Source organism: Podarcis liolepis, assembly GCF_965112155.1.
Source record: "Podarcis liolepis genome assembly, chromosome: 3".
NCBI classification, from domain to species: Eukaryota; Metazoa; Chordata; class Lepidosauria; order Squamata; family Lacertidae; genus Podarcis; species Podarcis liolepis.
In genome coordinates, this window is record NC_139557.1 from 62117712 (window position 1) to 62261890 (window position 144179).

Below are 144179 nucleotides of genomic sequence, written 5' to 3' on the forward strand. Positions count from 1 at the left end.
TGGATATTTGAGTTAGATCTTGTTTAAATAAATTATTCTATACCATTCAGAACATTGTATATACTCGAGTATAAGCCGACTCTAATATAAGCTGAGGCACCTAATTTTACCACAAAAAACTAGGAAAACTTACTGACTCGAGTATAAGCCGGTTCACCACACCACAAACCTCCTAGTGGGCCGGAGTGTGTGTGTGTGTGCACGCGTGCATGTGCACACAGCAGAAGGGGCTTCTCTCCCCCCCCAGCCCCTTCCGCCCCCCTGCCTACCTAGGGTGCTGCCAAGAGGCAGAGGCTGGTGGCGGTGGCGGAGGAAGAACAAGCAGCCCAAAAGGGCTACTTTCGGGCTGCTCATTCCTCCTCCTCTGCCGACAACAGCCTCTGCTGCTGGAAATGCGCTTGGGTGAGGCCCTCACTCAAGTATAAGCCACGGGGGGCTTTTTCAGCATAAAAAATGCTGAAAATGTTGGCTTATACACGAGTATATACGGTATTTCCATTCAGTGTGGGTATGACTGTGTGTAGAACAGGATGGGGCTCATATAGTGCAGAACAACAAAATATGGCTTGGTGCCTGAGTCCTTGCATCTTTCCAGGTTTCAGGTTCTGCTGGGAGGAACTTCTGCCTGCATGCTAGCGATTCCTTTTCCTGAATAATTAAAAATGCATGTTGAATGGAATGTGCTTATCCTAGTTCAAAAATGGATACAAGTATACACTCAGGTGCAGAAGGCCCATGTGTGTATTTTGCACAACATTTTAAACAAAAGTCCAGTCAGCATCTCAACACAAGAGTGTAACAAAGAAAAATCGACTCAAGTGCGCTTCATGGTGTATTTTGTAGTTGGGCCTGTATACCTCCCCCACTATTGAGTAGGTTCTGTTTGCCCCCAGGCCAAAGAATACAGTGGTACCCCGCAAGACGAATGCCTCGCAAGACGGAAAACCCGCAAGACGAAAGGGTTTTCTGTTTTGGAGGCGCTTCGCAAGACGAATTTCCCTATGGGCTTGCTTCGCAAGACGAAAGCCCATAGGGAAATCTCCGGGGACCTGTTTTAAATTGCTGGCGGTCGGGAGCAAAGACTTTCGCCCACAGCCGGCCTTGGACCTCTTCTGAGGCCGGCGGGGGGCAAAAGTCTTTGCTCCCCCCCCCCGCCTGCCTTCCCGGGACAGCGGAGACTTCTCCGCTGCCCCGGGCGATCTTAAAATGCTGGGGGTCGGGAGCGAAGCCTCCGCTGTCCCGGGGAGATTTTAAAATGCTGGGGGTCGGGAGCGAAGCGTTCGCTGCCGACCCCCAGCATTTTAAAATCTCCCCAGGACAGCAGAGAAGTCTCTGCTGTCCCGGGCGATCTTAAAATGCTGGCGGGCGGGAGCGAAGCGTTCGCTGCCGACCCCCAGCATTTTAAAATCTCCCCGGGACAGCGGAGGCTTCGCTCCCGCCCGCCAGCATTTTAAAATCGCCCCGGGACAGCGGAGGCTTCGCTCCCGCCCGCCAGCATTTTAAAATCGCCCCGGGACAGCAGGGGCTTTTAAAATGCTGGCGGTCGGCAGCAAAGCCCTCCTGTCCCCGGAGCTTGCGGGGCGGGAGGTGGGAAGAAGGGCTTTTCTTCCCACCGCCAGCCTTCAGAACAGCCTTCTGAAGGCTGGCAGTGGGAAGAAAAGCCCTTGTTCCCCCCCCCCAGCCTTCAGAAGAGGTCGGGGGACAGACTGTCCCCGGACCTGGTCTGAAGGCGGTTTCCCTAGGAACGCATTAATTGATTTTCAATGCATTCCTATGGGAAACCGTGCTTCGCAAGACGAAAAACTCGCAAGAAGAAAAAACTTGCGGAACGAATTAATTTCGTCTTGCGAGGCACCACTGTACAAAAAAATAAATAAAATGAAAGCCAAATGGCGATACAAGCTGCAATTTGAACCTCAAAATTGCTTCTTTTCTCATGTGGCTCAACTTTTAATTGAAGTCAAGTTTGAGGTGCCTCATGACCAGAATATTGGCATGCCATAATCTTCTGAACAGCCAAGGATATATCCCGTACTTTGAAAGTTATCACATGCCATATGACACTGCTGCTGTCCTCACTATTTTTTTAAAAAAAGCCCTTTCATGGCACAAAACACTTTAATAATATATAATGTAATGTATTCTCACAACAACCCTGGGAGGGAAATCATTTCACAAGCAAGGCATTGGAGGTGGACAGGCTCTACCCCCACTCAAAAATGGTGAGGGGGGGGGGACACAATTGAAAGGTGAGAAGTGGACCTTTCTCACCCTCAATGGACCATTCCAACCCTTCCATGGGTGCCTCCCCATCCCTCGCCTCCAAAATCACCTCATCATGCCCCAACATGGCAATAATCGGGGTTATAAAATAAGCTATGCTAAAAGAGGTAGGTTTGTTTGTTTGTTTGTTTGTTTGTTTGTTTGGTCAGTCAGTTTTTTGTTTGTAAGCCAGTCATGAGAAGGGGGGTGCCATGGGTTGTCACAGATACAAAGTCTCCCTCATTTTCTTGACTAGTCATTTACCATGCTTCCTCACTATTTCAGTTTGTTGGTTTCCTTTTCTATTTCACACCCAGCATCAACCTGTCCTCACTTACAGCTTTGCCCAACTTCCTCCTTTGACCTGAGGGGCACGCCAGGGGAGTGCTGCTTCACCTTTCCCACTTTGAGGCACTGCAACAGGGTGCTTTTAACAGCTTCTCAAAAGTCCCTGTTCCAAAATGCCACAGAAACATGGGCACAGCTGCCCACCCTCGTAATCTGGGGAACCGGGTTTGCGTCTCCGCTCCTCCACATGCAGCTGCTGGGTGACCTTGGGCCAGTCACACTTCTCTGAAGTGTCTCAGCCCCACTTACCTCACAGAGTGTTTGTTGTGGGGGAGGAAGGGAAAAGAGATTGTTAGCCGCTTTGAGACTTAGGGTAGTGATAAAGCGGGATATCAAATCCAAATCCAAACTCCTAAATCAATAAAAATACATAGCTAACAGGTTCTGCCTTCCCCAAAAGAAGGCCTGCTGCCACTAACAAAAGTCTTGGCTGCTGTTTTTGTCTTCCAATATGCTTTGGGCCTGACAGGGTGCTTTGAGGCGGCTCCTGCCAACTCCCAAAGAGAGAAAGTAGCCCTCACGGAGACCTTTTGTTTGAAAAGAACATGGAGGCCAGGCATCGCTCGCTGATTGACTTGCAGGTAGGGATGGAAGTTTCTCATATTTCTAATCTTAAGTTTTCCACATTTTCACACCAGTTCATTGTTGTTGTTGTTTTTCAGAAGGGGGGTGGGGAGTCTTCATGGACATTTATCAGCATTTGAGTACCAATTTATCCTAAGACACATTTTTAAGAGCAATTTCCCCAATGCAATTCATTTTTTTATTATGCTTCCACTAACATATATATTTTAATGCACATTTTACCTCAGAATATGCTTTTTTTTTACACATCTCAGCTTGAGAGCTGCATTGCAAAATCCAGAGAACTGCACATTTTCAAAGATGACCATGTTTTTGTTTTGTTAGGGTGGTTCACTTTTAAATGAGAAATGAATCTACAATACAAATCAGCACACATCTCACCTACCCCAAAGCCAGCAACATAAAATCAATATAAAGCTATCATAAGAACTTGCACATGGAAAAGATATTTGGTGCGAGTCTTTTCAGAACAGCAAGAATGCATACCTGTCATAAGTTGAAAGGTTTGGGGAAGTGAAAAATGCCTTCACTGGCACCTAAAAATTCATAACATAAGCACCAGTCAAGTCTACGAGGAAGCTATTCCAGAAATTACTCCAGTCATAATATGGTTCGATGCCAAACAAATTGTCGAAGAAACAAACCTGTATTATTTAATTAGTGCAAGCAATATATTGTACATATCAAATATATAGAAGCTATAATTAGGGAAACAGTTCCATAAATAAAATAATGTAGACAAAATATTAGGAAGAACTTGATGACGTTTGAGCCATCAGTTGATAGAACAGAAGGAAATGGACACTTTTTCACTGAAGCAGAGGCTGGCGGGAAAGTTGCATTCAGCTGTTTTACTCAGAGTAGATCCACTGAAATTAATGAACACGACCAAGTTAGGTCAATTTCTATAAGTCTACTCTGGATAAAATTTAACTCCTGGATGGCAAACTTCAATGGGGGCTGTGTAGTAATGGGCTTCCTGCATTGGGAGAGGGATGGGCTCAGGACCGTTGAGGTCCTTTTCAACTCTATAATTGTAAAGGTGGTGTCTCCCCTTCACAGTAACTCTGGCACAGTCAGCTTGGTATTTACAGTATTTATTACATATGTACAAGAAACAGCAACAGTTCAGAATTATGCATCCGAACCCATTGAGTCAGATTCAGGGAGTGGCTTCCTTCAATTCCCGCGCCAATAAAGTAGGCATGGGAATCGCACAAGACGTCTTTGATCCTTACGTTTCATTTCCCTCCTTGTCTGTGCTGATGTGAAAGCATCCTCCCTTCCAGAGTCTGAGCTCCCTTCCCGAGCCTCTGGGTGGTTGAAGAGCTCCACAGCATCCCCAAGCCCCTGCTCTGCCTCTTCCGTCACTTGCTCCTCTGGATTCTCCCTGACAATAATTCTACATAAGGGCATTGTTAGAGAGGGGGCCATGCCCCTGGTCTTTTGGACTGGGCCCCATATCTCATGTCTCATCATATATATAAATAATCTACAGACATACACACTTGCAGAGCTGATGCATTTGTCATGCAGATTTGTTTCATAGTCATGTGCCCTCTTTTAAATACGTATAAATGTCCCTGATTCTATGACTGGGCTGGTCCAGCAGTGGCCCTGGCAGTCAACAATCTACTAGATTAATGGTCTTCAACGGGTGAGCCAGGACCCACTACTAAGTTGCAACATGACGTAAGGTGGGTCACAACAGCCCTAAAGACATGGTAAAAAAGAGAAGTGGGTGTCCAAATGCACATTTGGGTTAAAAGGTGGTCCTGGGTCTGCAGAGGTTGAAGATAACTTTAAACGACAACAGCAACCCAATAGGTGTGCAGGATACATTGCAGGACTTCTGCAGATCATATACAGGTCCATTGTACAACAGTTCCTGTCAAATTCACAACCGCAAAACTACACAAAGCAATAAAGTTAAGTTAACATAAATAGTAAAGGAGGTACTTGGTGTCTTAATTCATGATAAATCACCCAGGTGGTTTCATGTTAGCTTTTCTGGATCTGTGCCTACGGAGAATGATGGTGTGTGCGAAGTGTGATGTCACTACTTTCCGTATATATGTATGGTGATTAATCTTCATCAGGCATGCTTTTACAGAGCTCCCAGTGAAGCAATGCTCTCAACATTACATCAGTAATTTTTAATCCTGATTGTTTCCGTTGCCCTGGAGAACTCACAAAATTAAGCCGTTACAATGCTAGCCCAATCATGTACAGAATTTGTTAATTGCCATATACATACTGTTATTGCATGCATGCATGCATTCATACATACATACATAACAAGTATGTGGCATGGAAATCAAGTAGCTGCATATTCAGATTATTTAGTAATGTGCCCATGCAAGTGACAATCACAAAAACACCCCAAATGAGCCTGCAATATATATGTGTGTGTATATTAGCAATCTGTTTATGAGGCAAGCACTCTGATGCATGCACAGAGCTCCCCAGCCATGGTGCTGTTCTTTGGAGAGACCACTCTGCATGCGTCCACATTCATTTCAGTCTAGGAACATCAGCAGACACAAACCAATGGGGGATGTTATAGAGCAGTAAGATGTGTACACTTAGATACACACGCATCAAACTCTAGATTGTGGTGCATATGTTGAATTTGACATCAATATTTACAAGTTTCAAGGAGCAAAGATGTTGCCTTTATTTTATTATTGCTTTCTAGTTACAGGCTCTTCTTGATATCTCTGGGTACAAAAACACTTGATATGTGTTTGTTGCAACTCACCCTGCTGTACAGAGCCAGGATTTATCCAGCTCTCCTAGCTTCTGTCTCTGTATTGAAGCTTTGTATTAGCCTATGAGCTAATAACGAAATACGGAATACAGTGGTACCCCGCAAGACGAATGCCTCGCAAGACGGAAAACCCGCAAGACGAAAGGGTTTTCTGTTTTGGAGGCGCTTCGCAAGACGAATTTCCCTATGGGCTTGCATCGCAAGACGAAAGCCCATAGGGAAATGCTGGCTGTCAGGAGCAAAGACTTTCGCCCACAGCCAGCCTTCAGAAGAGGACCTCTTCTGAAGGCCGGCAGGGGGCAAAAGTCTTTGCTCCCCCCTGCCTGCCTCCCCCCCCCTGCCCCGGGCGATCTTAAAATGCTGGCGGGCGGGAGCAAAGCGTTCGCTGCCGACCCCCAGCATTTTAAAATCTCCAAGGGACAGCAGAGAAGTCTCTGTCCCGGGGAGATTTTAAAATGCTGGGGGTCGGGAGCGTTCGCTGCCGACCCCCAGCATTTTAAAACGCTGTTCCGAAGCGGGGGGCGGGAACATCTGCCCCAGCCGCCCCACTTCGGAACGATGTTTCGAAGGGGGGAGGGGGGGCGGGAACAGCTGCCCCAGCCGCCCCACTTCGGAACGATGTTCCGAAGTGGGGAGGGGGGCGGGAACAGCTGCCCCATCCGCCCCACTTCGGAACGATGTTCCGAAGGGGGGAGGTGGGGCGGGAACAGCTGCCCCATCCGCCCCACTTCGGAACGATGTTCCGAAGGGGGGAGGGGGGGCGGGAACAGCTGCCCCAGCCGCCCCACTTCGGAACGATGTTCCGAAGTGGGGAGGGGGGGCGGGAACAGCTGCCCCATCCGCCCCACTTCGGAACGATGTTCCGAAGGGGGGAGGGGGGCGGGAACAGCTGCCCCATCCGCCCCACTTCGGAACGATGTTCCGAAGGGGGGAGGTGGGGCGGGAACAGCTGCCCCATCCGCCCCACTTCGGAACGATGTTCCGAAGGGGGGAGGTGGGGCGGGAACAGCTGCCCCATCCGCCCCACTTCGGAACGATGTTCCGAAGGGGGGAGGTGGGGCGGGAACAGCTGCCCCATCCGCCCCACTTCGGAACGATGTTCCGAAGGGGGGAGGTGGGGCGGGAACAGCTGCCCCAGCCGCCCCACTTCGGAACGATGTTCCGAAGGGGGGAGGGGGGCGGGAACAGCTGCCCCATCCGCCCCACTTCGGAACGATGTTCCGAAGGAGGGAGGGGGGGCGGGAACAGCTGCCCCATCCGCCCCACTTCGGAACGATGTTCCGAAGGGGGGAGGTGGGGCGGGAACAGCTGCCCCAGCTGCCGGGCTTCGTAGCGCTGCTGCGAAGCCGGGCGGGGGGGTGGGAACACCTTCTGAAGGCGGGCAGGGGGCGAAAGTCTTTGCTCCCCCCTGCCTGCCTTCCCAGGGGCTTTTAAATCGCCCCGGACAGCGGAGAAGTCCTCCGCTGTCCGGGGCGATTTTAAAATGCCGCCCGCCAGCATTTTAAGATCGCCCGGACAGCGGAGAAGTCCTCCGCTGTCCCAGGGTTTTTTAAAATGCTGGGGGTGGGAAGAAAAGCCCTTGTCCCCCCCCCCCCCAGCCTTCAGAAGAGGTCCGGGGACAGACTGTCCCCGGACCTGGCCTGAAGGTGGTTTCCCTAGGAACGCATTAATTGATTTTCAATGCATTCCTATGGGAAACCGTGCATCGCAAGACGAAAAACCCGCAAGACGAAGAGAATTGCGGAACGAATTAATTTCGTCTTGCGAGGCACCACTGTAGTATTTAGGTGAGGAAAAGTGGAGTGCTGCATCTCTCCCAACATTGAAATGCAGGAATCTGCTGAAGGAAGGCAAAGGTTTCTCTCTCACACACACCTTCTCTCTTCTGCTAGCTTCTAGCAGTCTAGGATTTTTCTTTGCTGATGGCTATAAATGTGTGTGGACTTTTATTTTTATTAACAAGGCTGCGATTTTATATTGTGGGCCCCACTGTCATCCAGGGTTTGAGTGTTTCAGCATACACAAACAGCCACAGTGTCTTTTGACCTCTTGCCTTCCCTCAACTTACCAGTTGTCTTACAGTGCTGGGTGCTGAAAATGTCCCATTTGTGAAAATTGCCTAATTGTGCAGTGTATTCTTCATCATGCTTTTTGAAGAAAAATGTAATGGCAGCTCCTTTAATGAACGCAAATGTTTCTACAGTCTGATTCTTATTGTACGCTGTGCATGTCATCACCAGATACACCTGTTTTTTCCTGTCAGCTTTTGATGGCTGGCACTGCACCAAAACAGCATTCTCTGAATGTGTCTGGGATCTTCTCATAAACAGCGCTGAGAAATGAATGACCCCAAAACACCTGTGCCCTACATTTTTGACTCAGGCACTTCAACTTTTTTAAAATATACATACTTACAACAGTATGCTGGGACTCTTACTACTAAAGTGCCACTTTTGAGATTTGCAGTTCATAAAGAGGAAAGGGATCAATTTCCTCCAGGAAAGGGACCTGTTCTGTTTGAGAACCACATCTAAAATGGCAAACCTGAGTAGCAGGTACAGATGGGCAAATTGGTCAGTTCTGGTATCTCATTTTTTTTCAATCTTCAGGTCCATTCTCTACATTTCCACATCAGTCTGAGAAAAAAAAATTGATGTCCTCATGAAAATTCACTAGCGTTTTAGTGTGACTTTCTCCCAATGTACACATTTTTGTGAAACATTTCCACTAATATAATATATGTTTGTGTTACTTCCACTAATATATGCAATGATATGCACTATATGCCTTTTTGTATACGTTAGGTGGCTGGAGAACTGCATTGCAAAATTCGAAGTGTGAATTTTGAACAGTGGCTGTGTTTTTGTTCATGTATTGTTTTGGACAGTGAATTAGGTAAGTAAGCTCACCTTTGAATGTAAGATGCATCAAATTTCTCTTCTAGACCCAGTTACAACATTTTAACATGTACAAAGATGGTAGTAATTGATGCTTAGTTGTGCAAAATGCACAGAAACATCAAATTAACCTGTAATCAATTTCCATTGGAATTACAAGAATATTTAAGTTTGTTAAGAAGAGAACATGGCTTGGCACACACCTTGGCCTTTTCAGCCCTCCAAATTGGACTTTCAGGAGCATCACTAGGCATAACATATGAAGTTCCGCATCCCGTTGTAGCAGACACAGCAATCCTATAGTGGGGGAGCTACCACCGCTTTCAAAATGCTTCCAGCTTCTTTGATTTTTTTGAAACCATGTTTTCCTTTCCACTTTCATGAATGAGAGAAAATTAACTACATCAGTCCCAACTAGCATAATTGAAGGCTCTTTTGGGGGTTGTGTGTGTATGTGTTGGCATAACTGCCATCATCCAGGCCCAGTTCAAGGTGTTGATGTTGGTGTTTAAAGCCCTAAATGACTCATACGCCAAATATCTGAAGGACTGCCTCCTCCCCTACAGAACCTCTCAGGTGCAGAGATCAGCAGGGGGTGCCTGATGGTAGTTCTTGTCCCTCAGAGGCTCAGGGGGTACTGGCCTGAAGGAGGACATTATCTAGAGCCAGTGTGGTGTAGTGGTTAAGAGCGGTAGTCACGTAATCTGGGGAACCGGGTTCGCGTCTCCGCTCCTCCACATGCAGCTGCTGGGTGACCTTGGGCCAGTCACACTTCTTTGAAGTCTCTCAGCCCCACTCACCTCACAGAGTGTTTGTTGTGGGGGAGGAAGGGAAAGGAGATTGTTAGCCGCTTTGAGACTCCTGAAGGGGAGTGAAAGGCGGGATATCAAATCCAAACTCTTCTTCTTCTGTGGCAGCCCCTAATGCAGAACTCCCTGCCCACAGAGGTGTGTCTGGCACCTTCATTGTACAGCTTTCAAAGAATGCTTAAGGCGCACCTCAGTCTTTATCCTGGCTTTGGAAACATGGAAGTAGTTTATATTGTGTTTTAACGCTTTAACCTGACCTGGGACCTTAGCGTGAAGTGTGGGTAATAAACAAACATATTGCCAGTGGAGCAACACCTAAGCCACCTCTCCTCAGCCTGGTTTCCAGCACCTTTTGGATTATGCCCTAAGCCTTAAGATGTATACCTGAAACAAGTGTGTATTCTCCCCCCCCCCCCGCCTTGTCCCATCTCCATTTCCATCTCTTTCCCCTTCTTGTTTTCTATCCCTGTGTCACATTTTAGAATTTTATATTGTAAGGTCTTCTGGACAGGGGCTTACCCTCCTATACTTTGTAAAGCACTGGGTGCATTGATATATAAACAAATGGAACAACACCAACAAGAACTAGAACAAAAGCCCTGCTTCTCTCCCCCAACTCAACATGAAACCATTTTCAATCTTTACCACTAAATCCATGCTTTTAATGGAAGGTTCAGCTCTTAGAAAGAAACAACACATTATAAGGCGGGGTTTCACATTTTATGGTATAAAAGTGATTCCTAGGGCTGCAAACGCATGGCAGCAATCTGTCAGAGATGGACAACCACAGAACTTGCACATCAGCAATCAATCTGTTGAATCAGAGCTATTCAGGAATCCGGCTCCTGTTAACAGAATTGTACAAATGATGAAGTGTGCAAATGAAGGAAAACCTGTTCACATATATACGTACATTCTTGGGAGCCAGAAATGGTTCAAAGTCTATCCCTGGACCAGATTCTGTCTTGTAGTTCTATCTACTATTCTTGGCCCTCCAAAGTCAGTCAGAACTAATACAGGGATTCAGTCAAGCTACAACCCCCACCCCCCGCAACACACACACAAATCCTTGTTTGTGGGTCAGAGTTGGTTTTCTCTGCCTAATACCAGCAGCGAGCAGTCTTGATGTGGTCCATTTCTGAGAGATATAATGATACCACCAAACCAGCAGGACTGGATGCACATAATGAAATGTGACAATGTGCTCATTTGTGAAGAGTATAAGAGAGCCCGGGTAGTTAGAGCAACATTTGCATAATCACATTAACTTTCAGGACCCAACAATGGCTTCCATTGTCGAAAGCCACAGCTGTCCATGCTGATCCGACACGAAATTGAGTTGTGCTGTCACAGAGCAAGCATCTTCACAGCCATTCAGAATCCAAATGTGGAAATAAGAGGGCGGGAGAAAGTATGACAGCTCAAGGGAGCTTTGCTCTCCAGGAACACCTATTTCCTGCTTTGATTACTCTTATCTAATTGCCGTCACTTTTAAGACTACAGCGTGCGTGAGTGGGAACGCACACACTACTAATAAAATTGCTTGTTAAAATGTTTCAATGAATTAAGTATCAATTATATTAATATTGCTTGAGGTGCATTTACTTTTGGCTCTGAAGTGGTACTGAGAGGAACATTCCAAACAAATATTCTGTACATCACATATCCTGCTGACATAATTGCTACTTTAAAAAATACTTAAAGGGAGAAGGTTAGGTCATGTGCATCTTAACTGTCTCTCCTCTCTTTCCACTTTGAAAGAGATAACTTATAAGTTATTTGGCAGGTAGCAGTTGAAAGGAAGAAATATTTACTTATAGGAAAATGGAAAGCCATCAAAACTGGGGTAAAATTTACACATAGACTCATTTTGGCTATGAAGAAAGAAACCAACTAATCCCTAAAGAATACAATCTGGCAGAAGCAATCTTACATATATCACCCAAAAAAAAAAATAATGAAATATTTTTCAGATCTTTGCTTAGTCCCAGAAAGTGTTTAAGGCTTAGCTCTCTGCACCAGAGACTCTTAGTTGCATTCCTTGTTGCAATAATATGACTTCTACTTTGCATAAAGGAATACAGCCTATAATTATATTTCTTCTTTTGAAGAAATACATGTAAGCAACCAGGTAAAATAGCAATTTTTTTGTTAGACCAATTCAAGTTATTGAAATGTGCAAGTTTGAAAGTTACCCAAAATTGTTTATGTAGGTGTGTGCAAGCTGTTATATTACAATCTGTTTCATCAACAGACGTTTGCCCAGTAGAAAGCAATTTCTTGCCAAAAGTATATACTACTCTTTAGTGCTAAGACACCAAGTGATTTCTTAAACCAGCTTTGAAAGCATGCGTAGCACTTTATTGAAGAATAAACTCACAACAAACTAAAGCCTTATTGAGATTCAGATGTAATTTTGAAGTTTCGCTAGCTGTACTCATAGAAGTATTATGATGTAGCACGTAGACTGGAAAACAAAGTGCTAGCCATATCTCCCTGGAAAGAGCATTCCACAGATGGGGGCCACCAGTGAAAACGTCTGTACTCATGCAACCACCCTCCATTCATCTCACCTTGTGTGGGACACACGGAGAAGGGTCTCTGAGGAAGACCACCAGTGTCTGGCCTGCTCCAACACAGATGTGTGCACTCTTCAGTCCATTATCGTAATGTAGGGCTAGAGATTTTACTCAGGTGGAGTTGTATTAATTGTATTGATCCTCAGTTGCATCATTTATTTTTCCTGTAACCAACTAGCCAAAATATATGGCTCTAGTAGCAGCTTCCAGTTTCAAATATGAAATCTAACAATGCAATGAAAATTATAAAATGCATTACATGCACTAAAAGAAACCAAAATAGTAGATCAAACAGCAAAAGTCTCATATGAGGCATACGTGCAAAATTCTGTGGAACCTGAGAAGGAATCCCAGGGCTTTAATATTCTGTTTTCAACCAGTAGTGGGTAAATCATGCAAGAGTATTTATTTAAGAAACATTGTGTTTATCCTGCTTCCTAATGATGGTTCCAACCCAATCTGTCTTTCCTGTCATTTTTTGCAAAGTGCTGAATTGGCTGCCCTACACGGAAAAGTTTTTGCATCTCTTTGGAGAATGGACAGGGAGATGCCATCTGCTGGCAGCCACTCAAAAAATGTTTGTTTTGATTATTCAAAAATGTATGGCTAATTGAAAAAGGCTTTTGGAGGGAGCAGGAATGATTCTTGAAATGTGTTTTTCCAGTTCAATATGGTAATTCCCCTGCAGTGCAGGGAAGGACTTAGCCAGGCTGTGTTTTCAATGTTTGTGCATACTGTACATTCACTGCATACACTGTCCATTCAATGTATGTGACGCCTTTGTGGGACACACCTGCAAATCCAAGTTGAAAGACAGTGCAATATCTCCAGTCCGGCTGATTTTAGTTGATTTTAATTATTTTTGAATTATTTATTGTTTATAACTTTCTTTTTTACTGATAATTTTACTGCTTTATTGTTTTTGTAAACTGATATGATATTTTATTACAACCAAGAAGTATATAAATCTTGTGAAATAAAATACAGTCCCTGCAATACAGTAGTAGGTGTACTTGAAGTTGGGGAGGGAAGTATCAATGACTCATGTGACATACTTACTGGGGGGGGGAGAGGTTACAGGATTTTTTTTGAAAAATATATCTAGAAAATCAAGAAATCATTACTGGACAAAGAGGAATATTTTAAAATTGCTGTACAATTAAGGCTATGCCTAGTTTGACCCTAAAAGACATTCATTAAAAAGGGTGCCTTTATTGCTTGCTTAACTGCATTTAAATCCCACCTTTTCCTCCAAGGAATTCAAGGTGGTGTGCAGGGGTCTCTGCCTCCTCATTTAAACCTCACAACAACCTTGTTAGGTAGGTTAGGCTGAGAGGCAACGAATGGCCCAGGGTCACTCAGTGAGCTTTGTGACTGGAGTGGTGTCCCAGGTCTTAATCCAGCACCACACTAGGGAGGAGAGATCATTTCCTCACGCTTGTATTCCTGACCACATGCCATTCCTTATAAGGTGACTAAAAGCAAATGTACTTAACATACAATACTGTACACACACACACACACACACACACACACACACACACACCGTATTTTTTGCACCATAACACTCACTTTTTTGATCCTAGAAAGTAAGGGGAAATGTCTGTGTGTGTTATGGAGCGAATGCCTGCGGGTGATGGGGGGGATCTACTGCAGTCGTGAGCAGAGGATCCATGGTTCCCCTTCCTTCCCTCCTCTGTGGTTACAAAGCATGGATCCACATGGATCCTCAGGATTTTTGCATTGGGCTACTCCAAACTCACTATCAGATCACATGTCTGTGGCCACAGCATGAACCACAAAAATCATATATCTACTATTTCATTTAGAATATTTTTTTCTTGTTTTCCTCCTCTAAAAACTACGTGCGTGTTATGGTCTGGTGCGTGTTATAGAGCGAAAAATACGGTATATATCTCAAGAGCAGTTCTTTGCACCTTAGCCCTTCTCCATCACAACAGAACATGGTGTGATTCCCCTAATTCAAAAGACAAGGACCACAGAAACTGACTGCAGCTCTATTGTCCTTTTATAAAGCTTTACCCAGAGCCTTCCCCCACTTGCACTCTGCCAGTGATCATGGCTTCAAGTAGCAGGTGGGCCCTTTTATTTCCACATTAACAAGCAAAGAGCAAAGCATAAATTCTCAGGTTCTTTGTGAGAGCTGCTCTGCCAGCCACACTATGTTGGGCATCCCTGGTCCTGTGGAGCGATCCATCTCTTCACATTAGCATACATGAGCAAAAACAATAGCTCCCTGGTAGGACGGGTGCACCACACTCCTCCTGGGTGGAAATTAATTTATTTGAATTGGATGCCTGGCCCCTCTGTGTGCTGTTGCCCCTTCTAGGGAAGCTGGCTGCCTCCCCGCTCCTTGCCTTCCTTTCACCCCCAAAGATGCAAAATTCTCACTGTGTGCTTTCTGCCACAGAGAGGCCTCCATCTTAGAGCTAGGCACGGTGGCTCTTGCCCACCTGCCCTGTGCTGCTTTGCTGTGCTGTCTGGCATAGCAACACACGCCTAACCTTGATCCCTTGAGAGGTGAAGCGGAAGTTGGTCTTCACTATTAAACATTTTTATAGATAGCAAAGTCCACCCTTCCACCTGCATCCAAAGCACCAAGGCAGCTGGCAGAACAAAGCGGCTGAGCAAAAGGGCTGACCAGAATGTGTCTGTCTGCAAATTGCCGGCATCCAGGTGCAGCCTTGTTTTTATCATCTCACTTGAGGGAGCCCCTCCTGGTTGTCAATGTTTTACTGAGTCTCATTAACCCTTCCTTATCCAAGAGAGGTTGCTAAGGATGTGTTTTCATTTCTATAGTCACACAAAGAATAAACATAATGCTCCAATCTTCCTTGGCTAAAGTACAGCTAATAGGAGCAACATTCGTTTTCAAGACCCTCTGCTTGTTTAAGCAAAACTTTGGCAGTTGGTTGGTTGGTTGGTTGGTTTTTAATGATTTTTTGTCAGTTATTTACACTGCCTGTTACAGTAAGTGCCACACTTTAAAAAAAAATTCAGTAAGTGCCACACTTTTAACGGGGGGGGGGGGGGGTTGCCAGTATGACGTACCTTTGAATATCCCCAGAAAAAAGCCCTAGCAATTTACATGTTGTTGATATTTTAACAAATCTATAGTTGTTGTTGTTTTTTTAAAAAAATGAATTTGTAAGTGCAATTGTTTTAATTGTTTTATATATGTGCAACAATTTTATTATACATGTCTTTATTATGTTGTAAATTGCTTTGGGATGCCTCATGGGAAGGGAACTAACAAAGGAACTAGAGGAGGAGGAAGCTATAAACAGTCCAACAGTGGGTGGGAGGAACAGGAAGAGGAGGAGAGGGTATAATAGTACTAGTTGTTGCTGTTCATGCCATACTTCTACCATTCACCTCCAACTCAATGATTCTTTCACTTCATAGCCTTCTTGTGAGTTTCTGGAGACTTTGGCTTGACCAGAGCTGCAAACAGGATGATGAACTGGATGGACCTCAGGGTGATCCAGCAAGGCAATTCTTTTTGCAATCTCTCAAAAATCTATTGCTTTGTTCCCCATTCTAAGACGTCATTGTTCTGCTTCTTCTTTCTAACATTTTCAGAGTGTTGTCCTTTCTCTAAACCTTTCCTTCTCCTCCCTCCAGTCTTCACATGGCAGGTTTCCTAAATTTTTTATTTGTTCCTCATAGTTTTCCTTGGAATCTTTTCTAGACGGTGATTATCTTCCTAGAAATCTCGCGTGTCATCAAATGTGTCAAATGCTATTACTCATTTGAAACAGTAATATTCCATTTGTGCTCCGTTTCATTATATGGCCATCATTAACATCAACTAGGGTGCAGCCTCACAACCTGAATCAACTGAATTCGTAGGAAGTGGTGTATAAGTGCAGTGGAAAAGAAGCTGCACTGCTGAAGTGACACACCTACTGGATATGCCCACAGAAAGCTCCACAGGCACAAATATCCTGCTGATGGAAGTGTCCCACCAATGGTGAGGGTATGCTAGTGGCAGCTGAGGATTTCAAACCCTCTCATTCCCTGGCACTCCCCCAAAAGAAGCCTCAACTATGCCAGCCCCTGAGTTGGCATATTTAATTATGGGAAGGGGTGACAGCATGAGGGGGAGGTAAGGAAAAGCCACCTCTTCCCCTGGCCTCAGCAAGCCAGCAGGGCTTAGGAAAGGGCAGTAGATTTGTGTGCGCACACAACACACACATCCATATTATTGGTCTTCCCGTCACTTTTATAAAAATAAAACACCAGTCAAAATGACAGTCAGCAATTTAATAGATGTAGTTTGGCACACACACTGAGAATTAAACAAAAGATGTCAATCAGATACTGCCAAATGTTGGTGCTGTGGAGTGGATAAAGTGCAAATTGTGATTTTTTCAGGAATCATAAAATTGTAGAGTTGGAAGGAAACCAACAGGTTACCTCGTGCAACCCCCTGCTATGCAAAAACGACAGTTAGAGGAGCTCTGACAAATGGCCATCCAACATCTGTTTTAAAATCTCAAATGAAGGAGAGTCCACCGTATTCCAAAGCGGTCCATTCCACTATTACATTAGCATTTTGAAAACTGGTAACATCCATCAAGACGTTGAAAGTGTTAGTGATTCCTGGAAGAAGAGTACATATGGAGACATTAGAGATTCTACTGCACCATTTAAAATACATTAGAAATAAAAATAAGCACATTTTAATTTCTGATTTTTTTTTTACTTTTTAAGAGCAGTAGGCATAGAGAAAATCTGGAGATGTAAACACTTAAAACTATATTAATGAATTAACAAATCTTGGTCTTTTAAGGAACAATTGGAGTTAATCTACTGGCCTATTTCAAATTATTCTTAATTGGTATCAGATTTACCAGCTTAGTTGGGCAGAAACTACTAAAATATAATGCCTCTTTTATTTGAACTAAAGTATGACTTCAAATATGCAAGCAAGTATTCCTATATATTGATAATTAATACAATAAAATGAAAAGTCAGCAGTCAGGAAAAGGCTCATGCCAGTATGTTGCTGCCAAATGATTACCTCATGGCCTGGCCTAGTTTTCCAAGATCACTAATTCAGCCTTAGCAGCCTGGTCAGCTTCTTCTTCCGAAAGCCAGTTGCTCAACTTGATGGTGTTTCTGCTTGACAGAAATAAGGAAGGACAGCATTGTTACAGTGGGAGGCAGGAGCCTGACTGCAGCCTTAAAAGACTTGATCTGCCTCCTGTGAGCCATATTCTATATGCTGAATTATTTGAAAGGAATTAATTGAGTGGTAACCCCTGTAGATGCCAGCAATGGAAACATCCCTGCTGGGATGCACAAACTCTCCCTGCCTGTGAGTTGGAGTGAGACATGCACAGTGCCATCCTTCCCCCAAAACTGTTGCACTCCACATATGTATTGGCCTACAACTTGTGCCATGACTGCGGCTGATGGGAGTTGTAGTCCAAAGGATTGGCTGGGTGCACCAGGTTGGTGAGGGCTGTGTTCTGCCACATGGTGCCTCTGCTCCTTACATTCCCATCTCCAGTCCTCTACATCCCCCCCACACCCCATATGTTGTTTTCTTCCTGCTTATCCTGAGACACATTGGTATTTTAATTCTTTTCTTAAAGAGTGGAATCAAATTGTGACTATGGGATGTTTTTAAAACATAGGGGTGTGTCAGACTAACTGTGACATGATTGCCAGTCATAGTAGTACACAAACTTTGATGATCTTGGGCCCAGGTCACATATCATACCCTCCAACACCTCGACAGCAAAATCCAGACACAATCTTCCACAATGCCATTGTCCTGTTTTTTCTCATGAGAGAATGGCAGCCATTTTGGATGCTGTGATCTCACACGATTTCATGGCACAATTTTCCCTCCCCCAAAAGCACTTTTTCGGACTCACATTTTGGAGCACCGTGCAAGATCACGGCCCTGGAAAAAGCATGTGGTGAACTGGTTGGACATGAGGGAGGAGGAAGAGGATCCCAGTGAGTGGTCTAGCCAGAACTGGGACACACCAGGGCAAGCTGGGGATGGGGAAGGAGAGGTTGGTGTAGGAAGTACACGTGGGATGATGGAGGATGGCAAGGGATGAGGGTCAGTGCACAGGAAACAGCAGCAGGACCCATCTCCAGAGCCAGAGGAGCCCATCTCCACAAACATTGGTGGGCTCTGAGATGTAGGGATCAGTGGGATGGCTGGTCTAGGAGGCTGAGGCAGGCAAGGGCCCACAGTCCAGCTCACTAGCTGGCCAGGTGGGGCTCATTAGCTCTGGGAGGAGGTGTGTGATTCCTCAGCTGTGGTAGGCTCAGAACAGATGAGGGTCACATGCCTCGTCAAGCCCAGATGCTACAGTATAAATGGGCTAGAACAAAGGAAATCCGCTGTGTTACAAAACAGACAACTCTGACCAATCACAGGCAACACACGGCTAACAATGTTCTAACAAAATATTTGTAACATGTATTATTTCACAATTCTAAGTATTGTGAAATAATACATGTTACAAATATTTTGTTAGAACATTATTAGCTGCGTGTTGCATGTGATTGTTCACATTATAAAAGGGCAGCAGAGCTGAGGTGCTGTGTCTGCTCAGCTGGCCATGTTGATGGACCTTACCTTGGGTGCTCCAGGATCTCTGCAGCACTGTCCTTCAGTTTGGACTTTGGACACATGGATTGATCCTCAACTGGGGACTTGACATACTGACAACACTAGGTAGGCCAGGGATTCAGGACAAAGTACCTGTACTTTTTTTGGGGGGGGAGGGGGAGGAAAGATTGTACTGTGAAATTGCGTGAGCATGATGAGAAAACTGGGGTGACCCAGTTTTTCCAGGACACTTGTGGGGTAAGACATATGCAATAGTTAATTAGTCACCCCCTGGTTATACTGCTATTCAGCTTTATGCTGATGGCCTTAATGCCTCAGATAAGCAGTATGATGGTGGGGCGGTGGAGGCATTATTGCACCTTCTGGCCCTGCTCTGAGCCTATTGTGCTAGGATTGTGCTTGCTAGTTTTCCACAGGCCTGGGAGGGCAGGACCCTGACTGACTCCAGCTACAAAAGCTGAGGCTGCTGAACAGACTCTAGGGCTGGGATGTCGTTAGGGTTTTTTGTTGTTGTTGTTGTTGCGGCGGCAGGGAGGTTGGTTTTCTGCATCTTTATTTTAGATCTTGTGATTTGTGTGGCAGTTGCTCAGTTTGTTCACATATTTTCAACATTCTATTGTTTATGACTATGATTTTTCCCATGCAGTAAGCCACATTGAGCATGGTTTGAACTGTGGAAAGGTGGCTTACAAATAAAATTATGTATGTGTGGTTGGCCTCTGTGAAAATTGGATGCTGGACTAGATAGGTCATTTGCTCTTTTTATGTTTTTAACATCCACAGGATGGTGTCTTCTATAGAAACTGTGTGCCTTTGTGTAAGCTGCATATTTGGGATGGGGAACCAAATGCAGCTCCCCGCTGACCGCTCTGTCTGGCCCATTCCTAATGTATATAGTAAGTCACCTTCAAAGAATCTGAAATACTCAAGATTTTTAAGGTACAGATGACCATGCATGCAGCTTTAATGTGTACAGGGAGTCTATGTGTTGCACCTAGGTGCAGAGCTGAAAGGCCAAACTTGCTTCCTGTTGTATGTTGACTTCCCCTGGCACTCAGGCTCTCTGCACAGGTCTACCATGACTCACAGTTGATTGCTAAAAGCCATTGCTTTTCAGATGGCTGCACTGCTTGTGTCTGGGAGATTATTTAAGGCAGGCCTCTGCAATTTAAGGTAAGGGTAACAAATATGGTTAGACTACAACTCTCATAAATTCTGACCACTGGCCATGCTGGCTGGGGCTGATGAGAGTTGTAGGCCAACATCTGAAAGGTACCACATTTGCTATCCATGACTTCAGTAGTAGTTCTAAATACATATTTTGTCACTGTGTGTCTGCGACTCTATCAGGCTCCTGCCCAAGTGCCAACTCTTCATGGGCAACTTCAAGGCCTCTGCTGCTCTCCCTTCTTATGGGTCTTCATCTTTAAACTGGACCTTAGGACATATTCAAAGGCAGCTCTTAAAAGAAAGCTACCCTACTTGGTTACTTCATATTGCTGTTAACCAGTTATGACTGTGCATATGTGAAGTTCCTAGATTCTTCAGTCCTAAGATACATAATTTCCACTTATTTATGGATGAACTTCAGGATTGTTGTGGCTGTTTTGTTTACTGTTGCAGGGGGTTAAAAAACATCCCTTTAATTTCTGACACTAGAGTCGTCAACAGAATTAGTTAGCAGTGTTTCCCTATTATTTCAGTAAGGTTTATTGGCAAGTAAATAGTTTTGTTCAGGATTGATTCACACTTTTTTGCCTATAACCTATGCTGATATTTTTGCTGCACAGAGTATGTAAGTAATTTATAGTGCAATCCTATACATGTCTACTCAGAGGTATATCTTACTGTTTTCAGTGGAGCTTAGTCTCCCAGCTCAGTATGTATAGGATTGCAGCAGTGTAATCTGGTACTGAAATAGTCGCACTCATCACAGAATTGTGATATATACTAGGGAAATCACAGGTCTTTTAAGGTGTTAAAATACTTTGAGGATACAGTATATCTCACCACAGATGTACAGAAAACGTTATGGCTGAGAATGGCATCAATCCATGATGTAATGAGTTGTCACGTTATACTCCAGAGGTCTCAGAACATGCATGACAAGGCCTTTTAAACAGCCCAATCTGACAGACTTGTCACTTTTGGAGCATTTGGTGTTGGTGTGTGTCAGTGGAACTGCCAAATTAGATACATTGTGTGGGAGCTGTCCTCAGATGTGTGGTGATATGAAGGCTAACATATTTTTAGCCTTTTGTGGGAGCCTGTAAATGTATTGGGGGCGAGGGAAAGGACCAGATTATAAATGTTTAGTATACCAGGGTTGGCTAACATGGAGTCCTCCACGTATTCCAACTACAATTCCCAACTTCCTTGGCTATTGCCTACAAGAGGCTGGGAGTGATGAAAGTTGTAGTGCACATGAAATAATCTGTAGCCTTTTAATACTCCCTCTAGGAACCATAAACTGAGCAGGCATTTCAGAAAATAATGACAATCTCATACAGTCAGGAAAGAATATATTCACCCTGATGATATATGTGAAGGACAGAGTATAAATCTTAGTAGCAACTGCACAGATAAAGAACAACAACAGTCTTGCTGTTACTATCCAAAGCACCCTTTTATTTGAACTATCTGGTTTTACATTTCACATTACCATAATTTCTCAGTATCGTTTCTATCTGAACAAGTTGTTTTCATTACTTACATGACATTGACTATTATACAGGAAAACAAGAACTTATCATGCCATTCCCTCTTGTGATTATAAGTCAGGGTCATTTTGCATATACAGGTGTGGCCAAGCTTACATTCAGGTTAAAAAAAATGCTTTGCTCCTTCATTCACAGAGATTAGATGAGAGAGACAGATAAAAGCTTCACGATGCCTTGAAACTCTTAGATTGTGCAGGAACTGAAGCTTTAGCACCATGGTGATAATCTAATGATGCAAAGAACTTGGACACCCTTCAATTGTATCAGAACAATAGGTGCTGTCAGCCCAACATAGGTAGTTCCTAACAAATGACAAACTGGGACTGCACATAACTCTCGTTCCTTCCCGTGTTCTCTCTTGCTGTTGAGCATTACATCTCATTATTCAGTCAATGTTTTATATATGGGGAAGTTAACAAATAAGGACCTGTGCAACAGGAAAGCTCTGTTTTGCCCTGCATTGGCAAAACTATTGCCTGTGATTAGATCTTAAGCACCTGTTTGCTCAATATGACTTTCACTGTTAAGAAATGAACAAAAAATGTTAAGGATGCAAATTGGTCTCACTCGCTATCAGAAGTAATCTCCCAGTGCAGCGACCACCTTTTGTTCTGTGAAGTGTCACAAGGATTGGTGGTGTCGCAACATATGAACACACTAGAGTAGTTGGATGCAAAAGTGAGCAGGGCTCCTGTGCCTTTGAAAGTTGGGGGTGGAAGGACAAGCATGACAAAATACATTTGCTTCAATGAACTCTTCCATACAGATCTTAAGGAAGCAGGAGCCCTGCCCCTCCAGATTTTGCAGACTTGCAACTCCCAGCATCCCTGGCCATCAGCTACGCTTGCTGGGGATGCTGGTAGTTATGGGCCAGCAACATCTGGAGGGTCAAAGGTTCCCCACTCCTGGTGTACGGGTTTGCAGTCTGAGGAAGCTGTCTCATATTTGGTCAATGTGCTTGTCCATACCCTGAAAGACTGCAAATTGCTGACACCAACTCACACTGCAGAGCTGCAACATTTGGTAAGGTCTTGGACCAGCATGTCTCGCTCTGTTTCATAAGTTGCCATCATGGTGCCCACAGGTGCACATGGCTCAGCCAAAGCCTTCCGTGATGCCCATAGGATCCGTGATGCCCATAGGATCCACTTCCCCAGCTAAAATTAAGTTTGAGAGAAGCATAGCCAATAAAACAGATTGTGGTGTGTGTGTGTCCACAACAGTTTCTCTGCTTTGTTATAAACTGTTGCACTTACTATAACAACTTCATGGTGAGTACCAGCATCTATTTTTCTAGGAGAAGAAGAAAAAAGCACTGCCTGCAGGTCCCCAAGGTTGGTGACCCCTTCCCCAGTTCCTTGCTAGAGAGAAACTAGAGGACAGAGGAACAAACAAAACCGGGGAAATGTTTATTACTGCTTTAATGATTCATGCAAGGGAGTGGGTTATACAACTTGTGAGGCAAGTGTTTTTCCTGACTTAACTCCATCCCATCCCATAGACAAACACTCTCATTTCGTGATGACTGCGGAGGTGGGGCTGCCTTTCTTTCTTCATTCCAGTACCTCCAACATGTACCTCTTATCTCTGGATCATAATTATATCTTCATTTAAGAGTACTATAAAGCCTAGGGGGGAAGAGAGCCTTTCCCCTTTCCAAGAGAACAAAGACTCCAAGGCTTTCAGCTGTTCTGGCCATGCTCCACCTCAGCGTTAAAGCAAAGAGGGCCCAGCTATTAAGGGGAAAGACAATAGTTGCCGTGAGAAAGAGAGAGAAACAGATCCAAAAAAAAACAAAAACAAAAAAACCCCTAAAAGGCAAAAGTTTCTTGACTTAAGCTAACCTGAGCATAATTAGAGGCTGGTGTTTCCAGGGTCACCTAATGTTACCATCGAAATCCTGACTTGCAACATTTCTCTCCCTTTCTGGAATCTGTTTCAAACTAGAGTCACTGTGCCCAGTTAGGTACCTGGGGCAGAGTCTCCCACAAGTTATCTGTGAATGTTTACATGTGCGTAGATCCATCTGAACAGCAGTTGCTGGGAATTACAAGTGGAGAGCTGTGCCCAAGTCCTGCTTCTGAGCTTCCCATGAACTTCTGGTTAGTTGTGAGAACAGTGTACAGTACTAGCCTAGGTGGGCAGGCCTCTTATGCTCTTGAGGATAAGGTCCCCAGCCTGCCATGTCAAGCCGCATCTGAGCATACCATTGCTTAGTAATTCATGGCCTGTTCTTTTGAAAACATACAGCCAAGTAAAGAAGTGTGGAAACGCTGGCGCAGAGGCAGTTGATGCTTAGCTGAGGTTGGTTGCCTGATGTTGGAAGATAAAGTCCAGCACTGCAGAACATGCGTCCTAGTATTTATTTATTTTTTAAATTTTAGGCTGCTGATGAAACAAGCTTCTCTTCTACACATAGGAACCAGATTCCATCCTTTTATGAACTTCCTCAGTTTCTTTAGCACTTCTTTCCTGAAAGTGCATGTCCTCCAAAGTTTCCAGCATAAGGTCATGATTATAGAATGCTCTTCTGCTCTTATTCGCAGCCCTGCACCTGTGTTGCTGCCTATAGCTCTGGAGAGAGTGTCAGAGAAAAAAGGGCTAGACTTACTAGCATTGCCACCAGTGACTACTACTAGCTCAACAGCCGCTGCAGTGTTTGCTCTGACTGAGATAGCTTTGTCCATCTTTGTCAATTAGGATTTTTTTTCCAGTTATGGCAGGAATTGCTTCACAGAATAGCCATGGTGGGCTTTTTTTGGTTTTTTTGTTTTGGTTTATTATTTTATTAATTTTATATGGTACTACGTAGTAGAATCAAAGCATGGCACTTTACAAAGTAATATAGCTTAAATAGCAACCAGAGGAAGCGCTTTTTCAGTGTCGGCACCCTGTTTATGGAATGCCCGGCCCACAGTGGCTTGCCTGCTGCCTTTTTGATCTACCCTTTTTGTGGGTGTCAAAAAGGAAGGAGCGGGGGTTTCTGATGAATATTTTCCAAACAGTTAGCACAAGCATGAAAACAAAAATCCCCAATTACCTTCTGAAAAATCTCAGCTGAAAGGACCTAGATTGTTTGAACATACTGGTGAATGGAAGAAGCAATGGGTAAAGAGAGGGAGGAGGAGGAGGAGGAGGAGGAGGAGGAGGAGGAGGAGGAGCCAACCCCCTTGACCTCTTCAACAATATCACATTGGATTGGAGCCATATGTGCACACAAAATTATCTACCCTTTTGTGAAATAGCAGGGTGGAAAGTCTGCTGGATATTATCCACCCTCCTCCCCTCCAACAATTTTGAAACAGACTGAAAAAGACAATTCTCACATTTCAGCTCAGGTGTAATACAATTGGGACTACACAGAGGAACCTCAGAATAAGGGCTTAGCTAGCCATACTTACCTTTAAAGTCTGCTCTTTGCAGGGAGAGGGCCATGCTCTTATGTTCAGTGTCAAGAGCATGGGGGGAGGGTGTTTTTTTGCCCCAAGATTTCCCAGTGAAAACCCACACTTTAAAGTTAAATTGGTGCAAACACTAACTCAGGTTGTCCGCAGATTGATGTGTGCTCCGATTGAGCTTTAAAGTCTGGGTTTTCATGGGGAAAGCTCTGGAGCAAACTAAAAAAAAATAATAAAAAAATAAAAAAGCTGCTTGAACATGGCTCTTTAAATTGCATACCATGCCTGGAAAGAGCGGAGCAAAGGTTAAGTGTGGATAAGCCCTGAGTCAGATTCTACACAAGTACAAGCTGCAGGAAATCAGAAGACCACTGTGATGATTGGTATGCCTTTGGGCTATAGGAGCCTAAACCCTGATGCACGCTGAGGTTTCGTCATGCACCCATGTGCACAGGAGGGACTGAACAGAGAAGAGCCAGCAGCTTGTGTATAGACTGGCCCAGAAACTGAGCTGCCACCAGTTAAATCCTGCAGATGACGAGGGATGCCTTCAGCATGTACTTGCTAACGAGAGAGGATTGGGAGTGACTCTTCTAGTGCCCATGGCACACTCTTGATCCATTTGTTCTTCATTGTGTGTACTTTTCAAATGTCACTTTCTCATTATGTCATATTACTAAACCATAATGAGGATTAACCCCCTGTTTCCCTTCCCTGTCTTTCATAAGCCTATTAAAGGCTTATGCACATTGCTATAACTCAGCTATAGAAAGCATTTTTAGAGGCTGATGTCATTCACAATCATCATAGGCACAATTGTGTGTTGTGACAAGACAGGTTAGAGTAACTCCTTACACACATACAACAATAAGACCCAATACAAAATTAAAGTTTCTTTCTTTGTTGCTATTAAAATTCTCTAGACGGCACGCAGAGCAGTTTGTATGAATGGCTGAAAGTCTTCCGGTTAAATAAATGCATGACAACCAATATAATGCCCTTGTACTTATGGGATCTAATGAACCTTGCCACCTCTATGAAGATAAATATTTAAACATGGGTAGTAAGTGTTTATTGTTATTATTATTGTACCTTTCTTTTCTGCTACCGTTTCATTTGTTGTGACTCATGCCACCTCTGCAAATCCCTAAGCAGATAGATACAGGTGGGGAGCATTGAGAAATCAAAACAAAATGTTTGGACATTTACAAAACTTACTCGCCCTACCTCCATGCCTTGTTTTGCTCCTCCTGTTCTATATTTGTGGCATATTTTAAAGAGATTTGATCATCAAACCTGAACTATGCTATTTCATGGGCTGCTGTGTTTTTAGGAATGGCTTTAGAATGGTATATTCTGCCTCTAGAGGTGAAGAACTACAAGGTAAGCTATGATGGATTTCAGCTCTAGTTTCCCATTGGCGTATCCAAAACACTGCAAACAAATATAGCGAAAACATTTCTTAAATTGTATACATAACCCACCCCCCTGCTGACATTGCAGAGTAATTCTGTATGTGTATCTGAATATACCACGTGGCTCATTTTTGAGTGACAGAGGATTTTGAACACAATAGGCTTCCTATGTCAGCTGTGACATAAGCACAGCCATTTTGTTTAATGTTTTTCACGATGTTGCCGAATTACTTCTTTTGTTTTGTGTTCAAACCCTCAAAAAAAATGCAGTTTCATTTTCCTCATCCTGCTGAGCTGAAGGAATATTATTTGTCTGCATTTCTGGATGTTCAGATAAATAATGGAAACTCTTCATCTTCTTTACATAACATGATGTGGTATAATAACATAACTTGAAGTTGAGGGTGACAAACACTGGGCCATTGTGCAATCCATACTGAAATGCACCTTGATAGAAGAATGCACTCTTCATCAGATAGGCTTTCTTTTTTTCTAGGGACAGAAGGACAGAGGAGGCCCTGTCGATTCTGCAGGGCCAAGGGACTTCCTTTAGGCAACACCGTGAGAGAGGGATAGATGAAGGCAGGGATAGGAAAAGTGTTGGCCCAAGTTGGGGGGCAGGTACCATTTGGGCACTGCTTCAGGCAGCAGAAAAGTGTCTTGGTAGCAGCCATCTTGGAGAAGCAACTTGTTCAGTTAATTTTACAGTCTTGCCCTTGCCACTGACTGCCACATTTGGTCAGACGTACCTGCCCTTTATGTGATTATTACAGCGTTTGAAATATCTATATCGTCGCAAGTCTGTCGCAAGTGAATTGGGTGTTTCAGTTTGCCAGACCTGTCATAATAAATTAATTACAGGATGTTGCAGAAATGGCTGAGTTCCAGCAGCTTCTCTTGCACAGTTTAATATAGCCCCATTTCCCCATTTCATTGTATTTGTGGTTAGATAAATTCTCAGAAAATTTACAGCTGCTGCAGCTAGCTTTCTGCGCTTCCAACCTGTGTAACTATAGAAGTGTAACTAAAAATTGGTCTGCTTTTTTCATGCATTCATGTATTTCTTTACTGTTAAGATACATTGTTCCATTAAAAGAAGCATTTGCAAGCTAAAGAAAAGTATTGGCATCAAGGAAATGAAAAGGGAATTGGTCGGCCCCCGAGACAATGACAGTGAAAATGCTGCTTCAGTTGAATACACTGCCGTTGTTGGTATTTTAACTTTCCTCACTCAAGGGGGGTATTCACAGCACATAAATACAGCTAGACTAGGGAAGAAGGAAAATGACTCCTTTGAGGTACAAAGCTGCAACCAACTGAGTGCCACAGGCTATCACAATGAAGGCCTGGGCAAAGTGAGCACTGGTGCTCACTGTCCTCTGTTGGTGGGACAAGGTGGCCTGACCTGGCAGTCATGTTGGGAAGCAGTAGTGCCCTGAGGAGTACTGGGTGGCTGGGTGCCACCATTAAATTCCCCACAGTACCCTACACTCTTGTTCCTTTGGGTGCATTTGGGAATTTCAAATGACAGCGAGGCTCCGCAATGAGGCTCTGCCCATAAAAAGATGAGAGTCTTTCTGGGTCAGACCAAAGGCCTATTGAGACTAGCATCTTGTTTTGCACATTCGCACCAGAAAGCAGAACAAGCAGGACACAAGGCCAATAGCCCTTTCCTGCTCTCGTTTCTCAGCAATTGCTATTTAGTGACATGCTGCCCCATGTCCTGGATGAAGCCTCATGACTAGTTGGCATTGATAGGCCAGAGTACCAGGCCAGATTTTGCTTTAGAGGAGGGTCTAGTGAACGGTGAGCCTTGCCAGTTGGCTCTGAACACTAAAAACCTGCTCAGGCATTAGGCTAAATGGGTTCACCTCTATTCCCATTTACCCTAAGGCTGGAGCCTTTTAGCCAGGAGCAGTCATTTAGGGAGGGCAGTTCTACCCCCGCCTTATATTTTAAGACCATCTGCATCATCTGTTACCAGCTAACCCTTATATCCCTGGTCAGATGGCTGGTGTTATGCAAAGAGCAACTATCAACATGCTAAAACAACACATTTTTATTTAAAGAATAAAAAGAATGTAAAAAGTAGCAACCTGCTTTGATAGCACAAACAGGTTGTTAGCAGGTATAAAATTAGAAAAGAACCTTAAGAAATAATCTGTTCTTTTTCTTTTGTAGTTTGAGCTTGAAAATCTCCAAAAGCTGACTGGTCTTTCAGCTAGGCCAGTATATCCAACCACGATTTCCCAAAGCTATCTGGAGCCGCAGATATTGCTCCCTTCACCTCCACAATGGCTCTGCTTTTAACTCCTAACCACAACCTTGGCCTACAAAAGGGATAGGGAACATGTGTTAGGAGTGAACTTTGGTAAACTCTTGTAATATGGTGCCCTGTGTTAGACAAAAAACCCTACCCCACTGGATCTTTTAGGTTATGGGTCTTCTCAATTTCGCATCCCCTTAGCTTAATACCCTGGGTGGGTGGGTGGGTGGACTGCCTGTACCACTCTAAATCTGACGTTGCTGTGTCTCTCCAAATGTTGCTGGACTCAAACTCCCATCAGCCCCAGTCAGTACAGGGTGAGTTGTAGTCTTGGACAGGACAGTTATCTCAGAATAATATGGAGGTCTGTATTGCCTCAAATGTAACCCCCAGAGAGCAGTTAATAGGGATGTTGGCTGTTAGTAGATAATTAATTTATTTTATTCATATATCAAATTTATTCCATTGGACTCAAGGCAGTGTAGTGTCCTAAAGTTGTGTTCCATCTCCGTTCCGATCAGACCTGTGAAATGTCCCACAAATGCAATAAAATGAGTTATTAAAAATGATGATGACATTATTTGCTCAGGTGTCATTTGGTGTAGGCCATTTGATCAAGTCCCTGCTTAGTGTGTTTTCTTCATACACTGGAAAAGTGTTCTTAGTAAGTTTTCTCCACTTAACAGCAGGTCCTTGAAATAACAACAGTAGCAGCTGAATGGCAGTCACAAAACTGAGTATTCCTGATCAATCTTTAGCAAAAGGAGGAATGCCCAGTCCTATTAGCGTCTGACATTATCTTGTAATAACAATGCCAAAAGAGTGCCAAAAGAAGAACCCGGATACACAAAATGTATGTTAAGAAATGCAGCATATTTACCTCAGAATAAGGGAAAGAGTTGAAAAGTAAATGGGTTACGTCAAGCAGAGGACAAGGTTAAAATTTCCCTTCCTTGTGAAAGAAAGTTATCCCACAAACTACCATGCTCTGGTTTGTTGTCACTTTAATAATAATAATAATAATAATAATAATAATAATAATAATAATAATAATAATTTATTATTTATACCCCGCCCATCTGGCTGAGTTTCCCCAGCCACTCTGGGCGGCTCCCAATCAGTGTTAAAAACAGTACAGCGTTACATATTAAAAACTTCCCTGAACAGGGCTGCCTTAAGATGTCTTCTGAATGTCAGGTAATTATTTACCTCTTTGACATCTGATGGGAGGGCGTTCCACAGGGCGGGCGCCACTACCGAGAAGGCCCTCTGCCTGGTTCCCTGTAGCCTCACTTCTCACAATGAGGGAACCGCCAGAAGGCCCTCGGAGCTGGATCTCAGTGTCTGGGCTGAACAATGGGGGTGGAGACGCTCCTTCAGGTATACAGGACCGAGCCTGTTTAGGGCTTTAAAGGTCAGCACCAACACTTTGAATCGTGCTCGGAAACGTACTGGGAGCCAATGCAGATCTCTCAGAACCGGTGTTATGTGGTCCCGGTGGCCACTCCCAGTCACCAGTCTAGCTGCCGCATTCTGGATTAATTGCAGTTTCCGGGTCACCTTCAAAGGTAGCCCCACGTAGAGCGCGTTGCAGTAGTCCAAGCGTGAGATAACTAGAGCATGCACCACTCTGGCGAGACAGTTCACGGGCAGGTAGGGTCTCAGCCTACGTACCAGATGGAGCTGGTAGACAGCTGCCCTGGACACAGAGTTAACCTGTGCCTCCATGGACAGCTGTGAGTACAAAATGACTCCCAGGCTGCGCACCTGGTCCTTCAGGGGCACAGTTACCCCATTCAAGACCAGGGAATCCCCCACACAAACCCGCTCCCTGTCCCCCAAAAACAGTACTTCTGTCTTGTCAGGATTCAACCTCAATCTGTTAGCCGCCATCCATCCTCCAACCGCCTCTGCTTATCCCTCAAAACAGAGTGAGCTCTCTTTCTTATATAGATGTTTCTCAGTCATACTTTCTGCATGTTACATAGTTCATTTCTAAATGTATACTTTAATAGCTGAAACCCAAAGGAACTTTGAATTGATGTGGAACTTTTATAATTATCATTTTCAAATCATTGTAGATGAAATAATGAACTAGAAATGAAAGTTTTATTAACCACCAGCTATTGTTTCCCTTCAGACCTACCAAATGATAAATTTTTTGACCAAAATAAGACACAGCACCCATCCATGTTTTGCCAGTCTTTGTTCTAACACACAAATTCTACTTTTTTGCCTGTACAATGTTGATTCATTCATTTATTTTTTTAAATGATGAAAATGTATTTATTATTAGAGGTAAGCTATTTTTAAAAAAGAAACAGTTCCATAGAATACACATTAGGATTTCAGAATTCTATCTGCTTACTTAAAACCATCACCTACTGAACAGTTCCCCTTCTACAAAAAGAATTTGGTTACTTACTGCACTGCAAGTGTTTCATAAACGGCACCTGCTAATGTATGCTGCAGTTACCGCAGAGTTGTGGCTACTATTTCACATATAGTAGAAAAGGTTTCTTTAAATAATATTCTCCTATTTGTGTTTACAAAACAAGTGTTTTGTCCCCCTTCTTTATCCTCTTCCCGTCTTCGATTAAGTATTTCCTATTCACCTTAGTAATTAGAGCAGAAGGATGCAGTGAATGCACTGCCTCATTATCAAGTTTGTATCCCTGGTCTCTGCAGAATGGCTACCATGCCGGCTATTTTTCATAGCTGTCTGCTTTTTCTTGTGTTGGACCATTGTTAACCCTAAATGATCCTGACATTCAATTCTTTGGTAGACAATTGGGTCCAGCCGGCAGACTTAGTTCGCTAGTCAACGGAGACTCTCAATTGTCATGTTCCTCTGTGTTCTCATTAGCCCTTGTTTGATTGTGATCCCCTTTTGCCTTTTGAATTAAGTGATGCTACAAGTACACTGCTCTGATTCGTGATGTCTGTTTCTTAAAAGACTTTAAGGCAAAACCCAAATGCAACATGATGGTTGTGGGAGCTGGCAAGGGCAACTTGTGTCATCTTCTTCTTTCCCTTTTAATGGTTCGTCAGTATGCTGTTCACTGTGCCTTTGCTGAACTATTTATACATGTCAAACTAGGAGCAAACAGACTTTAAAAGCTATTTTGATTTTCCAAAAAAGATGGGCTATAACTTAATAAAAGTAAAGGAAAACAGAAAACGACAGATCATGCCCAGCCTCTAAACCCCCTAAATGCACAAAAGCTTGTAGCAGGTTCTTCCAGAGCTCCACTGTTTTAATAGAACTCATGTTTTAAACTTCCTGATGTTGTGCCCATATAGCTTAGCCTTTTTCGCTTCAGAATTAATTCTTGTAATTAACTTGAGTTATATGGAGACTTTTTAGGAAACCCTCTCCAGCCAGGAAAGTTTTGCCCAATAAATCATGCAATGCCAAATTATTATTATTTTTTAATTAACTTTGCAACTTCACTAAAACAACAACACAAAGGCATTTGCTTTGGAATATAACATTTTTCTTTAAACAGAACCATTTTATAAGAGTATCCAAGTAGGCTTCCAATAAATAGAGCAATTTTCTTATATGTGATCCAGATGGGATATGAGGTGGCAGCCAGAAACGTGTCTTCCACATATGTAGATGTTCCTATTAAGGGTGGAGAGAGGAGAATTTTGAGTGGCAGCTAAGAAATTGTGCAGAACTGAAGTGGTACCTATTAAGATGAAGCTGAGTTTGAGAAAATACAATGACCCAGTTCTTAAGAATTTAGCATGTATATGTGCATGTGTGCGGTTGCACAGCATGTTGCAGGGTGCAGATCAAGACTACATTCAGACAGGCATTTGTACTTCAACAGGTGAGGGGAGAAGCAAAGTTGGGACCAAAAAGATTCTCAGATTCAGTTCCAATATCAGTCTGATCAATTGATTCCACCCTCACCACATACACACTCCCTGTTGACAGACTGATCGTTTGAGAAACCCATTCCACCAATGAACACTTTTTCAAACCCATAAATGAACATTTCTCCACATCCCTGAACAAAAGACACCTCTACTACATATAATTTTTATTGGGGAAAATCCTCTCTGAAAAGGTAACAGAAGATTTTGTATGGTTTGTTGGTTACAATTCTGCAAAGAAAAGAATGATGCAAAATAGTTTTGTGATGTGCTGATACTTATTCGTATTAAGGGAGACGAGATATTAATGCTAGGTGTTGGAAAATCACTTGTGCACCATTTTGTTGAATACATATCTGTGTACTTTGTGTAACAAAGAAAGGCGGATAGCTATTAATTCTGCACCCAAGAATGCAAAGCAGTAGAAAACTTTAACTCCCATGTGTGGAAAGGAAGGTGAATGCAAATAAAACCTATGCTTTTGTTTGTAATGACAATAGCAACAACACTGTTTTAAAGAGAATGTTTTCAGCTCCATAAATCTTCATGTTGGGCCTTTTATCTGATTTCTCTCCTTAATTGTTATTTGGAACAGTGCCTTAGAAGAGACTGCTGCTGCATCTCCACTCTCAATTTGGAAAGTGTGGCAAAGCAGCTCTATTCAGCTTCAGAGCAGTGAACATAATTGGAGTCCCAGTTTGCTAGCATGAAAGGAGGCGCTGTGCCTTTGATTACAGCCACATCAGTATGGTGTTTATATGAAGTGTTATTTCTGTCTTCAGTGTCCACAATGTCAAATTAATAGTTAACAATGCCTTCCAAACGAGCATCCAGATCTTGGCTACTGCTCAGCTCTCTCCGATACATAGCATGATGTCACGCTAGACTATTTACTTTCAAAACCTGAAGATGACGAGAGATTTTGTGTAAAGGAAAAAAAGAAAGAAACGAAATGAGAACATCGCCACCAGCAGCTCTAGAATATTAAAAGAGCAGAGAGCTAGAATATTAAGCATGCAGAGGAGTCTGAAATGCAATGTTACGGTATCACAAGGGAACAAGCTCTTGTGACTTCAGTCCTCTAAACTTGACTTGAACAAATGATAGCCCCCAGTCCTTTACAAACATCTGGTATTTTAGGAAATACATTTTATATGCATTCAGTGGCATCTCAATTTCATGTATTAAACTACAGATTAACAGGATGGAACCAGTTAACTAGATCCATTCCACTCTATATTCCAACCTGATTCTAAAACTGAAAAAAACTCCTGCTCACCCTAGTAGATGATCTATACTGGGGAGATACACAGGTGGAGTGTGTGATCCCATTGTTACTTGTGGACCCCTAAAACCTTCCCAAGGTGGGGCTGGGAGGTATTGTTTTATAGTGGCATTGGTTCCCCAATGTGGTGGAGGGTTGTTCCTTGTAGGTGGAGGACTAGCCCTCTATCCCATGGCATTTGGTTTACAGCTACAGGGTGTCAGAGGGTTTCACCTTGTCCCACATGCACTTCAATACCTATAACGAAACAGCTGGGAGAATTCATGCAGAGGTTTGTGCTGAAGTGTCAATGGTATTCCGATCACACACAGCTCTTGTTTCCATACTCTGATTCTATGGAAGCTGTGGAAATCCTGAATCAGTGTCTGGTGGCACTTATGGTGTAGATGAGGACAAATAAACTGAAAAGTAATCTGGGTAAGATGAAGGTGCTGTTGGCTGATGAATCTGCTGATGTGGATAGAGATGTTCTGACCCTTTGGCTGACTCCTAAACTAAAATCCTAATTGGAGGGAGTATACTGTATCTGGCCTCACTTATTTATAACCAACATGGAATAGCTAACATGGCACCCTCCAGATGTTGCTGGACCCAAACTCCCACAGCCAATTGTCAAGGATGATGGGAATTGTACTCCAGTATTGTCTGGAAGGCACCACATTGGTACCCCTGACCTAGTTACATCCAGCCTGGGTTACTGCAATGTTCTCCTGTACAAACTATATTTTTACAAGAGTTGTTTGAAGGAGGAAACTGAGTTTTATGCAGATAAACATGTTTGTGTTTCTGTGTCTGCTAAACATATGCAGGGATACTATATGTATATAGTATTTAATCCTTTGCATCTGGATGTTATTTTACACATCAGTGGTCAACATGGTTATTCTCACTTCTTTCTTTTTAATGGAATCAAATGCCATGACTACTAAAAAAGGGTTTTCTAATTTTATGTTATTTATTGCCTCAGAAAGGAAGGGGGCAGAATTTCCTAACATGGTATAAATAACCTGGACATCCGCAGTCAACATACACAAGAGGACCATAAATAAAGTCACCGGAAATCATCATGAATAATTCCTTCACAACTTAATGCCTTTTAATTTAAAAACAGTTACACCTGAGCATAAACATAATATGACACAAAAATATATCCCGCCCACATATTGATGCAAAACAGGTTTTCAGAACAAAGTAGAAAACGAATTTGGCAATGCTTTGAGTGTAACAAAAACAGAATTCTGCAAAACCTATTGTATTACTATTGCATTGTTTTAATACTATTAACATTAATGTGCATTAATAATATACATTCAAACTTTTATTTTAAATATCAATATACAAAAAGCTATCTGTTGCATTCTGTAGTGATGGTAGCTGGCATTTACTCATATGATTATTCACTCTCATTTGTAGATGCACATCAGTATGTGAGACGGTTGCAAAGGCTATTCTTCAGTAAACAGTTCTTTTGACTTTACCCATGAAAGTGCTTTTTAAAATTTTAAACAAACTATTCTTGGACCACTTTATCTTGACATGAATAGGCCCAACAAAAACTGATTATTTCAATAGTATTGAAATATTTCAATTGAGAAATATTGAGATATTTCAAAGTGTTTTCTATTCGCAAAAATGAAATACTGAAGTCATACTTGCTGCTTGAACTCATATGCGTTTCAGTGGAACATTCAGTACATGCTCTTTTCCTTGGGCTCACCACACCATGATAAACATGATATCATCATTCCACGATAAACAGTGGAATGTTTTTCCATACAACTTTTTATCCATGAAATCAGCATCCAAAAACAAAATAGAGACTATGCTTTGGGAGAGTCCAGCTGGAAACCATCATTCGAAATTCCACTTGAACTTGCAGTTTTGACAGCTCTTTTCTTTCTCTTCTTCACCATGCTTTTCTTAGGTTCATCCTCAACATCATTAGATGGAAAGTTGTCAGTTGCATTAGCCTTGCATTCTGTGTCTTCCGCCTGCTCCATTTGTATGCCTTTCTTCTTTGTCTTCCTCTTTCCACTCCTATGGGGAAAGTAGAATAAAAGACTGTGTTAGAAATTTGTCAGACTAAAACTATTTAGACTGTGCTTCTTCCCAATCACTAGCCTTTAGATTCCACTTCTGAGGCTGCTGCGGGCTGATCTCATGGTGCTGGGATGCACTAAAACTGTGTCTAAAGGAAACATGATCCTCAAGACAAGTATGCTGAAAGTTGGTGAACACTTTAAACTAACCCTTTGACAATTTGTTGATTGATCTTTCAGAAGAAATCCAGGTAGGGAGATGCTAAGAGAATAATTTTCATATTTTCAGAGGAAAAGATCAAGAATTCACAGATGCAACTCTGATAGGTAAAACCCCATAGTAGCCTTGTCAGTTACAGACAGTGCAATTTAACCTTGTTAGTATAACTACAAAGATATGCATATCTTAGTTTGCCCAGCATTACTAACTAGCAGTGGACTAGGGGAAAATGTGGAGGGCGAGAAATCAGTGAGTATTTCAGGAAAGAAACTACCAGTGTAAGTGGATGCTGGATTGTGACTGGGTGCTCAATGAGTCCTTGCCCTCAAGTTTTCCTCTTTTCCCATCTCCTTATCCTCCTGTGTAGTTTTCTTCAGCCTTCTACGACCTGAATATTGGTTCTGTTCTGCCTAGTATTCTTTTAACCTAAACTTATGAACTTTTGTAGTAATGCATATTGCGCTGATTCCTGCAGTAGCCTCCCATATTCTGGTTTCTACATAGTGCATCTGACAAAGCAATTGAATGTGTGGATCAAATCTTTTATGAGTAGTTCATCCAAAGAAAGGAAAAGTAGCATCATGGATTAATGACACAATAAATTTCTTAGGACATTTGGAATATGACTGTCAATTGTGATACAAACCACTGTTTACATTTTCCTTAACTTCTCTGAACCATTTAGTTTCTAGAGTTACATTAAAATCACCGCCTTTTTTGCTTTTTTTTTTTTTACTACTTCTAAGCAATGGAACAAACAAAGCAGGCTGCTTTCCACAAATGGTTGCTTACTGTGTAGCCAGGTAGTCTGTGTCATTCTCTGAAATAAATCTTTGGTCTCCTGACTTATTGAAGTATGCTGACATCTGCAAAATAGGAAAACTTTAATCAGTAAAGGAGAAAGGAGGGGGAAGAAAACGGGGTCAACACGTGTACGACAAAAAACCCACCGGCTTCCTGAATGAGGGTAGAATATACCTCGCTTCAGAAAGAAGATCCCTCACGCATGAAATTCTCACCCTTTGTGGTTAAAAAGGAGGAAACAGTTCCACAGCTTTTAAACCCCCTTGAAATGTTCAGGTGTGTTTAGCAAAAACATACACATACATTCTCACACACAAGTTATGAATCTATGCTTGAATGAGTCTTCAACGGGGACTGCATTTGTTTTTAAATGTTATTGACAATGTAATGACTATTAACATCAGTTTTCACTCTGAGGGGAGATTTGTAAAAATCCTAAAATTACACCTGTGTGCACTGATTATTTTAAAATATCAGCTAAATGCAATGTCAGAATATTTTCAAGATATGGTAGTTAAAGCCAGAAATTAATAAGCATACAAACTGCCACATACCAATTCCAAATGTTACTGCTGTGCAGTATTATTGTTTTTTAAAAACAACAACAACAGGGTATGTTCAATGTAACGCAGCACCTACATATTCTACCTTAGTGCTATGATGGAGATCTGTTACAGATCACTATTGTCTAGATCCAAAATTAGATCTAGTAACATCAGAATCTAGTTTAGGACTAGATTTTTTAAAGGACTGTCTCCTCCATTTGAGCCTGCCCAACCATCAGAAATATGGTGGTTCAGTAGCAAGACAAAGCCTTTCTAGCTGTAGCACCCAATATCTGGTGAGTCTCTCAAGGGAAGCCCTGGCCCCCAGTGAACCTTGGTTTCAGATAGGTAGAACAGACAGATTTATACCTTTTTTTTTTGCAGAGTACAACCTTTAAGCTGTTAAAAAAATAATCCTTTCTTTAGCTTAAGTCCTTTTATATATTTTTGTTTGTCTTGATTGTAAATTGTCTATAATAGTTAGAAACAGAAATGCTAACAGTGCTATTATTATGATAATTTTGCTCTGTGGTAATAGGTAAGGAAGTAAATGACCCCTGGACAGTTAAGTCCAGTCAAAGGTGACTTTGGGGTGCAGTACCAAGGGAGCCAGCGTTTGTCCTCTATGACAGGCAGACAACTTGCCTGGTTTCTAACTATCTCATTCCATAGAAATATAGTGGAAAATGAACAAGTGTGGCTCCCTGAATCTGATGCTGGACTTAAAAGTTTTAGGCTCGAACAAAAGTATTAATGGGATATGTATGCAGTGAATACTTTTTACTTTTCCTTTGCATTTTATGAGATGTGATGGTGTGGATATTCTGAAATGGTACCCTCATGCGTTCATTAGAATCCATATATATCTGTCTTTAACTGTATCTATTTATATGGAAATTTCGGAAAATAACGGCAAAACCGCTGTCCATGCTGTATCAAAACTGCCATTATGAAACACCCTTATGAAACACTCCACAATCCAGAGAGCACCTTTAGGTGTGGCCATGGGACTTTTGAATTTGTGTGATTTTTAATCAGCAGCTTCTCATGTGCTTCACAAACTCCTCCAGGTTTCAAAAACTCCTCCAGGTTTCAAATCACCCCCAAGTTGCCATCTGGTGTGGAGGTGGGGTTGTGGGCATGTGCAGCTCACTGAGGGATTCTATGGGCTTTGAGTTATGGCTGCACACAAACATATATTCATTTTTAGCCATGTTAATGATTCTGCCTGATCACTGTAAAATACAGTGCTAAATATTTGATTGAAGTTACTCTCAGAATTCAGGTTAGGGTAACATTTGAGACAACCTGCCAGGTGAATTCTTGAGTACACTTTTTCTTCTTTTTGCTGATGTAGGATAGCTAATTAATACAACATCTTTAAGTGCATATGCAGACACAAATTTATCTAGAAAAAAATATGAACTCCTTTTAAGTGTGTTGACTCTAAAATAAAGTAAATGAATGAGCAACTGATGAGCACAATTATATTGTTCCATCTTTCTGAGCAGCTGATGTTTATTGAAGTTGTCCCAGTTACGCCTAACTTAAATCAGTTTTCCCAATGGCAAATGTTTATGCCCACAAAAGATTCCAGTGCACAGTCCTTGCAATAGGCACCCACTGCACAGGGCTCTGGATCCCGAATGTAACATACTCTTGATTGACATAACAACCATCTACCATGAAGCTGCAATTAGAAAGGAATACAAACCATTTGGAATCTTTACTTTATTAGCATTTCTGGATATGTTTACTGCTAAATCAAGCTAAACAATTTGTAGCAACAATTTAACTTAGTTAAATTTCCTCTCTCCCTTTCTGCCAAATGAAATGTTTCCCAACATGTACGGATTGTATTTTGTAGGCATAAAAACCTCCAGGCTTCCACTGTTTTGAGAAATGCTGAATTCATGCAAGCCCATGCATTAAAATTAACATATGCTGGAAGCACTTGGCAATTAACCTGTTATCACAAGAAATGGTAAATGCAATCCCATCTTGCATAATTGTGCCATATGCCCTTTCCCGCAAACAGTTACCCCAGGCATAGCTGGCGATGCTGATTCTCCCAGTTCACTGAAAAGAAGAGGAGTAGAATCTTCGGCCAAACCTGAAGATAGTTGTTCTTCATATTGTGCTGAAAATGAATCATAAGTAATTAATTATGACTAAAGAGATAATCTAACTTGATCCATAGCATTTTGGGGTCAGCTTCTCCATCGTTATTCAATATACCCATTTCAGTAACTCACGGCTATTGATTTTTGTAGTAGTTCCCTGGCTGTTGCATATGATACAGAAAGAAGGGCCTGCTGTGTCTCTCCATACATCTGTACTCTCCATCTCTATACATAATCAATATTGCAACATTTGGAAGGGAGACTACAAAACACGGAGTAAATGAATAGCCAACTGCCTTTGCTCACTGCTAAACGTTTGCCATATGCCTCGGTTCCATCCGTTCATGAGTTCATCATATAGATACCAACATTTAGAGGTATATGAATAGCAGTTATTGGAAATAATTAAAAATGGGGATTTAAAAATGGACTTTTGCATAGGGTGCCCTCTGGTGTGGAGACTAATTCTAACATCAGTGGGTACAGTTCTCAGTAATAAATAATATGGACACTTTTGTGAGGAAAGAGACACTAATAGACATGTACGGATTATGCCGAGACTGTTAAGTCTGTGAATGCACTTGTGATTATCTTCTTTGAGAACATTTGCTTAATTTTTTTAAAAAAATCTTAATCATATGATTTTAGTTTTGAAAGTCCTGGCAGAAGGCTTCCACTGACAGGGCTCCATAGGTGACTCTCACCCATTGTATCAGACATCTCCTCCCATGTGAAAAGGTATTCCTTCCTTTACAATATAAAGGGGGGAATGCCTTTTAAAATAGTGCTTGTTATCCCTGATTTTTTCAAAAAAAAATAAAAAGGGCATATATTCTGACCTCAATTTTTAGACAAAACTAAATGTTCAGCAGAGTGCATGCTTTAATCATTTAAGATAGCAGCTTCAACATCTTCCGTTATAAGGTGATGGCAGTCAGCAAGACAGGGCAACTCTCTGCCTTGAAACCTTGTTCACTCTAACAACATTCTACAACGAGGTTAGAGTGAACAATATAAGATAGTTAGGGTAGTCTCAGTGTGTGGTAGCTCTTCACTTTCTTGTTTGTTGGTCAGACTAGTGCATGCTTGTTCAAATTTCACATTTAATCCTACTTTAATTATTTTAATATATCAGATGTATGCTGAATACATCAGCGCATCAGCACACCGGTACAGAATGACAAATCTTTGATAATCAGTTAAGGCCCCACAAGCAGAAAAATACTAGGGAGAAGCATTATACGTACTTTCGCCAACCACATAATTGGCTGGAAAATAGCCTTGCTGTCCATTCGCCAGGCTGCCAAACCACCAGTTATCATTATCTTTGTATAACACTTGGATAATGTCACTGCAATGGATGGTTAGCTCATCTGATCGATGCGCTGTGTAGTCATAAAGAGCCACTACCTATGAAAGAGATAAGACCACCACAGCTTTATCACAAATGCACCACAGAGACGAAACACCAACATTCACTTCCTCTAATAGAAAAATTGCTGTAACCAAAGCTACACTTGGGTGAGAGCTGAGGCTGTTTCAGGTTTTGGGGCTGGTGGGAACACAGCAGGAGAAGGAAGATAAAGGGGTTGTGGGATTCAAGAAAGAGTTAAGAACATTCAAAGGCACCAAGATTAGCTTCAAAAAAACAACAGCAGCTGCTGGTTCTATAAGCAAATAAAGTTTGATACATTTACTTTCTCAGAATTGTTATACCTCTCTTAGAGCCCACTTTATTTGTGAACTCATCTGCCTGGAGGTACAAAATAACATATTGGAATGAACACTTGAGATATGGGGTAGTTTTGCTAGAAGGAAACTCTTTCAGAACATTTTGGGAAATGCTGCATTGATTATTTTTCTACTGCACTTTAGATGACTTTAAAAATCATAATTAAATGATAAAAGTTTGATATTGCTCAGTACAACACTTCATATTATTTACTTACACAGTATACTGATCTTGCTGTAAAGATGGTTATGTTTACATAAAGCAATTTCAAAAATTAGGTAAAAGACTTATTTTGGCAAAGTTGCCTATATGGTGGTGCATTCTGATGAGTTTAGCAGAGCAATCCATTTGATCTGCATTTTTAAAGGCTGCTGCACATGACAAGCTACTTTCTGCTGTGGGCGTCCTTAAATCATAATGCATAGAAACTATGTGCGTTTAAGAATCCACTTACCTGCAGCAAATCAAAACAGAAAACCCCCCAAACTTTGACTATGTCACTGCAAGCTCGCATTTAGATCAATTCACAAATGAATTCCCATGGCATGTTGGATATTTTTACACTGCATTACATCTTATCAAAAATGCCTTTTCCATGTAGAGAAGCCCAGTGTTGGGACATCACCGCAAACCCATTTTTATTTAGGTGACTTCTTGATGGCATTGCAATAACAGGCTTCTTTGGGTGAAGTGTGCAATCTCACCAATGGTGTAATGAAAAGCAGCTATCATGTGATGGTTCTTCATGAGTGGCTGTGGGAAGACAGAATTGTTTTTGCTCACTGATAACCCTTTGCCACTACTGAGAACATCTGTATTCTAAGAGGAAACTAGATAGCAAAAAAAGATGAAGATGGAATTTATGACATAGTACTTATGGGGATTCCCCCCCACCAAAAAAAAAAAAATATTTCCAAAAGGCAGGATGTCATTCCATTAAATAATTGCAAAATATATGATGTTACCTAATCTCTTTTGCAAATATTAATAAATCTTCAGCAACAACTAGAAAACCTTACAGGGCACCTAAGGTAAAAATAAAAATCTGACGAAAGGCTCAATGGAATGCATAATAATAAAGGAACACTATACATGCTCTCTCTGTCACTGGAGTTATTAGAATATAATTCCTAACATCAGTTCGTTATTTTGAAGAAGAGAATCCAGAAGCTTAGTGACAAGAAAAGTTTGCTTTTTTGCTCACTTGATGAATAGCTGAGCGTTAAAGAATTTGTTATATCCGATGGGTGACATCCAACAATTTTGTTCCATTTGCAGGAGAATGGGATTTGTGGAAGGGGAGTTGTAGTAGAGCCTTCTCCTTTGGTACACAATGGCCCCTATCCATCCAATGTAACTGATTTTAAAGAAATACTTAAAAGTGTACACCACTGTTTTTATAATTCCATTTTATATACAATTGATAATCTGAGTAATCTTGTTTTAAATAGAGGCAATGTATTCCTAAAACAAGTGTTGAAGAACACTTCATTTTAGAAGCACTTGTAACAAGTGCTTCTAAAATGTAACAATTGCTAAAATGAAAAATCAACACACAATAGAGAAAATAGATTTTAAAAGTTGCCTGGCACTTACTGTTTCTTGGACAGAGACTGAACCGGAACTAGTGTCTCCTCTCACATAGGGTGCTGTTGGAAACTCAGCATTCTGGAAGAAATTACAGTGGTACCTCAGGTTACAGACGCTTCAGGTTACAGACTGTGCTAACCCAGAAATAGTACCTCAGGTTAAGAACTTTGCTTCAGGATAAGAACAGAAATCGCACAGAGGCAGCGGGAGGCCCCATTAGCTAAAGTGGTACTTCAGGTTAAGTACAGTATCAGGTTAAGAACGGACCTCCAGAATGAATTAAGTTCTTAACCCGAGGTATCGCTGTATTTAACAGGAATAGATTGCATTAATGCAGGTGGGGAGTGGTGTAAAGTTGTGGCTTGTATACCCCTTCCAAACCCTGCTGGCTTCTGCTGCCCAGGGTGAGAGGTGTGGACTAGCCACAGTTATGGCCTGCTCTGATTGTTTCCAATGGAGGGAGGAGGAATTAGTTAGCAAGCTTCAGGCCAACATGGAGGGGGTAGGGCAATAGTGGAGTCTCCAAGGTATTTGATGACTGGAAGATCTCAGCAACCTTGAATTTATTACCTGTGAGGGTATGTGACTTTTGCATTTTTTAAAACCTTATTTTTAAATGTTTTAAATGGGGCTTTAATTTATTTTTAATTCCTTTATGTTATTGCTTTAGTGTTTGCCACTCTGGGGTTCTCAGGGAGGAAGGGTAGGATATAAATAAAATAAAAAATTATAATTTGGGAATACTAGATCTCAGTTAGGTAAAATAGATGTGATGGTGGCAAATCTGTGCTTCGACCTGCACCCATAGAAAATGCAGTGGGGGTGGTTTGATCAGCAAAAGATCAGGGAGACGAGGGCTGCTGAACCCTCCCCTTGTTCATGTCTTGCCACCCTGCAGCCATAAAAGAATATTACCCTCAGCTGGGCTTTAATACTAGAAAGCAAGCCTTTTTGGGAGGGGGGAGGGAGGGAAAACACTTGTTGAAAGAAGCTGAAGGACGGTAAGCTACATCCTGCAAGGAAGAGGAAGTTTTGTGCTCCTCACCCATGCACCCCTTTTTGCTGTTCAAACCATGCCTTTCAGTCTTTCTAATGAACTGCAGCTGATCCAGGTTTAAACACACAAATCAGGCCTGGTTTGGCTCTTATAGCAGAGAACCAGTGGATTTACCTAATTGTCATTTCTCAGTGCAGCCATCCAGAAAGGGCAAGTTTGAGCCTATTCTTGGCTCTTCATTCCTTGACACGAGCATTTGTAGAGTAGCAACACTGTCAAGGCAGTGAGTTTTACCCAAAGGGAAGGAGTGGCTCTTGTTGCTCAGTGATGAGTCATGGTGATGATGATGATTACTATTCTCATTATAATTCTTTTCAAAAAGATATTTATGAGCTCTCCAAAGGCCCCATCAAACTTCCTTGAGCTGAGGTAAGCTTTAGGAAATAATAGATTAAAAACTTCAGCATGCCCAGGGATATTTTGAATGCTTCCAGATGTTTTATTAAAGCTTTATTAATATGTGGATACAAAGTGCTTCCACCTAAAGAAATAAGTGTTTTACTTTTCAATTGTTGGAATTGGGATGATACATAGCCTCCATTTAAGGACTTAACGGTGATTAGTGTATCATTTCTACTTCTTAATTTCACAAAACCTGTCCATGGAAGGCATCTAGAGACAATTTGGTAAACTGAAAAATCAGCAAATAAGGAACAATGATGACTGGAGAGTAAGCATGTCACTAAATTTAGCTCAGGCTTTCCTAAGGTCTGTGGACTTAAGGCTTACAAACTTAAGGAATACTCAAATGCACAAAGGGTCATTTTAAACCCTTCTTCATAGCTGCTGTCTCCATATGGAAGGTTTACTTGCACCAGTTGGCCACACTGAGAAATTGATTCAGGGTTACCTCCTTTTCATTGGCTCCTATGCCATAAAACACAGGCCAGCATGTAGAGATGGCAACAAGATTGTGCAACACAGCACCCATTATGATAGGCATATATACCCCTGTCTACAAGGTAATATAGATGTCTCCATGTCATAGGCAGTTTAGAAAGAAGTTTGAGCAGATGTCATATAAAAGCTGTCTGAAAACCTGGAGAACCACTTCATCACTGTAGACCATGAACTGGGAACCGATGGCCCTCTGGATGTTGCTAGACTGCACCTCCCATCCACCCTGATCATTGAGCAGATTGGCTGTGGCTCATGTGAGTTGGAGTTCGGCAACATTTACAACTATTATTTGTGTTGCTGAAGCCATTACAAAAAAAAAAAAATACATAAAACAGAATAGATTACATAGTTAAAATGATAATTTAAACCAGACATTCTGTCAGATAAATTCTTTAGGGGAGCAAACTCTTAACTTATCCCCACAAACTTTTCTCCTTTAAATTGTTGCTCTAAAAGCAAGACAGAAGTGTAGGGGGACTTGCTCCCTAATAAAAATTAATCAGCTACCCAATCAATCTCTCAACTGGGAGATTTAAATCTTTGAACAAGGCTGCTCTTAAGTCCTCGTAGATTAGACAAATCAGTAAGTAGTGGGGTAAATCTTCAGGCACATTACTTCCACATGGGCAAGCTCTCTCTTCATAAGGAATCTGGTGGTAACACCCTTCAATTATGGCAGTGCATAGACTGCAACTGCTCCATTTGACATTTGTGATGCTGGTTACATAGTGAGGACAAGGAGTCTGAACGGGTAGTTTGGCATACCAAGGGGCACATTTGGACAGACAGGCAGAAGAGAGATTAGCACAAAAATCATGCTTTAAAATATGAGATTTCACGTGGCAAGATGCAATCTCAAAGTCTAATGAGCTCAGAATGCCAAAAGAGAGGTCATGCACGTCAACATCTCATTGAAAGCAGAAAGTACTAAAATGGGTCTGATCCCACTTTTTAAATTTTAGCCAATACCTAATGGCAAAGATAGGCACTCTGGTCCTTTACTGAACAGAGACCAGCTTCCAGATGGAGAATGGAAGACTCAGTTGCCTTGAGGAGCTCAAAAATTGAACAAATATATTTATTCTGGGATATTTCCAGATTCTTTTGCTGAAGAGATTCTCTGTTGTGCTATATTTTTCTTATTTCACTCTTTTATAATGTCTCTGCTTTGAAGCTTGTTCTAGCCCCCTTTAGTATTACTTTTAGTCATGAAGTGCAGGTAAGAGATTGTAAACAAACAAACAAACAAACATGTTGATGGTGAAGCTGCACATGGAATTTTACTTTATTGCAAATGTGTAACAGGTTATTTAATTTCCAGGACTTTATATTAAAATAATTATCACAGCAAATTATGAATGTTGTGCAACTTTAAATCTCAAAGATAAACTTCATTAAGGATACAAGTTATTTTTTTACTGCTCTAATCCCTACCTACCGCGGGGCTTGTTTGTTTCCCATATTAATTTAAAACATACAGAAGAGTCCACAGACATTTTGAACTATTTGGTTAGGGTCAGAATTAAATTTCAGAGCGGGCAAGCCTCTGGCAGATAGCATATCTTCCAGCTATGGAACAAGTTGAGAACTACTGAACTCTACATCTCCATCCCAATTCAGCACTTTCCTTTGGATGTGGAGCAAAAGTTTCCCATACATCCTGAGAAGCAGGGAATGGCTGGGAACATATCCTTTTGTATATTTCAAGCTTCCCCTCAAAATTAAGCTGAATGAGGAAGACTGAATAGCACTGGACAAGCTGGTATACCTTTGGTTACATGCACAGGGTTCTTGAACAGCATGGTGAAAATGTAACTATGCTGTAATGTTTAGGTTCTCTCTGCTTCTTGTAGAAACAGATCAAAGACAAGAATTAAGGTTCTTATAGATGGGGATGGAATGAATATACTGAATCACGTATTGCCCCTACAGTGCAGACTTTCAAATGAGCCACAGCCAGGGGCGCGGACTTATAAAAAATATTGAGGGGGCCCGGGAAAGCTCATGAATAATAAATAAGCTCATGAATATGCAGATAAAGTGGTGCTGCCTCCTCGTGAGCGAATAGGGGAGAGCGTGCTGTGCCTATTAATCAGCTCCGAAGGAAATTGGGTGGAGCTTTTGCTCGGGAGGGAGGGCAGGAGGCATGCAGCCCGACCCTGTGCATTTTGGGCTGGGGGAGGGGCGGCGGTGGCGCTCTGCTGGAGGGGCGCCCAAGATTATTGGGGGGGCGGAGCCCCCCAAACAATTTTTTGAGGGGGCTCGGGCCCCCTCAGGCCCCATGGAGTCGGCGCCTATGGCCATAGCTACTCATTTGTTGCAAGTGATTCCTTTACATTGTTTCATACTCTCTTGGAATTGGTTTTAAAAGGTTTATTTTTAAAAAATGTGATTTTTAAGTGTATTTAATGCAAGTCACTTTGTGAGGACGACGCCCTATAACAGCAGTCCAAAGAGTATTCCTTACCTTATTAAACAAATAAGTAAAAGGAGCACAAGCAATTCAAAGCGGCTGAAGGATGGAGAACCAAAAGCAGTTGACAAACCATAATATATAAGCTCCAGCTTTTCTTGTTCCCTCTTTTCATGGGGGTAAAGTTCCCAAAATGGGGTCAGAAAAGTTTTCCTTCCTTTGATTCCAATGGTAGGTAAATAAACTATAGCAGCCCAAACTCTGCTCTGGTGGCTTTTTGGGGAACAGGAGGGCTTTGGATCCATAGCCTAACCCAACCTACCTCCCTTTAGCTCCCTGAAATATCAGAGGAACGCCTGCTGTGGTCCTTTTCACAGCCTCACTAAGGAAACTTACAAGGTCAGATCTCCCTCTCCAAGGGCCAACCTCTCTATGTTTTGAGAAGGAGATCTGAAAAACCCAATGGCCCCTAAAACACCCTTCAAGGAAAAGAAGGCTGCAGCCTTAGGAGGCAATTATTGGGTGAGATACAGTGTCATGTCGTCATATGTAATGAGAATTCACTTTTGCCCCTTATGTTCTTGCACCCTACCAATCCACTCCAGGGCGGTCTCCTAATTCTCAGTGGAAGGTATTAGGGATGCATAGGGCCTGCAAGGAATGGGGAGGAAGGATAAGCCCTGTTTGAGGAAGCAGAGGTCTGTGGCACAACTGGACACCTACTTTCACTATTAACAAATATCCTGCTTAAGATACTCAAACTGGAAACTGGTAGCTTGACATAATTATAAAACCTACGATATGACCAGTAAAAACAATAACAAAAAACAAATAGAATTTATATAGAAATAAAAAGTCCTTTTTACAATATTTTATTCAATTACCCTCACAACAGCTCTGTGAAACCAAACAGTATTATTCCTATTGTCCAGATAAATTACAGAGATAGAGTTCTGAGATGTCTAAAGCAACTAAGCTCACAGTGACAGAACTTGCATGTAATGTCAGGTTTTAAGTTGGGAAGAAAAATTCAGATTATAAACAATTGATAAGAAAAAGGAGCAACAGAATAAGTAACTCCTGTAAAAAGTATCTAAACTACTGTCATGTGTTGGTCTTTCTACGGCATAGATCATTAAATTACTGCTGGTGCTACTACTGTTGCTTTCCTGGGTTTTCAGAAGACTATGATCCTGATTTGATTATAGTCCTTTAAGTATTTAATGAGCATGGGAATCTATAATCTGCCTAGAGGAAAAGCTGTGCCAGGATGCACTTTACTGAGTCCTGCAATGTACAAACACAAAAAAGAAACGCAAACACAGCTGCTTCGACAAAGCCTACAGGGATTTTAAAAAAGGGATGAATTGTAAAGTAGGTGACATAATTCAACTGCTAAGATTATTCAAACACACTCCAAAACTATTTTGATCCATTTCTCTTTAATCAGAAACACTTCACTTTCAACTTTAAGGGATGTCAATTTACATACTGTTAGAAGTTTTCTACCAGCACCATAAAAAAGTTAACGAATACCATAATGAATTTCCCATCTTTACTGTTCCCTCTTTGGTTTCAGCTATTCTGGGCTGGTATATCTGAAAGTAATTCTCACTCAGGAATTTGTGAGCCAATGTAGCCAGAAAATTAGTTTCTGCACTAATTGAGGAAAAAAACAGCTTATAGAATAGAATAGAATAGATATTTATTACGGCCATAGGCCCATACAGATAAAAAACAAGACATAAATAACAGCTTGTGCACGTGGGAAAAAACAGCCGCTAAAACATCACTATAACAATAAAATACTGTAAGATGGAATGACATACTGCGCCTTAATTAGCTTGTAGTGCACCTTGGCAGCGCTTTTGGGTAAGGACAGCGACCAGAAACCTAGCCACTCTCAGGGTCGTATGGATATCCTTATCCTGCAGGATTTGGGCAAGGTGGAATTTTGGTGGGGAACCCTCTAGCTTCTGTATGATTGATCCCAACAAATTTGCCCGTGGCACATTAAACAAGGGGCAAGTAAACATAATGTGCTGAAGCGACTCCGGCGTCTCCTTATCACATACACACATGGCGGAGGCTTGGCCCTTTGAGAATCTATGTCTCAGGACATTGGAGGGAAAAACGTTAAACCTCGCTTTGGTGAAGGCCAGCCTATGGGCAACAGTCGAAAGGGAGGAGAGGTATGATGGAACGCAGTAAGTTAAAGTGATACCAATGTTCTGGGGCGAACAAACACCTCCCGCCAGCGAATAATTTCGCTGTAAATCGATGTCATCCAGTCTTTGGCGGATCAGTCTTTGAGCAGTGATTTGAGATATATAGATATAGCTTATAGATATAGCTTATAGATATATAGCTTATAGATATAAATCATGCCTTTATCCAGGGGCACAAGAAGCTTGGAAAACCAGTAAACAAAAGCTTAAAAATAAATAAATCAACATCTCCAATCCAGAGCCTCTCTTGAGCATGATGAGAGGTCCCTAGTGCACTCTGGTTGAGATGTTTGCCCACATTAGAGGAAAATATGTGCTTTAAGATGGGAATGAGCAAAGCTGTTCCCCAGGTCTGAAATGAATTGGTGGGGAGGGCACTCCAGTTATGTGATTGCTGTAATTAAGTGCTGAATTATTTATGCCACTGCATTTTGTGAAGGAGGGAACAGAAGAAGGTGAGGGACAAAGTATGATAGCTATTTTGAAAGACTCACAGCTGGAAAGGAAGCACCTTAATCTTAGTCATGATCTTTGGATACGGGTAACAAAGGAGTTAATAACCCAACACAATTTAACTCATATCCCATACCAAAAAAATGGTCATAGTCTGTGTGTGTATAATAATAATAATAATAATAATAATAATAATAATAATAATAATAATGTGTGTGTGTGTGTATAAAGAGATAAGTATGGGAAACCTTTGGGAGACCAATTGGTTAAAATTAGGTGATCTTGTTTAACAATAACCTCCCTGCTCACAACTCTGGTTCTTTATTATTTTAAAGTAAATAAAACCCAAAGTACAACTAAGATTTCAGTCTACACATTACACAAGTGGCAACCATGCTGCTTAATATAAGACAATCGATGAGCAAAAGTTCAATTAGAGTCAATCTCTCTCTGTCTCAATTGAAAGTACAAAGAATTAGCATACAAGTTCAGGTCCTGTTGTGTCCACTTTTCCTTATTCTCCACAACTATGTATCTAAAGACATCCTAAGGATAGAAAGTTGCGATCTAGGCATACCTAATTGCAATGAGTTTTACAAGCATAGTACACAAAGCTGATCGTGGATCTTTTGTTCAGAGAGCAACTGCGGGAGCCAGAAAGCCTACATGGACAATGATTCTGTGGAAGGCAGGTCTTTTATGACTGAACGGAAGGATAAGAAAGCCTCCTGTACAATGATAACTTTTGAAGAAGGATTTTTAAAAGTTTTTTTTAAAAAATGTTATATGCAAAAAGAAAAAGGAATACTGAGCTGCTTACCGTGTGTAGTCCAGCTGACGGGCTTCGGCAAAAAGGATTTCCTACTGGGATGAAGCTCCCTGTGAAAAGACAAAGCTGTGAAATTTTTGCTTGTTATCCCCTTTCAGTCTAATAAATCATTTTATTTTATATTTTTTAAAAAACATGATGATGGTAAGACAGTTCACAAAAACTTGAATAAAAAAGCAGCAGCTGCTTTCAGTCCCAGCTATGCATCTTTCAGTCAGGAACAGTTGGAGAGTTTATCTAACTAACAGACCTGACACAAGGTTAGCTAATCCAATATTTCCATTCAAATGATTTGGAAAGATACTGCAAGCAATGACCACATACCACCTCGCACGCAGAACTGACACTATTATTTAAAACCAGCACTGTCTTTCCCAGCCATTGAATCTTTGAGTCATGCATACAAAGTTTCCCCCCCACCAGAAGTGATCACAACACCTCTGCATTGAACTACTCATTTTATCTGAAAGAATAGATATAAGCTATTCAGTGTATTCTCTTTGATCATACGACTTCCTGGCAACACACATCTTGCTGTTTATTTTATTCCAGCTCACTACAGTATATTTTTAAAAGGGTTTATTTGTCATTTTGGGTCTTTTTGCATGTATTATTAGACTGACTACCAAGCTCACACTAATCTTTTCAATATGTATGGCTTCATCTTTTTTCTTTTCTTTTTGTAGATGCTATGTGCATAGCTCTAAGGAAGGAAACATCTTTAAAAAAACTTTTATTTTTTTAAAAAGGAAGATAATCCCTATACTGCCTCCCTTCTGCAAATTCTAGTGCAGTTTGGTGAAGAAGATAAGAATGCTGGCCTAGAACAGGGATGGGAAATGGGATCCAGCTGGTGGGTTGGATCCTGACGTCCCCAACTTCCCTGTCAGTCATCTGATACCCACCTGTCAATCATTTGAGATCAGGTAAAGTGCTTTCCTTTTTCCATGTGGTTTGAAATAAAACTGTGTGGGCAAAGGCTTTAGGGTTTGTAGGTACCAATGAGCCCTGCCCCACATCTGATAGAAGGTGGGCATGGCTTGGGGGAAGCATTTGGACTAATTCTATATGAAACCACTGGGAAGTGTCATCCAGAGATTTGGATCATAGTGGCATCAGTCTTCTGATAAGCAGAAACAGGTGTTTCAGGACTCGCAGTGAGATGGGAGTATGTAGCCCTTCAGATATCTACAGCCCAAAGTATTTAAGGGATTTCCCCCAGTCTTGTCCCTGTGTCCACAAACTGGCACATGAGGCAAATCTGCTCTTTAACTTATTCAAGGACTACTCAGAGATGTTGGCACCTATCACTTCATACCCTTCTTTCATCATGTTATGGCTTTTTTCATGATGGTCATTTAATCAGAAAAGATTACCAACTTCAGCAGGAGGAAAGTTTGCATATGGTTGAACTGTTATCACATGTAGGGCTTACAATAAGTTGTCATTACAGAAGAAAAAAAAATCAGATTGGATCCAAGAAGAGGTGACCAAAACTAACCCTTCTGTTAGCAACACACGCCAGAATGACATGCTGCTCCTCATTCACCCAAATGTGTGTTATGGTTATAACCAGAAATTCAGTAATTGTCAACTTGTACACACCCACCCACACCATTCAGTTAAGTGCTCTGGGTGATACCTGCTCATCAGTTCCCTGGATTCTCAACTAATGGTTGAAATTATTCAGGTGCACTGGCACATATCCATGGGAAAGCTTGCACAACCTCCACCTGCACTTTGCCAGCCCTTAAGCCAGTGGTATTAGTCACACTCATAATAAATTTCCTCACAAATATTTGAACATTGGAAGATATTTATATATGTAATTAGATGGCACCACCTCAAAGAGCTCGCTTGCCCACAATCTTGCAAACACTTCTCCTGTGAGAGAGAAAAAAACTTAACAGGTTTATGTGTGCTCCAGTTACCCAGTTTTCTCCCCTGTCACATCTTTGTCCTGTATAAGCCTAAATAATAAACATAAATGATGCAGAAAGGGCACAATTCTATTTTAAAGACTACTGCTGAATACTCATATTTGTGTCAAAGAGGTAAACTACATAAGAATATAGGAACGTAAGAAGAGGCCTGCTCTTCTTATGAGGCCTATTTAGAAGAGGCCCATTTAGTCCAGCATCCTAATCTCACAGTGGCTATAGGAATCCTGCAAGCAATGCAACAATTCTCTCCTGCTTTGTGATACCCAGGAACTGGTATCCAGAGACATACTGCTCTGATACTGGGGGTAGAACACAGCCATTGTGGCTAGTAGTCATTAATAACCTCCTCCTGTTTGTTCCATCCTTTAAAAAATGGTCAACTTCTTTTAAAGCCATCCAGTCTCGTGGCCATCACTACATCTTGTGGGAATGAATTAGATTAACTATGCATCGTGCAAAGAAGTGCTCCCTTTTGTCTGTCCTCAGTCTTCCACCATTCAGCTTTGGATGGTCTCAAGTCCTATTATCATGAGAACAGAAAACTTCCCCCTTTTCATTTTCTCCATACCATGCATAATCGTATATGCCTCCATCAAGCCCCCTTACTAGCCTTTTTTCTAAACTAAAAAGCTGTAACCTTTCTGACTCACCCTGACTGACCCTGCTTATAATGCTTACCCCCAGAGCAAGAGGCATCTGTGTAAGGAAGCACAGTGTGATGGTTACAGTGACAACAAAATAGTTATGCAGTCACTGTTTTCAAAATATTGCAGGTGGTGTATTTGCAAAAGTCTTGCTTTGACTCTTAACTTTGCCACTGGAGTTCTATAATAAAAGCTGGAGGCACAGGGCAGAATCTTTACACACACACACACACACACACACACACACACATTTCATAAAAGTTATATACCTCTTGGTTGTAAAAGAAACCCCAAACCCTCAAATATACAGAGGTACTTACCTTTCCTCAGTTGATCTGTGCAGATCAGCTAAGTAAGGGGCTTAGTGCACCATCTCTGCTCATCAACTGATTAACTTGATGACGGGGTAGGGGACAAATTGCATTCCCATCAGGCTGCTGGGCTCCATACAACTCAGCACTGTGTCTATTTTATTTAGTTATTTGCTGCTGTTTTGTTTATTTGGTGGGGTCTTGTAGAAGGTGGAAAAATTGGCTTGAGGGTTGGTTGGGGTTGCTGATCTGGAGGTGTCACTACCCGCACAGGGATGAGGCCAGGTGAAAATAGTGAATTTCAGATTTTAGGCACCAGAAGTTCCCAAGAGTGGAGTATGAACACTCGCCCACTCATAATTAGTTTGGCGCCATTAGATTGTGTAGTAGAGTCCTGTGAAAAATAGCAAGGACCTAAGAAAGCTACTATCGCCAGAAATCCTGGCATTCAAGAGCATGCTTAGCAGAAATTTAACTGAGACTGTTCTGAATCAAGCCTGTGAAAATTCACCTGTGGTGGGCAACCTTTTTCAGCCCAAAGGCCACCTCCCCATCTGGGCAGCCTTTTGAGGGCCACGTGTCAGTGGTGGGCAGGGCCGGAGGCAGAAGTGAATAGAGAAATGCAAGTAAATTTTGCCTTGTACAGTAGGCTTGTTTCTAAACCCACTCAGACCTTTTTCTGAGGAGGGTGTGTGGCCTGGGGAGAATTCCAAGGGCCAGATAGAGAGGCCTGGGAGGCTAGTCTATTTAGAGTAAATGAGGCAGTGCGGGGCGCCACCCGCAGCGAGCGTCCCAGGTGGGCAGGACGGAGATGTCACCCCCCTCAGGGATGACACCCGGGGTGGGCCGCACCTACTGTACCCCCCCTTCCTCCGCCAGCGGCCACCACTGGATTTGTCAACCCTGATCTGCAATGCAAGGAGCAACTGGTCAAGGAAAAACTAAAGCACACTGTTTCCTTAGCCCAAAGAACCCTTTGCCTCTAGTATCATAAGAGATCTGGCCTCGGTTCTGAAGCCCCTGGAAGGAATACTGGAACAAATACTTCTTAAACCCCTCGCTACCCCAATTTTCCAGCATCACACATATAATATAAAATACACACATTTATGATTTCAGTAACAGAGGCTGGATCTTTTGATTGCTGAATTCAGAGGTGTTTAAAAAAACAGAATACAGAGCTCCCAGCTATAATGAAGAAAGACCTGTTACATCAAAATCTAAGAGCAATAAAAGCCAACATTTTAATTAGAGATTAGAATCAAATATATTTAGCATCTGACACACCCATTAAATGATTCCTTAGTAATCTCATGGAAAGGTCCTTGTATTTTCCCCTTACAGATATGAAGATCTCTGTAGAATTGTAGGTGCAGAGAAGACCAGGGAATGACTTTTCAGTCCTTTCCCCACAATGTCAGGCAGGTCGCACTGTCCCATAAGTTGGACTGCTACAGAGTCCAGTAGAATTCTCCATGCATTCCCACAGAAGAATCTCCAAGTAAATTTATTGGAAGCATATGACGAAATGCTCTCTTAGAGCAGGCCTTGCATTAGGAAAGGATATGAGATAATGAAATTGAGCTAAGGAACATAGCAATTATTTTATGTTTTATTAAATAACAACAAAGAGGGTAATACTCTAATTTTGGGTCTAGCAGCCTCACATTTAAGCTAGACAATTTACTACGCATAATGGTGGAGGGAATTCAGGCTGTTAACAGTCACCATATTTACCAACACTAATCTGGACGTAAGGATGAATATATGATGCAAAAATTGGCGGCTGCTGTAAGAAGGATCTTGCCTCAGGGCAGTGATTGGATCTGATCTCTGTTGCTCAATCTATGGTTCACATGAGGACAGCCAAGATTTTCTTATCCACCTATCAAAACTGTCTTTTTCCACACTAGAGGCACTGTCTTGCACCCAAGACTGAGGGAGTCCAGTGTGTGTGGCGTGTGTGTGACATCATGTGACATCACACACGCATAATGTCGCATCATCAGGAGGAAACCAAACATGGGGCCCAGTACAATGTGGTTTCAATGGCTGGCGGCTTCTCTCTCACGCTCAAGAGGAGCCCAAGCCATGCTTGGCTCCACGCTCAGCCTCCTTGGCCCCCTCAACATTGAGGGGGCCGAAGACACTTTGGCCCTATAGAGCTGGCATGCCTGGTCTCCACAAATCTCTCTACTGCCCTTGTTAGCTACTGATGCTATTTCCATTTTGTGGAATGACAATTAACATACTCAGTATCAATTGAAAACAAGATGATAAGGCTGGGATGCTGATGGCAACAGGGGCTAGGAGGTACAACACAGAATTTGAGGCCGGGTAGACAGCCCAGAGGGTATACCTCATTTCCCTGCAATTTGAGTAAAACTACCTAAATTATCCTTTGTTCCTTTCCCACCCTATAATTTTACTAAAGGGGATATAAGTTACACCTAAATTTTGGCACCTTGGCTGAACTTCATGATAAAAATCAAAGCCCTTCATGAAAAATTTGTAATACAAAATATTCTCAGATACTGTCATGGAAGGCTTAGAGGACACACAAGTTAGGAAGATAAATGAGAACTTTATCTTCTCTCTTTCTCAAGCATGCATATAAGAAACTCCTGACTCCACCCAGATATACAGTACCTATGTCAAGAGCAATATTGTGACGAAACAATCTAATGACACTATCCACACAGATACAAGGGCCAGCCAATATAGAAAGCAAAAAATTACCCATTTCTGCATTACTCACTTTGCTCTGTAAATTGCAAGTTGACTAAAAAGCAGGTGCAACCAAGAGAAATAGTCTAAGTGTTCATATTACATTATTCAGAGAAAAAGACTTCCAAGCAACTACTCGGGCAACATTCTGGAAAACGTAAATCAGTTTTGCTTCTGAGGTAATTACTCTGACCACAATAGTCAACACTTGCATATTAACCCCATTTCCCTCCTGATGTAGCACTTTCAGAAAGAAAATGATATTCATTTCCACACAAGCATTCTGAAAACCCAGATGGCCTTACAGATTGCCTAAATATTTAGGCCGCAATTTATTCCACTTAATTATATATTTTTAGCAAACAAGGCCAGCGTGAGCAGATTTTTTAAATGATTTCATTTTCACACAGTTACAAATCGTGTGTGGAGTACAGGCATGCAATCAACTTCATAACCTAACTATCATAAAGCTGAACGGGATGGTGCACCTAGTTCTCTGATATGTGATTCAAACATGCAAAGGGCACTCTCCCCCATGTGTATGCAGATGTATTAATCTAGGAAGCTAACTTCCTGAGTCAGGTCATAGGTTCACCAAGACCAAGAGGGCCTGCCTAATTAGTAATGGCTCTCTAAGCAGGCGCACCATTTATGTGGGGCTGTTTGGGCTGATCCCCCCCCCAATTCTCACTTGAGGGCGAGGCCCCCTCAATATTACACAGCTGGGCGGGCCCTGTTGGGTCCTTCCACGGCTGTGGCAGGCTCCATGGGGCAAGCCTGTTGCTGCAGCGGAGCTCATCAGGCCTTTCGGGGGGGCATGACGGGCCCCGTCGGACCTCCTACCACCATGTAACATCACACAAGCACAACGGGCCCCCGCAATATTGAGTGGAACCCAGCACGCCTCTCTCTAAGGGATTAATGTAGAAATCTGTACAGGATGGCTACTCAACATATGTTTAGCTGGATATGCTAAGGATTAAACCAAGAACCTTCTGTAAGTAACTCATGGGGGTCCTGCCTATCGTGTACAGCTTAATGGTGCATTCCGTTATTGCAAGGGCTAAATGTGTACATTGGAGCATTCATGGAGCACTGGAATGGGATAATGTGCTCTAGTTAGAGCCAACTCATGCTTCATGCAACACAGTAAGTACACTGGTGTGATATTTTCAGTGGCACATTCCATGAAGTTATAGTTCATTGTGGTTTCCCAGTTTATTTCCAACATATGTTTCCCCTTCACACTTGTAACATTTTATTTTATGGATATAAAATATTCAGAAAAATATTCTGACATGAGAAAATCCATGTATATCATGATTTAATATATGTTATTTGTAGTTTGATTAGTTTGTCAGATTTTTAAAATGATTTTGTAGGTTATATTGGCTTAACACCAAATTAGTTATTGTGTATGTTACTACTATGGGTATTCCACTTTTGGTATTTTACAGCTCCTATTTTGGAACTGTGGTGTTTGTTGTTCTTACTGTTAATAAAAATCATATTTAAAAAAGAAAAGAAAATGAAAGCAATAAAATATCACACACAAAAAAGAACAGCTATGAAGTGTCAGGAGGTCCTACACACAGGTAGGGGTCCGACAGAGACTCATGCCCGACTGCCATGTTCTCTCCCTCCTCGTCGTTCATTCGGGAGGTTCAAAAGCTTTCTGCAACCTGAACATCACAGCAACTGATACCAAGAGGCATCAGCACACTTCAGGATTGGCAGAGTATAGGCAGTCAGCGTACAGACTCAGTAGTGAAGCTTTTGGCTATACTATGTTTATTTACATATACACACTCGGAGCATCTTGACTCAGCTCCTTCCTCTTCAGCATCAGACAGCAAAGAGAGAGAACACAAAGGACAAAAATCCCACGTAACGGAAACACAGTAACAGAAACATCCTGTCTCCCTCCACTTCCCACAATGTGGAATGAAAACATACACCATCATGTGATAAAAACAATCCCATGACTGCAACATGAGGAATGAATCCTAACATGAAGATGCATAAAAGCAAGCTAAATAGAGAAATCCAGACCTTTATAACCAGCCCTCAGAACTCTCCACACCCTTCTCAAATGCCTTTGCCTGTCCTAAGCATGTCCTTAGAATGTGATAGTGCTGCTTATTGCCATAGCAAAGCAATATGAGGCCTCCTAGAGGGTACCTGTACATTGTACTTCATTTTCCTAAGAGGGCTAGAGATTTGCTTTTTTTAAAAGAATAAAGTTCAAAGCCTGTATGTAGTTAGTTACAAACCTGTATGTTTTAATATAGCAATCAGTTTTAATATGAATTTGAAATAGAGAACGTGATTTAAAATCAGTAATTCAAAATAGATCCCTTTTCTTAATTCATGGTTTAAACCCACCCCAGTTGTAGTTCTATTTTTCTTATTTCTATTTGCTTAGGGTAACTCATCATAATAAAGCTAAGCTGAATTCTACTCAATCCTTTGCTTATAGCTGGCTGCCCCCCCCCCCCCCCCGCGCAACCACTTTACCATATAATTAAAGAAATGGCAGGAACACATTTTGGCAAGTAATTTGCACAATACTACGTCATATCTTGATTTTGCAACCCACAATGATCAATGCCAAGTAGAGAGTAATGGTTGATTTAATCCACACCCTTGTATAATTTGGCTGACAATACTTCCTTTATCCCAAAGGCGCAGCAGTAATTATCCTAACATATACCAATTTCACATAAATATGAGTTATGTTCACTTGATAAAGCTTTGGAATCTTCAAAGTTTTGCAGCTATTGTGCTCAGTATTCTACATTTCCCCAGTTAAATATTTTAATTAACATGCCTAGAAAAAAACATGAAAAAACATGAAAAAAGAACACATAATGGAGGAATCTGTGCAGTCTTGATTTCAACGTAAACAGATTAAGTAAGCCAAAAATTTAAAAGGCATGTTATTTGACATTTGCACTATTACTTTTAGAAAATTATCAGTCAACTAGAGGAATCTGGAAAGTCATATTTTTTAAAAACAAACAAAAAAACCCCAACCAAATATTTTTTTTGGGGGGGCGGGGAATAACCAAATTGCTGTCATTACAGAAAGAGCCATATAATGTCAAATAAACATTATCTTTAGCACATGCTAAAGCATCTTTGTGATTAGAAGATCCCATTTAGAATTTTGTGTTTAAAAACCCAATCAGTTTTGTTAATCTTTTCATAAGGACAAACATGCCCTTTTATAACTTTCTGGTTGTTTCAGATCTCACTTTTTGCTGCACTTCTTTTCTGGAAAGCAAGATTCAGTAGTTTTCCTGGGCATTAGCTGAATTGCCTTTAGGCAGCTCTAAATTATGCTTAGCTGAACTGAGTATCCCCAGTCCTAAGAAAGAGGAAACATTTCTAGAAGTTAGTTGTTCTGACTGAGGAAATGATGCCATGTGGTTAACTCCTGAAGCATGTCCAGATATAGCATAGGACCTGTCCAAAAGTAATAAACTTACTAAGGTTTCAATGTACTTATTAGACCAGTTCCATTGATCAACAGCACTACACTAGAATAAATAGCTTTAGAACTTTAAATGGGGATTCTCTAACTGTATTCAAACCTAGTAGGCAATAATGCTACCATAGAATCCAAGTATTTTAAATGCAATTTATTTCAGGAATTATCTTTCCTATCTCTCCATTCCTTTCCCTTATCTTCCTTTCATAATATCAAAGTGGAAAGTTTGATGAAGATGTTAACCTGGCATGTGACCGCTATGAAAAATATGAGCTTGGTTAAGTATACTTTTATCCCACCCTTATTTGTACAATCCCAGGGTAGATTGGGAAGCACAGTGAGAAATTCAATGTTGCACTCATCTGATCATACCATCAGCAACAGCATGCTGGGTGGAAGCCCCGCTGTGGAAGCGGAAGTCCTTATGCAGGGCTTCATTTCCACTGGAAACTGCCTTATAGTGAAGCAAGATCATTGGTCCATCTAGCTCAGTACTGTGTACACTGACTGGCAGTGGCAGTCCAACCTGGAGATGCTGGGGGAATGAAGTTTGGCCCATTTGCATTCAAAGCCAGATGCTCTCCCACTGAGCTATGGCCCTTCCCTTATGTTTGAGCTATGATGAAAGCACAGAGCAATCCAACAATAATGAGCAGACAAAAAATGAATGCAGCCGAGCAATGCTCTTCATTGCAGCCACAGACTGCCGCATCTCCCTCTTTCAAAGTCAGTCAGTGGGAAAGGAGGAGAAAAATCTAAAACTACATAGATGCAAAGGCACCAACTCTATAGGGCTGTCTGTTGGGATGGGGCTGAGTCCCCCCCCCCCCCATCTTGAGAAGTGGAGGAGGCTGCGCTTATTCCTAAAGTGAAATCAAATAATCAGGCAATAATAATAAAAAGTCTCACAGCCAAGTCTGCTTAACACAGATTCCCTTCTTCACAGTATATAGTTGATGGTGAAAGGTATGAAAAATGACTAATTCCCCCCAACCCATCTGTATAAAAATAATGCATTGTAACAATGCAGCCTGGTGTCTCCAAAACTGAAGAGATTTTCTCATGGGAAAATCTAAGAACATATGCATTATTTTTTATAGTAGATTTTCCTGGAATCCTGATTTTCAGGTCATGTATTTGAAAAGATCCATTAAAATAAGTTTGAGATATTGTTTATATTTCTGGAGTGTCATTCCTCTGACTTAAAGAAAGTATTTTGCTTTTTAAAAGTGCTGTTAGATAGTCTTGCCAATAATGGATTATAGACACATGAATGCACAGCTGTGACACGCCAAGGGGTTATGGCTTGAAACTGAGCTGCTGTCGAGATTGCTATCTTTGGCCGCATCTTAAGGCTGTAGAACAATATCTCGTCCTAGCAGGGGAAGCTATACATGATTAACATACTGCACTCTGGGCACCACAGTTTAAGAAGACTATGGACAGGTTGGAATGTGTGCAGAGGAGGAAGATGAAGATGATCAAGGGTCTGGAAACCAAGCCTTATGAGGAAGCTGGGTATATTTAGCCTGGTAAAGAGGAGATCAAGAGGAGAAGGGCTGTCACATGAAAGATGGAGCAAGCTTGTTTTCTGCTGTTCCACAGGGTAGGACTCAAACCAATGAATTCAAATGATAAATGAGATTATGATTAGACATGAGGAATAACTTTCTGATGGCAAGAGCTGTGTGACAGTGGAATGAAATATCTTGAAAGGTAGACTGTTTCATTGGAGTTTTAAACAGGTTGGATAGCCATCTGTCAAGGATTCTTTAGCTGTGATTCCTGAATTTCTGGAAGTTGGACTAGATGACCCTTGGTGTCCCACCCACCACTACAATTCTATGAGGTTTATAGGACATAAGTGCATATCTTAAGGGAACTTAAATGTAATGATCAGAAAGCAGTGGTGATTAGAAATTCAAGGACAGGCAAACATTTCTCTTCAAATGTTCATGAGTAGGAGCAGTGGGCAAATATACACTTGCTTGCAGCCTGCTACTACTGCCCTGAGTCTATGAACTCCCACCACATCCACCTTTCTCTTCCCGTCCTAAGACAAAGAAGATTATTCCAGAGCAGGCAGAGGCAGTGGTGATTATGAGTGCTCCCAGCCTTCAACAGTTTTTTCCCTGTCAGTGATTGGAGTGGGCCTCCATTCACTTTATGTGGATGTTAAGGATCTGTATAGCAGTTTGAAACCAGCAGCTTTTCCTGTATTTTATTTTTCTGATTGCTTTGAGCAATTGCTGCTAAACACTCCAGATCTTCTAATTCATTTCTGTTGAGTCTGCATTACATATATTATTTTTTATTTAGGCTCCAGCAGCATTATATATTTAAAGAGTATTATGCTGCTTTAAACAGCCAGAGCTTCTCCCAAAGAATTATGGGAACTGTAGTTTGTTAAGTGTGTTGAATATTGTTAGATCTTTCTCCTCTCATAACTACCACTCCTAGAATTCCCAGGAAGATGGCTCGATTATTAAACCAATCTGAGAATTGTAGCTCTGTGAGGGGAGTAGGGATCTCCTAGCAATCCTCAGTACCCTTAACAAACTTCAGCTCCCAGGATTCTTTGGGAGAAGCCATGACTGTTCAAAGTGGTGTGATTCTGCTTTAAAGATATAGTGCAGTATACAGTATAATCAATCAATCAAACAAACAAAAACCACAACAATAAAACCAGTTCAATACACATTTTTTTGAAAGTAGATAAAAATGTGGCATTCTTAAAAGCACTTGGGGATTAGTTCAAAGTGTGCATGTTAAACATGTTAAAAATGTACACAAAAGCAATAATTGAGTATGCTCATTGAATATAATCACAGAAACCAAAATAAGAATATGCTACGAAAACAGAATAAATCACCTTACCGCTTTGAGTAGGAAGAGGATACAGAGGAATTGGTGGTTTGCCCAGTGTACTTGCCAAACTTAATTTGGAGTGTGGTGAAAGGAGAGATGGACTAGGAAGCAACGGACTGGAGCTGGTCTACAAAAGGAAAGGAAAGTTGTAATTTCCTCATTGGGACACAAAATTTACAGCAAAATTATTGTTAGATCAGTGCAAGAACAGAAAATTTCAATGGCTTGCTTTTCAAAAAGATGATACAGTAGATTTTAAAATAAACTTTTGCAAAGGCAATTATAAAAGATTATTGATTTCATCCTGTCTTCTAGAAAACACACACCAATATTTCCTTTGGGCACCCCGTTTTGTTTTAATTGTTATACAGTGGTACCTCGCAAGACGAATGCCTCGCAAGACGAAAGAGTTTTCCGTTTTTTGAGTCGTTCCGCAAGATGAATTTCCCTATGGGCTTGCTTCGCAAGACGAAACGTCTTGCGAGTTCTTGCGAGTTTGTTTCCTTTTTCTTAAAGCCGCTAAGCCGTTAATAGCCACAGCATAAAAAATGTGAGATAGAAATGTAATGCAGCAATGGAAATTTGTTGATTTTCTAAGCTATGCATATTAGAACAATCTTTTCAAAAACTAAGGTGCGGTTCAACTGAGTCCTTTGTCTGCCAAAGCTCAGATTAGATTTAGGGCCAGTTCATGATGCCAAATGCCTTCACATAATAGTATACAGAGGTATACTATAGCACAGTGTACCATGATCCTGGCTGTGCATGTGGGAAATTACCACTGTGAACAATACTTCTGGAAAGTCATCATGGTGATGACTTCAAAAGGGCTCTATCAACACTCACTGCAAGGAGCAAGTTCACAGTTTGCAGGTGCTCCTGGATTCAACACTGTTGTTGGAGGCTCAGGTGGCCTCGGTGGCTAGGAGTGTCTTTTTTTCAGTTCCAGATGGTTTGCCAGCTACAAATCATTTTGGATAGACATGACTTGGCCACTGTACTCTGTGTTCTGATAACTTCCAGACTGGATTATTGCAACACACTCTACGTGTGGCTGACCTTAAAGACGACTCAGAAACTTGTTGCTCCAAAATGCAGCAGCCAGATTCTGGCTGGGGTTCCATTTAGATCTCAAATAACCCGTTTTTTAAAAGCTGCACTTGTTGCCAGTTGGTTTCTGGGCCAAATTCAAGGTTAGAATTTAAAACCCCAAATGACTCAGGTCCCAAGTATCCAAAAGACTGCCTCCTTCGCTACAGAACCTCTCAGCTGCTGAGATTGGCATATGGCCCTATTAATAATTCCACTGAGCTCAGAGGGGGTGGCGGCCTGGGAGAGGGCATTCTCTGTGGCAGCCTCTAAACTGTGGAATTCCCTACCCACAGAGGTGGGTCTGGCACCTTCATTATGCACATTCTTACCTTGGCTTTTGAATCTTGCTGCGTATGCTTTTAAAGGTAAAGGGACCCCTGACCATTAGGTCCAGTCGTGGCCGACTCTGGGGTTGCGGCACTCATCTCGCTTTATTGGCTGAGGCAGCCGGTGTACAGCTTCCGGGTCATGTGGCCAGCATGACTAAGCTGCTTCTGGCGAACCAGAGCAGCGCACGGAAACACCGTTTACCTTCCCGCCAGAGCGGTACCTATTTATCTACTTGCACTCTGACGTGCTTTCGAACTGCTACGTTGGCAGGAGCAGGGGCCGAGCAACGGGAGCTCACCCCGTCACGGGGATTCGAACTGCCGACCTTCTGATCGGCAAGCCCAAGGCTCTGTGGTTTAACCCACAGCGCCACCCGTGTCCCCTATGCTTTTAGGGCCCACCTTATTTTTTATAGTTGTAAGCTGTTCTGAATTGTTTTTAATAATGTGTTTTAAGGCTGTAACCCAACTGTGGGTGAAGGACAGGTAATAAATTAACATGATTAATGATGATTAATTATTATTCAGAAAACTAATGTTTGCAAGAAACAAATATACCAGTAATTCCTTACCCTCTTATATGTCTCTGCCTATGATTATCTGGTAGCAGCAGCAGCAGCAGCAGTAATGTAAAATATGCCATAACAGTGGTGCAATTTGGACTCCATAAAGAACAGAGGACTACAGATAAAATTAAATAGAAAGCTCCCTTGTGCACACCCACGTGAAATGAATTAGTTCCATGAGAATTCTTTAGAGCCAATCATATTCCCAACATAAATTCTAAACATTGACTTAGCCAAACATTCCACTGCCTAAAGGGAAGAATCTTCTGTTCTCATGAATGGGGTATGCATGTTCCTGATTCTCTCTGCTCCTGAGTCAATGCTCAGGCTCTTCTCTCCTGAAAATGCACTCAAACTACTTTTCTATGGGAACAAGCAGGTTGCAGAAAAAGGAGGCGGAGATACATCTGCTCACAACACCCCTCTCCCCAAAGTGAACAGCAGAAGTACCTGACACTTACCCAATACAACCTGTGGAGCCAAGCACTTATTAGAGCTGTTATTGAGCTATTAACAATTTGTGAGGCACATGAGACAAATGGAAATATTTTACAGTATATTTTACGGTAAACAGGTTAAGTAGACACGTGCTTCTTGATGCTGCCTGGCTTTTACTTTTCCCCTCTCCTTCCTTTTAATCGGCCAGCATGTAAAAACATCTATGGGACAATCACAGTGAAGCAATCCACATTTCTGAAATGCAGGCTGTGGGAAGGGATTGCTAAACACCTTTTCAACAACAAGAAAAGGTTGGCTAAGATAGTTAACACCAATCAACTCATTTTTTCACAATGCACTGGGCTTGCTTCACCTATAAACCACAGTTTTATCACAGACAGTTTACTACAAAGTCTGAGTTGAGTAAAACTGCAAGTACAAAAATGTCAGGGATGGGTTTGTGTGTGTGTGTGCTTTTAAAGAGAAGGCCACATACTTTCTGCCAAGTTTAAACAAAGCTGCTTTGCATTCTCTCTTTGTATTATGGCAGTTCTATGTAAATTATGCAAATATTCATTTTCCATGGGCCTAATTTTCATGTAAAAAAGTGAATTGTACACAGAAATAAAGAGAATTGAAGCAAGTTCAAGACCGGACAAGTGAATAACTATTTCTCTGGCATTTCTTTGATAATTCAGTGCTGTGACCTTTTCAACTAATAGAATCAAAATTTTCATATATGCTTGCAAGTCAAATTAGGCTGGCAAAGTCAGCACTATGCCTTGTCTTTTTGTTTTTAAGATTCCTTTTTGAAGTTTTGTGCCTTTGGGACATGCTGTTCTTGAACAAACAGTAGTTCTTAAATCATGATTTCCTCAGACTAGGAAGCTGACAATAGTCAGCTATTAGAAAAACTGCACTCTTTTGTTCAATACTGAGCAGCCCCACATGCAAAACCACTCTAATACAAAAAATATAGTTTTGCAATATAATCTATGCAAACCTGAACTTTGATCCTACATATAAATATATTACTCGCTGCTATTTATATGTCACTTATTGCCCGCAGAATAACGACAAGAAAGGCAAAGCCAATTAGTATTAGAAAAGAATTTACTAGAAAGTATATTTTCCTATATTGAAATTTTCCTAATGCATTTTGAGTTTTTGCAGTTCTCATGTGGGCAAATCATACATCATTTCTAGAAAAGTAAGCCATCATAGAAAAAGCTGCTGTCTAGCTATTGCCAAAGCAAGTGAGGATTTACTTGCATGTGGAAGATACCCACTGGACTCTAAAATTAGAGTCTCGTTTCTCTGTGCAGTTTACAGGCAGACGGCACCTCCCACACCCCTATCTAGTCTTACTTCTGTGCACAATGCAAGTTGCTTGCACTCTGAAACATCCTGCACAACTGGCTTTGAGCAAACTTCTCAAAAGCTGTAGAAAAGAATCAACTACACTGCAGCACCATACTGGTGCAATCAGAGTTGGAGCCAAATTTGCCCTCAGCAAACAGAAGGGTTCCTCCTATTAATAGATGAGGCTGTGATCTCATAGATGTTCCTTCTGGATTGAGGGGGAAGGTCTTTTCACTGATTCCCCTTCCCTCTGTAGGCACCACCTCCCATGCTGTTCAGAAGGGTCCCTCAACTACCATGAACTTAGTAGCACTTAAATGAACTCTGGATCCAACCCAAAACTAGTCGCAAATGAGACATTCAATGGGCCTGGTTCATTCCATTCCTCTCCCTTCTTGTTTCCTTTCTGTCCACCCCCATTACTTGGTCAGCATTCTGTGGACGCTGAGCTTTATTATGTTTTATATATTCTGTAAGCTGCCTAGAGTGGCCGGGGAAACCCAGCCAGATGGATGGGGTATCCCAGCCTGAACTTAGGCTCCTCGCCACCACTGAAAGTGTTGTATTTTGGCAAAACGTGCCCTCCCCCAAATATTGATACCTCCAACCAGAGGCTCTAGGTTGCCCCCAAGACTGAGGGGGTCCAGCATGCGCCTGCAATATTAAGTGAGCTAGGTAGCAGTGGAGCAGAGATGCTGGGGAATCAAACTAGCAAGTATGGGCTGCTAGTATTTGAACAGTGTTTGTGTGTGTGTGTGTGTGTGTGTGTGTGTGTGTGTCACATTTCCAAGCCTCCCTGATGTGCAAGTGCTTGCCTCATCCTTGTCAGTGAGTAACTACATAAAGCCTATACATCAAAGGCCCTGGCTTTGCTTTTTCTTGAATTTCAATAATGGAATCCATACTAGAAAACTTGGAAAATATTAAGAAGAATCAAATAAATTGACTGAAACCTTTAAACTGAATTTTATCACTGCTAAGGGAAAGACAAAGAGAGAGAGAAATTCTTAAAAGGTAGTTTGTATATTGAAATTAGTAAAAATTATTATTGCCAAAAAAGAATGGGTACAAATGGAAAAGAGGAGGGAAAGCAAAAGTGGAGGTCATTTATTAAACTTATTGAGATGAATATAAAAAACCTGCAACTGTGTCAAATGAAGGCAAATGTAAAATAGTATGACTATTTTATAAATACAAGGATACATCTACATTTGAATAAGCCACACCCTTTCTCAGTCTCAAAAGATAACACATAATTATACATACTTTTGGGAGGTACAATATAAACATTTGTCACTTATAAGACATGCCAAAAATTGTAATTATGTTTGCTTCAATCAAGATTCAGAGAGGTCTTTCATTTAGTTCTGAAGCATTTATGGCATTTGCTTCTAGCAGCTATAAAAGTGTACAATGTGTGTGTGCCTATTTTGCCTTAAGTAATAACAATATATTTACAGCTTTTTCATACTTAATTATATTGATCTCAGATGATAAATCCCTGAATTGTTGTGTCATGCATGTAAATCTTTTTACCACCTTGTAGCAACTTTTCTTGCACCTACTGGGATGCATAAGGCTATTGTCACCCACCACTTGGAAATGGGACAGAAATAGGAAGTGCTGGAGGTAAAATACTGAGAGACAGCAAAGTGCATGCTACCTAAGAAATACCACACCTATCCCTACAGAGCAAGGTTATTGCTGCAAACCTGTCTGAAATGCAGCTAGAGAAGAGAGAGTGTTACTGAACCCTGGCTGGTGCACCTTGTAACAACATGCTTTCAAGACGCTATACATCTATTTGTGGGCTCTTGTTTTTATTACTATAAAATATTGTGCTTTTTAAAACAACAACAATAATTTTAATCTGGGGAAACCATCTTTCTTTTTGACTGGGTGGGTGTTTTATTATTGCTGGTTCATTAAGTGCTGAGAGCATATTTTGGCCGTTACATTTTTGATTTTCTATTGTGGGGTAGAAGAATCCAAACTCGCTCTTCCACAGTGAGGTGAGTGTTTTGCACCAAATGGAAGTGCTGATCCACTCAGCTCCCCCAGCTAAGCTGGCCTTCTGCCAGCTGTGGCCCACTGGTGTTATCCCTGCTAGCAAGGGCCAGCAGAAAGCCATGAAATGAGGCATTTCACGGGGAAGGAGGGGCAAAGTTTGCTGGATCCTGACCAATCTCGCTGCTGTCATATAACAGCATCGGGCCCAGTTGTCTTCCCCCTAGTTTCTGCTTCAAGTGGCCAGGCTATGGATATGGCGGTAGTTCCTTCTGGCAAAGTTGCCTGCAGAGAATTCTACTCAGAAAGGCAGCCTATAAATATCTTAAATATGATAAAATGAATAATAAATAGTATGATGAGAGGTGTGCTGAAAAGCAGCAAACCTTAGTTAAGCTTCATTTCCCAATACTTAATGTTCTAACAGTATTGGATAGAGGTTAATTCGGTCCATTTAAAAGTCACATTAAAGCAGAAGAGCATGGTGCTGGGGGTATCTCTGAGGTTACTCTTTCCATTTTTAAAGGTCCCTGTAAAGAGATAAGAAGACAGTGACTCAAGATGCTAGGGCCTGCATCATTAGAATGGCCGTGCTTCTTTGGCATATGCAAACTAGTGGACCAGCACTAGTGGACCAGTATAGCTGAGCCTAGCAGATATTTGTATGTATATTTTGGATAAGCACAACCGAAATGAAGACAGAGAGGAGACATTATTTTTGTCGGATGCACTCAAGCTCTGATAGATCTAATACAGCAGAGCACATGAAGTAGGACATCCTCAAATAGCAGAAAGGAGAAGCCTCTCCAAGGTGCAAAGAGATTGAGGTACTGAAGCAGCCAACCTAAATCCCTCCCCTCCCACCTTACCCACTACAGATGAACAGTTAGTGGTAAATAATAAAGAAATGTAACCATACCATAACAGAATCCAGTTTTTGTTTCACTTTCTGCATCCTCAGAGACATTCTTGCAGCACTGGCAAACTGGTCAGCAGGAGACATTGAGTCTTTTTGTCCAGAAATATCAGCAGAATTGCTAAAAATCTGTGGACCTCTAGATGATGTGGATAGATTCAATCCTCTAAAATCTTTTACTAATTCAGCTTCTTGCTGGGCAACTGCAGATGAAAAACATTGGAACAGCACTAAGTTCATCTTTTCATAAAAGATTGTTAAACTTCATACAGTGGTACCTTGGGTTAAGAACTTAATTCATTCTGGAGGTCCTTTCTAAAATAATTTTTATTAACAGGCCAATCACATCATATTATCCAAATCACATTAGTTCCAAATTATACAGCAAATTTTAAATTTTGTTGGGGGTACCCATACATCAAGCTCCGGACGAGTCCAAACATCACTTATATTGCTGCATTAATTAAACAGTTCTATCCAGTTCAATCCAGATAGTCCTTTATTACTTTCTTCATCTTCTTGTTGTTATCATCATATATTCCTTTCTTTGCGATCTCTGATAATTTTCACAAGCAGATTGGAAACAGACATGCTCTGTTCTGGTGGTCCATTCTTAACCTGAAACTGTTTTTAACCTGAAGCGCCACTTTAGCTAATGGGGCCTCCTGCTGCCACTGCGCTGCTGCTGCGCCGCCACTACACGATTTCTGTTCTCATCCTGAAGCAAAGTTCCTAACCCAAGGTACTATTTCTGGGTTAGCGGAGTCTGTAACCTGAAGCATCTGTAACCTGAAGTACCACTGTATACTATTGGATCAGAGAAGCCACAAAAAACTGACTAGTCTAAAAATCTGTACAGTGGTACCTCGGGTTGCAGATGCTTCAGGTTACAGACGCTTCAGGTTACAAACTCCGCTAACCCAGAAATAGTACCTCGGGTTAAGAACTTTGCTTCAGGATGAGAACAGAAATCGTGTGGTGGTGGCATAGCAGCGGGAGGCCCAATTAGCTAATGTGGTACCTCAGGTTAAGAACAGTTTCAGGTTAAGAACAGACCTCCAGAACGAATTAAGTTCTTAACCCGAGGTACCACTGTAGTCATAATTAATTCCCTATGCATGGATAGTATGTATACCACAGATCAAGAAAGATACCATCAGGTTTGAGAGGATACCAACTGGCTGGTCCCTAGAAGCTTTTTATCTTTTGGGAAGGCACCCTGGCAATCCAAAGAAACACACCAAAGCGGGCCTCATGGAGGGGAAAGAGTTGACCTCAGCCTCACAGCAGTGGCACAAATAAAGGTAAGGTGGCAGGTGGGCAGAGGATGGCAGGCTGAGTTGGCCTGGCTGGGCTGTGGGGTCACACACACTCAACGTGCCCCCCCCCCCAATGTTGGGCACAACTTGGCACCTCTGTCCAGAACACTTGGACGTCCGCAAGCTGGGAAGGCCAACATAGACTGGATACTTTATATGACTTCACTGAACTGCCTCAAGGCTGAAAGCAGAAAGACAGCATATAAATACTTGAAACAAACTTGCTCTACTATATGCGATTTGAGAGGGGGAGACAACTGAAAATCTTGCCTGTAAAGAGTAAAGAGTTTAGAAGCACTACAGAGAAAATCATTTATCTCTGAATAACGAAACGCCCAAAGCCATTTGTTCTCTTGTTCACTGCCTTTACAATCTTTTTAAAAAATGAAAATCATTGTGAAAAAGGTCTTATAAAATAGCTGAGGTAGAGGGCTTCTTTCCTGCATTGCAAAAGATGCTCCATAAGAGCATGTCCACATCAGAAATTCCTCCCCCTTCCATTGCAAACAATTGAGCTGTAGCAGGAGCATAAAAAACACAAACGAAAAAGCTTTTCTCTTCATGCAGGGATGTAGCTCAGGGGACACTGAGACTGCTACCCCATCCTGGCACCCTGAAATGCCTATGTCTGTAATATACTTAAGAGTGAGATTATCTTGTAGCACAGGTTTCAGTAGAGAAGCTCGGCATTCTTGGCGATGCAGACATGCCCTTGCCTGGCAATCTGGGCTGGTAAACTCCTGTCCTCAAAATACATTTTTTGGCGTTTTCATTGCAATAATCTTTCTTTATCACTAGGGGATGCTGGGGCAGGTCTAACAATAACCTCCTTTATCCTTTCTATGGCTTTCACCATCGCTAAAAGCTAGCTTTGATATTTTACTGGCATTACATTTATTTGGGCTATCCTCAAGAAGTTTGAAAACCTGTTTCTGAAACAACTGGCAAGGCAATGCACTCCAAAAGCATAGATGCAGCCATAGTCTTGGCAAATAACATTTAAGCACAAGAGTAAATTTCTTTGGCAAGAGCTTTGTGCCAGTATATTAGGCTTTACGTATGTCCAAGCTATACATTATGCTAAATGTGTAGTGTGCAGCTATGCCCATATTTTTTATTTAATTAGAAGCACAGGAATGGGGATTATGGGGGATTAGGAGGACTCAGGGGTGCAGCAGAAAACGTCTAGCTCTAACACAGCTGCTCTCTGGGTGAAAAATCTCCCTCTCACATGCAGCTAAGAAGCTTGGCAAGAGGGAATTTCCATATGCATTGCAGTCCTGATCACAATCTCTTTCCCCACACCCCGATATTACAGAAAGAAATATCCCCACTTTGGAACTGGGGAGGGAAGCAGAGATCCCTGCAAGGCTGCTGGAATGATAGCTGCCCACCACTTTGGCTTCAAAGTTGGGAGAATGGCCTGTCACAGTCACTGCAGATTAGGAAATGCTAGATAGACTTATACAGTCACACACAAATTACCTTTGTAATCATAAATGTACACGAGGATAGGCTGGTTTTGACCAAAGGCACAAAATGACACCATATGCTCATGTGGATGGAAGGCAACATCACGAACTGGAGATGTGAAGGAAAGATCAGAGTACATGGCTACTTGATCACCTACAAAAAGAAAGTTAAAATTAAAAAGAAACGGTTAGACAGAGCTGTATTCAAATGGCCATGAATTTCTTCATTAGTAGAGCTAGTTTGACTTAAATGAGTCCAATGACCTAAGAATGATCTCATACTTGCCATCTGAGAATTATAGGCAAATATCCTGCTCATAGCATGTTTAGCTTCTCCTCTTTTCCTTCTGTACAGGTACAAAATACTTATCTGCTGCTCTATTTTGTTGCTATGGTGTTTTTTATGCTGTGTCTACATTAATGAAAAACTTTATTTGTTGGTGTGCATGTCAACTGTATCAGTAAAAGTATTGAGGAAAGCCCATAGCAGTATATAAATGACCGCCAGTTAGAAAAATAATCAAAGGTGGGAAAGATAAGAAAACCTGAAACTAGCGCTGTGTACCAACTACAAAATTCAGTTTGGAACCCAATTCATTTCAGAAAATAGCACACCTCATTCTGAGGTGTTTCATGCTGTGCCAGATGTGACTTAGAGTCTGTTTGAATCAGCACTATTTCTACCCCAAGACCATTCACTATTGAACATCTGGAGGGTTGAGTGACCCCCACCTCCCAAACACATTTGAGGGGCACACGAATGGAGATGTTTCATGCACAAACAGAAGTCCTTGCCCAAGCAAGATGAAATTGTTGGATACAAGCTACAGTGATTATTCACACCCAATCAAACCCTGGATTTGAGGGCTATGTATGGTTTGAGTTGATCACAGTTTGCCCAGTTTAGACAAAGCAGTAAACTATGGATCACCAAGAACCAGAATGTAGGTGAAGAAACTGTGGCACACAGTGGGTAGGGAAAGAGAGCAGCGATTGCTAAAGCCTTTTGTATGTGAACTAACTCAGATACTCCCTCTCGCACACAAACAAACACCTCTTCCAAATTAAGTAGAAAGGGGCAAAAAGATCAGTCACTTAAATCAGCATACAGGAAGCAATGGATAGAAGGCAAACAGATCTGCATTTTTTATTCTATGCCAAAGTTATTTGAAAAGCCTCATTTAAAATATGTTAACCTGTAAATGAAAAAAATATATAGTTCTTTTCTAAACAGCTTAAAATAATGAACGTCCATACCTGTTTCTGGATTCCAGACATAGGCTATACCATCTTCACTTCCAGAAAAAAGGAATGTTCCACATGGTGTTAAAGTACTGCGGATTTTTTCTCGATAGTTTGTTGCACCAATATATTTCTTTGTGGCAAGGCTAGAAAAAAATTCAAAAAGATGTTATAAAAGGTGAATTTCACTTTACTATGAGTTTTAGCTCCATGCTGTGGTAGGCAAACATCCTCAGACCACAGAATGACCCTCCCTCAGAGTCATTTGATAGAGGCAGAGTCAATCTAGATGCATCATCCAAAGGAATAGGAGGCTCTCAGTACCAAGACTTTTGATCATCATAATTCCAATTAATCCTTTGAAATTTAACTGATATACAGTCAAACAGAAATAAGGTATAGCACTCGGTTAGTAGAAATAGCAACAGGTCAGAATTCAAACTGTCTCATTTGAAGCCAAAACTGAAGGTGAAAAAAATGCCACATCCTAAAATGAATCTTCATCCTAAATTGGATTCTGTTTCCAAAGGAAGTGGCACATCTATGAGGTCCAAGAGTAGTACCTCTACTGGTAGGATCACTCCTACCCACCATCATCCCCCATAGCTGAGTTTAGGTCTTTATTTTGAGGTAAGGGTTTCTCAACTCTTGCACTGCTATAGGGACAGAATGATGAATGGTTGTAATTCTGCACCTCTCTGAATACCAAATCCCTCTGTGTATCTACAATAACTCTCAGGTGCTGGATTATCTGTGAAGGTACAACAGAACATTTTCAAGGCATTCATAAGGCCTTGTGCTAGCATGCAGAACTTCTTGAGGAATCAGTGAAGGTATCTTACTTTTAGAAGGTTCTAGGGAATTTTCTGAGGATTTTCTTTTAGTAATAGTTTCCTACTTCCAATCTCCCACCTACTAACTAAAATGCAAAGGAAAGACTGCTAATGATTGAAAATTAAAAATACTTGGGCTCAGGCCCCACATATAAGTAGGATCCAGGGAAAACCCTATCTACCCCACTAACTTTTGTACTTTTGTACTGTTTTATTGTTGTTAGCCGCCCTGAGCCCAGCTTCGGCTGGGGAGGGCGGGATATAAATAAAATTTATTATTATTATTATTATTAACAATGAAGAATTAATTCAGGAGCCCCTTTCTCCCTTTTAGATTCATACTGTTTTGTGGCCCCCAGAAGGAAGAACTTTTTGGAGGTCTAAGGTGCTCCTACTATCCCTGGAAATAATAGGGAAATTTAGGTTATTTTTAAGTGTGTGGAAAGAAAAGATAACAGATTATACCCAGATATCATTTTAACACTTTAAAACAAAGCAAGTCACTTTTAGATACTTACATTCGGAGATCCATAATTCTCACAGTACTGTCTTTAGTATGGATCAATAAACGCCTTCCATTTGGATGTACCTCTAAATGATTGATCGCGGTCCCTTTAAAATCATCATCATTTATCTCCTACAAAAAACACCACTGACAGAGCTAGTAAAAACATGGATGCAACACAGTATACTCATAAGCAGAAGCCCCCTCCCAGATCAAAGCAAAGGCCTATCTAGTCTAACAACCCATTGTGGAGATCAGATACCTCGGCAAAGTCCATTTCCCATGGTTGATTCTGAGCAAAGGCTATTCAGAGGCATAGTGTCTATGCTCCTATACTAACTACAGAGCTATCACTGCTAGCAACCTTATCATCCATGAGTTTGTCTAATCCCCCCTGGAAGTCATTTAAATTGGCAGCCAACACTACTTCTTATGGAGAAGAATCTCAACACCAAAGAGCCTTGTTGGATTAGGACTCATATAGTCCAGAATTATGTTCTTAAAGTACCCAACCAGATGACTATAGGAAGCACACAAGCAGTACCTGAGCTCAACATACTGTCCCCACTTTTGATTCCCAGCAACTGGTATTTAGAGGCATACTGCTTCTGAATGTGGAGGTGGAACATAGCCAACATGGCTAGTAGCTACTGATAGCCCTATCCCCCGTAAATTGGTCTAATTCTCCTTTAAAGTCATCCAAGTTGATTACCATAACTACATTCTATGCCAGCAAATTCCATAGTTTAACTATGTGCAGAGTGGAGAAGTACACTCTTTTGTCTGTCCTGAATCTTTCAAAATGCTGTTTCAGTGGATGGCCCCGGGTTCTAGAATTATACCAGAGGGAGAAAAACTCCATCCACTTTCTCTGCACCATACATAATCTTACACATCTCTATCATATTCCTCCTTAATCGCCTTTCTTCTGAGCTAAAGGGCCCCAAATGATGCAACATTTTCTCATAGGGAAGTTGCTCTATTCTAAGTGACTGCACCACTTCTATTTTCAAAATTTCAGTCCCTTTCTCAAGGGGGTTCAAGGAGGGGACAAGGGCAGGGAATCCCACTGGCAGGACTGGTTTGGTGAATCCTGTCTACGTACCACTTACCTACTGATAACAGGAACAAAACTCAAAGCTTTCCTGTCTATGGCTACAAACCTACTTGTTTCCAGCATCTTTCCATAAAATTGCATGCACAGAAGTTATTTTATTACTTTAAAGTATCTATATACCTTATCAATTCCCCAGTTTTGGATTGGCGATTGAGAATTGCCTTTTACCAAAGTATTCCAGATGATGATCAGCCCTGTGCTGTCTCCAGAAAACATATGAAATCCTAGAAAATAGTAATTTGTTTACTTAATGTCTCACAGTATTCAGATAGCGCAAGTCAGAAAATATTTTCTAGTCAAATCTCTTTTCCCTTTTGCATCTCTTTCTTTTGCTCCAAATGCCTGTTTCCTGTTTCTTTTGTGACTCTTGTTTCACCCTGTGCCCCAGTTGTCTCCAGAGCTGAGTCTTTAGCACCCAGTTTTTCTCACCTTACATAGGTGTGAGAAAAGGTGTGGGAGAGCTGCAAGCAGTACTCAAGTACAAAGTTTACAAGTTTGCCATGAGGAAACACCAGTATGTTCGGGGAAACTTTCATGGCGCACACAATGGACACATAAAGTGTATAACAACTGCTAGTCTCGTGGTTTTAGGGCCCAATTATGTTTTTTTTTTTAAAAAATAAAAAACGATATTCCACTTTCCACCACGTAGGCCTCAAAGTGGCTTACTGTAATAAATATACAGTATTTAAAATGTTAATGAAAGCTCAAAATTTTAAACCACGCCAATTTAAAATTACATGTGACATGGGAGATCACTGGCCAGATGCCACATATGACATGCAACCCTGAATGTGATCAATTTTTCCCCCATCCTAGTCATCTCACATTCTGTCTAATCACATGAATTTTCCCACACAATCATTTATTTATTTATTTCTATTTAATGAGCATTTGGCTCCCATTTGCATCGAACAATGCACATAATATGCTTTTCTCATGCTGCGCTTTGATTAAAGGGACCTTGTCTTTTTTTAAAAAAAGGACATGAATGGGAAGAAGATTCTGCAGGTGGCACAGGCCCTGCTGATCAGCCACACCCCTTTCCCCTCTCTGCTTAGCCACGTTCTATTGTCAACAAGGCTGTCACAATCTCTCAGCCTCCATCTACAAAATGATAACAGTCACGCCACACCTGGCAAGAGTTATTATAAAGATGAATGAGCTAAATTGTTGCATACAGCATTATCAGAGTGAAATGATTCAAAACTTGCCTTCTGCATCAAAGCACAATGTATTGATAAAACTTTTGTGACCATCAAACTCTTGTAGAAGCTGCCCATAAATGTCCTTCACTTTTGCATTCCATACTCTAATCACAGAGTCGTAACATCCTGTCACTACAATATATTCAGCTACTGGATGGTATTTAGCAGTGTAGACAAAGGAAGGATGAGGGAAAACTCTCACGGCTGATGTAGCCTGGGCTTCAATTTTCCACATTCTAGAAGGAAACAATATTTAGGAAACTGTTAACTTAATGTCTTTTAGAAAATGCAGTATGTGATTTAATTACCGAGTCATATGCTAGCCAGATATCCAGAATGGATATCATTTCTTCACTGAATTACTACAAAGAATCCAAATTACATTCATTTGTTTTTTGTGCTGTCCTCTATCTTAAGAAGTAATTTGTGGTTTGTTTTGTTTTAACTTTAAACGCCTTAAGTATTTCCCCCCATGCAAATGCCATTTTGAAATGCCAGTTTATCCAGTATAACCTATAACTGGAGGTTTGCATTAAATAAAAATAAAATCCTCATCTCTTCTTTAGTGCAATAGTGAAAGGGCAACAATAAAAAGTAAAAATGTATATTAAGTGAGGGTAAAGAGAACAGGATACAGTCAAAAAGATGTTTGTAGAATATGGTTGAGTGGAGGGTTTTGCTTTATTTTCTCCTCAAGAGATTGCCTTTGCAGAAAAGTGATCCTATGAGGATGATATTTATTAAATAACCAGAACACCCATACACATACTAAGGCCCTAAAGGTAGGGAGCAGTTGCAAAACAAACAAACACAAAACTTCCACTCTCCTTGCAGTGGAACTGTAGTGGTTCTGTCATGGAATTCTCCCACACCCTGTCCGTGAAAAAGAAGGGAAAGAGGCAGACATATAATATTTCAATGGTACCATAAAGTGAATTAACATAAGATGAACTCACTTATACTAACCTTGCCGTACCATCTGAGGATGCGGTAAGGAGATGCTGGTTATCTTTTGACCAGCAAAGATCATATACAATGTTCAGGTGTCCATAAAATTCCACCAGGTTTTGCCCAGAAGGAATCTCATATACTGATGAAAACACAAAAAGCTTTTTAAGGGGTTAGGAATAGGTAAAATTAAGAAATCATGAACATCAAGGAAGCATCCAAACGGAAACTATTTGGTTTCAAAAAGTACTTCACACAAACACAAGCACACTGTCCTAGGATGTTGTAATAGTCACCAGATTAGATGGCTTTAAAAGGAAATTAAATGAATGCAGAGAGAATAAGCTACCAGCAGCTACTGGACATGATAGTTATATCCGGCCTCCACCAGCACCTGATTTTCAGACGTGGCTGCCAGATGTATGTTAAGAGTCTAAATTTAAAATAAGCATGCAAGTATCTATTTCCATCTAGTGGCTGAATGAGAATTATGTGTGTGTGGTAAACTTTTAAATAAAGCGTTTTTGCAAAATGGCATTATAAAGCACTCCAATTCAAGAACAATAATACTATTTCAGTGTCCTTTTCTCCTGCTACATAACTGCTCATCGATAGGGAAGGTTGGTGAGAAACCACAAATACTACAAAAGTCATTACTGGCTACACTATCATTTGCTGTAAGCCACATTCATTTTCTACACATATTTTTTTTTTGCAAACTTTCTTCTATGTCACTTCTTTTGCTTGTAGCAGTTTGCTGCTTTTTCCGAGCCGTGCTCCCTCACGTTCATCCTTCATACCTCAACACTTACTTCTTCCCCAAACCCTTCTGGAACCATCTCAGAGTACCTAAGATCTATATGTTTCTCTCTCCCCCCTCCATATTTATATCCCATCTTTTGTTTGTTGCCCAGAGCTCCTTTGGCAGTATGGGCTAGATATAATCATAATCATCATTTCTTCAATCATGGAGCCCAAGGAGGCTTGACAAGTGGTTCAAACTTAACTGCTTGTTACATCAGTTGTTATTATTGTTGTTGCATTTATTATTATCATTATTATTTATTTGATTTCTTACCCCACCCTTCACCATAAGGTCCAGGGCAGGTTATTTATTTTTATTTATTTATAAAATGTTTAAATGTTGTATTTTAAAATGACTAAATAAATAAACAATACAATATTAAAGAATTTTGTAGCAAATTAAATACAGTTTTAAATAAATTACAGCCACAAGAACAGGATGGATTGTAAAATATATCTCTCATGTATCAAAGGCCAGGGTAAAGAGGTGTGTCTTCAGCATCTGACACAGCTACATAACGAAGGTGCCAAATGAATCAATGTGGGGAAGGAATTCCATAAGTTAGGGGCTGTCACAAAGAATGCCCTCTCCTAGGCTACCTCAGGACTGTGGAATTACCAAGAGAGCCCCCTCTGCCAGTCTTAAACTGAAAACCGCCTCCCTCAGCTGTCCCACTGACCAATTTCTTCTGCCTGCAAGAGGATGCAGCAAAAGTACTGTAACACTTGTGTCTTAGGGTAATCTTTTCAAAAACATGAAACTAGGAGACAAAAACACTTATTATTTTGAGGCTCTGTATTAAAAGTGATTACCTATGTATTAAAAGTGAGGCTCTGTATTAAAAGTGAGGCTCTGTATTAAAAGTGAGAGATGCGGGTGGCGCTGTGGGTAAAACCTCAGTGCCTATGGCTTGCCGATCGCATGGTCGGCGGTTCGAATCCCCGCGGCGGGGTGAGCTCCCGTCTTTCGGTCCCAGCTCCTGCCCACCTAGCAGTTCGAAAGCACCCTTAAAGTGCAAGTAGATAAATAGGTACCGCTTTATAGCGGGAAGGTAAACGGCGTTCCGTGTGCTGCGCTGGTGCAGGCTCGCCAGAGCAGCGATGTCACACTGGCCACGTGACCCGGAAGTGTCTGCGGACGGCGCCGGCTCCCGGCCTCTAGAGTGAGATGAGCGCACAACCCTAGAGTCTGACAAGACTGGCCCGTACAGGCAGGGGTACCTTTACCTTTATTAAAAGTGAAACACGCCGTAAGGCTGCGACTTACAAATAATAGGATAAGCATCTCTTCCTGCACAACCTGCTGCTAAGGTTCGTCCGTCTTCGGAAAAGCGAATACAGAAACATCCCATATCTCCCGCTCGTAGGGAAAACAGATGCTTATTTGGTATACGGCAAACCTGCATTTCCAAAGCAAGCCGTTATTCCCACAGTGGTATTTTCATCATCAACTAATTATAACTATTTCCAGGAAGGTATCAGTGATAGACTGTTACAGCAAACTTTTGATAAAAAAACCCACGCTGTTAACATAGAAAAAATGGAACGGTGCCAGATGTGTGTGTGTTCACTGGCATGGGAGAATGGGGTGCTGATCTGGGCCCTGAGCCAGTTACTTGCTTAACCCTGGTGGGATAGAGATGGAGTGGAGCAGCAATCAATGAGAAACTGGTGCAAGACCCCTGTTCTGGTTTAGAGAACATTCTGTATTAGAGCCCCAGAACTGCTTTTCCATCAAAATAAAAGTGGTCAATTTAAGTATGCTTCTTTTAAAAGCACGAATAAGGTAACAGGCCATTTTGCCATCAGAGAACCTATGTTTAAATGTAGGATCTCCATGACTCTGTAAGGTAGATCTTGCAATCACCATGGCAAATTCTGAAAGCATGCGTTGCTTTCTCTCTACAGTGAGGGAAGCAGGGGAAGAAATGCATGAGCTTGAGGAACAAGCTTTTTCTCCCATTCAACCAGCTAAGTAGAATTCTGGTATGCAATTGTTAGCTTGGTTGTTTTGCTTTTTAAAGATATATACCCATTCAATTAAAAATAAACAATTAAAAGAAAAAAAATCCTGTGGACAAAAGTACTGCCTCAACAGGTTCAAAGAAATCTGGGGGACAATGATAATAGTGCTAACACTAATTTTCATGCTTTCTATTAAGCTGTTTCTTAATTTGACTGTCTAAACTTCACTGCTAATTTCTAACGCACGCCTCTACTGCAACACTGCAAAACCTTCACAGTTGACATGGAAATTATTAGTGGTTGGGACTTTTCACATACACTGGGGCGGGGGGGGGGGGATTAAACCATTTGTTTTGTGCTTACACTTGAAAACAAGAAAGTACTGCTATACAATTCAAGATTGCACCCTAGAAACACAATCCTTATGTACAAAGGTATGAAAACTCTTGCCTGTCCAGGAAATCGTGACCACTTATGTAGTTCTTCTTTTTTCACATGTGGTCCAGAACTATTTGCTTTTTTAGATACTTCACTTTGCAGGTCCAAGAATGATGGAGAATGATATTCCTGCTGAACAGCCATCATAGACCGTAAAGAAGGATCTACCTACAAATAGATTAAAAGTGTAGTAGGACAAATTTCTTTTGGCAGATGTAAACTATCAGGGTGATATCCAAGAAAGCCATACCCCAATTAGGTAGACCCATTGAAAGGGACTTCTGTTACTTAAGTCAATTGCTTTCAGTGGGTCTACTCTAAATATGACTAATGCTACATATCAATCCAAAAGAACTGCATAATTTAACATGGAATTGAACTTGTATTTCAGAAGAACTGGAACGAAGTCTGACCAATATTTCTGAAATCTAGAAAGAGTTATCTTAAAAGCTGTACATTTAAAAATAAAATAAATGTAACACAGATATATTTTAGCTTCCTTGACAGATCTCTATTATTGCAAGTCTATTCACTTCAGCAGATTTTCACCAGACTGAATGAAAGAAGCAGCTGAAAATGCTTCATGGATCTCTCTCCCTTCCCTTTAAATACAAAATTCAGCAGCTGGCTGGCAGAAAAGTAGCCAAAGTTCCAGCGATGACTGGACAGAAACAACCAGATGTGAAATGTTCAAGTATTTAAGGGAACATGCCAATTGTTTCCGTTCTACAGCTTGTTATAAAAGGCCAACAAAAAAACAACTTTTCTCAGATTAACGCCCACAGATACATCTCTGCTGAAGTTTAGTTGGTAGACATGCAACTTAAACTTACATGTTCTGGAAGTTTAATGCCCTTTATAGTTACATACAGTGTTGAGGGGTAATGGTTTCTGGGACATTTTGCCCACCAATCATAAACTTCCACAATATTTAGTTGCGATCTGGACCTTGGAGGAGGGCAATATAGTTGGAGACGTAGTTTTCCACCAACATTCAGAACTCCATTCGCACCCACAAGCTGAAAAGACAAAATTCTCAAAGTGAAAAAATGTGTGATTACTAGTTGTGGGTGACAATGATGTAGTTTTTACAAGCTAAATGCTAGTAGAACTTTGGAGAAGTCCATTTTTGATGTTCTGTTGCTGTAAGAGGTACATCATAAAGGGCCTTCTCATTTCTGTTCATGGAATGATCTTCCCTCTGAAGCGGAGTTGATACCAACTTATTTACTTGGGATATTGTGAAATATTAATCTAGTCAGCCTTATATGGAAGGAGGGAAGTGCTTTGCAGTTTGACAATTATTGCTGTTTTTAGTATTTTATCTGTTTCTTGTGGGTTCTTTTAATTGATAAACAATTAGCATTATTGTTTTATTTGTAAATATATAATATAATATATATTTGTAAATATAATATATATATATGATGCAGGTTGTAAATACAGAATAAACAAATTTTAAATAAAGAAAGACGAAACCCTGTTTGTGATGTGACAATTTAAAACCACAACATTATAGTTTGGCAACCGCAGATAGTGGGCACAGGTTTCCTATGGGAGGATGTAGTACACACAGTTAGGTATCAGCAGATCATCTGATTATAACTTCATCTGTATGGATGAATTGACATTGAGAAGCCACTCAGAACAGAATTAGGGCTCATCTTTGGCGCAGGGGTACAGGCCTTTGTGCACTTGTTGGTGAACCTTGGTAACTGGATTCTTTGTTTTCAGTCAGTCTATGCTATGACCATCTCTACCATAAGATGCTGCAGAGATGCACACAGAGATTCTCAAATTCAGTTCTGAAAGGATATCACAATAAACACAGGGGGAACATGGGGCTTTATGAAACACAATAGCACTAAACTCCACCTTCATACAAAACACCTTCATGGGATTTTTTTTGGTACCCCATGAAGGTACCCCATCTAAATTTTGTACATTTATCGGACAAATGTGCTTGCAGTTCATCTATTACCACAATTGAAATATAGTTTCACCACTGAACACAGAAGTTTAAGTTCACTTCTGCTTAGATTTTATTTGGATACTTTAGGGGGAAAGTTCCCATTTAAAAAAATAAATAAAATACCTTTAGAAATGCCCAAGAGATTTTCCGAAAGCCACTTTCCTTAGCTTGTACATCAAAGTTGGTCTTTACATCATTCATGCTCAGAAAATCAAGTATCTGACCAAATTGGGGGAAAAAGTTTTATTTAGTTAAAATCAATCAACAATTATGACAAGGAATATTTTTTGTCTAAGTCATTTTCTTTTGGCTCTGAATGCTATTTGCAGGGGTAGAGTGGGGCCTATGAAAGAACCTCCATGCCAGTGAGCTCTGCTTTTGTGTGTGTGTGTGTGTGCCCAGAATGGGAGAATTCCAGAGTTTTCCTGCATTTGGCACATCTCAGTTCTCAAAATGTGGGAGCTCACTTAGAATAAACAAGCAGAAACCCCTCAAATATGGTGGATATGGGTTTTCTTAGCAGAAAAACATGTAGAGCTGGCATGTTCAGGAAGGTTTTTTCCCCATTTGTTAGATTAAATGTCCCCCTTCATCTGTAGATAGCAGAGTAGTTCACAGCATAAAAATACAGGCTAAAAAAAGCACAAAATACATAATAAAAACAAGAACAAAAACAAAATGTTTCAGGATATTCATTAAGGATCAATGAAAAATCTCATATATTGCATCTGGCAGCTTCTTTGTTGCATACTTTGTGTCCTTCCCCAGCTCCCAGGCATCCCCTACAAAGCTGTTAGGAGGCCTGAGAAGAAATTTTGAGAGAACCTTGCACCTGCTATTGTCAGCTGGCTTATCTACAGGAGCAAGGACTTCTGCTTAGGAACACAGAAACTGCCTTAGTAGTTCAGTATTGTCTACACTGACTGGCAGAGGCTCTTCAGAGTTGGAGGCAGGGAGTCTTTCCCAACCGTATCTGCAGACACCAGGGATTGAATTGGGACCTGCATGCAAAGGTGATGCTCTAGTACCAAGTCATGTCCCTGCACTTCTCCTCCCTGGCCGAAACAACAGAAATTGGCTCTACCATATTGGAGGAACCCCCAAGAGAGATTTTGGGATGCATGGGGAAAGAGAAATTCTGTTGTGCGAGTGGGAGTCCTTACATGAATGGGCACAATCCATAATTCCTATGCCACCTACCTTTCAAATAATCTATGAATTAAAACATTAAAAGATACTTGCCAAAATTAAAGGTAACATGATGAAATGGTAATTCATTCTGTACCTCAAAAAACAGGATTATCCTTGGACTTTCTTCAGTATCTTGAAGGAAATAGTTAAAGCGTTCATTGAAAATGATTAGCTCCTCCCATTCTGGAAGTGTTGACTTAAACTGTTTAAAATCATATGGTTGAGTCATAATGGGAAGAATATGTCCCACTTTTTCTTGTTCATAAAAAGATGAAACAGATCGGCTGCTGTATAAAAACAATAAACTCTGTTCAGTCCAACTGTGCTAGACTTTTGCTTAAAAGGGAAGTATGGGGAATGTAACAGTCTAGCATTCATGCTACCAGGGTGTGTATGTGAAATGTTCAACAGCCACGTGTCAGATGGCTTTAAACTTATTCCAACTCAGACTATTCTAGGCACAATATCCACAGCCCTGTGAAGTGCAAGGACAGCTTGAATAACTTTGGCTCAAAGCAAATGTAGCGCAACATTGACAAAAGGCACAGATAAAGGAAATAATCCAAATGGTTGTAAATTCATGTCTATATTCTTACAAAGGAAATGTGCATTTTTCTGTGCTTTGTGCTTAACCATTTTAACCCATTCTTTTTGCTGGTTAAAACCTGACATTTACTTGACATGCTATGCTTGGAGTGTGCTTCCTATCACACTTAAGAGATTTTGCATATGAGAGGCATAGCTTAATCCTATGCATATTTATTTGAAAGTTAAGTTCCACTTAGTTTAAGGGGACTGCCAAGGAAATCTTGCATAGGACTGCAGCTTTAAATCTTATTCGAGTACAGAGTTGAGTAATGTTTTCTTTGCTGTCATCTTTCTGGCCTTTACATGTATTAGAAGCTACTCTGGGATTTGATGCAACCCTTATTCCATGTTGGCCTCTCATTCAGTCCACCTTCTGGCATTATCTGATGAACACTCTACCCTACCCTCTATAGATGGGCAACATTACCTAAACAGAAAAGTCTCTTGAGGATGAACTTTGAAAAGTAACTGAATTTCAGTTTTTTGGTAGTCTTTCATTTCTCCTGCAATTGACTGCATATATTTCCAGAGTGCTCAACTGCAACTCAAGAGAATAAGCGCACACATCTATGAAAACAAACTAAAATCCTGAACATGCAAGTTAAGCAGGAAAGAGATTCCAGGGACACCAATACTCAACTGAGAAGTCTTTACAGTAAATCACATTTGATGTGGGAAAACTGGAGAGATAAGATAAGAGATAGAAAACTTTAAAAGTGAATGACATCACCTATTTTCTTTCTTGGCGTATAGACCAGTTTTCTGATCAATCACATGAACCTTAACCATAGGATGCGATACCATGAGATCAGTTTTAAGTCGATCTGTTCGATGGATGTAAACCCCTAAAACCAGGCTATCATCATAAACAGGTTTTGATTCCGGTGAAACACTTCCATCAGTCACATGTGATGTATTTTCATTAGCATTCGGGGTATTTTCTTCTAGTACTAGGAGCAGAAGGAAGATTGTCTCAAGTGAGAATTAAGTATTATCAAAATTAAATTGAAAACACCTATTGTAGTTACCAAGCCCCGCTAGTTCTACAATGCATTATGAAAAACCAGTTAGTATATTCGACTGCATGTTTGCTTATATCTAGGCATGTGTTACTGAACAAAAACTGGCTAGGTGAATAGAAATTCAGGCTATTAGTACGTGCAACATTACTTTTTATGTGTGATCTATTAACATGAACATCAGTTTAACACACACACAAAAAGCAGATGCAGCTGGAACTTTCTAATTACATATTCCAACATGTTCCAAGTGGTCAAATGAAGAGACCACTTCCAAAAATTGTTACTCATACATAGCAGGACCATTCTTGAACAAAACGAGTCCTTGTTTCAATATATATTTGAAATAAATGTGAGGTAAGGGCAACTCACTCGCCCTCTATGCTCACAGTACAATTTTCACTCTAATTGGACTGCACAAGCAGATAATCAGCCAGGATGAGCACAAACTAGTATTTTACATGCTACCACTCAACCTAGGTTTGGAAAGCTCACTTGTGCAAAATCACAGTGGGTCACATGTGAAAAACTTCAGACAACTTTTTTGCCACAAGGATGGTGTAGTCTAGGTCACTAAAAGCACACAATGCAGCCACATAAATGAGCTCTGTACTCATGTGCACATTTGCAGAGGTTCAAATTGTAGCCCCACAAACCTTTTTTGGGTTTTCTTTTCAGTTTCTTTCCTTTAGATTTCTGTTTTTCAATATCCTCTTCCAGTTCCTGTTCCTTTGTTAGCACACCATCCTCTTTAGATTCTGATATGAGCGGTTTTTCCAATGATCTCTTTTTGCAGGTATTTTCTTCCTCTGGGTCATTCTGTAGTTCAGAGAGGGACATTGCACTGCAATGAAGTAAGTCTCGCTGTTAAACAAGGGAATGTATACATACACCCAGCCCTGCCCAAACCTGCCAAAATAATGACTGCTGTATGCCAGAGAGATACAAGTAAGGAACACTCCAACCATCAGCCAAGGTGGTTAGTTGAGGTCAGCCATGCGGGGGGGGGGGGGCACCGGCTCATGAGTCTTAATTATGCCTGACATGTGTCCCACAAAACCATTTCACCAAAGTCATGGCCATCTGCCTTGCACCAGATGTCAGATCAAGTGTGAAGCAGGCAGAATGTGCTTCTGATTTTTCATTGGCAAAGAAGGCTTGCTTTCACCAATGATCAAATGACTGGTAGTGAGAACAGACCAGCTGGTATTGGCTGCACTACTAATTTCCCCATGGTGAGCTCTATAGCACAGTTGACACCATAGAAAGTAGAGCCTGATGTCAGCATCTATCCCTTCCTGCTGGGATTAGCTGTGGCACAGTGATTGCCACAGGGAACTCAAACAGTGACTTGAAGCTCCACTTTCCCCATTGGGAATTTGGTAATTCCAGCAGAAGGCAGCTTGATGTTGGTGCACCTATGAGCTCAAGGGGAAGGGAGTGGGACGGCAACTTCAGGCTTGCTAGCATCACCGCCAACCAGCAGAAAGCAGACCCATCAGCTGACCAGCAGTAACTTAAAACCTGCTGGGATCAGCTTGGATTTTCCTTTGTAGCACGGCCCACTGACTGGATCCAGTTCCCCTCCCCTGGCTTTGATGGAGGAAAAGGAGGCCATGTAAACTTAAGGCAGGGTCAATGTATTGCAAATGCATTCCTACCATCCCTAGACTTAGCTGCCCCCCTGAAGTGAGATCTAGAGATGAGCAAGGAAAGTGATACAAATGAATCATCTCTTCCCACCAAGCTGGGTTCGTGCAAAGAGTAGTTCCAGAACAGAGGCTGTCAACAAGCTGAGAAGAGATGATGTGGTGGGAACCATTCACCCAGTCACCAAGGCAACAGACAACGGGGGCACAGCCCCACTCAACCCAGATGATAATATTTCTTTTGCCAAGCAACACAAAGGGGAAAGGGGACGGCCCTAGCTCAGAGGGAGAGCATCTTCTGTGCATGCAGAAGGATCCAAGTTCAGCCTCCAGGTTTGGTTGGGAGATACTTTTGTCAAAAAGCCAAGAGAGCCATTACGAGTCAGCAGGGACAATACTGAAATCCATGGATCAACAGTCTGACTTGGTATAAGGCAGTTTCCTAGGATTCTATTCTCTCCTCTCTAAAGATAGGAAACAAATAGTGTGTGTCTGGGAGGAACCCGTTAAGAGAGAAAGGCATTGAAGCCAATAAAGATTCTCCCCAAGTTTGGTTTGGTGCCTGGAAGCTGAGCTGGGAAATAGAAATAAAGCCAAATGTGATTTTGCCCACCTTCCTCTACCTTGCACTCCTTCCTGACTCCCGCCTTCACCTCCCACAGGAGCAACAATTCATTGCTTCCCAGCAACTCAGAAAGTAACTTTGTGAGGAGGGAGAAGAACTGGTAACACCATGACATTTTCTCCTGTAAAATGGTATGTCCAGGTTGGGGAGGGGGGAAGAGCCATACAACTCTTTCCATTTCAACAACAGCAATGAAAATCAAACAGTTCTTAAAGATTTAAATCCACACCAATTTGCTTTTCGCCACTATACCTTGTTTGAGCTTCAGATACAACAGATACTTCTTTTTTCTTTTTCTTCTTTTTGCTCACTTCATTATTCAGTGCCATTTCCTGGCTTTGAACATTGGGGGTGAATTCAGACATCTGTTCTTTAAGTTTCTTTTTTATTTTCTTCTTAATTGCATTTGCTTCTTCCTCAGCCACTTGCTGCTCATAGGCTTGAATTAGCTGCTCTTCCTCATCTAATTCAGATCTCCCTCTCATTCCATTCAAGGCACTTTTTATGTGGCCGTCCCCCTTTTGATGAAATGCATCTGCCTCTAACACACTTTTTGTTTTTTTCTTTGAAAAAACATGAATCTGTTTTTCAAAACTGTCCAACTTAGTTTCACGTAGGTTTTCTTCCTCATTAAGTTGTTCGTGTAACACTGTCTTTTTCTTCTTCTTATTAGACGTTGTTTGCACGCTTTCCTCTCCACTAACAACATTATTATTTATTTTTTCTGCAACTGAGGTTTTGTGTCTGAGCTTGCTTTTTGTAATCCGTGGACTCCTTTCCTCTGGGTTATGAGTATCATTTATAATTACCTCATCATTTTCACTTTCTTGGGTAATGCCAAGATGATTTTTGAATGTTTCAAGCTACAATCAAGACAAAAACACTGAAAAGTCAGCCACCTCTTATATAATTATAAGCATATGTATTATAATATTAATATTTTGGTACATTATTAATTTTATTGCATGCACTGAAGTTTTAAATGAGTCTTAATTGTTTTATGTAGCAACCAACAGATGGAATTCATATGAAACATGAAAAGATTCTGGATTTGACCAAGCTTTTAATATATTCTTCAAAGCTTATTTTAAGAAAAAATCCCTCAAATGTATTCTAGAGTATTTGGAAAATTGACCTACCAGTATGGTGTTATATGTTGTTAAAATAAACATTACTGAGAGGAGGAGGGTGTACAGATCTAGTGTAACTGAAATAATATTTAACAAAATGTCCTCATGATAAAAATGTAAGAAATGATTGTAACCAAGATCTTTAAAAAATTCTGCCTAACAAACCATTTAAAGAGATATTTCCAAATTGTAATTTGGCCATTAAATTAGTATAATTGTATGGGTAGTAACTCACTGCTGTTTCCTGAACCAAATGTACAGAGTGTGGATGAGACACACAGAACTTAGATATCTGCATAAAGTACTAGTACCCTTTTTTCTCAATATAAGCATCAATAAAACAACATATATTAAAATGATAATTAAAGTGCTTTTCTTTTCACATTCACAGAACCTCCTTCATGTATGGAAAAGGACAAATTAGTATAGTGAGCCACTTCCACTACCAACAGCGTAATAGTAAAAGAAACAGCCGTCATGAATCTGAAGGCCGTGCTTTTCTAAATCATGAGATTGAAGTACTGGTATTTGTAACCCCAAGGCTGCAACAATTTCTGCTTTCCAAAAGAAATTAACTGCAAAGAACAGTCCACTTTTCTTCATACTTCTTAAGGAATTGAGCATGAGACACTAAGTTTTGCTCTTTTAAAACCCTTTTGCCAAGACAGGCAAACAAAGTTTCACAGAGTAGCCAACTCACCACAATGTTCTCTGGCGTGCCTAATGCTTTCTTCTTCAATTTCTTTTTATCTGCTAGGTCAGCATGGCTCTTGAATATTTCTTCAAAACGAACCTTGGTTTTTGCCTTGGCTTCACTCTCCACTGAAAAGGTCAAACAGCAGTTTCATCACTTTCATTAGCTTATTAGCTCAAAATGGCTGTCACAGCCCAGTTATCATCTTCCATTCATGCCAAAGGTGAACCCAAGGTCCCTGCAGACGTTCTTCCTTCCCCTGCTGAAATTAGGTCTGAAAAAGGCTTTCTTAGAACCGCAGACGTTTCATCACAATCCACAATCCATTTATTTATTTATTTATTTATTAATAAATAAACAAATAATTCAATTGTCATCAATAGAAAAGGTTGTAGTGTGTGCTTGGTCGCTGTGTGTGGTGCTGACAATAGTGTTTCCTGTTGGAAACAGGCCCCAAAAAGTTGGCGATCCCTGATAATATGAGGCCATGACTCCTGCTAGCCATAGAAAACAAGAACAAATACCGTTTCCAATCAGCCAAACCTCATTGTAAAAAGCCTAAGTGCTGATTGGCAGGGTGGATCTGAAATCCCATTTCTGCTAAGAGTTAAAGAAGCAGACACTGTGGTGATAATACTGCCGATTCTTTCCTTGCGAACTAGCTACTGCATCACAATGCAGACATGGATGCATATCAACATGCACTACTAGTTGCTGTCAGGGTCTTTGGGCATACAGTTATCATCTCTGGAACAGGACCCAGGTCTGCAATGCTGGAAATACTAATCAGTAATAAGAACCCTTCTTTATACAGATAAAATTTAACAGTAAATGGTTCATACAACGCAAAAGGTAAAAATACTATAGCCCGTATACTACATACCTGCTGGCATTTTCATGACCCTCAAAGGCAACTCAACACATTTCACTTTTCTTCATTCTGCAAAGAAGACCAGAATATGTTATAGGACAGTAACACTGAAAAAGACAACTATCAGTGAACAATCTAACACAAACTATCAGACACAACATGAAAAGGTGTTGCAGGCTTATTAACTTCGGGTAAAATGGAATGGTGACTATCACCTTATGGGAAAAGGGGAGACTTAATTGCCCTCCTGACTTCATTTTACTACACCTTCTAAATCTACTCCAAAGGGCCATTTCTGGAAGAGATTTAAGGGGAGCACAGGGCGCTGAAGGGTGTGGAGACAGGAGAACGGCTGAAAACTGCCTGCCTCCCTGTTCAGCTAACAAATTGTCTTCCATCTGTGGACACTCATACTTGAACATCACCCCTTGTTCATGATGCTTGAACTGTCAGCCATCCAATATTTTTATTGTATTTTATCACTTTACATTAAGGATGAAGCAAGTACTTAATTTTATCAACAGCAAGTCTAGGATCCAAAGGACTGTTTAATGAATTCTTCAATAGACATGAGTCTCTTCAACTACAGACCCCCATGCTACTTGCCAAAGACTTCTAAAACATGGTAATTGCAAAAGGTCCAGTAGGAGGAAGAGTGGGATATAAAATTTAAAAATAAAACAAATAGAAGTTTGGTATTACAGCATGGGTTGACAAGAATATCCTGTTGAAAATCCTAATCTCCCTCAATGGACAATAGCCCTAGCTCATCTAAGTTGGCTCTCTAGATCCTAAATTGTGTAAAGTTTTCTTCTTTTAATTAAACAACTCACTGTTTAAAGTTTGATTTACAAGACAGTCCTATAGTCCAAAGCAGAGTTCATTGTGCTTTACTCTCAGGAAATGGGTATAGAGTTGTAGACTTATTCTATGTAAACTAAATATCTAAAAGCAGAACCCATGGAAGCAAAAATGTGTTTTAAGGTTTATTCTCTGTGAATTGGTCCATAAGAAGGCCCACAGAAATCACCATCAAGAAAAAATATATAGGGCTGGAGGGAAGCCAGTAAGACAGATATAAATCAAAAGAAAAAACCAGTAAGCAAAATTCTCAGACCTAATGCAGCAGCAACTGGTTAAACCTAATCAACCAGGTCCCCTTAATGACTTCTAAAATAATGTCTTAACTAATCAGCCAGCAACATTTTGATGCACTAACAGATACACCAGTGCAGTGCACCACACTAAGTCTGAATTAAAGTGAGGAATAATATAATGAATAGTGTTACAAAACTTCAGTGATGCCATATACACACTACTGCAAATGTTTAAGATTGTAGTGGCAGGTAGAGCGCCTATGCTAGTTTCAGTGCCTTCGGTGATTGACCAAAATTCTTATTTGCTTCAAATACATTTCTAGGTCATTGTGCCTGGGGTTATGCACACTTTGCCTCAGAATAATTAACTGGCATAATAAGTACAAGAAGACAGGGAGAGGAAAGCTAGACATGAATTCTCTGAATTCATGCAATCTCATGTTTGGTTTTCCAATGGTTCTAGCCCCACCTGCTGAAGATTTGGTGCAATAATTTATAGTTTATATAAATGAGTTCACTGCATCTGACAAATGTTGCATAAATGAATTCAATGCATCTGACATGGCACCCCACTATAACCACCTGATCTTCAAGCACCAAAAAAACCAGCCTGCATGCAAATTCTACATGCTCACACGTAGGGTGGAAGAGCTCTCAACAGAAAGAAAACACTACACCTGTAGCTTAGCCACCAGGAATGCTCCCTTGCTGTAGCTTAACCATTTGCTCTACAGAAGTGCTTGCTGTGATGTAATCCTATACTATGCCCTTCCTAAAATCCTGGCTAGCATGTGCAACCAAACAATTATGACTTAGCTCAATTTATCATGTACTGTAATTTGGTTAATGCATTGGCCAAAAAGGGCTTCAGAAACATGGGCAGTCGTTTATACTTCTGCTTGCCTCACTCCTCCTGGCTACCCTCGCTGCGCATTTATGTGCTATGTAGTGTTTGAAGTCAGTATACATGTCATGGCCACTGCATAGAAGCTGCTTTGTACAAGTCCTTATGGTAGCTGTTATCAGTGGTAGGTTGTTCAGGTGAAGCAGTCTATCATGTGATTACAGTTGTTACTTTCACAACAGTGAAAACGATTGTTTCTGTGTGCTATTTGGGTGTGGGGAGTCTGCATAGGTGTGAAAACCCAACTCAGATGTCTCCTGAGCTCATTCACCTCAAACAGCTATGCCTTAGAGCAGTGAACCACTCCACATGAATAGCTTTTTGTGTAAAAAGTTGTGAAAGAATAACTCTAGTGCACAAGCAACATTCACGAGGGACAGATGGGACTTAACTGCTGACTGGCAGAGGCCAGCCTGTGACACTGCACCTGCCACATGGAAGCTGCATTTAATTCTGTGAAGACAGGCCAGTGCAACTGTCAGAGTTGACTATGACACCAGTGCAGTGCCACAAACTAACACAGGCTACATTAAAACCCAGCTTAATAAAATGGCCCACCACTTGCAAGGTTGACCGTTGCCCTTCCCAGCTCATTGAATCCAGCAGGGAGGACCGACAAGCTGGGTCCAGATTTTTAAACACCTCTTTGGCAGGGAGGGGTAGTCTCGGCCACCTTAAATGAAGCAGCTGTTAGGATCATTCCTGAAGAATGCTTCCTTCAACCCTGTGAAGACATCTTGCTTATTTGAATTCAGTTTTAATGTGGATTGGATTCTGTCATTTGTATGGTAATGTGCATTGTAATGTTTAATGTGGGGAGTCCTGTCTGGTCAGGTGGAAGTTGGTTCAGCTGTCACTGGGAGACTTCAGCTGACAGCTCAGGAGCGGTTAGAGAGAGAATTCTCAATATGCAAAAGAAGCAGTGTTCTGGTTGGTGGCTGCAGGGTTAGAATTTTCTGTTAGACCATGTGATTGGCTGGGGCTGGACTGGAGGGCCAGAAGAAGTGTATATATGGCAGGGTGCTAGTCAGCTAGAAGTCAGTCTGTGCTGGTCAGTGAAGGAGTTCATGGTGTTTGTGGTGCACTGCCCGAAGACAGCAGAGGAAGAGGCTTGAGAAAGAATACGTACAAGAAAGGCAGTGTCTTGGTGGCAAAAGACTTGTTGGGGTATCTGAATCACTTGGGTCAGGCATAAGAGATGAGGAGAGAACAGCGCTGAGCAAGAAGCTTGTACGCTACATAATCTTGTAATGAACAATATATTTCCTAAATATAGTACATATATCTGTCTGGCTTTATATCACAGCTAGCAGGTTATTGGTAAGTTAAGAGTGAAAAGGGTCCAAGTTATATGAAATGGTGGGAGCAGAACAGATTTAGGAAAACCACTGAAGTTGGATTTTGTTAATAAAATAAGTAAGGAAATATCCTGTTCTCTTGCCACAGATTCAAAGGATGCTCACTGGACCCAACCAGCCAGTTGAAAAGATCATTTTCTTCGGCAAGTTGTTCAGAGGTCACCTACATATGTGGAGTTGAGTGTCATTGATCTGATGATGACACCCAAGACTAGCTGTCTTTTGCAGGTAAGTCAGAAAAAGTGCTGAACCAGTGTTTGGGAACAGCAGTGGACCAGAACAGGGTCCATAAACTTGTCTAATAAGTGTGATGGTGTTCAGCAACTACGAAAGGGAATGTATACTCCTTAAAATGATTAGATGTGCATTCTGGGAGTGCTACTAGATTCACCTTTACCTCTTAAGGGTCATAAAGCCTTAGTAGCACAAAGAGCCATCTATGGGCAGAGGCTGATATACCAACTATAACTCTCCTAAAAAGAGATGGTCTAGCCACAGTTATCTATGTTCTGTTAACCTCAACACTGGACTATTACAAGATGTTTTACCTGGGGCTGCTTCAGGTTGGAAATTGCAGGAAATTTCTAGAAAACGTTTAGGTTTGAAACGGTAGCCTTTCTAGAAGACTTTTAGCCCAACCACTGCCAACTCTGCCTCTGCCCAGTGGTGTAGCGTGGGTTGTCAGCACCCGGGGCAAGGCAAGTAATTTGCGCCCCCTAACCCGTGGATTTGCGCCCCCTAACCCTAACCCCCAGATGTTGCGCCCGGTGTGGCCGGGCCCCCCTGCACCCCCCATGCTACGCCACTGCCTCTGCCCACTGCCAATATAAGGCATCCAAAAGATTATTTCAGAGGAATGTGGCCCTCAGTATAAGGTTCCACCCCCTGCCAATAAAGAAGGAAGGGAATCCATATAAAGCTGCCCTTGGATATCAAGATTTAGAACTTATGTCTTGCATCTTGATGTAAAACTGCCAACGTTTCATAACAAGAACTACCGTATTTTTTGCTCTCCTCCTAAAAAGTAAGGGGAAATGTGTGTGCATCTTATGGAGCGAATGCAGGCTGTGCAGCTATCCCAGAAGCCAGAACAGCAAGAGGGATTGCTGCTTTCACTGTGCAGCGATCCCTCTTGCTGTTCTGGCTTCTGAGAGTCAGAATATATTTTTTCTTGTTTTCCTCCTCCAAAAACTAGGTGCGTCTTGTGGTCTGGTGCGTCTTATAGAGCAAAAAATATGGTAATTACATATGTTATCAGGATCAACACAATATATAAGCAAAGATCTAAACATTGCATATCTACATTGTTTGTATTCAAAACCAATGATGTGCAAGGAAAAAATTGTTATGGAAAATTTTCCATTTGAAACAAAACATTTTTATTTAACAAATCAGTGACATAAAGAATGTATACAAAGAATGGAAGCTCGATCAGCTTCAAAGTTGATCTTAACTTTTTTCCAGGCATCTTTGGGCATGATAAAATCATGTTCTTAACAGTTTGCAATATCTTCACTTTGTTCTTCAAATTAAAACAATATAATGAAAATGTATGCTTGTGAGTTATACTGTCTTAACAGTAAAAAAGTTTAAAAAATAAATATTCCAATGAAAATAATTTCCAAATAAAGTTTTGATTGTGTTTCAATATAATATAATATAATATAATATAATATAATATAATATAATATAATATAATATAATATACCGGTAATATAATCCACATTCAGAATACTTTTTACATTTTTCCTCTAATTAAATATTTCTGTTCAAATACTTCTAGGTGTTAGAAATTTTATTTTAGATTTACACATGACTTTTTTTTACTTAAAAAGGTATCATGGTTAATACAATTAGTCCTTTCCATCACAAAGATATCATGCAGAGTTAAGCCATCATCTTCCTGAATACCCTGTGCAGACTGTTACTGTTGTCTTTTGCCTTAAGGCATTTTAACAATTATATGGCTACCTACTGTATGCATTACACTTCCCTACATTTTTAATTAATGTCAACAAAAGCAATTAAGGATGGAATACTATATTGCACTTACCACTGAACTGAACCGGACTTATTTCTGAATAAAGGATAGGATTACACAGTGTGCTTTATATGTATTAGCAATGCAGTTGGATTAAGCAACAAACAAGACAAACGTCAATGGAGAGGGAAAGAGTGTAAATATAGTCCTTTAAGCAACCTGAATAAGATAAGGATGTTCACTAATTGTAATCCCATCTCTAAATAGAAATGATTTCATCATTCAACTCAAATAGGCAGAAGAAAGTGAGATTTCCAGTGCAGGAATTGCCTAATCCAGATTGCATTATAAAAACACAAATAAAAATGACATACATATTTCCCCTAATAGTGGAAAAGCTGTATTTAGAATAATTTGTCATTCCACATAATGTATACAGTATAGTAAAGAAGGAATGGATGCACATATGCCCATCTTTTATAGATTTTCATTTTGATATATTTTCTGACATCTAGATAACATTGAAATATAATGTTATAGTTCTTCTTGTCTGATTCCACGCACTGTCATTTGCATCTTTAACAAGACACAGAGAAGCATCATATTTCATGTGATTCTTAAGTAACTATACTTAAATATACTTGAAATTTATTGTATCCTTATCTGTAATTATTCTCAATTATCTCACTATTCCCTTTAGTCTAACATCATTCCCTTTAGTCTAACTGCACATGAGGCAGATTAGAACTGGCTAATTTCAAAGGCCACAGCTCCCCCCATCAAATGAGTTTCAGAACAAAGCAAGGATTTAAAGCTGATCTTCTTTGCTACAGCCAACCCCAACAGTCAACTACATAGCACATCGTGGAATCATTAATGACACTGGTGCGGTTTGGGATTGCCAGTAGACTATGTACATGAAGAAGTCAGTTCACAGCCATAGGGAGAGAGATAATGACACTCATTACTCAATGGAAGTTACCCCTCCGCATAGGATTGCTATTAAGGAGGAGAACTGACATCCCTAGGCACATCTGTGTAGGAGCGTTAACTTCAGATTAAAAGCTCTTTCTTGCGTAGGATCAAGCCCTACTGGATCCCAGAGGGACTTACAGTGCTTCCAAGTAAATATGCGCAGCCTGGGGACCACCCACGAGCAGAGGCGATCCTAAAGTGGGAAGCACTACGAATTCAAACACCAAAGAAAAAGGGAGCTTCATGGGGCATCGTCGCTTTTCGATTCTTAAGTTTCTCTAGCCCACTCCATATTTAAGCAACCCGGAGAGGAGAGCGCAGCCCTTAATAACGGCCACAACCGAAATCACCGGGTTTGATTCACATTTTGAGCTCCCTTCTTTCTCGAGCCAAGGCGATGCTACTGTAGTCCCGCCCTCGCACTCCGCCTCAGCCAATCGGCGCTGCTTTCTGAAGAGGCGCGCACGCCCACCTCCCTCCTCCTCTTCAAGGTACATGCTCCGTCTCCTAACAGGACCTCATTCTGTCATAGGTGAACCACGGGAGATGTAGTGCTGGCTGGGGCTGCTGGGACTCGTAGTCTTCTTGCATTCCTCGCTTACTCTGTTCTCCCCCCTCACACACCCCTCTCAGGTTTCTCCGTTAGGAACCGCCTGGGCGCTGGCTGCCGTTCCTCTAACGGAAAAGAACGCAGAGGCCGCCGGTAGCTGTGTGGGAGGAACAGCTGGCGCTGTGAGGCGGCAGGCAGCGCGCTAAAGCCGTTGGGATTCCAACCGGCCTCCGTGGCAGTTGCTCGCCGGCGGCTGAGGATGACGCGTGGAAGCTGCGTGCTATGAAGGCCTCCCGGCTCAGCGCCCCGACAAAGCGCCGCCGACTGTGAAGCCTCTTGGGCATAAGCGCCTCCCTCCGCCCCTCGCCTATTCGCCACAGTTCTGGATTGGAAATAACCGCCCTCAGGAGTCCCCTCCCGCTTAGAATGTCGGCCGCGCCTTGGCCGCCCTCAGGAGAGACGAAGCCCCTGCACAGAGGCCGCCTACGCTTCTTTTTTTTCGGGCTTTGCGCCGCCATCTCCCCCCTCCCAACCAGACACGTAGCAGGTCCTGGTGGGAACTCAGTAAAAAGGGGGAGGGGGTTAGAAACTTACTTCCAACCCTCGATTGCTCCGCGCTGTATTCAACGGCCGCTGCCTACGCCGCCTCCGACTCTGCTGGCTACGTCCGATGCCGCCGACGGCTTCTTCACCCTGCCGGTCGATTGGCCTTCCCTTTCATTCCGTTCCTCGCCTCTTCCGTCACCCCCCTTTGCCCCAAATGGTTTCGCCTCAAACAAGCTGACGGCTGCCAAGGAAACAAGGGCGTCCACGGGCCTACGCGCATGCGCAAGCCAAACGTGTGCGAAGTTGCGTCTCGTTCTGTCTGCTGCTAATATGGTTGTTTTGGTAGGTTGTTCGGTACCGGGGTACTTCTCACATGGCGTTGTTGACATGAAAATGCCAGCCCATACTCACCCCCCAGATGGGATTTTTTTTTTTTACGCTTTTCTGGGGAAAACACAGCAAACGTGTTGCCTGGGAGTACCCTTACCCTTACTAAAAAAATAATACAGAAAGGTAGGACGCTTTGAAAATCACAATAAAAAAAGTTTAAAAGTAAATATTTTTATTTGTGGGGAAAATTTCTATCCCACTTTTCCTGTCCACAGTATCTAGGAGACATAACAGTATAGGGTTGCCATGTAAGGATTAAAATGCTAACTCAGGACTAAGGGAGAAACGTGCTAAGAGGAAGGCCGGCTTGGCAAATCCACACCATGATCAACTCCCGCAGGAAAACCAATGTCCCCACTGTGGAAGGACGTGTGAATCCAGAATTGGCCTCCACAGTCACTTACAGACTCTCTGTTAAAACCGTGTTTATGGTAGACAATCTTGGCTACGAGTGATTGCCAAAGAAGAAGAAGCCTCTTGTATGTTGAAACATGGTTTTAAATAATAATAATAATAATAATAATAATTATTATTATTATTATTATTATTATTATTATTATTATTTATACCTCGCCCATCAGGCTGGGTTTCCCCAGCCACTCTGGGCGGCTTCCAACTGAATATTCAAAACAATACAGCATTAGACACTAAAAACTTCCCTAAAGAGGGCTGCCTTCAGTTGTCTTTTAAAAGTAAAATAGTTGTTTATTGCCTTGACATCTGCTGGGATGGTGTTCCACAGGACAAGCGCCACTACTGAGAAGGCCCTCTGCCTGGTTCCATGTAACCTCACTTCTGGCAGGGAGGGAACCGCCAGAAGGCCATCGGCAGTGGATCTCAGTGTCCGGGCTGAACGATGTGGGTGGAGACGCTCCTTCAGGTATACTGGACCGAGGCCGTTTAGGGCTTTAAAGGTCAGCACCAACACTTTGAATTGTGCTCGGAAACGTACAGGGAGCCAATGCAGATCTCTCAGAACCTGTGTTATGTGGTCCCGGTGGCCACTCCCAGTCACCAGTCTAGCTGCCGCATTCTGGATTAATTGCAGTTTCCGAGTCACCTTCAAAGGTAGAGCGCATTGCAGTAGTCCAAGCAGGAGATAACCAGAGCATGCACCACTCTGGTGAGACAGTCCGCGGGCAGGTAGGGTTTTAGCCTGCATACCAGGTGGAGCTGGTAGACAGCTGCCCTGGACACAGAATTAACCTGTGCCTCCATGGACAACTGTGAGTCCAAAATGACTCCCAGGCTGTGCACCTGGTCCTTCAGGGGCACAGTTACCCCATTCAGGACCAGGGAATCCCCCACACCCGCCCGCCCCCTGTCCCCCAAAAACTACTTCTCTCTTGTCAGGATTAAACCTCAATCTGTTAGCTGCCATCCATCCTCCAACCGCCTCCAGGCACTCACACAGGACCTTCACCGCCTTTACTGGTTCTGATTTAAAATAGGCAAACCTAGTAAATACTCAAGCCAACTTATGCATTTGGCAACCTAGAAAATAAATGTTCATTAGAGACATTTATTCATATATAATGCTGTGGCGTTTTCCCTCCTAGGTGTGTGACATCATACTGGGTTCATAAGGAAAGGGTTAACTAATTGTAAAATGACTAACCAATGGGAACCCAAGGGAAGGAGTTAGAGTTAGGGTGGTTGAGAAGACAGTCTGGAGTTAGAAGAGACAGAGAAGATAAGTGTGGGTTGGGCTAGTCTGGTGTGAGAGAGAGAATTTGTTAAGAGGCGTCAGTCAAACAGTTGAGATAATCAGTCAGAAGGTATTAGGAAGGTATAGGCCGGTAAAGAAACTAAAGTTAAGATACTGACAGGAATATTATCTGAGAAACCATAAACTTGTTAATGTTTATAAAATAAATTTGTTTATTTGGTTCACTTTTAACAACTGTCTGGACTCAGTGTTTTACCCGAGAGTAACTGGTTGGTGGCAGCGGGGAAGCAAGCACAGTGGTGACACAGGGATCAATAGACCGTTAAACGTCCAGGGACCCTGTGTGATCACCACAAATGCTTTTATGTATTTAACTGTACATAAAATTGTCAGATGTTATCAGACGTCTCAAATGTTATACTACACGTTTGTTATGAGTCAAAGCTGTGTTTGTAAGTTAGGAATTTAACTTTTGCAAAAAGATATTCAGCCTTGAAGTTTAGTTACTTTTCGAGAACAACAGAGAAACTCTAAGAAATAATTCAGTGACTGCCTAGCAACCAGGAGAGAACCATTATGTGTGTATGTTTGTGTATGTTTTTGTGCAAATGTGTTTGTTTGCAGAGGGATAAAAAGCAAAGAAGCAGGTTTGGCCTAGCAGATGAGCAATGTCAGCAGTCTAGACTGTTACTATTTTATTTTGCTACAGACATGGGCCTAAACAAATGGAAGATGTTCCCATGAATGTGGAGAGAACAACATTGAGACAACTCAAACATGAATCTTGGCAGGGAAGAATGCTGTTTTCACAAGCCAACTGGATTTCTGGTTTCTACGTGAAAGAATAGTATACTATAATAGACTATTACTATAAAAGCATAATATTACTGTAACAGGCTATGTATGGCTATTACCGGTACTTGCAAGAAAGTAAATGTAAAAACTTAGTTTTAGTCTTACACTGTCCTCTAGGTGGTGATGAAGTTACACTCATGTGCACTCATGTATAGCTTCCCAACCCCCAATCCCCCATCTCTCTGTCTGGAAAATTATTTCGGAGGCACATTTTTACTTACCATTTTTAGGGTCAGTTCATCCATTATGTTTGTGCTAATTTTTGCAAAACTAGTGCTCTAATATACACATGCGGAGAAACATCATAAATGTGGGACATGACTGACTCCACTGACAGTGGTCTAAGCTACAAAAGAAAATGATATTTTGTACATAATAGGTAATATACATATATTTGTGAAAGAAAGTTTGTGCTTTTAGTGTGCAAAAAATTACACCAGGGACTGAGTATGCCTTAATAGATGTGCATTCGGTGAATGGGTTGTTTAGTGTCACAAATTGTGCTTCCTTACAGCTTACAATCACACACAACAAGGTTGAATGTAAGAGAGGTTCAGAGAAGACGAACCCAAGGTCATACAGATTCAGATAATGTTGTTGTGTTGGTCTGTCATAATAAATAACAATGATGAAATATTTTTTTTAAAAAATGAAAGATGTTCCAGGAGCACCTTAAAGACCAGCTAAGTATAAGCTTTCTAGGTATGAGCTTTCGTGTGTATACACATGTCTTCAGATACTCTGAAGCAGAGGTCACGACAACCTTAGAACTGTTGATGACTGTTAATGATGGCAGTTTGTTCCACAGGGAAGGGCAAGGGATTTTTAAAGGGATAGATGACCAAAATTAGCTTTAGCATGTATAATGGGACATGAATCCAATATCTCTGTTCAGACCAGGCCTCTCCATTGTTTTTAATTTGGTACTGAGTTGTAATTTAGCAACTTCTCTTTCAGGTGTACAGTGGTTCCTCAGGTTAAGTACTTAATTCGTTCTGGAGGTCCGTTCTTAACCTGAAACTGTTCTTAACCTGAAGCACCAATTTAGCTAATGGGGTCTCCTGCTGCCGCTACGCCATCGCTACACGATTTCTGTTCTCACCCTGAAGCAAAGTTCTTAACCCGAGGTACTATTTCTGGGTTAGTGGAGTTTGTAACCTGAAGCATATGTAACCTGAAGCGTATGTAACCCGAGGTACCACTGTATTTCTAAAATTCTTTTGCAATAAGACAGCTACTTTAAGATCTTGTATAGAATGTCCTGGGAGACTGAAGTCTTCTCCTATTGGTTTCTCTGTTTTATGATTTCTGATGTCAGATTTATGTCCATTTATTCTTTGGCGTAAGGTTTGTCCTGTTTGTCCAATATAGAGAGCTGAAGGTCACTGTTGGCCTTTGATAGCATATATAATGTTGGAAGATGAACAGTTAAATAGGCCTGAGATGGTATGTTTGATGTTATTGGGGCCAATAATGATGTTTGTCCGGGTGTATGTGGCAGCAAAGTTGGCATCTAGATTTATTGCAGGCTCTTGTGCCAGTGTCCAGGAATTTGAACTATGATGTTAACTGTTCATAAGAAGGGAAGAACAGCCTGCTGGATCAGGAAATGGCCTATCTAGCCCAGCATCCTATTCTCACAGTAGCCAACTTGCAAACAGGACCCAAGCACAAGATCTAACCAGCCTATATTTGGCTTGTGTTTTGTATACCCCAGATAGAAATTCAGCCATCGTACCCAACAGCTGGTCAGGGGCGGTGGTAGGTGTATGTCCAGAATATGTAGTCATTTTTTCTTCTTCCTTTGCATGGAACAGCAGATTGCTGATATTCTGGCAGGGCTATCACATGCAGCTACAACTTCTTTGTGCTTATAGAGCTGCATCAGGGTAACTGAATATTAAAGTATTTTTAGAAAAATCAGTGCTTGGAAATTAGACTTCATTTTCTTGATCATATTAAACGTGAGCTATTGATCAGGTTTTCACCCCCCTCGGTTTGGGAAACTAGGATAAATGAACTCTTCAACACTGCTCTGTTTAATCTTCTGCGTTAAGGAAAATGATTGTATTGTTTCCACACCCCTTCCCTTAGGTGGAAAGGTGCATTAGACACTGCCCAAGATTAAGAAGCACTGGTTCTGGGAACTGACTCCATCCTTCCTGTTAGATTTATCACATCAGCTGTGTCACTTCATATTTGCACAGGTCACATGCAAGCTTGTTTGAAAATGCTGAGTTATTACATTTTGTACATGTCAACATTTCAGCTTTAAAAATGGAACACATTTTTAGTTTTTTAAAATCAACCATCTATAAATCTGAAATATATTTTATTTTAGGAAACATTAACTGTATTAAGCTTTTAGAACAAGGAAGGGGAAATATAAATCAAAGCACACAATGATATAGTGGATCTGTGGATTTTCTCTTGTGTTTCAAATGAGAAAGGAGTCACAGACACACCTGCTAGTTATGGTGTAAGAAAACCCCTATTATATTTTCTTAGATATTAGTCAGGAGGAAATCTGTATTTACACCTTTAGAAAATAACCAGCTTATTTGTGAAAAGAATTTATCCTTATCTCAGGTTGTCTTCATAGCACATTTCAGTTGCTTCAACCATTTAAAGATTTTTTTAAAAAAATCAAAAAATCAAATCTTATTCTTTGTACTGATGTGTAGAACTGAGCAATCTTCAGCCTTTTTGTAGTTCCTAAGTTTATTGTTTAACCAAAGGCCATGACAAACTTGTATCAATCCATAGTGTTAATAAAATAATACAAAACATACATCCACAATACAAAAATCTGCAAAGACTTTGCCTGTACATTAAAACATAGTTTCCCTTGTGCATCTCTGGCAGCTCCAATCTGAATATTATTTTGCTTTTTTAAAATCCATTTTTGTTGCTCTAAGTACATATATTGAATGTGGCACATTTGTGCACTTGGCCCTTTTAGACCTCTTCACATTGACCTGGGAGTAGACATCATTGAATGTGGTGGGACTTGATTCTGAGTAGGGATGGCCAGGTCTGTCATTTTTGTTCTCTCAATTTCTCCTTTTTCCAATCTTAAATTCAGTTCTCCATATTTCTGCAGCAAGTTGTGATTTTTTTAAAAAAAAAATTCCTCAAAAAATTATCATTTCAGTTCAAATTTCTTCTAAGAAACACATGTTTTTATGCAGTTTTGAATAATGCAAACCTGACAATGAATTTTTATGTTATTTTCATGAATATGTTCATTTTTATGCACACTTTCCCCCAATATTTTTTGAGACATTGGTTGGAGAAATGCATTGCAGAATTCAGATATGTACAAATTTCAGAGGATGACTGTGTTTCAGTTCTCACAGGGTTTTGGAAAGTGTACATTTGATAGATTCACCTTTAAATGTAAATTTCTTCCCCATCCCTAATTCTGAGTATACAGGTTTGCACAGGAAGATGCTTAGATTTGTCTACCATTCCATTTGCAAATGTCACATTTTGGAGTAGTGTACCCTTGCTATGCAATCTTAACTCCTACTGATTAATCTCCTGCCTTAGGGCCAAACCTGATGCTACACCCAGATATGTGTAGATTTACCACACTGAAAAGCAGCCTTGGGATGCCCAACAAAGAACAGAAAAAATGGCATGGGGGAAACACATTTAACTCTTTCCCTTTTGGTTGTTTTTTCTGCTTAAAATAAGCCACCCTTCCTCTTTTCCCTAAGCTAGGGAAGAAGTAGCTTGGGTGGGTAGTTGAGGTGAGCGGGTAAATGGCAAGAGGAGTCAGTGTTAAGGACTTCTCCTTGACGTTCTTCCACCCTTGCATTACAGCCATGAAAGGCTACTTTTAATTTTAAAACTCATGAGAAATCTACATGATCTTTTGCAGAAGATCTAGTTTGGCCCTCATCTTTTCAAATCATCTAGCAGTCCATTACACAGTTCCTACTCAAACCGCCATTGTTTTTATGCCACCCCTCGTATTATATGTAAATGCTAATTATATAATGCAGCAAAATATATGAATTGCTTGTCCAGGTCCTACTGACTAGAAGCCTTTGATCATTTGTATATTAGTTGTGTAAGGACACCAGATGGAAATCATGCATGTAATTGTTCTTTTAAAAAAAGAAGTAAACACCAACACTTTCTCTAAGGTTATCTTATTGTATGTGAACTTTACAGATGATGAGAAAACTATTTCATAGATTACAGTATTAGGATTATTTCATCAATTATCCCTCGGCTTTTTGTGGAACTGGCATTTTCCTTCCTTCCGAACTCTTTTAGGACAGCAGGACTCTCAGATGTTTATCAGTTCCTTCATGTGGAGCATAACACAGCACATGTGTGACTACTCTGGTGCTGACATGATAAAACATATTGCAGAAGAAGAGAGACAGCTGTGGACAGAAAGTTTCCAGTATTGTTATAAGATACTTTCCAAGAATCATCTTGCAGCCTAAGAAGAAGCCTGGTGTCACTTTGTACAAAGCTCGTTTTACTTACCTAGTCAGACTGGAGAAGGTTGAGCAGAACTTGCAAAATAAGGGCTTTGACTTTGCAAACTATAGACATCATAGAAATTTCAAATTTGTAAAGAAGTTAAAGGTAAGAAGTACTTGAATTCTCAAGAAGAGAGAGGTTTAAATTTGAATCATGATGTAGTCTCTACTAAAGCTATATAAATGTAATAAATAAAAGAAAACCGATTCATGTAATGGGCGGAATCAAAGCACAACTGCTTTTGGCTCACAGATGGGCTCTTTGAATCCCAGCTGATAAGTATAAAATTACACTTATCTGTGTAGAACCATGAATATGTTTCTTGTTTGCATAAGCCACACATAGGCTTGTCTGCAAGAGGCGGCTCTGTGCCATATATCACGGTTTCTAGAATGGTTTTGTTTGTTCCTTACAGCTGCTTATTCCCACCACACAAATGACAGGAATTCTATTTCTCAAATCTTTGAAGAAAGATAAAGATCTTGACCTCTCGTATGCCGAATGGATGAATGAGTTTTCCACCACAGATCTGATGGAAAAATCTGATATTGTTTAAACAGGAAGTACTAATTGAAAGTGGATGGGATGAAATGAGAAACATAAAAGAACAGTGTAAGCTCCCAAAGGGGTGGGGCGGTTATTTTCTCTTCAGTGTTTACATTTTCCACAGATTGCTTCTAAGTCAGCTACTTTGCTTTACAACTCTGATTAAGAAGTAGATAGTAATAGAGGCATGTTTTTAAGAAGGGTGGTAAAGGGTAGTTCAAGCCTCAGATAATCACTCCCCAGATTAGGATGCTGGCATCTCCCCAAAGCGGAACCACTTCTTCTTCCAAATACCCATCTTGTTGGCATTAGGGGGAAATAAGGTAGTGTGTTCCAGAGGGTTGGATTTAGCTCTGAGGCTAATCCTTCCTTGGCCATGGTCCCTTGGAACATGTCCACTGCATTTGGGAAGGTATATTGCTGTTCACAATTTACATATTTTCTCCAGGAAGCACCAGCTGATATAACTTCAGTTTAGTTGAGTAAGCATGATTGCTAGGTAAAATACAAAGTAGCCTTGGGATTTAGGAATTAGGAGAATCATCAGTTCCTCTCAAAGGTTTTATGCAGTACAGGTACTCAGATTTAATTGTGCAAATCAACAGAATACATGCAGATCTGCATATCCTAGACATGTTAATATGAATGCCTTTACTTTAACATGACACACACACAGCATTTTTCCCTGACAGGAATCAAGGCAGTTTATGTATAAAAACATGAATCATTTTATTTTTTAAAAAAAGCAACCTATTAAACATTGCTAGAATTAAAAGTATGAGCATATATAAAATCTGTTTGAAACATAAAAACAATTGCAATAAAAACAGCATGGCACCAGCCCTTTCATAAAAAGTCAATTCCCAAAAGTCTGTTGGAACAAGAAGGTCTTCACCTGCCAGCAGAAGGACAAGGAGGAAGCCCGTCTAGCTTCTTGAGGGAGGGAGTTCCAGAGTCTGGGAGCAGCCACATGTAGGCAAAGTTATCTTCTTTGCAGTGCCCGCTCCCAATACTATAACCATTTAAGGTGGATCAAAAGTGACTGAAAGCAGGAGAGAGGGGCAGGTAGGTAAACAGAACCCAAAGGCTCCACGCACACAGCCACCAGAACCTTCCTATATGCTTTCAAATAGGGCCATGTATGCACTAACCTGTGTGTAGCTCACAAATGTAGTTTTTCTCAATACTGAATCATCCATGCTTATCCTCAACATGCTGTTTTCAATCTAGATTTATTCTAGATCCTGCCATCCAGAAAGGTAGGTATGGTTTCTTGATACACTGCCCTGCTTGATTAAGTTGTCTATGCCTTTTATGCTTCCCCCCCCTACAGGACTTGGGATTGGGGGGAATCTTATCCCTCCCAGTAAATGTTGAATAGGAACAAAGTGTTATGGCCAAATTATCTTTCTATATCAGTCCTTCACTCTTCTTTCCATTCTCCAAAACCTTCCTGTATGAATTCTTTAGTGTTCTGGATATCATAAAAGTTCAGAAGAACAGCTAGCTGTTGATTTATTTTTTATTGTGCAGGGCTATAAAGTTAAAATTGGCTTAATCTATAAACAAAAGTAGGATAATTGTGAATATAACAAAGTAATTACTAAATATGAGCACATTCTTCGTTGCTCTGAGTTATTTTAGTATACCTCTTTTAACTGCTTACTATCATCCATAATAATGCACCCATTCTGTTTCCCTAAGGGCTGACAAATTATCTGAGACCTAGTACTTAAGGCTGTGTTGCCTTGCTATGTGGGTGGGGAAAACGAAGCCTACTAGGAAAGACTGGAATGATATTTACATTCTGTGGCTGCCGTTGTGACATATATACGTGGAAATACATACATCAGCTGTTATTGTACAGATGCTCTTTCTTTTAATTACAAGGGAGTTAGTAGTCTGGGGAAGAATGCAATAAAACATACATCCATGTTTTGACCTTTTTTCTTTTTCATTGCTTTTTCTTATTTTAATTTTTTGGGGAGGAATAAAGCATAACAAACCATCAAATGTGGTATTTACTGAAGGGCCTTATCCAAACATCATAAACCATTTCCAAACTTCAGGTAAATCTGTTCTCTTCTCATGTGACATGTTGTAATATCTCCATCTGTCTTGTAACAAGGCTTCTGTTGAAATTGTACAGTTCTGTTAGCATAGCTTTTGTTCTCAATATCAGTAACCTCCTTACAATCCTTTTCCCTCCACAAATACATCCCATCACACAAAGCCTGGCAACTCTGACACTGTGGACTTTGTTTCCTCTTCCTGCCTTCCTGTGGGGTAGGCTGTTTTTACTAGTGATGATGGGTGATGTCTCCTTGGCTTGGCTTGAAAAATATTTGGGGGTTTTCAAGCTTCCTTAAGCAAACATTAAAAAAAATTAAGTTTCAGTATTCTTGAGAAAAGTTCAAACAAACAAATCCCAAATAGGTGAAACACATATAGTCCAGGCCCACTAGGCAAGGGACATGACTGCCAAGGGGTCTGCCCAGTAGGCACCTGGAAGTTTGCCAAACATGGTCCTCCAGGGAGCATGAGATATCTGGTTTCTCATAGAGGCTCCCCACATATTTCAGAACCCTGAAAAATCACTGGAAGTGATATGCATTCAGTACCTGGTCTTGTTTCAACAGACAAGGACATCCTTCTATTATGAAATATACAGGATTATTATTTCATTAAGCCATCAAAGCATAGTTGTTGCAGTGAATCATCACCTATCTTGCACAATTGTAACATTTCCCTAGCACTATGGCCACTATATTTCCTTCTTTGGAATAATGTTTCTCTGTCTTGTAGGATTCTATGTGTTGAATTCAACTAATGTTTACTCAGAAAAGACCCATTAAAATTTATAGACCTAAGTTAGTCATGGCCATAATTCTAATAGGTCTAATCTGAGCAAAGGTTTCTTGAATACAATCCTATACAAATTTCTAGAAATATTCTCAAAGCAGTTAGCAATAAAATAATAACAATAAACTTGTATAGCAGAGTTTGAAATGCTCTATGTATACTCGTTATATTAGTATATTGGGTATCCATTGGCATATGGGTGACACCACACCAGCGATGTCCATATCATAACTGGTGATGTGCCATACTTCCTCTTCCACCCCTATGCCATTTTTTGGTGGGATAACCAGCCTCAGATAACCAACATGCTTAAGTCTAATTAATGCATGAAGGGGTTAATACCACAGAGGTAGCTGTCCTCCCAGGCTTAGCTGAATCCACTTCCCCTCACCTTGAGAGGAACTAGGTAATCAAGCCTTTGTTCTCTCCTCACTCTCCCTGAGAAGCTCAAGTTGGGGAGAGGTTTGAGCTGGTTGTTCTGGCTCAACTGCGTGGTTCTCACAAGCCACTCTTGAGTTCTTATGCCAATAATTTAGGAACTTTTACCACTTTGTAACCACCGGTAAGTTAAGTTTTAATGCCTGTGTTCTGAAGTACATGAACTCGACCTTTGAAGAGTTTGTAAGTAAACAATTTTTAACTTATCAAACATGGTTTCTTTCTGTGCTGGTAGAAGAGAGAAACTTTAGGAAGAAGCTTTTTAAGGGGATATTTTGCAACTCACTTAGAATGGCATATTTTAAAGGCCCAACATCCTATATTTCCGTGCTTTGTTGTTTAGTCATTTAGTCGTGACCGACTCTTCGTGACCCCATGGACTAGAGCACGCCAGGCACTCCTGTCTTCTTCCGTGCTTTACTTCGCTGCATATTTTGAGATTTTAAATCTCAAAGTTCTCTCACCAGAGTTCTTGCCCCAAACTTGGATTTTAGCATCCAGGAATCCTTTCTATATTTATCTTTTGCACCAACAGTTTTGAAATCTTATTTTTTTAAAATGCATTTGATTTTAATGTTTCAATGCTTTAAAAAATCTGAATACCCTTCCACTTTTCGCATTTTCACTGAGGCAGACGTTAAGTAAAATTTGAAACAACTAAAACACTCCTTTTTTGAGGAAATTCTCTTATCATTTCATGTCAGGAATCTATTTCATTTCAGGGAGTGAGGGAGTACAGGTCTCTTGCTCGAAAAAAAATCACATATCACATATTTTAAACAGACATTTCTCTGCAGAATTGAAAGCTATTTAAGATAGCTGCTTTACAAGTGGGTAAAACTAGTTTCTGTTGCATCTATTTAAAAATATTTACAATGTTTATGAGCTGTAGCCAAGCAGTACTCACTAAGCGACATGAGCTGTTGCTTATATAAAAGTGATATCAGCAGCTGCTTATATAAAAGTTAAGTGACAGGCTTTGGGGGTGGGTTTTTCCCTCTGTTTAAGAAAACACAAAAACACAGCACAGCAATCTGTCTTCCCACCCCAACCCTCAAGCAAGACTATTCCCTTATTTGTTGTGTAGAGACAGTTGACAAATAATAAAACTGGATATTTCCAGCTTTAAGGGCAGATCTTCCAAAGAACATTGGAGTTACGTCAGCAAGTCCCACCTCAAGTTGTTCTTTACCCTTCTGTGCATCTAGTTTTGTGTACCCAGGGTTCTGACATTGTCACAATGTGCTTCTCTGATTTTTGTTATTAGCTGTGGCTGGCAAAGGAAATGTACCTTGCTATCCTAAACATATAGGAAAAGCCTGCTGGATCAGGCAAGTGGCCCACCTAGCCCACCATTTTGTTATTACAAGACACCTATGGAAGCCCACAAACTAGGATCTGGGCTCAACCGTACTCTCTCCTGGTATTCAGAATCATACCTCCAGCAGTGAAGGTAGAACATAATCACTAGGGTGGGGTACCAACTTGAATAAAATATTGGGGGAGAAGGGACAGGTAAGGCCCGTCCCACATAATTGATCATGAGATGTGCACTTGCACACCATTTGAATGGCAGTCCCATCAACTTTGAGGCGGCAGCCCCCTCAATTATTTTAGGGGGAGAGCAGAGGGACCTTGGCCCCAGGAGTTGGCTCCTATGCCATCAGGTTTAGTAATGTTGTTGTATTGACCTAGGCTATGGCCTGAAGGCACATGAGGCAGTGGTCTTAATTAGGTCTGGATCTAGTTAGTGCTTTGCATGGGTATGCCACCTGGGGTTCCATGACGAGAGAAAGGTGGGGTAGAAATGCAAGAAAATACATACATACATACATACATACATACATATGCAAGCAAGCAAGCTGCAAGGCACATTAAACTATATGCTATGGAGAGGTGACACTCAAAAGTGGGGCTGCCCTAATTGGAAGCAGTGCCATGTTTTTGGTAACGTGTAGCTGCACATTAAAGGTATGTAAAGCGAGAATCAGTGAGGATAGATTGTCTTATATTGGCAGGGGAAATTGTGTTTGCTCCTGTTCTGCACAACCAGTGAAAGATACAGGAGCTCTATTTGTCATATATTATAGCTAGAGATGGACAGACATGCCCATTTTTGTTTCTTTCAGTTTCTTAATTTCCCTGTCTTAAATTCCATCCAACACATTTCTGCATCAGTTCACAGAGGCATAGTGTGTGGGGTGCCAGGGGGCTGTGGCCCCAAGTGCATGATTTTTGAGGGGTGCAAACCAGGCACCGCCACGCTGGCACTCCCATGATGGCCCGGTGCTCCTCTCTGCCACCAAGGGCCACATTGGCCAGCCAAGCTTTCCCCTGCGCAGGTGAGCAGGCAGCTCAGCATGGCCCCACTTTGCTCCAGTGAGGGTGGGGTTGCTCTGGTGGCATCGGTAACGGGACTGGGATGGTGCCCCCCACCTGGCACAGCAGCAACCAACGCTATGCCACTGTCAGTTTGTGAATATCTTTTAAGCCCTTATGAAAAATTATCAGCACTTTAGCATGCTATGCTCCTAATATAAACATTATTTATGGCAACCCAAATTGGTGCCTCCATGACTGACCAGTTGCAAAGAGTTCTTGAAGCCACTAAGAGCACTGGCAGTGAGACACAAGAATCTTGGTGTTCTGGCTGTATTCTTGTTCTTCCAAGTGCAGTTTCTCTGGAGCTATTTGAAAAAGTAATGTATTATCATACATGTGTCGGTGTAAGAAGACCCAAATACATCAAGATCCCCTGAAGCGGCCCTGGAGTCTACAGATGTTCTCTCAGAAAGAGACATGTATATTTTAGATCTTGCATTAATTTTTACTGCATCTTCAGACACACACTTGGCCCAGGAGAGTGCACCTGTGCCTTTAGAAAAGATAAGAACAAGACTGACAACCTAAGACATGTGATACAGGACACAGGGAGAATGAGAATGTGCTTGGGAGCCTTTACTTCCAGACATCACAGCCAGTTAAGTAACTTTAGGATCACATTAAAGATACCTGCCTTACAAGTCAAACCTGTTTTTGTTGTTGAATCTATTCCATGGTATATTCTAAATAGTTTTGATGGTCGTGTGTTATATCTTAGACCCTCAACTCCAGTCCTGAAGCCGCCTTTGTGGTTGCACAATAGGCCTTAATACCTATAGCCATGAATACACTTGCTCTTTCAGTGGCACACTAGGGATTGCCTCCATCTTTTCCCTACATACTGCCCTGCAAAGAGTCCTTAAAGCTTCCCAATCCTGTAACAGTACTTTTGCTTAGATCAGAAAGGTCACACTCATAATACAATGCTGCATTATTCTATCTGTACTGTGCAGCAGTTTCTTACATTTATCCATTTGTTGCACTTCTATGTGGCATGTTTTGAAAAAGGGACACTAGGTCATGTTAGCTGATTTTAACATGCTGAACTCTTGTGGTGACTCCATTCTTGCACCAGGGTGTTCAGTGGGCCACAGACACAACCACAAAACCAACCCAATGACGCAGATTGGCATGTGACATAAACAAGCTGAGAGAGACCAGAAAGTCAGCCATGAACTTTCAGGAACTGCTCTTTTTGTTTTGTTAAGACAAACATTTCATATTTCATAACCGTGTAAAATGCATGGGAATTCAGCGTGTCCAGTTTCATTGTTTTCAAAGGAGCATGACAACATTTGTGTTTGCAGTATATTTTATATATGGGAATATTTCACCTTTATTTGTGTGGGTGGGTGTACTTTCTTTTATGTGTTGGCCTGTCCTATGAATGTTTATTCAGTTGTAAAGTTTCACTGTATTCCAGTGGGCCCTACTCTGAAGTAAGTTCTAATGAAACAGATATATAGTATGTGATATAACTAGAGAGGTGGATAGATAATGTGATAATTGGGCATAAATCATGGATTGTGTATATAACCATGTACCTGTGCATAAATAGATTTAGCTTCAGATCCCAGACTTGAGGTCTGCCTTTTGCAGACTTGAGGTCTGTCATGGCACACATCCAGCTTTGGCATATTCTTTAGTTGGGAATGTTCAATATTTATTTATTTATTTATTTATTTATTTATTTATTTATTTATTTATTTATTTCCCCATCTTTCCCTGAGAACCTTCCCTAAGCAGCTAACAGAAGTAAAATCATTATGAACTATCAAGTCAAGATAAAATATCACACCACATGAAACCAGAGCTAATGAAACAACAAAAACAGCAGTCAGTTAAAACATGATCAGAAATGCACACAGCAGCAAAGAAAAATGAATTGTGTCTGAATTAGGAAGTTTTCATCTGCCGACAGAAGGTAATCGGAGAGGGGTCTAGACAGGCCTCCCTCAGAAAGAGCTCCAGAGTCTGTCTCTCTACCCCCTGCCAAAAGTGTCTTGTATGTTTATTGGGCTGAAATGAGCTTCTCTTGAAGATTTTATAATCATGTCAGCTTATATGGGAGAGGGTGATCTTTCAAGTAACATGGCCCCAGGTTGTTTAGGGTTTGATGGGTCATAACCAGCATTAATAACCGTGACCCAGTTTAGCAGCCAGTGAAGCTGCTGTAGCCATAGGATCACATATTTGCTGTAACTGGCTCTGGTGAAGAATCTGGCTGCAACACCCTGAACCAGCTTCAGAGGCAGCCCCACAAAGAGCACATTACATAGCCCAAACAATACAAAACTAAGGAGTGTGTTAGTAATAGTGGCAAACCTGACATCTCCAAGAACGAACCCAGTTAATGCACTGTTCTTAGCTGTGCAAAGATGCTCCTGGCCACCACCAAAACCTGGGCTGAGGGATGCATCTGCGATAATACCCAAATTGAAAACTGGAATCTTCAAGGGGAGTACAGTTGAATCCTAGACAAGCTGAAACCACATTCCCTCATCTGAAGTATGTTATGACCTCAGAGTCTTGATTCCCCCTCTTTGAGGGATGAAGCCATGGATTTGAAGGAAGTGGGAGAGAATTGCCACCAGAGCCATCCCTACTATCTTGGAAGCATTCACACACGAGGAGCACATTTTACCTCCTCTCATCAAGCCCAGAAGCCCAATTGGAGCTATGGCATCCTTTGTCCTGTGTGAGGCAAGAGCTGCTAAACAAGCCAGGCCCCTTTAATGGAAGAGGCCAGTGGTGGAGTGTTTCTGGCTGGTGCCTGGGGCAGGGTGCACAGTTGACTGACGGATTTGAAGGGTTCACTCATGGCGCCCTGCAACCCCAGCGCTGCTTGGGCTGGCAGGGCGTTGTGAGGAATGCCCTCCCAAAAAAACTATGCCCAATGCCCTACCCCCTCCCCTGCCCAAGCTATGCCTCTGGAAGAGGCTCCTCTCACTGAAGGCAGGTCTAGCCCCCCACCCCGAAGGAGATGCTGCTCTATTGTAATGCTCAGAGTGAGGTTGACCTGCCTTGCTTTCCTTTGCAGATCCAGAAATTTTGCCTTGAACTCTCCTACTTCTGGGCCCATTGCTTGAAACAGAACAAAGGATTGGAACCACCACAAAACAGGGCCTTCGAGTCCCATGTTATCCAGGTAATCTGGAAAAAACCCTGCCTTGTTATTTATTGATTCCTGATTTTGCCAACAAGCTGAGTAATAAAAGTAGTAAGCATTACTTTTAACCATATAGTGTGATTTAAAAGGAGCCCCTTAGAATATGTTCCTGAAATCTGGATGCTGCCCAACGGTTCCACGAAGAGGATTCGTGGTGATTGCAAAATACATTTATAGCATGGGCCTGGAAATGCATCCACTTATTATGCCCCAAGTACTGAGGCAAATTTACTGGTGCTGGAATGTCATATCCTGCTGAGCAACCGCGCTTGTAATCATAACACAATATGCTCCCTATTTATACAGCTAGAGCCTACGGTGTTTGTTACATTCACGCTAGCAATGGGCACACTGGCAAAGGTTTCTGAGGTTTAGCTGCACAAGATTTCTGTCATTTCCTGTTTTTGATCAGCCAGAAATTCAGTACTGGAGGAAGTCTTTTTCTTGAAGCTGTATAATGTTGCATCATATATATTCAGTTTTGTTTCATATCAGTTTATCTAAGACAGTTCACCATCCCTTGATTGCTATTAAAAGATCAAGTGGCCCTTGCCATATGTGTTTCTCTCTCTCTCTCTCTCTCTCTCTCTCTCTCTCTCTCTGTGTGTGTGTGTGTGTGTGTGTGCACATACACATATAAAATGTTGATTTGTAGAATTTCTTACCAAAATATCTTGGCTATTTTCTAACATAATAGTAAATAATCAAGCACCTCTTGAATATAAAATAAAAGAGGCAACTTTCATTGAACTTAAAATGTTCTCTTGCAAACTAACAGAAACCAATGTTAGAAATTACAATTACATAACTATCGCATGCCTGTTTAACATTCGCTGGAAAGCCACTTTTTAAATTTTGAAAACAAGAGATTCCATCGGGTACCGTTTGAGAAAATAATTATCTCATTCTCCAAGACTTTCATCAAAACCTTTACTAAATTGTTTATAAGTAGTGTTTTCCAGCTATTTATGTAATATGAGTATTTTAGAAGCCTGTTATTTCCACCTTGCTGCATACGTGGTTTGCTGTGGTGAATTTGTACGTAAATGAGGTTTCTGTGGCTTCTATGCAAAGATTGGAGAACTAGATTATGCAAAAGGTAGCAGGAGCTTTCCCCGTACTGGATAAAGAAAGAAATGCAGTTGTGAGTCATACAGCACTTACAGTTTGTTCCATTGCCTCCCATTTAGGATAAAATGTAAGAATCACTTTTTGATCCCTTAATTTGCAGCTACTAAGCACAGAGAAAATAATTAACTATGGCTCAAATAACAACTTATTCATTCATTCATTCATTCTTCATACATGCATACTGTAGTCACAACTGCTGGAGCAACCCAGCCTCTTATACATTTATCCTGATAGTCTACTAGTTTTTATGCTGTTGGTTTTATTGTATTTTTAAACTTTACTGTGCCTGTGTTTTCCTTCCTTCCTTCTTATACATTTTATTAAAATTTGGGAAAAGGAATACAAAAAATAATATCAAATATCTTTTTATCAAAGCTAAAAAGCTAATCTGAATAAAAATACTGAAAAGGAGAGAAAGATATAAAGAAATAGAAAAAGTATAAAGGATAAAGGGAAAAGGGAAAAGAAAAAGAAAGAGGGGGTGGAAAAAAGAGAACTTCCAATTCTTCATCTGTTAGCTATATATAAAAATTATTCGGTACATCCACTCCAAGGTAACACCCAACAAATCCACATTCTATAAACCAACACTATATTCAGTCCTCAAACACAAATACAGTATCATGAATTCATTTTCTTTTCATGCAAGAAATCTGTAAGAAGCTTCCAATCTTTAGTAAAAGTTGACAATGACTTTTCTCCGATTAAACATGTCAACTTTGCCACCTCAGCTAAATCCAGTAATTTTTGCAACCATTCCTCCATTGTTTGTAATGATGAGTCTTTCCATCTTTGTGCATATAAAAGTCTTGCCACTGTAATCATATATTGAAATAAAGTGTGCCTGTGTTTTCTAAGTCAGACATGTGGAGGCCTCCTTAGGGCAGAAAGGCATCTTTCTCAATAAATAATATTATCAATAATATTATCAATAAATACATAAATAGATAGATAGAATCATAGAATTGTAAAGTTGGAAGGGATCTCAAAGGCCATCTAGTCCAACCCCCTGCAATGTAGGAATCTCAACTAAAGCATCCATGATAGATGGTTGTTCAACCTCTGCTTAAAAACCTCCAAGGAAGGAGAGGCCACCACCATCCACTGCTGGACTTTAAGATCTGTTTAGCAGTTAGGGCTGTTTCTGCTTTAATCTAAAAGCACCACTTATTAGATGCACAGCAGCAGAAAGTTCAAAACAAACACTTTCTCCCAATACTCTTATCAGAAGCAGCCTATGTATACCCGGGGATGGAGTGAGAGGTTACATGCAGCACAACTCTGATCTTGCAAGATTGGCCAGCAGAAATTGCATGTTTGGACCCAGAAACCTCCCCCCTAAATAAATTCATACTTGACTCAAATTTTTGGTTTGGTTTTTGGCAGAATTTAGGCCACAACTTTATTGATTACAGAAAGTGACTGGTTGCATAGGCTCTGGTTCGACTAGCTCCCTGTCATGCAGGAAGCGTTGACCCAGGGCACCAGCATAGGTCAGCCAAGGGTGAACACCTGGATAAGCAGAAAGCCGGGAACAGGCTATCTCCGCCACCCAAATGTCCCCCTGGACTCAGGCATGGGCACAACCCCCTCACAGGGGTTGACCAAACCATCGAGTCCCTGTATTCCTTTAACAGAATACCCTTCACATAGGGATGGCAAAACCATTCTCCCATCCCTATCACCTGAACCAGAGCCTATCAGCAACCTTACAAGCTGTGACGATTTGCTACGCAGCAGGCGAAACCCAAATGGCACCAGCCAATCAGCCAAGTGGGGAAAATACTTGCTGTGCCCCTGTCCCAACGACAGACGACACACGACGGCATAGCAAGGTCAAGCGCAACAAGCCCTAAAGGTAGGGAGAGGTGGGCAGGTGTTCCAAATGCATGCGCCAAAAGAGGAAGCTCTGGGTCACATGCATGGGCATAAATAGGTCCCTTGAACCATTTGGACTGCGTTCCATTGGCCAGATTGTACCCAACTTCGAGGGACCTACCAGTCGGGTGTTGTGGCTTACTAATTGTACCCACCCACAACACAGGGTGTTGGTTGTCCAGGTCTCACTGCAATACATGCCCTCTTTAAGGGAGGACCCAATTAACTAGGAAGGATGTTTCTTCTTCTTTTTCAAATATATATACAAAATGCTTGCAAAGTGCTTCTCAAAAGATGGTTAGGATAATCATTTCTTTCAAGGAGGCATTTATTTTCTACCTCGTGCACCCAACTAGTCAATCCACTCCTGTCTGCTGCCCCTTGCCCATATCCTCAGGCTGGAATACCTAGAAGTCATCCCACACATCACATCTTCTATTCTTCCATGCTAAGTCAAACTGGGTGAAAGTAGAACTCGGACCAAACAGAGATCTCGCTCATGAAAAACAAGATATTCCTTCATGCCTCAGTTTTAAAGTGAAGCAGCCAGATTTTGGCTCCCAGTTTTTGATGTCTCATGTGACCAGAAAAGCAAATGAAGAGGTTGATGAGAAGAGGACAATGAAAGAAATTCACTGGCCTAAGATCAGCTGTTTTGTATCTTTAGTGGAAAAGTGGTGGGTGGGTGTATATGTGTGTCAGGGAAAGAGATCAGAGTAATAGCCTTGCAAGGTGTGAATATTTGGTTTTCTTGGAATCTGCAAAATACTCTTAGTGGATTCAAAATGAAAAAGAATATATTCAGCAATCTTATTAGGATGCTGCCTTATGCCAGCTCAGGCTATTTGTCCTCATAGCCCCGTGTCGTCAAACTGGCGACCGCTCTGTAGGATTGGGCAAAGGAATTCCCATTATCTGCTACTTGATTCTTTTAACAGGAGATGCCAGGGATTGAACCTAAGACCCTCTGTATGCAAAGCATGCCCTGTGCTGTATCGCTGAGCTACGGTCTCTTTGCTCTCAATGTATTATAAAAGAAGCTCCCCTAAACCATATATATTAGTTACTGTTAACATGAATGAGGTCCTTTCAATCTCTTCATACTTTTTTCTTTACATTTTTTTGTCTATTAATTCTCACTACAGTCCTCTAGCGTAAGTCGTCATAACCACTCTGAAATGTCATAACTTTGCAAAGGCTGCCTTAGTTTCCTAGACTGAAGCCAAATGGTCAGATGTGAATAACATACACTGCTCTTTCTCGGTCTCTTGCCTTATTCTCTGCTTTGTGTTCCTTGAGCTTGTGTAAGATAAACCAACCAAAGAGCATGCCAAGCTCACATAAACTCTTTGGGAGATCTACACAAAGAAAGGGATGCTGCTGGTGAATCAGAAGTGAATACTCAGAATACAGTGGTATTTTTAGAATGCCCCAAAATGGTTGTTGCGTGAGCATTGACTTGAAGAGTACAGAAAATCTTTCCGAGATCAGTTAGCTCTTACCCACACCCAATTTTGTCCATCTCTGGAGATTGTGTCTGAATAGAAGGATTTCCTGGAATGAATGAACTGGATAAGCATATATTTTAATGTTAACGAATGACTTCCAGGCAGCCACGCAACATATATCAGTTGTCAAAAAAATCATCAGGAAAACCTATCCATTGTACTCAAGGTGAATTTTAAAAGGTTAGGTTATATCTGTGAGCTTTTTTCTAAGGGAGGAGACAGCAACACAAGAGGCAAGGACAAAGTGTCAGAGTCAGGCTAGAGACAGACAATAGTTTCAGACAGAGAGAGGCATTGCTCATATCTATCCTCCCCTGCAATATTCCATTTTTGGGCTAGTATTTTTTGTATATTTTTGAAAAGAGGTGAAAGTGGGATGGGTAAACACACCATGAACAATGATCCATCTTTCAAACCACCATCAACTCTATGAAAAAAATAGTTGCCAGTATCAGGTGCTGGTATTACGAGCTCTGGGGTTTACCTGTTTCTGCTTAATAATGTTTTACATCTGTTACTGCCTATCTTCATGCAGTATAAACACTCTTCTCATATCAAGTGCATGGAGTGCAGCCTTATACTACACTGCATACCAGCCACACCACACTGCTGGCTTGTCTTCAGCTTATGATCAACTAAGACACTTCAATTTTTTCCTCACATACTGTTGGCTGGTCAGCTTTCCCCCATCCTATATTTTCGAGTTTGATTTCCAGCAGACATCAGGATACCTGAAATGACCCATTATTAAATATGTCTCTGCTCTGTGAATGTTTTCTCATCTTTCCAGGAAAACATAGTCCATGTCTTCAGGTTGGCTGGGCAATCAGAATGCTTGACTCAGCAAGATCATTAGTTTTTCTCTCCTATCCTGAAGCTTTCAATGGGGCTTCCAGTCTCAGATTCAGGCTGGGCCTTCCCCCCAATCTTATCAGGAGATGTCAGAGATTGAACATGGGTCTTTCAGAAAACAAAGCCTGTGCCCTACCACTTAGCTAAGTCCTTTTGCCTATTGTGCCTAAATACCAGGAGAATACCTCATTTGGGCATCCCAAATTGTTTATGAATAAATAATAGGCTTTTGGCCTTGATTTTAGTGGGCAAGCCTGCTATAAAATCTGGAGATGAAGGCAGAAAAACACACACATTGGTCTGAGAATGTTTTCACTGTCCTCATATCGAGGGCATCTCCTTAACTTCCTGAGCCATCCTACAGGCTTGTCTGAACGGAATCCTTCACTGGCCTATTAAAAGCTTCTATGCTCAAAATAGTTTCCAGAATCATTGTGTGATGCCATCACTTGGAAGTCAGCAGGGGGAAAGGACGGGTTATGTATGCATACATATAACCATGAGATCTGCAACTGCCAAGCAGGTGTTGGGCCAGTTCCCAGTTGATTAATCTGGTCAGCAGCTGATGGATTCCTATTTTAAGGACACTATGCCCTGTGATCTTTTCAGAAAGTCCCCCTCGTATCATACCTTCTGAGGAAGGTTGATTAAAGAGATTTGCAAGATAATGAGGAACCTGCGTTGGGATTCCATTTTCACTGCTTCCAAGAGTAGCCTCAGCTAATCAGCTTTCTCTGATCACATATTGGGGGCAGCTTTGAATGTGAGTTTTTAAAGCAGAGAATTTGGCAGGGGGAGGGAGGTGATGTTGCAACACTAAAAGCTGTCTAGCCACATTGCTGGTTTTGTATGTTCACAGAAGTGCACATACCAGAGGTAGGCAACACCCTGCCTTCCAGATGTTGTTGAACTACAGCCCAACATCCCTGACCATTGACCCTGCTGGATGGGGCTGATGGGAGTTGGAGTCCGACAACATCTGAAAGGCAGGACATTGGCTGCCCCTGGCATAGACCTTTTGCCCAATCTCCGCCAGTCATTACTAGGGATGTTGGAAAATTCTAACAGGTACAGGAGCAGAAATTCCTGGTGTTTGCTTATTTGTCCCATGTCAAGAACAGGAATCAATCCAACAAATATGATTGGTATTTGCTGTTGCTGTTGCTTTTAGTCTCCAAATGTTACATAACTGATTACATACTCCCCCCCCCTTTACATTACATTTGCACTGAAATGAATGGGATGGAGTAGGGCAATAATGCAATTGATGCAATTAATTATGTAAATTACATAAGTTATGTAATTTTTCTGTGATGGACAGTGAGTCCAATAATGCAGCCTTGGGCAGAATATTTGTTTGTTTGTTTACCACTCTTCATCCATAGATCTCAGAGTGGTTCACAAAAAAGGGGAAAGAAGAAGATGAACTGTAGAGGAAGGATAGCAATGTTGGATGTAACGAACACAGCATGGAACAGAGAACAATGCCTTCAGTTATAAATCCTCATGATACACACTATACATTTAAAGTGCATTTGAAGCACATTCTTTCCCTCAAAGAATTCAGGGCACTGTGGTTTATTCCTCTCAGAGTTACAATTATCAGCAGCCCTTAACTAGCTACAGTGTCCAGAATTATTTGAAGGGGAAAATGTGTTTCAAATGTGCTTTAAAGGTATAATGCGTATGCAGCGCTAGTCATCACTGCCTCAGGGCATGGCTTGTGAAAAGTTAGAAAGTGCATTGTTTTTCTCTTTCATAGTATCCCTGCTCAGTAGGAAACCACTGAAGCAAAGCAGATCTGGGTTTAGTTAGTATCTAGATGTGAGACTGTCTGAGAACCACAGGTGTGCTACCTTGACTTCTGTGATGGAAGAAAGGTGGGGTTGAAATGTGACAAAATGAAAATGAAATAGAGTAGTGCTTGGAATAGCCTTGGGGAAAGCAAAAGTGGCATTTTGATGCAGAGCACAGCCGGTCTATGCGTGACTCCAATGTTTGCTGCACAAACGAGAGGACAGTTTATATTGGTATTACAAGAACGACTAGAGTACACCAACAGGTTCCTGCGATAGCTTCTGGATGATATGATACCAGAGGAATGTGTGATGAGAGGGACTCCCTTGCTAAGATACTTTTATGCTAGGTATTAATAGTTTAATCAACTTTCCTTGAGTGCTTTAGCAGAAAGGCGGTATATAAATGCAGTAAATTAATAGAAGAATAAATATATTCCATCATTATTTATATGTTAGTTAGTCTGGCATATTATACATCTTAGAGACAGAAAAAGTAGGTCTTGGAGTGTCAACATCATGGTAAATTGATAATCCCAGAATTTCAACTTTGCATCCTAAACTAAAAGTTCTTCCATTTATTTTAATTCCCCCCCCCCCCACTATGTTTTGACTGCAATTGGAAGAAGTCATCATTGTTTTTTTTCTGGGATAGGATTATTGAAGATCACAGAATATTTCTGGAAATGCAAGTGTTTGCTAATGCTGTAAATAAGAGGCATTACAAAAGAAAATACTAGCAAATTAAAGAGCAATTTCTTGCAAAGAACCATCTCATTCGACACCTACTGAATTTTATTCCAAAAGGTGCTTACATAACACCATGCCTTGTGCTACTGCAGTCTTTCTCGGTGCCCTAACCAGTTCTGCACTCCATACACAAACTTTTCTTGAGTTTTGTTTGTATACAAACAAAAATGCACAGCATGGGTGCAAAGAATACTTGTTTCAAATACATCTTATATATGTTCTTATCTGGGAGCCAGAATTGGATCTGACTCCTTATTTTGGTGCTGCTAGGACCTAAACCAACCAAAGCATTAGCATAATAACAGCAGTTGGCCGTTTTTGCATCATTCTTAGTTCTGTTGGGTCATAGCCAGGCATGGCAAGAATCATTGCACCACCACAACTTCATGCCTGTTGTACTCCATTTGCATGACTGCACAGGTAGCATGGCAAAACACAATAAAGTACAATCGCAGTGAAGCTTTTTCCAGAGTTGTATTTCTATATGAGAAAAGGCTTAACCTGCTGAATTGCTGCCTAGAAAATAAGAATCAGGAAAAGTGCATTAAAGTAGAGGGGGAAACGGCAGCAGTTCAGAACTTCAGAGATTCCTTATTTATCAATTGGAGCTCTGACTTCACTCATTTAACAGAAATTGCTTAGAAGGGTACCTGAACATTTTGCTTCATAACTTTATTTCTAGGAGGACTAGTTTATTATTTTTTAAAAAGAAAACAATGAAAGCTCAGGATCTGGGGTCTGTGCCTGATACCACTAGTGAAGGTCTTCATGGATGCCATGACACCTGCAGCTGCCAGGTTGGCGACTCCTGGAATATATGTTTGTAAGAAAGGGGATGAGATGGGTGGCTGCTTGAAGGACACAGGAATGAGGCACGCAGGGTGCTTAAAATTGGGGACTCAATTAGGGTGGTTGGTGGAGGGACAGAGATGAAGGAAAGGGAGATGTGAGGGTGTTCACTGAAAGAACAACTGATATTAGAAAGATAATACAGTACTAGAATTATCTGGTATTCTAGTAGATAAATATATAGGGGGCTAAACTGTGTGTTGTCTGGACAACCACGGAGCTTTGGAAAATGGGGAATTCTTGGTTAGAGAAGATACATACAAAAAAAGATGAGTGAATGGATTTCACATATTAATGTGAACGAATGAGCTGGGGCTTTGGCTGTAGATCTGCAGCATCATATATATTCACCATTTCTTATTTATAAAACAGGTAAAATTTTCTAGTCACTGTACAGACTCAGATGTCTGCAGGCTAACAATCTTTCTTTTTTTAAGGAGACCAAAACAGAGAGGAGGAGGCTCTGTCTGCACTATGCATTTCAGTCAGCATCAAACCACTTTAAAGATCCATTATTGTTTATTAAATTTGTATACCTGAACATCACAGGGCAGTTCACAACATAAAAATACAAAATGAGAACACAAAATACATAATAAAACAAAGACAAAGCAATAACCCCTCTGCCATGGCTCCCCACAAAGAATCCTGGAAGATGTAGTTTATTAAGGGTGTCGAGAGTTCTTAGGAGACCCCTATTCACTTCACAGAACTACCATTCCCAGATTTCCTTGGGAACAGGAATTGACTGTTAAATGACACTGAAAATTGTAGCTCTGTGAGGGGAAGAGGGGTCTCCTGAGATGTCTGTTCACAAACAGCAGTTCCCCATATTCTTTGTGTGAAAGTCATGACAGTTCAAAGTGGTGTGATACTGCTTGAAAAACAAAGCGCAGATGAGACCAGGAATAGAAGTGAAGTGGCCATACATTTAAAAATCCTTCTTCACTTCCACTCTCCCATCTTTTAGTGCTCTAGATGCCTTTGTGCCTTTTCTTCAAAACACTGACCACAACTTTGGAAAGTTTTCTGGCTGATGTTTAGATTTTAAAAAAGAATGCCTAATAATAAAATGGTGAGACAAAAATGAAAAGAAGAAAATTTCAACTAAGTACACATTCTTTGGAAATAATGCTATCTAGAGTAATTTTCTGTCGAATATTATCTACCCAATTCCCACGCACATGTCTTTTTGAAATCTTCCACTGCATCTTGTATATGCATTTCGCCTTTTTTAAAAAAAGCCTTGTTGCAGCTGTATGTCCTTGATTTATTTGTTTTGTGGAGCATTTTAGACAAGGCCTAACAAAATGGATTTCATTGCTCTGAGCCAGTTATCTGTTTTGCATTCCACTCCAGTTAAAAAAAAAAAAGGAACGGAAAAGAAAAAGCAGGGAAGAATCCAGAATAGGCAGAAATCTGTTTGTTCTCAACCTTCTGTATTATTTAAATGCTTCTCCCCGGAGCACAAAATGGATGACCTACAGAATAGACTCTTGTCCAATTGTGATGTATGGCTGTGAAATTTGCACCCAAAATAAAACAAAAGAAGAAAATCCTGAAGAAAATATAAAAGCTACTGAATATTCTCCATATATGGTTCTGTTATTGTTTCCATGGTTATGTATTAATTTGTACACATGTTTATGATAAATCTATTATTATTTATTGAACTAAAGGCATTTTATTAGCAAGCCATCCAGAAACAGTGAGCAAAGCTAGTGTGCAGAAACTTTGCCTTAATCAAACAGCCCTAAACTTTGTTAGGTCTCCTTAAGAGGCCTTTGATGTTGGCTCTTAAAGTGGGGTTGCTCTGTATAACATAAAAAGTAAATAACGTAACAATAAAAATTCCACAACATCACTGAAATCAACATCACACTCCGGGCAGATGAAGTGGCTTTTCACCTGTTGCCTATCCTGCTGCTCCAAGTGAACATCTCTGGAGAGAGGGTTGAAGTGTTGGAGAACAGCCACAGAAAAGAATCTCTCTCTGCTTGAAACACTTGAATTCTTCTCTTCCTGCAAATGCTGTTGCTCCACCTCTTCCACATCACAGGCTTCTAAATAGTTAAATACTTGCAATCTTTATTGAACTAGAGCTGTAATTTCTCCCCCTGCCTCACAAACACAGCACCACTGAAAGGAACAGTTAAATGGTTATGGGAAGTTGCTTTTCCTCAAGGAAGGTTTTTAGGAGTTCCTTGATGCATCTGATATTGCTGATAATCACAACACTTTACAAATGTGTAGCTTGACTGGACTGCTGATACCTCTCATGATGGTTGCCAAGGCTCCACCTCCCCTTTTGTAGAAGATTTGGGGGGTCCACATTTTCACCCTCCGCCCTTTTCAAGTAGGCAGAGCTAAGACACGAGAGAATGTAGCAACTGGGGTTGACACAGTCTGTTGCTTTATTTATTTACTTACTTACATAGCTGTGGTTTCACTCAAATAACCTCAAATAGGTTCTTAATTTTGACTGCAGGTAGTCTGATCTTCTAATGGAACAGGAAAATACATTTGTGATAGGTCACCCTAACTTTCTGTGGAAGTTCATCTTAAAAGTATTTGAACAATGTCCATTTTCCATCATTGAGGCCCAGCTGGAGACATTTCCCCCTGTTTGCAGTCACTTACTAAATAGCCAAAAATAAAAACAGATAGCCTCAAGTCTGAAATGGTTTTGAAGTGCAGTTCTTAAAATGACTCTTTTCCCAAAGTGATTGCCTGAATCCTGTCTCCAATTATCTCAGTATTGCTGCCGCCTGTAGCACATCCCCTTACTGAGACATCTGATTACCTGGAGGTTTTTAATGTCAGCTGACTCAGCATAAAGTAAAAAAAAAAAAAAAAAAACACTGGTTCTATCTGTATTTTAGCTTGTTAGTCGCTTTGATACTTTTTTGTGTAAAGCAACTAACAAATGAAAATAATACTAATATATGTTAAAAGCATGGTTTTCCCAATCCCTAGAAGAAGCTCATAAACAGTCACCAGAGGTGGATAGAACACATGCTGGAAGAAATAGAGCAGTAGCTGAGCATGAAATACAGTGAGGAAGCTCTCTCCAAGAAGATTTCAACACTGATTTCTATATTAAAAAAAGGTGGGGGAAGGAAGGGCAGCCATGATGGTTGAAGCCATCAAGACAACCCCAGTGTGGGTTCATTTGCCTTTCAACCAAAGCTTCCATGTGGTTCACGATTCTAACGTTTCCTGTTCAGTAGTCAGATGGAAAGGAAATTCCATGTGCTTCCTGGATTTGGACGTGACATGGTAAAAAGGGCAGCCAGCATAAGCAATATTCACAGCGTTACAAAAATATGGTTACTTCAACCATATGCAGCTTTGTTTCATCCCATTAAAAAACCATTGTTGTTTCTGTAAATTTAATTCAATTCCTGAGTAAAGAAAGAATATTTGAAAGGCAATGAGACCCCCGCCTCCTCTTGGCCTATAACATGCATTTTACGATCCATTTTGAGACTGAAAGGCCAGTCAAAATATTTTTCTCCCTTACTTACTTCTGTCCAAACATTGGAGTGCTCTATTCAAGTGTCTGGGTGAGTGCATGTGAGCTTAAAGTGGGGAGGGGGGGTGCCTGCAATCTCATCCTCAGCATCCCTGTTCACCCACTTCCAGCCTTTACATACCAAACACAAAAATCCACAGGAAGAGTCTCAGTGTGTTTACCTAAACATGGTTAGAGGCCTGCTCGTGATCAGGAACCCTGCATTATTGTGTATACGGCAGGCTATAAGAAGAGACCCAATATATATATGAAATGTAGATAAATAGTATTGATTCAGGAACTCTGTTTCTTCAGGGCTTGTAACTGCAGTGACAGAGCCTAAGTACATGTAGTTTGTATGTACGTGGAATCCATTCTGATGGCCTAGTGCAGGGGTCTGCAACCCGTGGCTCCGGAGCCGCATGTGGCTCTTTTACACCTTTGCCGCGGCTCCGGGGCGGATACTAGCGAGGGGAGGAGGCGCATTGTGTGCCCCGACACTCCCCACTGTGGCGGGCGCTGTACTGGCTGTGACGTCGCATGGGGGCGGTGCGTGCGTTAGTCACGCACCGTCCCGACGTCACCTTCCCGCCCGCCCGCCCGCTACATTGTAAGGAGCATGTACGCTGGTCACTGTTTTGAAGGGGAGTGAAGAACACACACACACAAAAAGGTAACTTGTTAATTTAACGTTTATTTCTATGAGGAGGAGTAATTCTGAGGGGTCAAACAAAGAAATAATAAGAAAAAGTGACAAAAAAGTTATTTTTATAATGACGAGTTTTGCGGCTCCCAGTTTTTTTTTCTTCGGAAACGGGTCCAAGTGGCTCTTTTTGTCTTAAAGGTTGCAGACCCCTGGCCTAGTGCATGCATATAGCTCCCTTATCTATGCATGCTCAGTATACACATAAACACACACAGCTTTTCTAAATCACAAGTATTTCTAAGATGATTTGAAGTTAAGCCATGTTTTCTGTTTCTAGCTCTGTTGCTGTCTTCCTTGTCTTTGGGGAAGATGTTATTTGCACCCGTTTCCTTTTCTCTGCTGATAAAACGTTTGCAACTCTGAAATAACAGAATGCATTTTGTTACTAAAGTAGACTCTCTTTAAAGAACAAGTCATCTAAAAAATTTTTTAGTTTAATAGTAAATTAGCTGGCTAGGAAATTAGCTTTCCCCAAACCGAACCCACCCATTCATCAGCTGATGCCAGTGGTGAAATCAGTTTACTGGAGGGAGGACAGGATTTAATCCTGCCTTGGCTGCAGAAGACAGAAGGTTTTAACCCCTGCTCATCAGTTGGTGACTGGTGATCAAAGTGCTTCTCAAAAATGCTGTTTGAAGCAGCACATGCATGTCTTAGGGAGGTGGCAGTGGTAGTGGCAGCAGCAGCAGTAGAGGGAGGGTGAAGAGACCCTCCACTCTCCATCCAGCCACCTGCTCTCAGGAGAAGCACACAAGCTGCTTCAAACAGCACTTTTGAAAAGCAATGTCAAGTGACTCCCATGCTCCCTAAAATACTTCTCAAAAGTGCTGCTTGAAATATCAACCCTCTCCATCTACAGACAAAGGGGGTGGCAGCTTCAAATAGAACTTTTCCTTTAAGCCAGTGGGTGGGAGTGGTGAAGTCTACCCCACCCTCCCCATTACTGCCCACCTACTTTAAGGTAGATGCCTGCTTTTGAGAATAGTGCTTTTGAGAAGTGCTTTCAGGCAGCTCTTGTATGCTACCCATTCAGCTGGTCCAAAGTGTGGGAAATAAGCCTGGCAGAAAATTAATTGGTTTGAAGTGAAAGACTTGTTTATTAGCAGCTTTTGTGTGTTAAGCTTTTAGGTGTGTATTATTGGGCTTTCCTTTCCTTTTTAAGCAGCCCTGCCTCTATATAACATACGTCTATATAATAAAAATGTAAGAATGTCATCACTCAGCTCCCATTGGAGATTTTGTAGTTCCCCTCCATAATCCTGGATTTGCCTAAAGTCAGAGCATAGCTGCTCCTGGAGGATTTGTAGTCTCTCATTAAAGTCTTTGATTTGTACAAAGTCAGGGCAGGATAGGAGAGCAAAAATGAAGGCACATCACACAACATGACATGGGAGGAAGATGGGGGTTGAAGAGGTTGGGTTAAAATAATGGCAGGGGTTTGCACAAAGTACCTTCATTGTCTGAAAACACAACATAATATTTGTATGCGCTGCATCCTTTATGTCTTCCACATCAGGCAGCTGAGGAATGGAAGAGGGCGAAGTTTAAGAATGTGGCAATGGCAGATGTTGGAGTAAAGTGGGGATGTAGTCCTAGGTTTGCAACACACAAAGTTGTCGAGCTAATTTTCTGAAGTTTTGGAGCTGTTTTTAAGGAAAATTGGCAAAATCCAGACTTCTGACATGAGCTGCCATACAGATTTCCAGTATTCCAGCTATGACCAGGAAATTCCTGATTTATGGCAACCCTATGGTGGTTTAAACAATCTGAATAAGGACAGGTTGCTTGTTATTAACACATGCCTTTAGTAATTTACCTTTTATTTCACTCTATAACTAAAACTCCTCTTTTTGACTTTGACTTTTATTCCCTCCCAGATCTGTTAGGAAGGCACTCTACTACCTAGACTAAAGTTCCCTAGGCTGTGTGCTCTTGCATATTTTGGTAAACATGTTAGTCTCTGGGCCAGTTCTGTTGGGCTGACAGCAGCCTATTGTCTGGCAAAATGCAGCCAGAGCCACAGAGTTCCCCTAGAGCTAGAGTAATTTCCTCCAGTCATTTGTGTTCTAGAAGGGCTTATTGCCGGCACACAGTGTAGTAGGTTTCAGACACACATAGGGAGCTGCATGAACTGAACAAGAGCAGTAACAACGCTTAACCACTTTGGCAGCTGAAATGGTTTGTAGTGTTAATGTTCTTCCAAATGGAATACCTCCCTGTCTAACAGGGAGCATAAAACTGTACATATTTACATTGAGGAAGAGTTTAAACCACACATTAATTTAATTTGCAAGCAAATACTTATATAGCAGGTCATAAATACAGCAACCAGTTTTTCTCCAAAGCTGTCAAATCAGCACATTTCAAATATAATTTGGTATGCACAGTTTCAGCAACCTCTTCCAAGGTGTAAATACCGTGAAAGTATCTGCTTTTTTAAATGAAAAGTCTTTTGTTTTGTTTTTAAGTGAGTGAAACCAGGTCCAGCACTGAGGGCCTTCTGGCGGTTCCCTCATTGCGAGAAGCAAAGCTACAGGGAACCAGGCAGAGGGCCTTCTCGGTAGTGGCGCCCGCCCTGTGGAACGCCCTTCCAGCAGATGTCAAAGCGATAAACAACTACCTGGCATTCAGAAGACATCAGGGAAGTTTTTAACGTGTGATATTTTACTGTTTTTTTGGTTTCTATGGAAGCCGCCCAGAGTGGCTGGGGAGGCCCAGGCAGATGGGCGGGGTATAAATAATAAATTATTATTATTATTATTATTATTATTATTATTATTATTATTATTATTGAAAGCAAAGAAACATAGCTGTATCGGCCATTTTGCAGCAGTAGTAGCTGCAATGGAACTGAGAGATGGTAACTTTATTGATCCTTTCCAAGTGGGCTGACTTGTCTATGGAATCCCCTCTACCTGACAGGAGAGATCTTGGTAACCAACGTTAATTTTAGCAGGGCACATTCAAGTATACACAAGATCTATATAGCTTATAAAAGATTCCTTCTTTTTCTGATACTGTGTTGCAGAGTAATCCACAGAACCTCAGCCTTACTCCTATCTCAGTGTGATGTTGGGGTCTAGACGGCTGGGCCTCAGGTTTGAAGAAGAGTTGGCACAAGGCTTCCTTGAAACTTCAGGCTCCAGTTAGCCTTTGGTCTAAAAGCAAACTTTGCTTGCTGCCAATAAGCTTTCCCCAAATATTTATTGAGGTTTCAGAACTAATTTATTCTGATCAGCTGAATTATGTATGAGTGCAACAAAAATGCTTTCTCCAAAAGTCAGATTTCTTTGTTTCTTCTGTGGCCAAACTTCTTTCAGAAATGCGTGCCTCTCAGTTTCCCCTGCATATCCTTATTACGGCCATTCTCTTGTTGTTTGGCTCATTTCTGGTCTAACTGACATTTGGCACAAATGCAATTGCAAGAACCTTACCTGAACCTGTGGTCGGAATGCCACTGTTTCTTTTCTAACTTAGATATGTTGAAATGTTCATTTTCTTGTGCTCAAGAGTTGAAATGCTTTTCACTCGAGGAGCCAGGAATTTCTTTGCCTCAGGGGTTGACATTGACCACCATTTCAAATATTTTCAGATTGATAAGTGTGTTTGATATGTCAGTGTGTTTTACTTTTTCTCCTCCTCCTCCTCTCAGAAGTTAACTTTCTCGAGCAAATTGATGCATTTTGTTGAACGCTGCCTCGAAATGAAATGTATAGAAGTAGCATAAAATTAGTGTATGCTCTTTTCCACAAGGCTCATGGTGGAAAATGAATTCTTATGCTGACGGTAAACAAGAAAGTATACAATGAAATAGATTTTTTTTTTTACCTTTAACACACCCAAAGCATCTTGGGATCTGAGGACCTAAAAGGAACACCTCTTACAGTAGGAGCCCTTTTCATGCACTGAGTTCAATATCCACAGTGGCTGTGTGGTCAATGAGGTGGGATTGCAGCGCTCACCTGACCTCTGGTCACTTGCATTGTTGCTGCATACTAGGATGGAAAGAGGCAGGTGGCAGTGAATTGGGTGCACTACACAAGCATTGACAGAGCCAATCTGGTGCTACAGGTGGTTTGTTGTCACCATGCTGTCCTCACAGCCTCCTCCCCCCTCCTCCCCTCTTTCCCGCTGTGCAGCAGTGATACCGTCAACCAAAAGTCAGGTGAGCACTGCTGCTCCACCTACCACAGCTGATCAAAGACCCTGCTCTTTGTGCCACCACCAGTTGAATTTCATCAGATGCCTACGTGGAGCAGGGGCTTTTCAGTTGTAGCAGCAATTGCATAGCATGCCTCTCAAAAGAGGCCTGCCCAACCTCAGCACTTGGGTCCCTTAGGGGCCAAGTTCAGGTTCAGATTTGTCTAGTTCAAATAATGTCATCGTGATGGAAACCCCTGCCATGTCTGCAGCAGCCAATGGAAGAGATCGGTAGGGGTGGGGAAATAATGCGGAATGGCACGAGTACATGGAATGGAATGGGGAGGGAAATGCCACACACACTATGGTCAATCTCCCCCCCCCAAAAAAAAGCTCAACAACTTTGACGAAGCTTCCCCCCAAAAAGCTCCACAACTCTGGTCAATCCAATGGGTAGATCGCTGCCAGTTGTTTTTTTATAGTGGGAGTAGATTGCGGTCTCTTGGAAGTATTACTGCATCCCAACAGCACAAGGATTCCCTTGAGCTCAACAGGATCTCTCCCCCTTCTCTTTCTCCCTGACTCTGTGCCCTCCCCAAATGTGATTCAGGGTGTTGGGAGAACAGATATAAGGGGGAGAGAGTTGAAGTTCCATTGCACAAGCAAAAACCCTTTCACTCACAGAGCTGCTTTATTAGCACATACAACCCAAAAACTGCAATCCTAACTACATTTACTAGGGAATAACCCCCACTTACTTTTCAGCAGGCATGCACTGATTGCACAGGGCACATATTAAGGAGTAGATCTACTTCTAAGGAATGGTGCATTTTTATTTATTTTTTAAAGGAAACCAATTGTCTCCTTGTTTTAATAGGGCCCTTGGCTACCTTTACCGTCCCTAAAAGCAAAACATGGAATTAATACACATAATCTAAGCTGGAAAGAGTGGCTACAATTTAAATGGTGAGTTGTCTATGCCCTTGTGAACAGCCTGCTCTCCTTTCCTGCCTGCTTTATCACTGCAATCGTAAGTGCTTGAATATGACTACTCCCGCTTAGAACATCCTGCGCTTGGCAGGTTGCCCAAGGTTAAAGGTCTCTCTTGTATGTTGGTTGCTCAACCCAAAGCATTTCCCCTCTTCTTTCTCTTCTAGGAGATCTTAAAAAACTAGAAATCCGTATAATCCAGTACTTCTAGTAGAGCAACATATTCTTAGGCCCTTTTCTGATGATAGCTGAAAAGACCCTTTAGTGTTGTACTAGGGTTAGGGATGCTGGAGGGGTGAGAAAAGGTGCCCTAAACATAGTCTACCTCCCTTTCCCCCTGACTGGATTACTGCGCCCAGTGGGGTCACCACCTAGTGGTCATAAAAGACAATTGAATTTTGGAACATGGAATATACGGACTTTGTCAGATAACACAGACAGCGAGCGTCCTGAACGCAGAACTGCCATCATTGCAAGAGAGCTGTGACGTTTTAACATCAATATTGCAGTGCTTCAAGAGACTCGAAGACCAGGCGAGGGACAACTAAAGGAAGAAAAAGGAGGCTACACATTCTTCTGGAAAGGTCTATCTGAACAAGAACATCAAATACATGGGGTAGGCTTCGCTATCAAAAACGACCTTGTGAAGCTCCTGTCAGAAGTCCCTTCCCGCATTAATGAGTGACTCTCAACCCTTCAAATAAAGCTCACCAAAAACCAACAGGCTACTATTATAAGCACTTATGCACCAACATGGATGCCGATGAAGACATTAAAGAAAAAATTTAGTCTCAGCTGGATACTGTCCTATCAGAGATGCCTAAGGAAGATAAAATTATCCTGGGTGATTTTAATGCAAGAGTTGGGCGAGATTTTGACCTGTGGCCTGGGACTATTGGGAAAGAAGGAGGTGGTAACAGCAACCAGAACAGAATCTTACTTTTGACAATATGTGCAGCTCACAACCTTGTTATTACCAACACACTTTTTCAACAGAAAAATAAATTTAAAACTTCATGGAGGCACCCTTGGTCAAACCACTGGCACCTCTTAGACTATGTTATTGTCTGTGCTAAAGATCACCATGATGTGCTCCTTACCAGAGCTATGATGAGCGCCGACGACTGCTGGACAGATCACCAACTAATATGCTCAACGATGGCTATCAAGATTATACCTCAACACAGGCTTCAAGGAAGGAAACCAAGGCGCAAAATGAACACTCAAGCCCTTCAAGATTCAAGATTAAGTGGGATTGCTTCCAAACGACTCTTAAGGGCCATCTGCTTTCAGAATTCCCTGATAACATTGAGGAACACTGGACCAAGCTAAAAACATCCATTATTGCAGCCTGTGAACAAACTATTGGATACCAAACCAAGAAACACCAGGACTGGTTTGATGACAATGACAGTGAGATTGAACGCATGATTGACAAGAAAAGGAAGGCTTTCAGATCTGGCAAAGAGATAGAAACTGTGCCACTAAGAAAAAAAACCTTTGCGAACACTAAGGCTGAGGTTGAAAGAAGAACCAGAGAACTAAAAAACACCTGGTGGATAAAAAAAGCTCAGGAGATCCAGCACTTAGCTGACACTCATGATGCACAAAGTTTTTTTAAAGCCACAAAGAAGAGTTTGGATTTGATATCCCGCTTTATCACTACCTGAAGGAATCTCAAAGCAGCTAACATTCTCCTTTCCCTTCCTTCCCCACAACAAACACTCTGTGAGGTGAGTGGGGCTGAGAGACTTCAGAGAAGTGTGACTAGCCCAAGGTCATCCAGCAGCTGCATGTGGAGAAGCAGACACACGAACACAGTTCCCCAGATTACGAGTTTACCGCTCTTAACCACTACATCACACTGGCTCTCACACAAAGACCATCTGTTGGCCAATAACTCATGGCATGTTCCCCCTATGCTCAGCAGACAGTATCACACTTCTAAAAGATAAAGAAGCTACTGCACTGCGCTGGAAAGAACATTACCAACATCTCCTTAACCACAACTCCCCCGTAGCTACTGAGGTCCTCTCACAAATTCTGCAAAAACAAGTTAGAGATGAGCTTGCAGTATCTCCAAATCTGGGAAAGTTGTGTACAGCTATTAACCAAATAAAAAACGACAAAGTCAGTGGACCTGATGGGATACCTGCTGAAATCTTCAAGGTGGGCAGAATTAAACTTACACAACAACTTCACAAGCTCTTTGAAAAAATCTGGGAAAGAGACGAAATCCCAGCAGACTTTAGGGATGCCAAAATTATCAATCTCTTTTAAAAAGGTGACAAAACTGATTGTGGAAGGTATCTCTCTATTAGCTGCGGCCGGCAAAATTCTTGCAAGGATTTTAGCAAACTGTCTCGGAACAATATCCGAGGTGACCCTTCCTGAATCCCAAAATGGTTTTCGGTCCTCTAGGGGGACAGTGGACATGATTTTCACCGCTCAACAGCTTCAAGAAAAATGCAGAGAGCAAAACCAACCCCTGTATATAGCGTTTATTGACCTCACTAAGGCTTTCGACACTGTAAATTGTAATACCCTGTGGACTGTCCTTCTGAAAATTGGCTGCCCAGATAAATTTGTAAACATCATTCAGCTCCTCCATGATAATATGACAGCAACAATTGCAGATAACAATGGCTCTCAAAGTGAACCATTCACAGTAGGATCAGGTGTTAAACAGGGTTGTGTTATTGCCCCAACTCTATTCATTATTTTCATTGCCATGATCCTACACTTTGTAGAAGGGAAACTCCCCACCGGAGTAGAAATCATATATCAAACAGATGGAAAGCTCTTCAATCTGAGCAGGCTGAAAGCAAAGGGTAAGGTTACCATAACTTCCGTCATAGAGCTTCAGTATGCTGATGACAATGTAGTGTGCGCATGCTCAGAGGATGACCTCCAAACCATCCTAAATATCTTTGCAGAAGCTTACACTCATCCAAAACACCAAAGTGCTGCACCAACAAGTACAAAATAACCCCTCTGCAGCTCCACAAATCCAACACAATGGTGTAACGTTGGAAAATGTCAATCACTTCTCCTACCTAGGCAGTTATCTTTCCACAAGGGCCAACATTGATGCCAAAATCCAGCTTCGCCTGAGCTCTGCGAGTGTGGCTTACTTCCGATTGAAGTGCAGAGTGTTTGAGGACCAGGACATTCACAGGGAAACCAAAATGCTTGTACTGCCAACCTTAATATATGCTTGTGAAACATGGACCACTTATAAACGCCATCTCCAACTCCTCGAAAGATTCCATCAATGGTGTCTCCGAAAAATTTTACACATCACTTGGGAAGACAGGCGAACTAATATCAGTGTACTGGAAGAAGCAAAGATCACCTGTGTCGAAGCAATGATTCTTCAACATCAGCTTAGTTGGACTGGTCATGTTGTGCGTATGCCTGATGATCATCTTCCAAAGCAACTACTCTATTCCAACTTAAAAATGGAAAATGTAATGCTGGCGGTCAACAAAAGAGGTTTAAAGACTGTCAAGGCAAATCTAAAAAAATGTAGTATAAACACTGACAACTGCGAAACACTGGCCTATGAGTGCTCTAGTTGGAGAACAACCTTTACCAAAGGTGTCATGGGCTTTGAAGACACTCAAACTCAGGACGTAAGGGAGAAACATGCTAGGAGGAAGGCACGCTTGGCAAATCCACACCGTGATCAACTCCCCACTGTGGAAGGACATGTGGATCCAGAATTGGTCTCCACAGTCACTTATGGACTCATTGTTAAAACCATGTCTATGGAAGACAATCTTACTTGGCTATGAGTGATTGTCAAAGAGATCTGTCCAGTAAATTTGGTTCTTACGATTTTTTTTTGGCCCTGGATGTGAATAAATATCCAAGAATGAAATACATAAGCAGCATGAGCTGGCACCTGATAAAAGTGGATCTTCTTCCATTGAGTTTTAGTTCATGGATTAAATTTGCACAGGGTTGTATCCAGTGGTGGCTTTTGCACCAGCAAACAGTCCTTTTGCTCATGCAAGGCATGATACCTCGTCTACCCCACCTACTGAACTTCTCTGCAGCATAACCCTCTGCAGCATTCTGTACTGGAAGGTCCCCCAACCCTCAGGAGCAGGATTGATTTACTTTGGAAGGGTGGAGTAGCTAAGGGTGATTGGCGAAACATGTTGTGCTTTGCCTTGCATGAGCAGAAGTGCTTTCTTGCCAGCACAAAGCCGCCACTGGATACAACCCATATATATCATGGGTGCTTTGAGGAGGAAGGGAGCCAAGAATAATCACAAACGAACAGTTCGTATTTGTTGCACTGCTTGTATACAGTATTTTGAAATTGGTATACAAAAAGAAAGAACTCTCTTGACAAAATTGCTACTGCTGTGCTGTGAGAAGTTGCTGCACCTTAATATCCACCCATCTCAGTCACATTCTGACTTTGTTGAGATCTTCTCTGAGTTCCTCCACATGACCTGTCTATTCAGCATTTGTCTTTATTTGCTTGCCCAAAGCTTATGCAAAGATTTGGTGATGTTGAGTCTTCATTTAAACAGTTGCTCTGATTTGTTTCCTATGAGGTTATACGACCATGAACATTCATCCTGATTGCATTCTGATTTGCTTGCATGGTGGTTATACAAATTCCCACTAGCCAAATGTTTATCCCACACTTCTAAGTGCATTTTTCTGACACTTTCCTAACTGCAAAAATGTTCATATCTCTTAGGAAAATGGATTCGTTGTGCTAGGGCAATAGAGCACTTTTATCCATTCTAATTGCACAAATCCAAATCTCTGGTATGCAGTTGAATCTCACAAAATACTGACAGTCTGGACGCAGTCTCTGTTTTCCTCTAAGCTCCTTTCCAGATCAATGTCAATGAAGTCACATCATGGAGTAATAACAGTAGTGAATTTACTGTTGTCTCCCAGCCGGCGGAGAAGAGTGGAGCCCTTGTTCTATCATGAGCTCTTGTCAAATTCTAATGCCAGTGATGTTTTCCAGTACCTGCTCATGACAGGTAGTCTTTGGGTTCTAATCCTTGTTCTCTTCCAGTGGTGTCTTTATGACAGGGAAGTTTTGCCCTTATTGATGAGTGCAGCTTGTATATGATAGGAAGATATCAAAGAGAGGAAGCACTTTATGATCTATGCAACTGGCCATAGAATTGCCTTATTGTATGAATCCATATAAATAGGAGTGCAGTGAGAGAATTTAGCCAGACTGAATGAGTATCCTCATCAGTTTATCTTATTTTGTTGTCCCTCAGGCTTTGTATGGTTCATATGCATGTTCAAAGCTTACTTCAGTTCTGTTTGGTTTACTGTCTAGCCTAGTTCAGCCAAATCACTTTTCTGAAGGATTTTTTCCCCTGTGCTTGCTCCTCACCCCTCCTTCAGCTATTCTTCCTTCCCTGGAAGGGACACCTGCATATTCCTGTATTGCAGGGGGTTGGACTAGATGATCCTTATGGTCCCTTCCGACTATGATTCTATGAGACATTGCAATCTTCCTGATACCCATTCTGCAAACTTCAGTCTGCAAATTGTTTCAACCCCATTACACATTTGAACAATTCATTCATGGCTTCTCTCTCTCTCTCTCTCTCAGCTTGCTGTATAACAGGTGTTTGAGTCTGAGCCACTTAGCCCATTGTATAATTCATGCTACACATTTTACTGCTTGTTTCCCCCTTCACTTTGTTGTCGCCTTTCTCTTGTCTGAACAAGGCATTGTGTGCATGCTGTCCAATTGTGAGCAAAGTGACTCCCTGATGAACGCAACATCATGCATGTTTAAATGGATGTGGAGTGGAAATTAAGTGCTTCTAATCTTTCATACACCAGTAATTTATTCTCCAGAGTCCACGGCCAGGCTTGTCGGCTTCTCAAATGTATTTCATTCAAGGCTCGGCAGCATTCCAAAAAAACAGACGGCAGCTTCTCTTTTGCTTATGCCAACTTTGAGGGCCTTTCCAGGCGCTTCATAGGGAAGATTTTGCTTCTCTCTACTAGGGTTGCACTCACATTCACCATATGATACTATATATCCTCTGCCCCCATGTACTGAAAAAGTCAAAGTTGCTGCAGGGGGTGGGGTGGGGGGACTTGACAAAGAATGACAGACCAGTGCTTCACTGATATGAGCAAGCACACAACTTCCAAGGGAACAACAGTAAAGAAACAAGGGGAACTGTAGGATCCTGTCTGTGCTCCCTTGTTGCCTCCACTGGGGGCACACAGTTGGCATCTGGGATTTTGGGACCACAGTACTATCCTTTCTGCTACATGCAACAACACACAGAGTAACAAAAAGGGAAATTACTACTTTGTTTCCATGTGTCTAAGGAGTCAAGGGAGAAACTCAGGGCCCATCTGGACATCTGGGATCAGGGATTAAGAGGAAGATGCAGGGAGAGGAGAAAAATGGATTAGCCAGGAAGGAGAAGGTAGGGATGCTACAGGAATCAGAAGTGAAAGATAATGGAGTACTATGAAGGGAAGGTGGGAGAAGATTCATGTAAACACACAAATCTAGATCTAGTAAAACTGATCTTTTTGAAATTGCATGGTTTTTTTCCACAGACTCTCCCCTCAACCACCATCAAATCATAGATCACATTTGTCTGCATTAGGGATGGGCTAATCTGTCAATTTTGGCTTGTCTCGTTTTCTCAATTTTCCAGTCTTACATTCAGTTCTTCCTGTTTCCACAGCAGTTTGATCAAATTTATCCCCCATTCCTAGTCTCCATTGGCTGAATCATAAAAATCCAGTGCTTTTCACTGCCGCCATAGTGCAAAACTATGCATCAGAGGAACATTTTTTATGAGGATCCCCTCAAAACAGCCATCAAATCATAAGCCATATCTGTGTCCACATGTGTGTTTTGTGACTTGTAGGTGGTTTTGTTGTCATCCTATGTTAAAGGGGGAGGGGGACACCCATAACAACTTGGATCAATGTTTTTGAGGAACTGACAAGCACCAGATCTGGTAAAAATAACAGATCATGTTATTGTGTGTGTCCCCCACCCAGTAAGCTTTTATTTGATGCTAAATTTGATGGTAAATTTGATGCGAATTCAAGAGGAATTTTAATTCTGCTGTGTCAGAATTTTATCCAACCTTGCTTGTGTTTATCTGTCTGGGAGAGTGACCCAAGGGAGCAGAGAGATAAGCAACCAGAGGGGAAGGTGCCCACAGGAGTCACTCAAATTTCCAAATGAGCCCAAAGGTTCTAAAAGGTTGGTGACCCCTGTCCTAGAAATACTCCAGAATACTATTTTTCCTGATAATGTTGTATGTACATTTATTAAACTTTATAGATTTCAAGTACACTCAGTGAGTGATACAAATTTCGTTGTCAACATTAATTGCCGTTCATTAATTTCAGTTGTTGTCATTTAGACGGGGTTAAATTCTATAACAATTTATGGGCTGGGTAATATTGCACACTGCCAAATATTTTATGCTTATTATAACAAAAGACAGTTTACAAGGCATTTTTGACAAGGCAACCTAAGTCCCAGTACTAAAAATTGCACAAAGTAGCATTTAGGATTTTACATCCTACTGTATATGAGAAATACCCATTTAGGTTTTCCTTTCAGATCCATTTTATAAGCGTTTGCAGGCTTAGCCCATGCAAAGCCCAAGCAATCTTAGTAAGTCTTACTCATGCTACCCACAAAACTTTCATGTGGTTCCCTTAATTAAAAGACCGGGGAAAGTACAGTATGTTCTATGGTGATGCAGTCCAACATGGTGATGTGAACAAACGAAAGCATATTGATTACAAAACCTGAGTCAAAGCCCTTAAAACTGTAATAGAAAGGAAAAAGCGGTTTCCTCTCATTCTTTTCCACTTTCCTTGAAACGAACGAACGAACAAACAAACAAACAAACAAACAAACCCATAAACTGTTAAATCATAAGGTGTAAAATGCATGCTTAAATTAAACAGTGTGACAGTAGTCACAGGTCAAGAGTCCTCCTCTGTACAGTATGTAGCACGAAGAAAATGACGTGGAGAAGAGAATTTGAATTCGGAAAGAATGGGCATTGTCGGCCAATTGGTGCCAAAGAAAGACAGAACTTTTTTTATGTACGCTACGACAGCAGCAAGAATACTCATCGCAAAGTATTGGAAGACACAAGATCTACCCACCGTGGAAGAATGGCAGATGAAAGTGATGGACTATATGACACTGGCTGAGATGACTGGCAAAATCCGTGATCAGAGGAAAGAGACGGCGGAAGAGGACTGGAAGAAATTCAAAATTTATCTTAAGAACTATTATAAAATTGAGGAATGCTAAAATGCTGAGGTGTTGAGAGAAAAAGGGATACAGTGACATAAGATAAAGTTAAAGAAAGGACTAAGAGGACATATATTTGATAAAATTGCTTAGAAGCTGCTGAAATAATTCTGTAAATTGGGATGCAGAAAGGGGAGGTACGGGGGAGTCCGAGAAAGGAGGATTATGGAAAAAAGGTTATGAAATTATACATGTTTGTTTGTCTTTTTATTTGTTTGTATTGTCTAAAAAATGTTGTAAAACCAATAAAAAATTTATTTAAAAAAAATGAATTCGGAAAGAATGGGTTACATCCTGAATAGTATCTCCTAAGTTACATCAGGACAAAGACAGATGTAATGAAAACATAGATCCATAATAGTAGCTCTATTTGCAGAACAGTGGTTCTGTTTGGGCCACCAATCTTGTCCCCTCCTTCTGCTCTCTCTTTCACTTTTTAATTTTATTTATTTAGAAGAGCATTTATAAACCACCGACTCACAAAAATATATCACGATTATACAATAAAAGCACATTGATCCCACAGTTGCCTCCACCAGGGAGAGAAAGGTTGCTTCCAGATGCCATTGTTTATTGAATATCCATCCTGATTTGTTTGCACAAAGTTTGGAGGAAGGTTAGATGTTATCAGCTATTTACTGAGTGATCAGTCTGATTCGTTTGCGGGGAGGTTGGATGATGTTGGCTATTCACTGGGTACAGCAGGGGTGGGGAAGTTTTTTGGCTTTGCAGGTTAGATCTTTATCAGGATCAGACTCAGGGTCCAGTTTGTCAGATGGGTGGAGCCAACCACCTATTAATCATCGCATGGTGTCATTATGATTCAGCACAGGGCTCATGGTTAACTTTTTCCATCTAAAGAAAAGTCAGCAATGCCAGTAAGGGAGGAAGCAGGCAGGCTGGAAGAGACAAGACTGATATGCTGGTACAATCACCTATAGTTTTTGCAGAGCCAGGCAGGAACCATGGTTAGTTCTCTTCTTATTTTATGTCTGTCATCAATTTGCACATACACACTTGTGGACGGGGTGGGGAGAAGAGGCCCAAAGGAAACAATGGAACTGAAAGCTGTGGCCAGCTGTGCATTCACAGCACTTTGGAAAACATTCAGACCTAAAAAAGAGTTTGTCATGAATGTCAACAAGACCAGTCAATTTGGAACTCTGAGTTCCAGATAGCACTCATTTAATAGGTCATCTGGAAGGGTCCTGAATCAGACCAATAAAAATTCTCACTGGAGAGAGAGCTCAGTTGGTAGAGCATAAGACTCCTGATCTCAGGGTTGTGGGTTTGAGTTCCACATTAGGCAAAAAGATTGGATCCTCATGCTCCCTTCCAACTCTATGATTCTAAAGTGGCTCACTGAGGCTTATTTTATTTCACTTCAACAATTTGCACTAATCTGCTTAATCTATCTTCTCTAAGAGGTATACAGGAGACCTAGTACAATAAGACTAAAAATGAGTTAAAACTATGAAATCAGAATTCATTTGAGAAGCCTGGTGGAATTTTTTTTTAAGTCTTCAGTAAGCACTGGAAGCATAACAAGGAGGTGGCCTGTTTGACCTCTGCTGGAAGAGAGTTGCATAGAATTAAACAGTATTTGTTGATACTGTTCAAAAGACCTTGGCTGAAGTATACCAAACAATTCAGGTTTCACCCTGAAGCTCCTGCACAGATCTCCTACACTGGTGCTGATGCTCTGAATATCATTCAGTAGTCAAGTGTATGCCAGTGGCAGGCTAAAAGTTAGGAGGCTTTACAGTTGTAAATATGAAGTAAAGGAGAAAGGAGCAAAAAATCTCCAGTGATAAAAAGCTTTGAAACTGGGAGATTATCAGTATAATCCTAACTACTCAGATTTAAGTCTTACTTCAATAATTCAGTGGATCTTACTCCCAAGAAAGTGGGATATTAGGATTGCATCCATAAGGTATAAAATCTTTTCCAACTATGAATTTTACTCATTGGCTATGGACATGTCAGTCTTTTCCCTTACAATCTATTTGGCCTCTAGTAGAGTGTGTGATTTACATGCAGAGGACTCCAAATTTAGTCCCGAGCATCTCATTTGCCTGGGACCCTGGATAGCCACTGTCAGTCAGAGTCAACAACTCTGGACTTAAATGGTCAAGAAATCTGATTTAGTAGAAAGCATCTTTTTATATATGTCTATCTGACTCAGCTGCTCTGAAGTTTATTACTAAACCTAGGACTATGCCACATTTTTGTGGAGTGTGTTTTTTATTTTGAAATGGGGGCATTCAAAGTGCACTATTTTATTTTATTTTGCCAAATACAGTGCTTATTTTGGCAAACAATTCATATTGGTTTCAAACTGGTTTGGTTTTGCTTTCTGCTTGGCTGTTTTTGCCTTCATGGGTGGCAAAGTAGTTTATGTGTAATTGAACAAATCATCATCATCATCATCATCATCATCATCATCATCATCATCTAGGCAACCAA

General features: G+C 41.2%; 1 protein-coding gene and 2 long non-coding RNA genes across 9 annotated transcripts; 1 reads left to right on the plus strand and 2 right to left on the minus strand.

Moving 5' to 3' along the window:
- Positions 1-16602: 16602 nt before the first annotated feature.
- On the minus strand, positions 16603-18579 carry LOC310703534. Of its 2 annotated transcripts, none has more exons than XR_014524228.1 (3): positions 18160-18579; positions 17298-17395; positions 16603-16876 (listed from the first exon to the last, which is right to left on the minus strand). It is a non-coding gene; the product is annotated as an uncharacterized lncRNA (long non-coding RNA). The 2 variants fall into 2 exon arrangements; XR_014524229.1 differs by lacking the exon at positions 18160-18579 and adding an exon at positions 18003-18054.
- Positions 18580-34915: 16336 nt separating this feature from the next.
- AHI1 (Abelson helper integration site 1) lies at positions 34916-98746 on the minus strand. Of its 6 annotated transcripts, none has more exons than XR_014524832.1 (25): positions 98520-98738; positions 91073-91129; positions 90196-90317; positions 88618-89228; positions 86748-86935; positions 85803-86022; positions 84579-84771; positions 83417-83512; positions 82155-82340; positions 81334-81489; positions 80186-80318; positions 78133-78256; positions 77173-77402; positions 76079-76182; positions 74855-74973; positions 73519-73649; positions 72275-72415; positions 69474-69673; positions 62770-62887; positions 50766-50824; positions 42901-42972; positions 40820-40982; positions 39416-39589; positions 36893-36966; positions 34916-35878 (listed from the first exon to the last, which is right to left on the minus strand). XR_014524832.1 is itself a non-coding variant. In XM_083498047.1 (25 exons), the coding sequence occupies exons 2-25, from the start codon at positions 91086-91088 to the stop codon at positions 35662-35664; spliced, it is 3771 nt and encodes a 1256-aa protein (XP_083354173.1). In that variant the 5' UTR covers positions 91089-91129; positions 98520-98746; the 3' UTR covers positions 34916-35661. The 6 variants fall into 6 exon arrangements, 5 of the variants coding, with proteins under 5 accessions (XP_083354173.1, XP_083354177.1, XP_083354174.1 ...); XM_083498047.1 differs by having other exon boundaries at positions 39492-39589; positions 98520-98746; XM_083498051.1 differs by having other exon boundaries at positions 39492-39589; positions 84579-84768.
- A 9-nt stretch (positions 98747-98755) lies between these two features.
- LOC310704569 lies at positions 98756-106552 on the plus strand. Its single transcript, XR_014524884.1, has 3 exons — positions 98756-98813; positions 101240-101978; positions 105678-106552. It is a non-coding gene; the product is annotated as an uncharacterized lncRNA (long non-coding RNA).
- The last annotated feature ends 37627 nt before the right edge of the window (positions 106553-144179 follow it).

Excerpts from the sequence above, each read along its gene's own strand:
- AHI1 (XM_083498047.1), bottom strand. Across the intron at positions 89,229-90,195 it reads GCACGCCAGAGAACATTGTG|CTTGAAACATTCAAAAATCA; the intron begins GTGAGTTGGCTA and ends TCTTGATTGTAG. Across the intron at positions 39,590-40,819 it reads CAATTATGTGGTTGGCGAAA|CACAATATGAAGAACAACTA; the intron begins GTACGTATAATG and ends ATTCATTTTCAG.